Source organism: Mus caroli, unplaced genomic scaffold (genome assembly GCF_978045245.1).
Source record: "Mus caroli unplaced genomic scaffold, Mus_caroli_1 scaffold_12, whole genome shotgun sequence".
NCBI classification, from domain to species: Eukaryota; Metazoa; Chordata; class Mammalia; order Rodentia; family Muridae; genus Mus; species Mus caroli.
The window spans coordinates 874732-982000 of record NW_028227267.1 but is presented as its reverse complement, the minus strand read 5'-3'; the positions used below and the strand labels follow the sequence as shown (position 1 = coordinate 982000).

Here is a 107269-nt window from a genome sequence, read left to right as displayed (position 1 = left end):
TCTGTAGACCAGGTTGGCCATAAACTCATAGAGATCTGCCTGACTCTGCCTCCCAAATGCTGGGACTAAAGTGCACCACTACATCCAGCTAAACTCTTTATTTTAAGCCGGGCGTGGTGGCACATGCCTTTAATCCCAGCACTCGGGAGGCAGAGGCAGGCGGATTTCTTTTTTTTTTTTTTAAAGATTTATTTATTTTTTACATGTAATATACTGTAGCTGTCTTCAGACGCACCAAAAGAGGGCATCAGATCTCATTACGGGTGGTTGTGAACCACCATGTGGTTGCTGGGATTTGAACTTCGGACCTTCAGAAGAGCAGTCGGGTGCTCTTACCCACTGAGCCATCTCACCAGCCCGCAGGTGGATTTCTGAGTTCGAGGCCAGCCTGGTCTACAGAGTGAGTTCCAGGACAGCCAAGGCTACACAGAGAAACCGTGTCTCGAAAAACCAAAAAAAAAAAAAAAAAAGAATGCATTCTTTTTCCACTCCAGACGCTGACCCCATTTCAGTGGTTGTTCTTTCTCATTCGGTTCTTCTTGAGGCAGCTTACGAGGAAGGGCTCCTGCAGGGTAAGACTTAGTCTTATGAGATATTTAAGGTTGCTGTATAATATTAAAACATTTTGCTCTTGTAAGTCACTTTGCTTCAGTAACTGACCTGCCTGTCAGAGTTCCTCTGAGGCCAGAAACTGTTTCTTTATCCCCTGCTCATCATAAAACAGCAGGTGATAAGTGAAAAGGCTTACTGCTGATGCTCCTTTCTCTGGTGAAGCCTCTCTGGCTAAGCTGGTTAACTCTTTGTGAACAGAAAGAAAGGAAAGGAAAAGAATTAAGATGCTATATACAAGCAAATATGCACAGACACATATACATTCAAACATTCATACACCCACACTCTGGCCAGGCCTGACTGTCACAATCAACTCCATAAGAAGTCATGCATGCTTGCATACATCCACGTATACCTGCACACAAACATATAGACAGACGTAAACATTTGGATAGATGAATGGATGGATGGATGGGGCAAAGCTCCCCAAGCCAAACCATTCAACCAGCAACTTTATTTCTCTTCTCTGCTCTTTTTATACCTTCTTAGACAAAAAGTTCTTTAGAAAATTACCTCCGAGATAAAATGTTACATAAAATGAGAGTTACAGAAGGATATTGATATTAAATTTAAAGCAGGGTTTCATTATAATATACGCATTAAAAGTCCAAAGCAACAGTTTTTACATGGCCTTGCTTTATCATAGTGCACACCTGTGACTTTATCCTTGGACCTAAATGTTTTTTCTTGAACACAAAATTGTCCCATGTCTATTTCTCTTTTTAGTGTGATTATGAAAGCTCATTGAAATTTCTTATTATGCAGCCTTTACTTGCTACTCTGAGGAGTGGGCACATTCTATTCTTTTTGTTGTTTGTTGTTTTTTTTTTGTTGTTGTTCGTTTGTTTGTTTTCCGAGACAGGGTTTCTCTGTATAGCCCTGGCTGTCCTGGAACTCACTTTGTAGATCAAGCTGGCCTCGAACTCAGAAATCCGCCTGCCTCTGCCTTCCAAGTGCTGGGGTTAAAGGCGTGCGCCACCACTGCTGGGCCATTCTATTCTTAATTATAACTTTATTACATCTTTCTAGTAACTAACACAATCAGTAAAAATTTTCTTCCTAAAATTATTTGAATCAGATTAGGAATTCTATAGAAGTTTTATCTATTTGTATATATAGCATCACTATAGGTCTGCAGAGATCTGCTCAAAGGGTTACTACCTAGTGATTGTTTATATATATATATATATATATATATATATATATATATATGACAAGAAAAGCATATTAATAGCAAGAATCTTTCCTAAAATGAATTTCTCCTGGTCCTGGCCTTCCAAGGCAGACTATCTCAGGACGATCACCTGCTGGTTTTTAGCCTCTACTATGATGGTTCCTAACAAAACAGAGATTAGTCTTTTCTGTATTTTAATCAAAACCATGTTTGTATTTGTACCATGTGTGTACAGTGCCTGTGGAGGCCAGAAAAGGACACTGGACTCTCTGGAGTTATAGATTATTGTGAGCTGCCACTTAGGAAACAATATATACTGAAAGATTAAAACTTTTGGCTTCTTGTAAAGAAGCAGAAACAATAAACATTTTTTTTTACATAATGTAAAGCTATATTAGCCATACGTAGAGGCAAAATTTTCTAGTGATTACCAGTTTACTAGAAGCAAAAATCTTTGAATTTAAGCATTATTTTAAACATCTGAATAGATCTGCAACACTGTTAAAAAGAAATTTTCTTGAACACAGCGAAAAACTTTTTTAGGCATTGTTTGCAAAACAAAAGGCCACAAGCTGCTCTGGGGCTGCCCAGAGCCCTGTATTGACTCAAAGGTAAAATACTTTTTAATCTGAGCATCAATCTTAAATTTGCAATCAAACTGCAAGCTGCAGTCAATGGAACAATGGCAGTTTTAACCATAATTTTTAAATTTTTTGTGCAAGGTTAGGATAATACCTATAACTTTGGGAAAGCAAAACCTACGTTTAAAACAATTTATCACCTTTAAAATCAATATTAGAAGCATTACTATCATATTACGAAGTTTAGATGTCAATTAATACCTATGAATACCTATTAAAGCAAGCTTTAACACTTTAATAAAGAGGCATTGCTTTAAATCTTATCTTAAATTTTACTATTTAGGATAGGAACCACATTAATCATTATCTAAACTAGAAATATCTTAGAGACCCAGCCTCTAGGGCTGCCTTAGGCCACGTGTCGGAAGGACTCTAAACTTGAGTTATCAAATTTAACATTAACCATCTATAGCAATGTAACAAATATTAATCTTAACCAACAACTTATGAGCTGAATATGAAAACATGTAGAGCACATTTTTAATAAAAAAAGAACCAAATGAAGCAGTTAATTTTAGACCAATCAGAGAATATTAATTTTTTGTAGCTACAATCATAGAATAAAAAAGCACTTTACCATTGTCAAACACATTAATCATGAACCATTTATCAGATTTTTTACTCCGAAATTAAGAGGCTGTGCACTCGCTGCTTTTTCTTAAAACGAATAGTTTTTCCATCAGGGTCCCTCCTGCCACGTGTTTGGTTCTTGGCTGAAACACGTGGCAGCTCTAGGCTTTGCAGATAAAGTTTTTTTATACCATCTTTATTATCCAACATAAAACATAGAACATTCATTCATACAGACTGGACACAAACATACATGAATTGAACACGAGAACAGATTGGTGCACCAGACATTAAACAAGACACAAAATGGGGCAGAGTACTCCTGCTATTTGGGACAATTTCCTCCCTCATGATGCAGTTTTTATAACTGCGGCAATCCGCCTGATTATTAATTTCCTTTTAATAAACCCTTTCCTTTCTCACACCTAACAATGTAGCTTTTTCGAGCCACGGCCTACCGCCTGTGCCTAGCTCCTCTTAAGCTTCACTGCTGAACCTAAGTGAACCAGCGCTCGGGCTTAACGCTGTCTCAGCTTAGCCCATACCTTCTCCGGTATGAATTTCCTTTATCCTTTAATTATTCCATGGAGCTCCAAACCAGCAGTGTCTCTTCCAAAAATCCTTTGCCGTTTCTCAGTCCCGCGTTGGTTCGCCAAATGTTGTGTCCGGCCAGCAGATCACAGCCTGGGTTCTAGCCTGGAAAGGCATTTTGAAAACCTGGAAGAGAAGAGGGGCTAGGCAGCGAGAGAAGGGAATGAAGCTAAGACAACATTCTGATCAAAGCTCAATTTTACTATTTCCAGACACTCAGTTATAAAGGAAGGGGGAGGGAACCCGATTTCCCGCCAAACAATCTCGGGTCCAGTAGCAGGACGAACACGTGTGTGCCTCCAAGCAACAAAGCGGCAGGGTCCAGCAGTAGGCGTGGCAGGACGAATGAGCAGGAAGCTCCACCCTTGAGCAAGCAGGTTCAAGCAGGTGGGGGAAGGGAGACCACACACAACCATATATGCAGAGGACCTAGCTCAGACCTATACAGGCTCTGTGGTTGTTGCTTCTATCTCTCTGAGCCCCTATGAGCCCTGCTTAGTTAATTCAGTGGGCCATGTTCTTCTGGTGTCCTTGGCCCCTCCAGCTCCTACCATACTTCCTCTTCCTCTTCTGTGTGGTTCTCCCTAGTGTTTGGCTGTGGATCTCTGCATCTGCTCCCATCAGTTGCACGATGTCACCTCTCTAATGACAATTATTCTATGCACCGATCTATGAGTACAGAGGAATATTACTAGGAATCCTTTTTTTTTTTAATCTTCTAGTCATTTTTGGTTCAATCATGGGTCTCTGAACTGTCCCACCTCTAGTTCCTGGTCACCCAGGAAGTGTCAGTTGTGTGTTCCCTCTTGTGGTGTTGGCCTCGAGTTGGAAAAGCCATTGGTTGGATACTCCAACAGGTTTTGTGCCACCTTTACCCCAGTACATCTTGCATGCAAGACAAATTGTAGGTTGAAAAGTTTTTTTGGCTGTGTTAGTATCCCCATCACTCCACCGAAAGTCTTGCCTGATTAGAGAAAATGGCAGCTTAGGCTCCATGTCCCCCATTACTAAGAGTTTTTTCTGGTGAAAACCCCATAGATTGCTGGGAGTTTCCATTGCACTAGGTTTCTTCCTCGCCCCTGAAATATCCACAAATTCCAGTCATCTTTTACAGTACTCTCTCCCTCCATCACCTTCCCCACTTCCCTCCCACTTCTATGCCACCTGCCCCCAGTCAACCCACAGAATCTGATTTCTTTTCCCTTTCCAGGGAGATCTATGCATCCTTCCCTGAGCCCTTCTTAGTAAAAGTCTGAGGATTTTAATAAGATTACTCTTTACTTAATAGCTAATGCCCACTCGCAAATGAGTATATACCATGTCTGTCTTTCTGGATCTGAGTTACCTCACTCAGAATGATCTATTTTTTAGTTCCATCCATTAGCCTTCAAATTTCATGATATCAGTGTTTTTAACAGCTGAGTAATACTCAGATTGGGTAAATGTACCAATTTTGTTTATTCATTGTTGAGTTGAGGGACATCCAGGTTGTCTCCTGTTTCTAGCTATTATGAATAAAGCAATATAGCTAATATTTGCTATATTGTGGAGCAAATGTCCTTGTGGTAGGGCAGAGCATTCTTTGGGTATATACTTAGGAGTGGTATAGCTGGGTCTTAAGGTAGATTGATTCTCAATTTTCTGAGGAACTACAGTATTGATTTCCACAGTGGTTTTACAAGTTTGCACTCCCAACTCCAGTGGAGGAGTGTTCCCCTTGCTCCACAGCCTTGCCAGCATAAGTTCTCACTTGTGTTTTTTATCTTAGCTACTCTGACAGCTATAAGATGGAATTTCAAAGTAGTTCTGATTTGCATTTCCCTGCATGGGAGATCTTGCCATCTTCTGATATCTTCTTCAAATTCTTTCTTCAAAGGCTTACAGTTTTTTGTCATACAGTATACTGGTCTTTCACTATATTGGTTAGAGTTACCCCAAGATGTTTTATATTATTTGTGGCTATTGTGAAAGGTATTATTTCTCTGATTTCTTTCTCAGCTTGTTTGTCATTTTTGTATAGGAGGGGTACTGATTTTTTTTTAAAGTTAATCTTGTATCCAGCCACTTGACTAAAGGTGTTTATCAGATGTAGACGTTCCCTGGTAGAGTTCTGAGGTCACTTAGGTATATCATCTGCAAATAAAGACAGGCTGACTTCTTCCTTTCCAATTTGTATCCTGTTCATCTTCTTCAGTTCTTATTGTTCCAGCTAGAACTTCAAGTACTATATTGAATAGATAGGGAGAGTGGGCAGCCTTATTTTGTTCCTGAGTTTACTGGAATTGCTTTGAGTTTCTCTCTTTAATTTGATGTTGGCTATTAGCTTGCTATAAATTGCTTTTATTATGTTTAAGCATGTTCCTTTTATTCCTAATCTCTCCAAAACTTTTATCATGAAAGGATGTCGGATTTTGTCAAAGGTATTTGTTTGTTTGGTTGGTTTTTGGTTTTTTATTTATTTGTTTGTTTCTTACACCTAATTAGATGATCGTTTTTTTTTTCCTTCTTCTTCTTTCAGCTTGTTTATACTGTGAATTACATTTACTGATTTTCATATGTTGAGCCATCCCTGCATCCCTGGAATGAAGCCTACTTGACCATGGTAGATGATCTTGATGTATTCTTGGATTCGGTTTGTGACAGTTTTATTGAGTATTCTCTTTCTTTGTTGAATCTTTGTGTGGTTTTGTTATCTGGGTGACTAAGGATTCATAAAATGAATTTAGTAATGTTATTTCTGTTTCTACTTTGTGAAATAATTTCAGGAGTATTGGCATTAGTTCTTTCAGTCTGATAGAATTCTGTGCTGTTCCTTGCCTCTTTTCTTTTCTTTTCTTTTTTTCTTTTCTTTTCTTTTCTTTTCTTTTCTTTTCTTTTCTTTTCTTTTCTTTTCTTTGGGGTTGGGAAACTTTTAATGACTACAGCTCTATTTCAATTGTTTATCTGATCTTGATTTAACATTAGATAAGTGTTATCTATCAAGAAAATTAACCTTTTTTTTTTTTTTTTTTTTTTTTTTTAGATTTTCCAATTTTGTGGACTACAAGATTTTGAAGTATGCCCTTACAATTCTCTAGTTTTCTTCAGTACCTGTTATTATGTCCCCCTTTTTGTTTCTGATCTTGTTGATTTGGATTCTCTCTCTCTCTCTCTCTCTCTCTCTCTCTCTCTCTCTCTCTCTCTTAATTAGTTTGAATAAAGGTTTGTTTATCTTGTTGATTTTCTAAGTGAACCAACTCTTTGTTTCATTGATTCTTAGCATTGGTCTCTTTGTTTCTATTTCATTGATTTCAGCCCTCAGTTTGATTATTTCCTACTGTCTACTCCTCTTGGGCTTTCTTACTTTTTTTTTTGGTCTTAGTGCTAGTATGAAATCTCTCTAATTTATTTTCCTTTCTTCTCTTCTTCCTCTAACCCTCCTCCTCCCTCTCCTCTTCCTCCTCCCCCTCCTCCTCTTCCCCTACCCGTCTGTGTAGCTCTGGCTGTCCTGGAACTTTCTTTGTAGAGCAGGCAAGGACTCAAGCTCACAGAAATCTACCAGCCTCTGCCTCTGGAGTATTGAGATTAAAGGTGTGCACCACCACTGCCCAGCTTCCAAATTCCAGTTATGTGAACACTTAGTGCTATGCACTACTTCCATTGTGTCCCATAAGTTTGGGTATGTTGTTCATTCATTTTCATTGAATTCTAGGAAGTCTTTAATTTCTTTTCTTATTTCTGCCTTAGCTTAACAGTCATTCAGTAGAGAGTTGTTCAGTTTCCATGAGTTTGTAGGCTCTAAATTGTCTCTGCTGTTGAAATCCAATTTTAATGTGTGGTGGTCTGACAAGATGCAAGGGGTTATTTCAACTTTATTGTGTATTTTGAAGACTTGCTTTGTGACTGAGTGTGTGATCAGTTTGGAGAATGTTCTGTGAGGTGCTGAGAAGATGTATTCTTTGTGTTTGGGTGAAATGTCCTGTAAATGTCTGTTAAGACAACTTGGTTCATAATGCCTCTTACCTCCAGTATTTCTCTGTTTAGTTTTTGTTTGGATGATCTGTCCACTACTGAGAGTCGGGTATTGAAGTCTCCCACTATCAATGTGTGAGGATAAATGTGTGACTTGAGCTTTGGTAATGTATCCTTTATAAACGTGGGTGCCCTTGTATTTGTGGCATAGATGTTAGGAATGGAAAGAGCATCTTGGTGGATCTATCCTTTGATGATATGAAGTGTCCCTTCTTGTTTCTTTCGATTAATTTTAGTTTGAAGTTTTAGATATTATAATGACTACACCAGCTTGTTTCTTAGGTCTATTTGCTTGGAAAATCTTTTTCTAACCTTTTACTCTGAGTGATGTGAGGTGTGTTTCTTGTTTCCATCAGAAGGATGGATCCTGTTTTTACATCCATTCTGTAAGTCTATGTCTTTTTTACTGAGGAATTGAGTCCATTGTTACTGATTCCTATTATGTTGTTGTTGTTAGTGGTGGTGGTGGTGTGTGCACCCACTTTGTTTCCTTTCTTTTGGTTTTGCTGGTGTGAGATTATTTATCTATTGCCTGTGTTTTCATGGGTATAATTAACCTCCTTTGGCTAGAGTTTTTCTTCTAACACCTTTTGTAGGGCTGGATTTGTGGGTAGACATTGTTTAAATTTGACTATATCATGGAATATCTTATTTCTTCCATCTATGGTGATTGAAAATTTTGCTGTGTACAGTAGTCTAGCCTGGCATCTGTGGTCTCTTACACTCTGCAACACATCTTCCCAGCCCTTCTGGCCTAGTCTCTGTTGAGAAGTCAAGTGTGATTCATAGGTCTTCCTTTATATGTTACTTGGCCTTTTTCCCTTTCAGCTTTTAATATTCTTTCTTTGCTCTGTATGTTTAGCGTTTTGATTTATTTATTTATTTATTTATTTATTTATTTATTATGTATACAGTGTTCTGCCTGCATGTATCAGATTTCATTATAGATGGTTGTGAGCCACCATGTGGTTTCTGGGAATTTAACTCAGGACCTCTGAAAGAGCACACAGTGCTCTTAACCTCTGAGCCATCTCTCCAGCCCTAGTGTTCTATTATATAGCAAGGGAACTTTCTTTTTTGGGTCAGTCTATTCGGTGCTGTGTAAGCTTCTTGTACATTTATAGGCATTTCCTTCTTTTGGTTAGAAAAGTTTTCTTCTATGACATTGTTAAAAGTATTTTCTGGACCTTTGAGCTGGTAATCTTCTTCTAGTTCTATTAATCTTAGGTTTGGTCTTTTCATAGTGTTCCAGGTTTCCTGGACGTTTTATGTCAGGAAGATCTTAGAGTTAACATTTTTTGACCTATGTATCAATTATCTTCAATGCCTGAGGTTCTCTGTTCCATCTTTTGTATTCTGTGGTGGTGTTTGCATCTGCATCTGTAGTTCCTGTTCACTTATCTAGATTTTCTCCTTCCAGAATTCCATCAGTTTGTGGGATCTTTTTTTTCCTTTTATTTCCAATTAGAGGTCTTGAAGAGCTTTATTTATCTCCTTCAACTGTTTGTTTTTTCTTGGCTTTCTCTAAGGTTCTGAGTTCATACTGTGTGGAGTTGAGAGTCAGTGAATATTTCAGATAAAACTCCAATTCTTTATATTCTGAGACATTCTCTTCTAGACACCTCAGGCACCTATATTCATGTGCACATACAGCCTCCCTTCCCCTCCCCTGCTCCCACGCACACACATAGTTAAAAGTGAAATCTGGAGAGATAGTTTAGAGCTTAAGAGCACTGGCTACTTTTCCAGAAGACCTGAGTTCAATTCCCAGTACCAGATAGTGCTTAATAACCATCTGTAACTCCAGCTCTTGAATATCAGACACCATTTTCTGATTTTCTCTGGTACTGCAGGCCTGTAGTGCACAGACCTACATGTAGGCAAAAAATCCATCCATATACATAAAACTAAGTAATGCATCTTTAAAATTTTAAAAGTAAAATATTTAAAGAATATTGTATAAAACTATAGGACAATTCCTAATAAAAAATCACCTGGCTAAGACACTTCATGGGGTGGGGATATTCATTGTCCAATCCAAAATGCATTTCTATCTATGAGGTTAGGACACACTTTCCTTTCTGTTTTGTTGTGAAATAGGCTCTTGCTACATAACTGTGGCTGACCTGTAGCTCACTATGTAGACCAGGCTGGCCTCAACCTTATGGCTATTCCATTGGCTCTGCCTCCTCAGTACTCAGATTACAGGTATTATAGATTTGTGTTGTCGGGCCACTAGATTTTTGGTAGTGAGCTAAAGCAGCAATAGCAAACAAGTAGAGACACCACAAAGTCCTGGAGGTCAAACAAGGAAAAGAGAAGCCAGGTTCATTGCTGGCTTATGGACTGGCGTGTGAGGAAAGCCTCTGGGCTCTTGGAAAGCTATCATCACCCAGACCATTACTCTGTGTGTGCAAACTACATTTTAGAACTGGAGAATCCTTAAGATTGCTTTAAAGGTACAAAGAGAAGATAGGTGAATTGGGTTGGAGGGTCCTACTGAATAACCTCATTTACTATCCCTTAAGCTATTGTCTATAGATAAAAAAATTTCTGTTAGTTCAGTGCAGGTGCATCTCTGGGACAAGCTGGAAACCTGGGCTGGGGGAGGCTTCTGGAAGGATATGGGGGTGATCCTAGCTGAGAATCCTAGCAGTGGGAGATATAGAGGATGAAGTGGGTACTTCCTGTAGCCAGGCAGAACTTCCAGTGGAGGGAGGGGGACACAAATCTACCCACAAAACCTTTGACCCAAAATGTGTTCTGCCTATAAGATGTGCAGGGATCAAGATGGAGCAAGGATTGAGGGAATGGCCAACCAATGTTTGGCCCACCTTGAGGCCTACCTTATGAGCGACTACCTCATAACCCCTGACACTATTGATGATAGTCTTCTATGTTTGGAGACAGGAACATACCATAACTGTCATCTGAGAGGCTTCATCCAGCAGCTGATGGAAATAGATGCAGAATTAGGCAGAATTCAGGGAGTCTGGTGGAAGAGTGAGGGGAAGGACTGAGGGAGCTTGAGGGGTCAAGGGCAACACAAGAAGGCCTACAGAGTTAACCTGGGTCCATGGGGTTCATGGAGACTGAACCACCAAGCAAAGAGCAAGTTTGGGCTGGACCTAGGTTCCTTACACATATGTAGTAGATGTTCATCTTGGTTTTCATATGGCTCTCCTAACAATTTGAGCAGGGCTGTCTCTGACTCTGTTGCCTGCCTTTGGATCCCTTTCCCATAGCTGGGCTGCTTTGTCTAGCCTCAGTGGGAGAGGATTCCTTAGTTCTGATGCGACTTGATGTGCCAGGAAGGTTTGGTACCTGTGCCAGGGAGGGTTGGTACCTGTGTGTTTGGAGGGGGTGGGGCCTCCTCTATAGAGAAGGGGAGGGGGAGGGGGGAAGGAGAGTGAGCGAGTGGGACTGAGAGGAGGGAGGGGGGCTTCAATGAGTATATAAAGTAAATAAATAAATTAATGAAAAAAACCTGTTAGCAAGTCTTCTAATATAATATGAAAGAATTTTATTTTTACAAGAGAGCAAGAATGGAAGTATTGGGCCAACAAGGTGGTTCAATGGGTAAAGGATTCAGCTTGCCACCAAGGCTGACCACTTGATTTTGGTCCCCAGGACCCATATGGGGGAAGAAGAGAACAGACTTCTGCAAGTTTTCTTCTGAGCTTCTTGCAACCCATGGCACACCCTTCCCTCAGTAAACATTATTTTTAAAACATTAAAAGGATAAGAGAGTGGATGCTTTCACTGAAGGAGGAAAACCACTCTGAAGGTTTTATTTTTCTCAGGAAGATAGGCAAATTATGAATAATGACCACTGTGATTAACACTAATTCTTTCAATATTGTTCCTTGTAGGTCAACCAGATCCCTTTCTTTTGCTTTATAAATTGAGCTGAAACTCTTCCTGCTGACCTAGGACTGCTGGATGCCTGCCCAGAAGTGCCAGCCCTGTAAATGCTCAGTGTATAATGAGCCCATGTAAAGGGCTGAACTCAGCACAAATAAAAGTTCAAGCTAGAACTTAAATTGTTAAGACATTTGCAGTAAAAACAAAACCGCCAAAGGGAGCTGCAATATGCTGACATCACTCAAGTAACCAGGCAATTCTTTTTTTTTTTTTTTTTTTTTAAAGATTTATTTATTATATGTAAGTACACTGTAGCTGTCTTCAGACATTCCAGAAGAGGGCGCCAGATCTCGTTGCGGATGGTTGTGAGCCACCATGTGGTTGCTGGGATTTGAACTCTGGACCTTCGGAAGAGCAGTCGGGTGCTCTTACCCACTGAGCCATCTCACCAGCCCCAGGCAATTCTTTTAATTGGCCAATATTAGAGGAGACAACTGCCATTGCTCCTCACTACAGAATATCAGAATGCTATCTGCTTCACGTTTGGCTTCAGCTAATTGGAGGGGTGTGTTGAGGGTGAGGAAAATGAGATATTCTAGTTTTCTGTGTGAGAAAATAAAGTGTTTCTACATACAGATGACGAAAGGGTTCCTCAAACAATATTATTGGCTTTGGGTTACACAGTTATTCATTCGGGGTAGCTACTGTGTATGTATTAAGATGTTTGCAAATTTTTCTTGTTCTTATTAAACAGAATCTCATTATGTAGCCCAGACTGGCCTGGAACTTGGGGTCCTCCTGCCTCAACCTCCTGAGTTGCTAGGATTACAGGGCTGTACTACTAAGTTAGAAGCATTTCAGGGTGTTTAGTAGTATCCACCAGCTTCTACTCACTGGACTTTAGAAGCTAAACTTCCATCCAGTGTGATAGACAAAAATCTGTAAATATTGTCAAATCAAATGTCCCTGACTGGCAATCCCTTTATCACAGTGGGGATCACTGTGGCTTACAGTTGGGACAGTTTGTTGCAGTGTGTGGAAAGAAATGAAATGATAGATGTAGAAGTCAGCAGAGCAATATAGAACTCTATTTCCATTTTTTTTTTTCCATAAATCACCAGAAACTGTGGTTTAACAAAATACAGATTTAGGAAATCACAGTACTTGTAGGCTGGGGGTCCAAGGCACATCTTTTTTTTTTTTTTTTTTTTTTTTTTTTCTTTTTGGTTTTTTGAGACAGGGTTTCTCTGTATAGCCCTGGCTGTCCTGGAACTCACTTTGTAGACCAGGCTGGTCTCAAACTCAGAAATCCGCCTGCCTCTGCCTCTGGGATTAAAGGCATGTGTCACTACGCCCGGCCCGAGGCACATCTTATTGAACTGGAATCCAGATGTAGGCAGGACATCCTGTGGGCACCTGGGGAAAGCCTCCGTATGTGATTCTGTGGTCTCTGGCTGTCTGCAAAACTGGTGCTGCTGGACTGAAACGTCACGACGCCATCGCTCAGGCTTTCTGCCTGTTCTCCACTTACAAGACCCTTAGGTCACATTAGGCCATGGAATTTCCCCATGTCAAATTCAAGTGAAACTTTTATCCTGTTTGTTCTGTAAACCAACATATTCACAGGTTTCAGGTTCTTGACTGTGGACAAAAGTTAAGGGGACCATTATTGCCTTAGTAACTGGCCTACTGCTGTGAAGAGACACCATGACCAGACAACTTATAAAAGAAGTCATTTGAGGAGCTTGATTAGTTTCAGAGGGTGAGTACATGGCCATCAGAATGGGTAGCATGGTGACAGGTCGACAGGAGGGCATAGTTCTGGAGCAATAGCAAAACTCTGCATGAGCTAAAAAAAAAAAAAAAAAAAAAAAAAATACAGACAACTAAGCATTAACAAGTTAGAGAACGGATTATGTTCAAAAATGGGAAGAAAGCTGGGCGCGGTGGCGCACGCCTTTAATCCCAGCACTCGGGAGGCAGAGGCAGGAGGATTTCTGAGTTCAAGGCGAGCCTGGTCTACAAAGTGAGTTCCAGGACAGCCAGGGCTACACAGAGAAACCCTGTCTTGAAAAACCAAAAAAACAAAACAAAAAAATGGGAAGAATATTGAAATTTGCTTTGTGATATTAATGATGGGTGTGTTACCCGTGATGAGTTAATTTGCAACAGATTTGAACTAGGGATCAAGAATACAGATGATGGTCTTTTCTAAATGTTTTAGTTATTCTCTGTGTAGTTCTGGCTATCTTGGAACTCACTCTGTAGACCATGCAGGTTGACTTCAAACTCAGAATTCCACCTGCTTCTACCTTCTGAGTGCTGAGATTAAGGACATGCACGACCACACCCAGCAGCAGCAGCAGCAGTAGCAGCAGCAGCAGCAGCAGCAGCAGCATGCATTGAGGGATTTGTGAAGCCTAAAGCATAGACCAACTATATATCTTGGGAGTAGATTTGTTGCTGTGGGTTTTTCTGGGGCGTGTAAGACTATTGAGCTAGGGTATTGCTACATAGTCCAGGCTGGGCTGGAATCCATAGCATTCTTATTTCAGCCTCCCAAATGCTGGCATTATAGACGCACACTAGGGCCAGTGTGAGATATTTTTAAAGGAAGCAGTGTTTCCTACTAACCCTCTATTTGTAGCATACTTCTATGTAGACATTGCACACTTGTCAGAGCTCACTGAAGGCCAATAATTAAAATCTTCTAACTGGCCAGCCTTCCTAACACTGGACTAATAAACTTCTAAAAATAAGCAAAGGACTTAATATGTATAATATCCTACCATTTCAGAAAGAATAAACAATAAGTAATACATTTTACTGTCTCCTGAACCAGGTGTGATGTATGTAATCCCAACAATACTGAACTGCTGCTAATTTGAGGCCAGTTTGGGACCCATAGGAAGGCAGTCTTAACAGCAAAGTATTTCTTGTAGGGTAGTGTTTGTCCAGTACACGCAAGGTACTAAATTCCATCCCTAGGATCATGTAAACTTACGTTAGCAGATGTGGTGACAAACACTGAGTTTCTATACTCAGAAGGTGGAACATCAGTTTAAGGTCTGTTGCTATGTCAAAATCTAAATAAAATTGATTATACCAATTGCCTCCAGGGCAATAACCTGGGAGGCATATTCCTGAGAATAAAAGATTTGTACCCAGTGAAGGTACATCTCTTTCTCTGAGACAGGCTGTCTGTGAAGCCCTGGAACTCATTCTATAGATCAGACTGGCCTTGAGCTCAAGAGATCAATTGGCCTCTGCTGGTATTAAAATTGTATGCCGCCACCACCTGAAGGCAGACTTAATGCAATGCCGACTACCTACAGCCTTTTCTAAGACACTGTACTACTGATCCTCCTGCCAAGTGTGAGGGTAAAAGGTGTATACTATCCTGAGCTATAATTTGTCATTTTGAGTACACCACTTATATTCTTTATTGTAAAACAGGAACAGCATACATACCTATTGAGTTGAGATCAAGTACTATGCAAGCTGGGCATGCTTGTAATATCAGTACTGAGGGCCAACCTGAGTTATACTGTCTTGGGCTAGAGATGTCTCAATGGTTGAACATAAAGAACTGCATTTCTATACTGGAGAGATGGCTCAACAGTTAAGAACACCAACTGCTCTTCCAGAGGTCCTGAGTTCAATTCCCAGTAACCATATGGTGGCTCAAAACCAGCTGTAATGGGATCAGATGACCTCTTCTGGTGTGTCTCAAAGAAACCAAGAGTGTAGAGGCAGAGGTTGGTAGATCCAAGTTCCAGGATGGTTTGATCGATACAGCAAATTCTTTTCCAACCAGGAAATCCTTTTTCCTGACAATGTTGATGGATACCTGTTATGATCCCTAAACCTATACAAGGGAAGGCAGGAGTTAAAATGACCAGCTCAGCTTCATGAAAATGCTAATTTGCTATAAGCTTTTATCTTTCAGCAAAAAAAGGCCAGGATCAATTTAACAGGACTGCCATGTAGACAGATAAAGGCAAGTTTCTGTGACCAGGAAAGCAGGAAATCTTATCAGTGCTAAGGACTGAACTGAGCCACAGTATCAGGCCCAAGCAGTTTCCTAATTCTTAGGATACTATTACATGTTCTGTCAAATATGCTTGTCATTTCTACAATTAGTTATCCTTTCCAAGTTCATTTGCTTTAACATAAAAGATAACATAGGTCCACTTGTTTAACAGACATTTATTACTTTAGTTGACTTGAACAACCTCTATACAGTGACTTGTTTTGCTGAATAGAAAAGATAGGTCTCAAGATTTTGAGTCTAGTATTTTCTGGAAATCAAATCATCTGTTTAAAATCTCCAAAGGAAAATCAATTTAATAAAAGCATCAATTAGATTTTGATACCAAGCCAGCTGTTCAGGGACAATACTATTTCTTCCACATTCAAAATCACTTTGGGAAACTACTCCAAGGCATAGCACAAATAGAAATAAAAATGGTTATGTATGGCCTTTGTGAAATGTTAACATCCAGGCAGTTACCAGCTAAACTACCCATGGGTAGATTGTAAACAATGAAATAACACTACCAAAATGGACTATTCTTACCCATGATGAATTGACTGGAATAGAGAAAATTTCTCTATATTGTAGGCAGTCCTGGAACCGGAGAGCCGTCTGCCTCTGCACACACCAGCTGCTAGAAAAGCTTCATGTTTGCAAGCTTGATCAAACTTACTATATTTGCTTAGTTGCAACCACAACCAAGCTTACAAATCTAATGGAAATGATCTGCCCTAAATAAGCCCTACTACATCCAATGCTCAACCTTCACCATCTCCAAATCCACACTCTAGATCCAACAGAAAGTGAAACCTCTTCCAACAAATGTACCTGGTCTGCTGAAAATAACACTGGATTCAATTCTCAAAATGTGGGTTATAGTTGATCTCACTTTTCTATGCACAAAACAGGTTTTGAAACCCTTTCTTCCTACACGTTTCTAAGCAAAATCCAACTCTAAAGTTTGTACTCATCAAATTCGCAAGCAGCCACTTCAGTGAACCAGAAGATGCCATCATAAAGCTGTCAATTCTATCTCATGCACCAACACATCCAGAGTCAGTTTCAGGACTTTTTACCTTTTACAGGGTCTTACACACAGGACACCACTTGGCACAAACACTATATACACTTAATCTCATAAGCAGATAATGCAAAGTACATTAGAAACAAGATATGCCATCACCTGCAGTTTCAATTATTACACTTTGACTTCTACATTTTCACAAAACACTCATGACAATCTGTAGACTAGTTTTAACAAATAACACCTTTAAGCAGAAATGACTGTCCTAAATCGTTTATTGGATATGAATTTTACAAATATCACGTGTATTAGCGGTAACGGTGAAGCTGGAGAGTATTGCGCCTTCTCCAGGCTGCACGGCGGGAACCACCAATAGTGTGGTGGAACTTGTGGCCCTTTCCAAGGCCACGGCTCTTTCGGCCAGCAGATGTCAGCCCACGCATCTCTCTGTGTTTGTGGACTGGTTTGGTGATCCACTGGGTGTCAGGATTTCTTCTGATAGCTTTATGGAACGGATCAATGAGGATAACCTCAAAAAATTTATATGTGGAATCTTCACCAACCCAGTAGGAATTCAGGACTCTCAAAGCCCCACAATGGCGCCCAGCTCTCTCCTAAAATATGGAGAGAAAGACCAGTCAGTTTCCTGTTAACTAAAATCCTTCTAACTCTAGGTCATAATACAGTTAAGACTGAAGCGGGCCAGTTCCCCACACACCTTAAGAAGTAGACTAGCTTACATGACAGACATGTAGACAAAAGCACATAACTTTTCTCCCTAAAATCAGACATGAAATTGAGTGCTGTCCTAGTCCCCTCAGTAATAGGCATCAAGCCCACAACCCTGTACACTAATTCAACAAATGAAAAAAAACAAAAAACAAAAAAACACAAGTTCTAGCTTATGGAAAGAGGCCTCCTACAACCATTTATCAACCTAAGAGTAACTGATCACAGAATATTAGCAATGTAAGTAAATAAAACAGAATGGCTCAAAATTTAAGTCTTCCAAAAGCATAGGTTCTGTAGAAACTAGTTCAGAAACCCAAATCCCTTTCAGCACACTCAAGCAGCACAACAGTAACAAATGAGTACTGGTAGTGATTAAGTACAAAACAACTCCATCTCCACCTTCTACCGAGGGAAACTCCACTGGCTTCCCCCGTTTCTTCCTAGCCTACCATTCCTAATGGGTTGTCAAGACAATCGATACTCCCCAACAACTCACCTCAGCAACAGACTGAAGGCTTCGGGCAAATTTCAGCTGGTTAACACCATGGTGGACAGGCTTGCCGTAAGTTGCACCCTTAGGAACTGGGCGTTTACGACCACCACGGCGGACACGAATCCTGTAAATGACATAGCCTACACAAACAAAACAACCCAGCCACCAATACGTTAGACTATGTTAAGACTTTCCAATGCTTCCTCTTAATTACAAAGATAGACTATGTAGACTAAAGTATATGTGTAACCTATATCACATTTAGCATAGCTAAATTAGGCAGGGTTTTTTTTGGGGGGAGGGGGCACTTCCAAACTGAGGCCCGCCTTCTGGGAGTGTTATAGACCACCCACACCGTGACCTCACGCACCTTGCTTAGCCTTGTACCCCAGTCTTCGAGCTTTATCAGGCCGGGTGGGGCGGGGAGCCCTGTGCAGCGCAGAGAGCTGGCGGTATTGCCAGCAGCGGACCCTCAGAAGAAAGCGCATCACGTCGGACTGCTTCTTCCTCCATAGCTCCTGGATGTATTTGTATGCACCCATCTTGGCTCACCTTTGAGAGGAAGAAGCAAATCGAAAGAGCGATCGCTGTCAAGGACATTGACTACGGCCGCTCCATCCGTCCTGGAGCCCCACCGTTCACGGGGAATGAGAAGGGCTCTACAGAGGCAGCAAGGCGCAGGACCGGCTGGACGGGACTGACTATCCCATACTCCGGGAGGCCGCCAGAACTGGCATCAGGGTTATAACCGCCACCGCGAGTAAGACCAGGAGAGCTTCGTCCCACCCGGGCGGCCTGATGAGAGGCAAGCCGAGGCCAGGCTTCCATCCCACGCCTCCTTCAGTCCCCGGCCCAGCTCGGATCCTGCCGCCATTGCGTCTCTCAAGCCTCCCGGACGGCGGCGTATTCGTACCCTCTCCACCCCGTATCCTCACTAGGCGCTCGTGCGAGGCAGAAGCTCCGAGGCCGTAGGGTCGCCGGGGTCGGATGGCTGAAGACTAGCGCGATTCGCGACGGATAGACACACAAACACCGCACAGCTGCCCTACCTGATGGCCGCCGCCAGAGGAAAGGAAGAAGCCTTTCTCCCACAATCCCTTTTGTGGCTCCTCCTCCCACCTCGGCAACCCTCCTTCCGGTGGGGCAGGGTAGCCGCACCGTGCTTCTTGGGGCTTGTAGTCCGGACATCCAACCTGGTGGGCGGAGTCAGGCTGGGACAGCCCGCCGCTTCCGGATGCTCTCCCAAGCTCTCAGCAGTGCTCCTGAGCAGCCAAGGCTGCGGAAAGTGAGAGGCGGTGAGTTCGCTTACGTCACTTCAAGGGCCGGGAGGAAGCAGGTCAGGGACCAGCTCCAGAGGGACGCCTTCGGACTGCGGTGACCGGCCTGCTGCTGTCTCACTGCCCTGCAGTGTCAGGTTGGTGTCTCCACCGGCGCTTCGCTCCGTGATCTCGGAGCACAGTGACCGCAGGACGGCCGTGACTTGGTGGTAGGCGAAGTGGCTGCACGCGTGGACCTTGCGTGTCCTTAAGGCCGGCCAGGGACTTTGGACTTGCGCGAACCAGGCTAGTGGGTGGACTGTGGTGCCCGTCCCCCTCCGACTTTTCCTGTGGTGGATGGGAGCCCCGAGGTGCCCGGAGACTTTATTTTATAGGCGTTTTTAGGATAGCAAATTGTTCATTTGCCAGGACCCGTTCCAGGAAGAAATGCCCAGATTGCTGGCATTCTGCACTGCGTTCTTTATTGAGACGTAATGGTGTATTGGAGTTTTTGTAGTTCCAGAATTTTCTGTTTTCATACAGTCGTGCGGTTTTAATAAACTACGCTTGTTTGTGGCTAAGGTTTGGGAATCATGTTTACCTTTTACATCAATCTGTGGTTCTGCTTATCTTTTAGAATAAATGGCAGCTTTAGCATTTTAAGAGTCCTCACCTGCCCTATTTAAAAATTCAACAGATATATCGCTTAATATGCGCGGAGCTTAGTCTCAGCTGCTGGTGATGCAGCTCAAACAACACACAAGTTCTAGCCTTGGGAGCAAGCGTTAACACTATGCTATGTATTGCTTTTGATGCCAAGTGTAAAGGATGCACATTGAAGGAGTGGAGGGGTATTGAGCGGTACAGTGATAATTGTCTCAGCGTCCTGGCAAGTGGAGCCTGGAGGAGGTGGGGGTGGGGTGGGGGTGGGGTGCGCGGGGGTGGGGGAGGGCAGTAACTGACTTTTTTCTCTTTTAAGCACATCTGGTGGAGCTTGCAAGTTACCATGGAGTGAAGGCTATGACTTCTCTTTTAGGACAGTCTTCAAAAAAATTTTAACGTTTATTTTTAGGCGATGTGTGTTTATTTATGTGTGTTTACTTGAATGTATGTTTGTGCACCACCACCTTTGTACCTGGGGCCCACTGAGGTAGGTGGAAGTGGTTGAAAACTTCCATGTAGGTGCTAGGAACTGAACCCTGGGGGCTCTGCAAGAGCCCCCAGTGTTCTAATTGCTGAGCCTCCTGGATATATATATATATATATATATATATATATGTTTTTTTTTTTTTTTAAATAATGCTGAAGAATAAATTACAAGTCTGTGAGTGTAGTTCAGTAGTAATGTGTTTCATTGATGTGAAGAGACACCATGACTTGGGCAACTTTTATAAAGGAAAACATTTACTTTGGGGCTGGCTTACAGTTTCAGAGGTTTAGTCCATTATTATAGCAGGAAACATGGCAGCATGCAGGCAAACATGGTGCTGGAGAAGGAGCTGAGAGCTCTACATCTTGATCTACAAGCAGCAAAGAGAGGTGTGCCTCACTGGGCATAGTTTGAGCATGGTAGATCTCAAAGCCCACCCCCATCCCCACCCCACAGTGACACTCTTCCTCTAACAAGGCCTTACCTTCTAATAGTACCTTTACTCTTTGGGTAAAAGATTGAAACACATGAGTTAGTGGGGCCATACTCTATTCAAACCTCCACAATGTGCTTAGTAGTTAGGAATCAGAAACCAAACCTCAAGGTTTTAAGTTGGGGTACGGATCGCTGAGAGGAAGGGTTAAAAGACAATGCAGACGAATACCAGGACTGAAGGGACTCTGGCCAGCTTGAGTGTATTGAGCGTGGCAATGGAAAAAGGCCTTGCCTTTCTCTCCCATTCCCTCTGCCTTTCTAAAAACCATTAGATTACATTTCTTTTTTTGGTTTTTCGAGACAGGGTTTCTCTGTGTAGCCCTGGCTGTCCTGGCACTCACTTTGTAGACCAGGCTGGCCTCGAACTCAGAAATCCGCCTGCCTCTGCCTCCCGAGTGCTGGGATTAAAGGCGTGCGCCACCACGCCCAGCTTAGATTACATTTCTAAAGCTAGCCACCAAGATCTAGTACCTTATTTGGCCACTTCCTTCTTCTGAGGCTATCAAGACTATCAAGGTCCGGGTATCAAAGTATTGAAGTCAAAAGGCCACTTTGGCTCACCTCATTAACATGCCCAATTAAAATTAAACACCTCATCCTAATACCAGATTATCCCTTATACCTTTATAAACCACCATTTACCTATGATGTCCAATTCCTTTCTATCCAGAGGCAGTCCTTTGCCCCTTCAGGACAAAGACCCATCCTTCCTCTCCCTTGTTCCTTTCCCCCTCCCACATCCTTTATCTCCTGACGTTGTCTCTATTCCCTGCTCTCTGTCCCTCTGGGTTAAATAAATCTCCTTTGTGTTAGAACTAGGTCTTGGGGGTCCAAACAGACAAAATCAGCAAGCAGTATTCTGGAATCACAGCCAAGAGGCTAGGAAACTACTGAATGATTCTGAGAATGAAAGTTAGATTTTGATTCTTTGAATAGTTTTTCTTGTTTCCACTTGGTTGATTTCACCCCTGAGTTTGATTATTTCCTGCCGTCTACTCCTCTTGGGTGAATTTGCTTCCTTTTGTTCTAGTGCTTTTAGGTGTGTTGTCAAGCTGCTAATGTGTGCTCTCTCTAGTTTCCTTTTGGAGGCACTCAGAGGTATGAGTTTTCCTCTTAGAAATGCTTTCCTTGCGTCCCATAAGTTTGGGTATGTTGTGGCTTCATTTTCATTGAACTCTAAAAAGTCCTTAATTTCTTTCTTTATTCCTTCCTTGACCAAGGTATCATTGAGAAGAGTGTTGTTCAGTTTCCGCGTGAAGGTTGGCTTTCTATTATTTATTTTGTTATTGAAGATCAGCCTTAGTCCATGGTGATCTGATAGGATGCATGGGACAATTTCAATATTTTTGTATCTGTTGAGGCCTGCTTTGTGACCAATTATGTGGTCAATTTTGGAGAAGGTACCATGAGGTGCTGAGAAGAAGGTATATCCTTTTGTTTTAGGATAGAATGTTCTGTAGATATCTGCCAGATCCATTTGATTCATAATTTCTCTTAGTTTCACTGTGTCCCTGTTTAGTTTCTGTTTCCATGATCTGTCCATTGGTGAAAGTGGTGTGTTGAAGTCTCCCACTATTATTGTATGAGGTGCAATGTGTGCTTTGAGATTTACTAAAGTTTCTTTAATGAATGTGGCTGCCTTTGTATTTGGAGCATAGATATCCAGAAGATGTCCCAACCGGTAAAAAGGACACATGTTCCACTATGTTCATAGCAGCCCTATTTATAATAGCCAGAAGCTGGAAAGAACCCAGATGTCCCTCAACAGAGGAATGGATACAGAAATTATGGTACATTTACACAATGGAGTACTACTCAGCTATTAAAAAGAATGAATTTATGAAATTCCTAGCCAAATGGATGGACCTGGAGGGCATCATCTTGAGTGAAGTAACACAATCACAAAAGAACTCACACAATATGTATTCACTGATAAGTGGATATTAGCCCAAAACTTAGGATACCCAAGATTTAAGATACAATTTGCTAAACGCATGAAACTCAAGAAGAATGAAGACCAAAGTGTGGACACTGTGCACCTTCTTAGAATTGGGAACAAAACACCCAGGGAAGGAGTTACAGAGACAAAGTTCGTAGCGGTGATGAAAGGATGGACCATTTAGAGACTGCCGTATCCAGGGATCCATCCCATAATCAACTTCTAAACGCTGACACCATTGCATACACTAGCAAGATTTTGCTGAAAGGACCCAAATATAGCTGTCTCTTGTGAGACGATGCTGGGGCCTAGCAAACACAGGAGTGGATGTTCACAGTCAGCTATTGGATGTATCACAGGGCTCCCAATGGAGAAGCTAGAGAAAGTACCCAAGGAGCTAAAGGGATCTGCAACCCTATTGTTGGAACAACATGATGTACTAACCAGAACCCCGGAGCTCTTGTCTCTAGCTGCATATGTATCGAAAGATGGCCTAGTCAGCCATCAATGGAAAGAGAGGCCCATTGGACTTGCAAACTTTATATGCCCCAATATAGGGGAATGCCAGGGCCAAAAGAATGGGAATGGGTGGGTAGGGAAGTGGGGGGCGCTATGGGGGACTTTTGGGATAGCATTGGAAACGTAATTGAGGAAAATATGTAATAAAAATATTAAAAAAATAAATAAATAAAAAAAAGTTAAAAAAAAAAAGAAAATATCTAATAAAAATACGGAGAAATTAAAAAAAAAAAAAAAAAAAGAAAGTTAGATTTTGCTGGGCGTGGTGGTGCAAGCCTTTGATCCCAGCACTTGGGAGGCAGAGGCAGGTGGATTTCTGAGTTCGAGGCCAGCCTTGTCTACAGAGTGAGTTCCAGGACAGCCAGGGCTACACAGAGAAACCCTGTCTTGAAAAACCCAAGAAAGAAAGTTAGATTTTAAAATTCTAACTTAAATGGTTTGAGGCTAAAAGAAAAGAGAAAAATGGAATAGAGAGACTAGTGAGGTTATGTTAGTTTCCCTAACAGCAATTACATATTTTTAATTTATGTTTATTTGTGCATTGATGTTTTTTCCTGCATGTATGTCTGACTGAGGGTGCCAGATCCTCTGGAACAGAAGTTACAGACATTGCGGGTCCTCTGGAAAAGTAGCTAGTACTCTAACTGCTGAGCCATCTTTCCAGCCCTAGCAATTACATTTTAAAATTTATTTTTCAGAGATAAAATTTTCTTTCTCTATTTTTGCTATGTAGTTTTAACTGTCCTGGAAACTTTATGTGTAGACTAGGCTAGCCTCATACCTTCAGAGACCCTCCAAGTTAACTCAGGTGAGGATGTTAATGGCTCAAATAAAACACTTATAATTTTACAGTTTGTAGATCAGAAGCATCACTAGGTTAAAAATCATGGTGTCAGGGAGAAGAAAATCAGCTCAAGGTCCCCCTGCATCCCTTGGCTCCTGGATTCGTGTTTTAGTCAGTCAGTCCCTCTCCTCTAAAACTTGTCTCATAAAGACACTTGTGCCCAGATCACAACCCTAGCCTTCAGCTCCTTGTCTCAAGGTTAATCCAGCCACACATGCTGTGATGGCTATTCCCAGTTATCAGCTTGATTATATCTGGAATGAACTTCAATCCAGAAATGGAGGACATAGCTGTGATCCAGATCTTGAGGCTGGAAGACACAGGCTTTTGATCCAAATTTTGACATGGAATGACATAGGCTTTTGATCTGAATCTTGAGGCCTAGTGGCTATGAAAAGCTTAAGCCCAGGAAGGTGGTAGACACCTTTAATCCCAGGAGACTGAGGCAAGCAGATCTCTGAGTTCAAGTCCAGCCTGGGACAGAGCAAGTTCCAAATAAAGAACAGTTTAGGTCCAGGTGTGGTGGTACACACCTTTCTTTAATCTGGGCCGTGCTTTCTGCTGGAGGCCTGCCTACACAAGGACATTGGAAGAAGGAAGACTCACTCTTTTCCACCTGCTTGCACTTACCTGCCAGCACATCTGTTGGAGTCTACTTCATGATTCCAGCTTATACAGAAGACCAGCTGAAATACCCACCCTCGTGAGGCTGAGCAACTACTAGATTCTTGAACTTCTCATTCACAACTTCTCATTGTTGGCTTAGTTGGGCTGCAGATTGTAAGTCATTCCTGTAATTTCCCTTAATACATAGAGACATTCTAGATTCTAGAGAACATTGACAGGCAAAATTTCTCTTAAAGTAAATTCTCAAAAAAGTTTCCAGGGTTAATTTGGGAGCATCTTTGGAAGGCCATTTCTATGGGGAACTGGAGAGATGGCTTACTGTTTTAAAGCACTGGCTGTTCTTTCAGAGGACCCTAGTTCCAGTACCCACATGGCAGTTCACAACTCTTTAACTCCAGTCCCAGGGGGTACTGGGAATTAAACTTAGGACCTCTGTAAGAGCAGCTAGTGCTCTTAACCAAGGAGCTCTTTCTATGTTTTTGCCTCCGAAGTGCTGGAATTAAAGGCTGTGCTACCATGCCTGTTTCCATTTGACTATGCACATGCATGGCTGTGTGAGCAAGCCCATGCGCAAGCATTAGTGCTTTGCCTGTATGTCTGCATAAGGGTGTTGGAAACTCTGGAACAGACCGTTGTGACCTACCATGTGGGTGCTGGGAATTGAAGCTGGGTCCTCTGAAAGAGCAGCTGGTGTTCTTAACCCCTGAGCCATCTCTCCAGCTCCCCATTTGACACTCTCCCCCACACAGGGTTTCTCTGTGTATCAGCCCTAGCTGTCCTTTGTAGACCAGGCTGGCCTCAAATTTACAGAGATCTTGCCCTTTGAGTGCTAGGATTAAAGACATTTTAACATTTTTGTTGCCTTTAATGAATCATTTTTCTTTTTACCTTCACTGTTGATAACTTGTCTTCTAGAAAAACAAAAGCCTTGAGGAAAATGTTACCTTACTAATGGTAATCCTCCTGCCTCAGCACCTTTCTATTCTAGAATGCTGTATTATAGGAAGGAGCAAGCCATGCCTAGAGATGAACATCCAACCTAGTTTTTTATCTACCGTGCATGGAACTGAGACAGATCATCCTCTACCTCCTGAGTACTGGGGTTACACACACCTCCATTTGGGTGATGTTATAGTCTATCCAGATGATCTCTGTGGCAATATATAAAATACCTCTTAACAGTGATCTCTCTAAGGGAGCAAATAGCTTGGGGACCAAAGTGTGGTAAGATGACCATATTCTGTATCTCGAGTTCTCCCTGTATTACTGGTTCAACGTAAACTTTAAGAGAAAGGACTTATTTCAAAGTCTCCTCATTCTCTCCACAGTGCTGCCCTAGGAGAAGATGGGAAAGGGTTGCAAGGTTGTCATTTGTGGGTTGCTGTCTGTTGGGAAAACTGCAATTTTGGAGCAACTCCTTTATGGGAATCACACTATTGGTAAGATTATCTTTCTTAGTTCCTTTCTAGATTCTGAAGCTGGTGGAAGGAGCTTGTTGCTCATACTAACTGGTGTAAAAGAGTAAGTAAGGACAAGTAAATTGGGTTCTGTTGACATTCAGCAGTGCTTGCTAAATGTTCTGTACATGTTAGAAACAAATGGTAAGTAGAAATGAGTCATATGAAAATGGGGTCCTGTGTACTTGCCTCAGGCGTGGGTCTAGGAATCATAGGGTCTCTGAGGTGGCAACATCAAGTGACAATGTTCTTCAGACATAGCATGCTGATGCTGCTAGTTAGGCTTAAAAATGAAGAAATGGAGCCAGACAGTGGTGGCGCACACCTTTAATCCCAGCACTTGGGAGGCAGGGCAGGCAGAATTCTGAGTTCAAGGCCAGCCTGGTCTACAGAGTGAGTTCCAGGACAGCCAGGGCTACGCAGAGAAACCCTGTCTCGAAAAACAAAAACCAGAAAACCAAAAAAGACAAAAAAAGAAAGAAAGAAAGAAAGAAGGAAAGAAAGAGAGAAATGGCTGTTTGCTTGCTACAGTATGACCTAATTTGTAAGTGGGAATTATCTCATTCATTTATTCCTTTAATGAATAAGCTATTTCATCATCTCTGTATCACACTTCATGTTATGGTGCTTTGTCGAGTTCAGAGGTGAAGAAGATGGCATTTTTGCCTTTACTGAGGTCATGGTTTTGGCAAAGAAGATAACCTGTGGGTTAAAATGAAATGATGTTTATGTAAATACAGATCTGAGCATTTCTTTCTGGCAGGTACACATTTTATCTTTTATTAACCATTTTGGTGACCCACCTTTCTGTAGACCAGGCTGATCTGGAGCTCAGAGACTGCCTGCCTCTGGCTCCTGCGTGCTGGAAAGGAAGGCGTGTGATATCTCCACCACTGACACCACCTGGCTAAGAAATAATTTTTTTTAAATTAAAGAAAATTATTGTATGTTTGGGTGAGGAGGGGGCATGCATAAAGATTAAGGGTCTGGAGAGATGGCTCAGTAATTAAGAGCACTGACTATACTCTTCCAAAGGTCCTGAGTTCAATTCCCAGCAACCACTTGGTAGCTCACAACCATCTGTAATGTGATCTGATGATCTCTTCTGGTGTGTCTGAAGACAACGACAGTGAGTTCAGACTTAAAAAAAAAAAAAAAATTAAAGGGTGACCATTTGGAGCTAGTTCTCACCGACCTTTCAATGGGCCCCAGGAATTGAACTCAAAATACCAGCAAGCTTGAGAGCCACGTTGATGGTCCAAAACATATATTTAGAAAAACAAGACACATTTGGATGAATAACTACCTTTCATTTTGAAGAAATTAGTAGACATATGGTCATTACATGGGGTGCAGGGAAAACCTAGAAAACCAGCCTCAGAAAGCGTGTGAGCTGGGAATAACTCACTCTGTAGCCTTAGCTGGCCTAGAGTTTATAGAACTCTGCTTGTCTCTGCCAGTGAGTGTTGCCCGACTGACCCTGGCTCCTTAACGCAGGGATGGAAGACTGTGAAACGCTGGAAGACGTGTACATGGCATCTGTAGAGACAGACCGTGGGGTGAAGGAGCAGCTGCACTTGTATGACACCCGAGGCCTGCAGAAAGGTGTGGAGCTGCCAAAGCATTACTTCTCATTTGCTGATGGCTTTGTTCTTGTGTATAGTGTGAATAACCTCGAGTCCTTCCAAAGAGTGGAGCTTCTGAAGAAAGAGATTGATAAGTTCAAAGACAAAAAGGAGGTAAGTGGCTGTTTAGTTACCGGGTGTGAAGTCTGATGCTGTTAGAGTGGTAATGTGCATTCAGTGTAGTTTACACGTTTAAAGCTGTTCAGTTATACTGACTGTCTTAGTCAGGGTTTTACTGCTGTGAACAGACACCATGACCAAGGCAAGTCTTATAAAAACAACATTTAATTGGGGCTGGCTTATAGGTTCAGAGGTTGAGTCCATTATCATCAAGGTGGGAGCATGGCAGTATTCAGGCAGGCATGCGCAGGCAGAGCTGAGAGTTCTATGTTTTCATCCAAAGGCTGCTGCTAGTGGAAGACTGACTTCCAGGTAACTAGGGTGAGGGTCTTAAGCACACACCCACAGTGACACTCCTATTCCAACAAGGCCACACCTCCAAATGGTGCCACTCCATGGCCCAAGAATATACAAACCATCACATTCCACTTCCTGGCCCCTATGGGCCCCTTGACTTGTTCAAACACACCAGTCTATGGGGGCCATACTTAACATAATGCAAAATGCATTTAGTCCAACTTTCAAATTCCTCATAGTCTATAGCAGCCTCAGCAATGAAGTCTAAAGTTCAAGGTCTCTTCTGAGATTCATCCAATCACTTAACTGTAATCCCCAAAGAAAGACAAGAAACCAGTTGGGCAAATGCCAAACTCTGCATCTCCATGGCTGATGTCAAAGCGGGTCTTCAGATCTCCACTCCTTTTTCATCTTTGTTGACTGCAACAAACTGCTTTCTCCTGGGCTAGTTCCACTCCCTGTTAGAAGCTTTCCTCAGCATGTATCCCATGGCTCTGGCATCTTTAACATCTTTGAGTCTCCAAGGCAATTTCAATGTTAAAGCTTCTTGTTTCAGTATCTGGGATTCCACTTGATCTTTTGGACTCCTCCTAAGGGCTAGCATCACTTCTCCAGCTCTGCCCTCTGTAGCACTCTAAGCTTATGTTGATCCATTCCACTACGGCTGCTGTTCTTGGTGATCTCCAAGTGTATTGACATCTCCAATACACTGGGGTGTTCTACTCCAACTAGGCTTCACCAATAGCCTCTCATAGGCTTTCTTCATGGTGTCAAGCCTCAAATTCTTTGCATGATCCCTTCAGTACTCGGCCATCAACTATAGCTGAGGTTACATCTTCTCCAATGGCCTTCCATGTCCTCTCACAGTACCAAGCCTCAGCTGTTCTTCATGACACTTTCATGCCTTCAAAACTAGTACCACCTGGGTAACTCTTACGCATTACCAAGTCCAGCTGCAGCACGAGGTACAATCTTGGCTATATCTGGAACACAGCTTCTTTGTGCTTCCAGAAAACAATTCCCAGAAGATTTTACCTCAGTGATAATGGTCTCTTCTTAATCGTTGCTAATTTCTTAGCTCCAGCTAACCAGCATCAATTGTCCCAGTAGTTCCTTCCATTCTTAACTCTAGAACCAGAGCCACATGGCTGAAGCTGCCAAGTTCCTCTGCTTGCAGGAACTAGAACATGACTATTACATTGTCACTGGCTTTCTGTTTTCCAAATCCTTCACTGCCTAAGCTTGGCTGTCCTGGATCTTGCTCTGTAGATTGACCTTGAACGCAGAGATCTGCATGCCTGTCTCCTGGGATTAAAGGTGTGTACCACCATGCCTGGTTCTAAATTTAGCTGGGTAGGATCTTGCTCCAAGATCCCACACCCTTAATCTGTTATCTCCTAGAACACAGGATTTTGCTCCATTTCACTTAATGATACCCCTTTAAATACTTGAACCATATATTTTATATTTTTTCTTTCTAAGCTTGCTATGCTTGTTCGAACTTCTTCATAAGACTTAACCAGAGAACAAAGTCTTTGCTGGACTTTTTTGACACTTCCTTTGTCAGTGCACTTAATCTGAGTCTCTTCACCTTAGTCTCAGGCAGACTTTTCAGACAAGGGCAAAAAGTAGCCACATTCTTCACCAAAATACCACAAAAACAGTCTTTATGCCACATTCTGAAATTCTTCTCCTTTGAAATCTCTTGGGCCAGGTCAACACAGTTCAAATCACTCCCAGCAACAAAGTCTTCCATATTCCTACCAAGATGACCCATTAAGCCCCATTTAAAGCATTCCACTGCTTTCCAAATCCACATTCTTTCAAATAAAACATGGTCAGGCCTATCACAGCAATACCCCACTCCTGGTACCAAGTTCTGTCTTAGTTAGGGTTTTACTGCTGTGAACAGATACCATGGCCAAGGCAAGTCTTATAAAAACAACATTTAATTGGGGCTGGCTTACAGACTCAGAGGTTAAGTCCATTATCATCAAGGTGAGAGCATGGCAGTATCCAGGCAGGCATGGTGCAGGCAGAGCTGAGAGTTCTAAGTCTTCATCCAAAGGCTGCTAGTGGAAGACTGACTTCCAGGCAACTAGGGTGAGGGTCTTAAACCCACATCCACAGTGACACTCCTATTCCAACAAGGTGGCACCTCCAAATGGTGCCACTCCACGGCCCAAGAATATACAAACCGTCACACTGGCAGTATCTGCAAACACAGTGTGCATGACTGGCCAAGCCCATGAAGCACAGTGCTCGCCCTGCGTCTCTTGCTGTCCCTCTGTGTTACTCTGTTCAGGGTATGTTTCCTAGCTCCCTAGCTCAGGTACTGTATAACTCAGTCATGTGGGGGTCATTTGTCTCATCTTCAACCTCGACACATACACACAGAAGCTTAGTGAGTCAGCACCAGCTCCTCCCTGTTTGCCACTTTCTTGTTACTTGGAATTCACTAATCTCAGATCTTCTTTACATGTCACCTCAGCTCAGTCAGCAACCTCGGAGCCATACAGCACCCACATTAATTAATAGTCAGCTCTATGGCTTAGCCCAGATTCTTACATTTTATGTATTTGCTTGTTTGCTTTGTTTTTGTTTTTTTTTCGAGACAGGGTTTCCCTATATAGCCTTGGCTGTCCTGGAACTCTGTAGACCAGGCTGGCCTAGAACTCACAGATATCCTCCTGCCTCTGCCTCCCAAGTACTAGGATTAAAGGTGTACACCACCATGCCTGGCTGATTGGCTATCTTTTTTTTTTTTTTAGACAGAGTTTCACTTTGTAGTCCTGGCTGTCCTGGAACTCACTTTGCAGACCAGGCTTGCCTCGAACTCAGAAATTCACCTGCCTCTGCCTCCCAAGTGCTGGGATTAAAGGCATGTGCCACCACGCCCAGCTGATTGGCCATCTTTTAAAAAATGTTAAAAACTTATTTTTAATTATGTATGTGTGGGGAGGTGGGAGGAATTATATGCATGAATGCAGGTGCCTGTGGAGGCCAGAAGAGAGCCCTGTTGTCATATTTGTCACATCTGAGGGTTCCCCCTGACAGCTGAGGATTAGGGCTTCATACTTGGTAGGTAAGTTCTGTACTTCCCCAACTTGTTTTTAGACAAGGTTTAACTAAATTGCCCAGACTGGCCTTGAACTTGCAATCTTCCTAGTTCAGCTCCAGAGCAGCTGAGTTTACTGCTTTCTTTTCCTCAGTATCATCTACGTAAAGCAGTTTGCTAATTGGAAGAGAAGTAATTACTTACACAGTTTTCCTGTAAACTGCTATGGATGGTTACTATTGTGGTCTTTGGTCATTTTTTGTCCAGGTGGCAATCGTTGTGTTAGGAAACAAACTGGACCTTTCTGAGCAGAGACAGGTGGATGCTGACGTGGCACAACAGTGGGCAAGAAGTGAGAAAGTCAAGCTGTGGGAGGTGACAGTGACAGACCGGAGGACACTGATTGAGCCCTTCACTTTACTGGCCAGCAAGCTTTCTCAGCCCCAGAGCAAATCCAGCTTCCCTTTGCCTGGGAGGAAAAACAAAGGGAACTCCAATCCCGAAAACTGAGTCAAGCCTTGAAATGTCTATAGCCTGGCACAAGGTTACGATTTAACATGGCCCTTCACAGATCACCTCTGGGCCTAATGGAACCCCTAAGTGGTAATTTAATGCACTTTATAATTAAGTTAATTACTTTATAATTAACCTAGTTTATTGCTGTTGGACATTATTTTGTCTTTATTTGAAACCTGTTCTTATTTTGTTATTTATTCTGCACTTGTCAATAATAGCAAAATAAAATTTAGAGTATGCAGTATACCATGGGAACTCTTCCAGCTTGTCAGACTCTCATACTCGTTGTAATTTTATGCAAATGCATTATCTTTCCATAAACGCATGAATAACAGAGGTGGCTGGGCTCGCTTGGCAAAGGACCTTCCCCACTGAGTCATCTTAACAGGCCCAGAACTCTTGTTTTACACAGGGCTAGAGAGACTGCTCAGCAGGTAAGGCTGATGCCTTGCAGAAGAGCCGGGTCCAACTTCTAGCACCTATAACAGATTCCAAGGGATTCAGTGTCTTCTCTTGGTTTCTTCAGACATTTCATACACTTAGTGCTCATATATACATGCAGGGAAAATCACTCATACACATAGAATAATATCTAAACTTTTTTAAAGGTTAATTATCTTAAGATTATAAAGCTTGGCAATTGCTTTATGTACCTAATTTGTCCCAATAACAATTTGGATCTCTGTGAGTTAAATTCTCAGTTTACAGAGGCTTTGCTGAACAGAACAAAAGTGGTGGTTTTGTTTTGCTCTATTAAGTATTAAGATCTTAGGGTTAGGATGAGGTGCTTTTGTATTCAGTGCCCTGATTTTATTCTATAAGCTAGGCCTGTGCTGGTGATAAAATTAAATACTAGAGGGTCTTTTGAAAATGGCTAGAGTGAAGAACGGGGAAACATCTCTTTTCTTCTAATAACCTTACCATATACAATAAAAAACCAGAAATAGACTTACCATTAGTTTTCCATATAAATCTGAGTTTACAATTTAATTTATGGAAAATCTTACCAAGATCTGGGCATTGTATTAAAAAAGATTGCCAACCCTATACGAAGAACTAGGAAATAAGTTGTTTAGTGTTTTCAACTGTAAATAATTTTTAACCATTTAACTGAAAAGCAAAATATGAAACAAGGTATAGTAAAGAATTCATTAAGTATGGAACCTTCAACCATCAGCATTGCTGCTGCTTGCTTTGCTGTTGGTGGTACTGTAGACTGAACTCAAGGCTTCACACCGTATCATTAGCCTTTTTGAGGAAGGGTTTGTTTGTTTGTTGGTTTTTCGAGACAGGGTTTTTCCCTGTAGCTCTGGCTGTCCTGGAACTCATTCTGGAGACCAGGCTGGCCTTGAACTCAGGAATCAGTCGGCCTCTGCCTCCCAGGTACTGGGATTAAAGGTGTGTGCCACCACTGCCTGGCGAGAAAGGGTCTTAATAAATTACCCAGGCTTTGAACTTGGAATCTTTGTGCCCAGACACCCTGAATACTGGGATTACAGCCACCCGGTTTGCCCTTCATCCCACTAAACACTGGCTGGTTGGAACTATGTAGACCAGGCTAGCCTTGATCTCAAGTCCTCCTCAGCTGGGATTAAAGTTCTGTACCATTATACAGTCTTGGCCAAGTCTTTTTTTTAAAAAAACATACTTTTTTGGTTATCCCTCAGGTTAAGTCAGCCTGCCCTTCCAGGTATTTATCTTTCGGTTTTTTCTTCTGATATATTTTATATAGATTCTGCCTGGAGTTTCTGTTTTTTCTTTTGGCTGCATTTAGATCTTGTGCTTTAAAATACATGGAATTGTTTATGTAATTAAACTGCCTTTTGAGACAGGGTGTCATGTAGCCTAGGCTAGTCTCACACCCAGTGTGTAGCTGAGGATGACTTTGCACTTTAATCCTCTGGCATCCACTCACCCTGGGATGAAGGTGTGAATGCTGTTATGCTCAGCTTTCACTTGAATGAGTCTGGAGCAATAGCCAGCAGCAGTACTACTGAGTCATGGAGCCTGCTCTGCAAGATGAGCACCAGCTCACCAGAGTGGCTCATTTCTCCTGTGTCTGCTGCCACTTCATCTGCAGATCAGAAAATGCTTTGAGCAACAGGCATTGAGTATATCTTTGAAGCTTAGCTGGCTTACACTGTTTATTGGGTTTTTATTAATTTTGTTTTGTTTTTTGAGACAGGGTTTCTCTGTGTAGCCCTGGCTGTCCTGGAACTCACTCTGTAGACCAGGCTGGCCTCAAACTCAGAATTCTGCCTGCCCTGCCTCCCGAGTGCTGGGATTAAAGGCGTGCGCCACCACTGCCTGGCTGTTTATTGTTTTTAAGATATCTCCAGGGGGCTAAAGAGATGGCTCAGGGGTTAAGAGCGCTGACTATCCAGAGGTCCTGAGTTCAATGCCCAGCAACCACTTGGTGGCTCACAACCATATGTAACAGGATCTGATGCCCTCTTCTGGTGTGTCTGAGGACAGCTACAGTGTCTTTATTTATACACATAAATAAAGTCGTAAAAAGACATCTCCAAAATGTGCTGTGTAAGTATCAGTTCTGGCATATATTAAGTGATAAGTATTCCTTAACCTGCTTTCAGAAGCAAAGACTGCAGAGAGGAAATGAACACAGCAGGGTCAGTAGTTGTTCTTAATATTGTTTATTAGCACAAATGCAGACATAAGAAGTCTAAACCAATTGACTGAACAATTCCTATTCCACACTTACAGTTAACAGCTTAAGGTATTTCACTACAGGTTTCCACAAATCGTGATTCAACCCTTGAAGTAATTTGCATATAAGATAAAATACATTAACTACATGGTGTCTTGTAGCCAGGTGTCCATTTTACATATACGAGGTAACAAACTCATCTTTGCAAACTTGTTAAATACCATTGTTTCCTTTTAAGAAGGAAAAACAAATTCCATTTTTTTTTTAACAAGAAAATAGGACTTTACATAAATGACATGTACCTATACAAATTTAAGCTGATCAATGGAACACAAGTATCTACACATGCTTTCTTTTGTACTAAAAGTCAGCTAATCTTGCAAAGTTTCAGCTCTAAAAGTCGCTATTACCAGTTTGTCTACTGTAGCAAGATACCTTAAGTTACAACAAAATCCTGGGAAGTAAGACTGAATAATATCTGATATAGAAATAGCCTACTCTTTACCAACTCCCACCCCCACCCTTTCAAAATCATAAGCAGCTCTCTTCTGTGACAGACTGAAAACCCAGTTTATGTAGCGTATCTCTTGGTCCACTGTCTGGCCATTCTGTCGTGCTCTGCTCTGTTGGTCATGTACTGAGTGGCAATACTTCCCACCAAAGGGTCGGCTGGAAGAAAAATATGTTTGTTACTTTGGAGAAAGAAAATCAGACACTTTGCCCATGTCTGAAACACTTGTTGTCAGAAGGTGTTTTCTTCTAATCTTTAAAAACAGTTTTTAAAAAGGTTTATTTTATGTTTTTGGGTACTCTGCAGGTTATGAATGTGGGCCCCTAGTGGGTGCTGGGAGCTGAACCCCTCTGCAGGAACACTTGCTCTTCAGCTGGGCCTCTGTTTTAGCCCTTCTAATCTTATCTAGAAGGGTGGGAGGAGTGGCCTTGGCTTTATTTTCTTATTCTTCTTTAGTTCTCTCCCAACAAGTGACACTCTTTGTTCTCCTTGTGTATGACCAAGGCTCCAAGACCAAATTTGTTCAACCAATTAGAGCTGTAGATATTGGGAAGTCTCTCTGGCTGGTGCAATTGGCAGTATCTATTGTATAATGTATGCTTGGAAAAGGCTAAAACCCAGACTTACAAATAAATGTGTTTCTCTGAAAATGGAATGCCTAGTTATATTTGTATATTTAAGCAGAAAAATAATCTTTCTTTTTAAAAACAATTAGTCACAATAAGATTACAATTCTGAAATCACCAAGTATTTGGCAGAAAAATACCTCTTTCTAAAGTGAGCACTGGCTGTGGGCAAGTGCTCAGTGAATCCTCATCAAAACTGGCAGCAGAGCTGCACCCAGCCTCAGTGAGCTCAGAGTAGCTGCCTTTTCCAACGAGTACACTAAACAATTGATTAAAATGTCCTTTAATGGTCTTAACTTATTTGGAAAACAAGAAACATTTAGTAAGAAATACAGTGCAGGTGACTGTTAGTCTTACCAGGGTTGCAGTCTGTAAGGAGTGAGCAGATAGAAAGGAGGACTTTCGAGATGGTTAGTGCTGGGCTCCAGTTGTCTTTCAATATGTCCAAGCAAATAACTCCTTGGCTATTAATATTACAGTGATAAATTCTTGTACGAAATGTAACCTAAAAATAAGGCAGTTGTCAAGAAGCATTCATGTAGGAGGCAGTATGACATTTCAGGTAGATGCTGTTGAAGTGAGGCCACACTCAGTTCTCCATCTCATTTTACAGCAGTACCCACTGCCACAGTCCAGTACTTCCTCTTTACATTTTTTTCTTTTCTTCATCAGGCTAGTCTGGTACCATATATCCCAAACTAGCTGCAAATTTTTGATCCCTCTGCCTGCTTCTGTTTCCAGATATGTGCTACTAGTAACATCTGGCTTAACTTGAAGGTTCTCAATATGACTGTGTCTTCAGTTTGGATTGTTAGTTGTTTGCTGACCTCTTGTGTCAGCTGGAAGTAATACACTGCTGCGGAGTGTGCATAAAATCTAACAAGCTAGACAATAAATAGCAGTTTTAAGCATTTACACCTAGAAATGCCTATTGCCAACTGAGGAGCCACCCAACCAACAGCCATCACATTCACTTACAACTGGCAAACAATACACAGCAAGCAGCTGAGCTCTTCTGACACACAGCAGATCTAGACTGTAGCGCAGTACACACAGCTCTTACTAACATGGAGTAACAGGATAGCAGCACACAAATGGAAGACTCTAGCTTTTGTGATTACAATGAAAACTTGATCTCTCTCAAGGAACAGTTAATGTCAGAAGACATAAGGGATGCCTTACCTTTGGAGGCTTGAAAGGATACTCTGGGGTAAAAGTAATGTCAAGGAAGAATACTCCACCTTCATACACAGACCCTGGAGGACCCAGAATGGTTGATCTCCACTCATAGATGTTGTCACCCTTGGGACCAGCACTGTGAAATAATACAGGAGCAGATAAAGACATGGTGACCTTGCATCAGAAAAGGGGAAAAAAAAAAAAAAAAAAAAAAAAACCCTTCCCCTTATCCTTTTGGTTTAATGTCTGGGTTCTCTTCATAAAGAGTATGGTAGTGAGCCATGACAGAAGAACACCAGATCCATTCTAAACACACTAGCTACAGCTAGACATGAAACTTTCTTCAACTCTCAAATGTAAGGTAAACATCAATTAAAGATTCGTTTCTTAGAATATAAGCCGCTGACTATTATGATTCAAAGAAACTCAGAGCAAATCTCAGTACCTGTGGCTTCTCCAAACACTTCTCACCCAGGCTAGGGTGAGACCTATCCTGGGGACAGGGCTTCTGCTTCCCTTCCCCCATCTTCTCTTCATTGTACTGCTCAGCTATTTTGACTATGGCTCTCTTGGTCCACACCGCAATCTTTTTTTTTTTTTTTTTTATTACATGTAAGTACACTGTAGCTGTCTTCAGACACACCAGAAGAGGGAGTCAGATCTTGTTACGGATGGTTGTGAGCCACCATGTGGTTGCTGGGATTTGAACTAAGGACCTTTGGAAGAGCAGTCGGGTGCTCTTACCTGCTGAGCCATCTCACCAGCTCCCACACCGCAATCTTGACCTCTTGTTTCACTCTTGGTCAGCTTGCCCCACCCCCCCTTTTCTTGTCCTCCCCATCCCCATCCCCAATAGCTCCATTCAGTCTGTTGGCTCAGTCTGGACTCTCCCAGATGTCTCTGCCTGTTTTTCCCTTTATCTACAATAAAATCTAACCATACCTAGGAGTGATCATGTCCTCATTTTTCATTCAGTGACAAGTTTTCTCATAGCTGCATCATTTCTGGTAAATAAGAAGAATCTTTGCCCTAACTAATGTACTTGGCAGAGTTTTAAACTCCACACTGACATAAAGACATACAACATTTGACTTCCAGCCAGCCAGCCTACATACACACACACAATTGCTAGAAGATCTTCTGGTCCTCTGAGACAGAGTAGCTCAAACTGTCTTCAAAGTCACTCAGCCCTCACAAATGCTGGGTCATGGTAATTCCAAGTTGGTGACTATGCTTCCTAGCTTATAAAAATTAGTGAGTGAGAGAGGCGAATGTCAATGATGTAATCAGTTTTCACTTCAGTGCTAAACTAAATACTAACTTTCATTAGCCAGTAACCAAACCCCATTCTTGTTAAATACAATACAATATACTTGGTTGTGCCCTCACTCGGCTATACCATCCTTTGCATTGGCTTCCAGAGTGCTCTGTATTCAAGAACCTTAGCAACAGCAGTAAAACTTACCCTCCAATTCTAAGACCTATAGAGTAGTAATACTCTTTCTCTTTATAGTAGTAATTTCTTACTGCTAAGGTAGGGTACAGGGGAAAGACTAAAAAATGATTTATTTCTATTTGTGTATCCCCCGTCCCCCACACACACTGCCTGCTCTTACAAGCCAGAGGGCACGAGATCCCTGGAGCTGGAGTGACATGTGGTTGTGTGCTGCTTGACACAGATGCAGGAAACTGGCTGGATCCTCTGGAAGAGAATCAGGGGCTCTTAACTGCTGAGTGATCTCTCCAGCCTCCAGAAAGATCTAACCAGCTCTCTCCTAGGAATATACTATGACCCCTAGTACAAAGTTACCTCTGCTTCTTCATTTACTGAGAACAGAATGGGTTCTCAATTATCAAAAGTTAGCCTGTTTGTGCCCCTTGCTTAACTTCCAGTGGGATGGTCACTAGGAGGTTGGGCCCTTGGGGATGGTCAGGTCAAGAAAGTAGAGGTCATTATGTATGAGCTTAGTGTCCTAAATAAGACCTCACCACCAGAACATTTGCTTCTTACCTGCCACCGAGGATTAGTGCAACAAGACAGCTGTCTGGAAACTAAGAAATGGTTCCTCACTACACTAAAACTGCTAGCACTTAAGTCTTGCATATCTCATCCCAAAGTGACAGAGGCCTTTAAAGTTCAATCAACACTATTCCACCAAACTGCCACCGAAAACTATTCATTGTCAGGCTGGCAAGATGGTTTAGCAGGTAAAGGCGTTTGCTGCCAAGCCTGATGATCTGAGTTCAATCCACAGAACCCTCACAGTGGACAGAACCAACTGTCCATACACATGTGGACCAGGCTGTCCTTGAATTGGAGATCCATTTACCTCTACCTCCAGAGTGCTGGGGTTGGAAAAAAAAAAAGGACCGTGAAAGCTGAGCTAGAAGCAGACAAGTAGACATCAGCAGGAAGTGAGAGTAGAGAAAAGGGTTCTGATGTCCATGTGAGCTAACAATGTTTTAAAACAGAGCCCAAGATTTTCTGGCACTCATGATCTGACTGCTACTCCATAAAAGGCACCCCTTGGGAGCAAGAGGGTTCGAAGACTGCCAAGTGGCCATAGAGGCTAACTTGTGACCTTCACCAGCGTTGAAGTCACTTCTGGATTGTTACACATGGGAAGGCGGGTACTGCTAGTACCTGGTAGGTAGAGGTCAGCACTAAGCACCCTGAAGTACACTCTACAAAGCACAACACAATTACTTCAGCTGCAGATTCCAGCAGTGCTGAGGCCAGGAAGCCCTGCCTTGGAGAGCATGGCTCAAGGTCAAGCTTAGAAAGGAAAGAGTTGTAGCTGGTTACAATAATAGCTATCATTGTTTTACTGCTCTGTGCCTGCTTTAGAAAAAGAAATACATATGGCTATTATTACTGTTAGATTTGTGCTATTAGTGTGGTCCCTAAGTAAGCAACATCACCACCCCTTGGGATTTTGTTAGAAATGCACACATTTTCTAACTAGATCCCTAAATGATTCCTAAATACACTCAAGTTTAAAGGTCAGTAACTGGCAATACAAATGATCTTTTCCTAGTGTTTGGCTTTTAATTATCATTTTACTATAGCTCTCCCCACTCTTACCTATTAACTCTGCAGTGAGATCAATCCTGGCAGTACTTAGTTAGTTCTGTTAGATTCAAAATCCAGTCCACAACTGTCTATATTCCCTGACAACATTATTCAAAAATCCCTTTCTTTTACTTTCCCCACCCACCTTGAGACAGTTCCCTGGCTGTCTTGGAACTTGCTAGACCAGATCACTCCAAACTCACATAGCTCTACCTGGCTCTGCATGCTGGGACTAAATGCCTGAACCACTACAGCAGGCCCCACGATTCATTTCTTATCTTGTCTTCTTTTGCTATAGGGTAGATCCTTTCTTCCAACACTGCGCTCTCCACAAGAGCTACCCACTCAGCATACCTAGGACTTTTATGATGTGCTGGACTAAGGGGAGAGACATGTTTTAGTGAGTATCAGTGTAAAAGTCTGTACAGGAAGAGGAGAAGAAAATGCTGGGGTACACTGAGGCCACCGACCCTTGGAAAGAACGTGTGGACCAAAGACAAACCTAAGCAGGTTGTACAAGACCTGGCTCCCACACCACACGTCACTGGAGTCCAGGAAATCTAGTCATCTTTACTGGAACAAAGTGGGCCCAAGGAGTTGTAACTTCCTCACTAAAGGGAAGGAGACTGGCTTAAGTACCAGGTCAAGAATGGCATCCCTACAAATTCCTAATTCTTATTACACCAACACTCCACTCTCCAATAGGGAGTGTCTAACAAGAAGTAAGAAAATTTCAAATGGGTCCAAATTCTGGGGATCTCACATTTTCTTCATGGTAGCTAAGCAAAAACTCTACATCAGAGTCCCATCTCAGCCTTCTCTAGGGAATTCAAACAAACTTTATTATTATTTTAATGTGTATAGGTGTTGTCTCTGCATATATGTCTGTGCACCATATACATTCAGTGCCTGCAGAGATCAGAAGGGGCATCAGGTCCCTGAACACTGTGTTAAAGACACTGGTGAGTGGTCATGCGGGTGCTGGGAACTGAACCTAAGTTCTCTGGAAGAGCAGCCCTGGCCCAGCTCTCCGGCTCATCCAAGAAATTAAAAACATGTTTTATGTTTAACAGGCTGACCTTGGACTCCTTCCTGCCTCCACCTTCTAAGTTCACAAGGAATTTTTAATGTAACTTTTTATAAAGCAGAAGGCTGACTGGTCACCTAGAGACACTGTAGAATCTTGAGATTTTGCAATCTATTGCAAGGTAGGAAGAAAACAAATCTATCTGGGCAGTTACACAGGTATCATGCCAGGTATCTGGCTACAGATCTGTCTTATGTTGTCTCTGGAGAGTGATAATTTCCTCCACACATACTACAGGCTACCATACTAGTGTTTAACAATACTTTATCTAAAGGTCAAAATATGCACCACTGTTGAGGATTATATGGCAGTGTTCATATCTGGTGAAACAATGACATCGCTTTTTCTATTCTTATCTGACTAGTTCTTCAACTGCATATACTCTAGTAATGCATAGTAATGACAATCTAACGAACCTGGAAATTTACATTCAATACTTTAATAAAGACATGATTTAATCATATTGTGTGTGTGTGTGTGTGTGTGTGTGTGTGTGTGTGTGTGTGTGGTGGTCAGAAGACAACCTTCAGTTCTTTCTCTCCTTCCAACAAGTGGATTTCAGGAATAGAGATCAGGTTGTGAGGCTTGGAAACAAGAACCATTACCAGGTAAGTCATCTCACTGGTCTCATCAGATTTTAAAAAGAAAACTGAAATAAGCTATATGCTTTTATTTCTGGTCTGGCAGTGCAGTGGTGTTCTGTATAATTAGAACTGTAAGACCATCTCCTTAGAAAACTAACAGAACTACTTAGGACAGAAGTTCATCTACAGTATTGTGGATTAAGTAGGAGGCAGCTGGGGGAGTGCAGGTCTTACGTTTCCTGTTTTGAGAGGGAATTGATGTAGTGCAATAGTCTGGACCCGTGGGTCCTCCTGCGTCAGCCCCCCAGTGTTAGGGTTGCAGGTGTGTGGCACCACATCCAGTTTTATTCAGACATGTTCAGTGTACATATATAGATGCTGGGTGTCCTTTATGGTGTCCACCGTTAGTGACAGGCTGGCTACCCAGCAAGGTCTGGGATCACTCTGTCTCTGATTCCTAAAACAGGGGTTGAAGGAATACATAGGAGTGTGGGGATTTGAAGTTAGGACCCTCTGCTTTCATAGCAAGAGCTCTTACTAAGCCCTAAGTCTCCCTAACTCATTCAAACTTTCTGACCACAAAACCAAACGAATCTTTTGGCAGTGCTGGGCCCTAAAGGGGCCACATGGAAAGCTTTGAAAGAATACTAATATTCTCACAAAGGAATTTACCAATTTACAAAGTTCTGTGGGCTGATTCACAAACACTTTATTCTTTCCCACTGCCTGTGCAGCTTCATGCTGCAACTGCTGCCAATCTCAGAATGCAAGTAGGGGCTGATCCAGGGGCTGGGAACTTTGGGACCTTGTTACAATAATGTTTTGGTCACTTACTGTTGACATGAAACTGGTTTTTATTGTGGTTTTTTTTTGTAGTCCCCTGTTGCTCTAAAAAAAAAATGTCATTTAATAAAGGTCCTGCTTATGGGATTTCAGAATTCTTGCATACTTTCCAGTTGAGCCTGGAACTTCCTTGCCTTCCCCACCAACCTGCACAGCATCCTCCTTAGAGGACATGAAGATCCAGTGCATGGAATACCCTCAACCCAGGACTCATGAGGATTTCTTCAGAGAACAGACATTCTTTCAGAGAAAGCTGGCTTTTATGGACAGGGAGAGAAAGGCCAAGTGGAGCTCCTACCAGCCCCTTCAAGTAACCCATAAGCTCAAGGTTTCTCAGGGATGCAAAGTGCCATTTGCTGTTCTCGCTGGTACTTCCAGGGCTTTTCCAGCGGCTGCAGCTGTGCTGGGGAGGGCTGAACAGATGAGACCCCAGCTGTGCTTTATTATGCTAGACATTAAACAGCTTGCAGATATGGAAAATAGTGCTGTTCCTCTAAGGTTTTTAATTTTGGAAAATTCATTTAGAATGCTGTTTATATTGCTAGTTTAAAATTATATTTTTAATGTTTGTTTTAATTTAGAGTAGACCAAAACTCCATAAATATTAGCCATACAATCACACTACTGGGTCTAATGGAATGGTCTAAAAGTAGAATGGAAAAAAATAAATAAATAAAAGAATGGGATTTTTGTTTTGGTGGTTCTAGCTACTGAACCCTAGGACTTGGTCATTCTACCATGATGCCACCACACAGCCTCAGCTTCTAAGAATGGTTTCTTTGGCTTGAGACATGATATTGCTGTACAGCTCAGGCTGGCCTGGGACTCCAGTATAGTTACGTGCCATCAAGTCTAGCTCTTGTCAGCCTATAACCAAAACATTAGAGAACTCATTCAGTAAATAATTTTAAACATTAGTGAAATTAACTAAAATAAGTGGGTATCAAATATACTGGTTACAATGGTAATTCCAGCACTCAAAATATAGGCAGGTATGATGGTCTATTTCAAATTTAGGTCAGTCTGATCTTAAAAACGAAAGATCCAGGATAAAGCTCAGAGGTAGAGCATTCTACCAAGCATTTCCAAGTTTCTGTGTTCAGACCCCAGCATGGTGGCACACAGGTTTAATGTCAGCACTTAGGAGGCAGAGGCAATCAGATCTCCATGAGTCTGAGCCCAAACTATTCTACATAGCAAGTTCCAAGTCAGCTAGGAATACACAGTGAGACTTAAAAAAAAAAAGAAAAAAAGAGGCAACAACAGATACTAGAACCTAGAAAAAATGTAACTGGGCAGTTTCACAGTTTCACCCATGGCAGAGACTGTACTCCGCCTAGGCAACAGGTATCACTGTCCTAGAGCTGTGGTGCCCAAATCAAATTGGTCGTTCAAAGGAGCCCTCTTAACAACTCATTCTTTAAAAATGCTCCAACTGCTTTTTAATACAGCTGGTGAAATTTATATCTAAGTCTATGAAGTATGACTTCCCAACCAAATTGAGTCCTTTTGTTTCTTTCTCTAAAAAGAAAAATATAGGCTGGAGAGATGGCTCAGTGCCTAATAGCACTTGCTGCTTGTGCAAAGGACCCAGGCTCCATTCCCTTCATCTACACAGAGTCCAGCATCAGGGGATTCCATGCACAAATACCCATACATAAATACAAATAATGAATATGCTAAAGGGGATATTATGTCCTCTGCTAAATGGGCAATGCCTTTTTTATGTGCCTTGTACATTCAACACCTCCTACAGAAGGCTGACTCATTGGAGAAATCACCCAGACAATGGGAACCACATAGATAGCATACATGTGCCAGCTGTAGCTATCTTCTTCCTATCCCAGAAATAGGAGTAGAAAAGTGCACAAAGAATTTAGCCGGCCCCTAACTGTTACCAGAGCCCAAGTGAACCCTGTACTAGCCAGACCCTGAGTCTAAGGAAAGTTACAATAATCAGTGGGTGTTCAGGTGTTTTGTTATTTAACAATAAATAGCTGGTAGCTCCTTTGACCAAAATGGATTTGCCACTGATGTTAAACCTACACAGAATGACAATAAACACAAAGTATAGGGGAAAGTGGTGGAGGGAAAGCGTCATAGTAAACAGTTGTCAGCTAACACCCTAGGAACTGTAAACTCAGTTGAGGAATTACCTCAACTGCAGCCAAGTCTGTGTGACATTTTATTGATTGCTATTAGATGCAGAAGGGCCCAGCCACTGTGAGTGGTACACTCCTGGGCTGGTTGGCCTGATCTGTATGAAAGGGGGAACTGAAAAAGCCAGTAGACAGTGTTCCTCCATGATTTCTGCTTCAAGCTCTTGCCTTGGCTTTCCTCAAGGATGGACTGTAACTTATAAACTGAAATAAAACTCCCCAACCCCAAGTTGCTATTGGCCAGGGGTCTTATCATGGCAACAGAAACCAAACTAAGAAGGATAAAAAAAATTGCAGTAAACAACATTAACAACTTAAGTATTAAAACTTAGTAACAGTAGAAACCATGCATAGGCACTGCTCAAGACTAGCTAATCCTCAATCTTAACTAGTCATATAGAAATGTAAGTTAAGCCGGGCGAGGTGGCACACGCCTTTGATCCCAGCACTCAGGAGGCAGAGACAGGCGGATTTCTGAGTTCCGAGCCAGCCTGTTCTACAAAGTGAGTTCTAGGACAGCCAGGGCTATACAGAAAAACCTTGTCTCGAAAAAAAACAAAACAAAAAGAACTGTAAATTAACAACATAGTAACCTTTTCTGTATTTGAAAGGCATTTTTAAAAAATACACTAGTAAAGACAAGAACTTTACTGACCATCTCCCTAAACTAAATTATGGCTAGGAGACAACCACATAGTAGTGAAAAAATGTGGCTTGTAAATGAGATGAGATAAGCACTGTAAACAGGAAGAGTACACATAACAATGTATTAATTTAAGAAAACAAAACCAAACAAGTTCCATAGCAGTACACAAACAACCTCATCTTTAGGAGCAACACAATGCAGCCAAACTTTCAATAATGGCTATCCTTGGGGGACAAGAGGGTGTTTGCCCAGGAATGCATTATTAACTTAGAACAGTGGCCATGCACTCCTTCTAGAACATAGTTTTACACTGAAAATTAAACAAGAGGTGAAGAGATAGGATCCAATCATCTACTAATAAAGTGGTGGAAAAAAAGCAAACATTCTGAGTTCCTCTAGGTAAGTGAGCTCTGGCTGAAGAGCAGTGTTAAGGCTCCTCATGTCAGAGGGCTACTCACACCACTTAAACTGTTCCATCTTGTTCCACAGAGTAGACAGTGTGGATCTGAGGTAAGACACACTCACTCCGGTTTCTTAGACCCAAATAAGTTTTCAGTGGTGACTCACTGACTTATCCCAGACAGATTTCAGACTTGGGGGGATTTACAAATCAATCAGGGTGTGTGTGTGTGTGTTTCATTCAGGAACCTAGAACATTGGGGCAGGTAGCAAGAAGTGCCACTGACACAACCAAGGTAGATTTGAGTAAGACTGACTAGGTTCTTCTCCAGTATGACATCATGGGTAAGACTCTAAAGTAATCCACAGGATGTAAAGGGTATGTAGGACCATGTCACCAGTCAGTCCTAAGAACTGTAAGGCTGAATGAGCTCACACCCCGGGACTCTCAGAACTGAGAAGGGCAGGTGCGGAGCTATTCCCTACCTGTCTCTGTGCCTGCTCTGGAACATGTAAGCTGCTCTGGACATTCCACTGAGAGGACCATGGGCAATCAGGCACATAAAGTAACACCTGCAGTTATTTTCCATGCTAATGAGGTATCTAGATAGTCTTAAGCCTGCAGCCAATGAGTTTCCTTTTGGGTATTCCTTCTCCCAAGAGACATTTAATCCCTGGTTCACCCTGAATAAAGCATATGCATTCACATCCACCATCAAATAAATCAGCATGAACAAGCAAGGTTCATCTCAGCTGTTTCATTAAGGATCCCCTTGGGGAAGGTCTTCAACTAAAGAGCAGCATCTAAGCTTCCTGAGAAACGCTTTCTCCTCTCCAGTCTCCCCAACACTCCCCATCCCCCAGTATTCTTGGGCCCTCGTTCCTCTCTCTGCCTGGCACACTGATGCCCCCAGGAGAAAGGTCGACCTCAAACCTCCATCCCCACCCCAGTTCCTGACTTCCGTAGTATACCACAACACCTGGGTACCCAAGGAGGAGACCAGGAATGCACTGGCTAGTTTTGTGTCAACTTGACACAGGCTGGAGTTATCACAGAGAAAGCAGCTTCAGTTGAGGAAATGCCTCCATGAGATCCAACTGTAAGGCATTTTCTCAATTAGTGATCAAGGGGGAAAGGCCCCTTGTGGGTGGGACCATCTCTGGGTTGGTAGTCTTGGTTCTATAAGAGAGCAGTCTGAGCAAGCCAGGGGAAGCAAGCCAGTAAAGAACATCCCTCCATGGCCTCTGCATCAGCTCCTGTTTCCTGACCTGCTTGAGTCCAGTCCTGACTTCCTTGGTGATAAACAGTAGTATGGAATTGTAAGCTGAATAAACCCTTTCCTCCCCAACTTGCTTCTTGGTCATGATGTTTGTGCAGGAGTAGAAACCCTGACTAAGACAAGGAACTATTATGGACTCCGTTTCTGATTTTTCCCAAGCAAAGACGAAGTAAGACAAGCATGTTTATAACTGCTCTCATTTTCATTTTAAATGCTTTTAAATAGAATATTTACTTTCCTCTGTCTATGTGGAAATCAAAGAATAACTTGTAGATGTTGGCTCTCTCCTGCCACTATGTGGGTCCTAGGAATTGAGCTCCAGTCACTAAGAATGGCTGCAAGCACCTCTGCCCAGTGGTCCCTAAAACCTGACTATGGTTAAAATGGTTCCAAAGTCTCTTGTGGCTCAGTAGTCACATTAAACAGAAGACAAAAACAGCCATTTTAAAAACAAGGAAAAGTAAAAATCCCTCCCTACATTTACATCAAGAATTCTACCTCTCAGTTCACATGCTATTTCTTTGTTTCTTCCTATTCTGCTGTTAGGGAACTCATGTCCAACTCAAATGCTACAAAAAGGGAAATCAAAGGCAAGCTTACTCCAAATCAGCTTAAAACAACAGCAGCAGCAACAAGAAGAACCAACTCTTAACAACAGCAATAGCAGGGATCTAAAAGCCAGAGAGGAGACCATCTACCAAAAGAGGGTGCGGTGCCTCTTCTTTGTTCAGATGCCCAAACACCAAATGAGCCAAATTGTTAATTGATGCTCAATTAATTATTAATTTAAAACAAAGGCAAAATAGTATCCTAATATTTTTAGACAAATAGACAATTTTCACGAATGTATTTTCTTAACTTTGAATTCTTTTGACCTTTACACACTCTACACATCAAGAAATGTAACATTACAGTTATATCAAAAACAAGGACATCAACCTATGGATGTTTCTGGACCACAGGAAGGCCCCCTGCTCACCCAAAGGCCATGCCTGCTGCCAGAACTCCAGAAAAGTGACTAGCCCAATTGTCATCAGCAAAGCTTCATCCAGCAACTGATGGGAGCAGATGCAGAGATCCACAGCCAAACACTAGGAAGAACCACAAAGAAGAGGAAGAGGAAGTACAATAGGAGCTGGAGGGGCCAAGGACACCAAAAGAACATGGCCCACTGAATCAACTAGGGCTCATAGCGGCTCAGAGATAGAAGCAACAACCACGGAGCCAGGTCCTCTGCATATTATGTTCTTGTGGGATTCCCAACAGTGGGAGTGGGGGTGTCTCAGACTCTTTTGCCTGATTTTGAAACCCCTTTTCTCCTATTGGCTTGCCTCCTTCAGTCCAAATATGAGGATTTGTGTCTAGTCTTATTGTAACTTGCTATGCCAAACTTGGTTTAGATCCCTGGGATTCCCATTCTTTTCTGAAGAGAGTGGTGGATCTGAAGGAGATGGGAAATGGAGGGGAGACTGGAAGGAGTGGAGGTAGGGAGGCTGGAGTCAAGGTGTAATGTATTTAGAAGTGCATGAATACACGGTGTATATGCAACCCCCCTCACACACACACACATACACAAAGCTGGGGTATATACAGCACAGCAGTGAATGGCCAGCGTGAGTGAGGAACTGGTTTCCACCTCTAGTACCACCCATGTATGTGTTAAGGGTGGTTGAATTATGACTCTCAAAAAATTTGTGAGTTGAAGTCCTAAATCTCAGTAACTTGTCTTGTAACTTTATTTGCAAACAGCATCACTGCAGATGTAATTGATTAGAATGAAATTCTTCTAGACAAGGTAGGCCCTCAATTCATAAAGTAATATTCTCATAAAAGGTAAAAGGGAACTTAAGATTATAGGAACACATAGGCATACACACACACACACACACACACACACAGAGAGAGAGAGAGAGAGAGAGAGAGAGAGAGAGAGAGAGAGAGAGAGAGAGGGAGAGGGAGAGGGAGAGGCACAGAAAGGCAGAGCTCTAGTTGATAGTACTAGAAGCCAGGCTGAGATGAGTAAGGAGACTCTAACAATCCTCAGAAGGAGCTATCCCTGCAGGTTGGGGCAGAGCACAGGATGTGAAGGCCACAATGTCTCTAAAGGTTAGCTACAACTCATGTGGGATGAAGTCAGAAGGACACAAGTGTTGGGTATACAGGATGTGTGAGTCCTGGTCCAAGTCTGGAGTTTGAGAATATATTCCGGCATTGGTGAGGGTACTGGGGATGAAAAGTCAAACTTCTGGGTGAGATCCTGGCCCAAGATATGCAGGACCTTGCTAAGTAGAAAAGATCTATGCTGTGCACAAAGGGCCTTCTTACCTTCTTATTGAATTTGGCTTTCAAATCCTGGATTGTCTCAATCATTTCTTTTCTAGCCTTGTTTTTGTTTTCCTGGCCATTGCTCAGGCATTTATTCTAAATTCATTATTTGTATTTATAGTGAAACTTGGGCATGTGTACTCCTTTTGTTAGTTCCTTGTCAGAAATGGCCTGCTGTCAAAGGACACAAGACATAGAAGACAAGTTGGGTCTGAAGACTAGATAGGGTATGGGTGGCATGAAATTAGGTGGACACAGCAGGCTTGGCTGCTGCACAGGATGTTCATCCTGCTTCAAGCCTAGAGAGAGGTTAGTGGTAGCGTAGGCTGACGAACGATCTGGGATATACCTAGGGACTGATGAGGGTGTGTGGAGGGGAGGCTGCATACTGCTGGAAGATGTATGAGTTGGGACTGTGACTGATGGAGCTGGTTGGAACAGGCGTGAGGAGTCAAGGTTCCCTTGCTAGGGATGAGAGCAAGCAAGGACGCTCAGAAGAGATGACTAGTGCTAGCGATACAGGAAGTAGGACTTATGTTACTAGGGCAGGAAGCTAAGGGTGAAAGGAGCTGCTGGTATGGGTTAGAGATCCTCCCTGCAGAAAGATGTCCTATGGAAAAGGAGAAGGTACAGATGGTAGTATATATCACTGGTGCTATTTAAGTATAGAACCAAAACATATTTAAAAACTAAGAACCTGTAGAATTATACAGAGTAAAATCTATGGTGTGTGTATAAGAAACATGAAGGTAGAAGCATCTTCCTGGCCCCTGAAAACTACTACTGGTTCTGTTACGCAGTTGTTGTTGTTGTTTTAAAGTTATGTTTCTAGACAGTCAGGTGGTCATTTGGGCTCAGCAGTCCTCGCTTTCTGCCTACAGTGATAGTCTCTCCCACACCCAGCAAGAGCCCAACGGTTACCTACCTGATTTTGGGGCTTACCCCTAATATTGCTCATCACGTGTGCTTTTCCCACTCTGCTTAAGCAATTTCATACTAGGATTAACCATAGGATATTTTGTGATCTACTAAATGGTGTTACAAAAATTTCTTAAATACAAATGAATCGAGGGCTGGAGAGATGACTCAGTTAGTAAAGCACTTGTCATGCAAGCATGAGAACTGGAGTTCAGATCCCTAGTTCCCATGCAAGGCTAGGCCCTGTAAGCCCAACAGAAGAGGCAGAGACAGGAATCCTAATAAGCTACACTAGCTCAATCGAAGAGCTCTGGGCTCAAGAGAAAGAGAGTCTGTCTTGATATACAAAACAGATACTGACCTGGGAAGAGAGATAGACACACATACATGCACCTGCATACACACACATAGACAGATAGACAGACAAGACAGACACAGACACAGCAATTACATTTATTTTATTTGTAGAAATGCAGGAGTTGAAAATAAACTTGTTGCACAGAGAACTTTGTGGAGGAGAGGAACTTCTACAATAAAGTGACTGTCTGAAAGTGAAGAACCCCCTTCATAAACAATCAGAAGCACTTGACAATTTAACTAACGGTTCAGATATTATGGGTGCATTGCAAAGAAAACAAGAAATAAACACAATTCCAAAAGCCCCATCTCAAAGCTCAAAGAAGGATACAATGGTCTCAGGTGCAACCTAAGAGTAAGGCCACTCCCCTCTGTTCCATTCCAAACTGTAGCTGGGTACTGAGAAGTCTGGCAGCCATTGGGATGACCTAGACTGAACTATGAGGTGGTCCTTGCCTGAGGATACAACATGACCCACTGCTGTAGCAGCACCTGGGGAGATAATGCCAGCACTTTTTTGTTCTCTCCTACTCCATGCAAGCTGAATCCACAAACAAAGAACTATTTACTGCAAAGAAATGTCATCTTGCATCTGTCTTGGCTCCAATGGCCTGCAGAGATAGATAGAGGATGAGAGACTGATGAGTGTGGAAATGCCCTGTAAAAGTCAGGGTTGGGCTTGCATCTCCCTGCTTCTTACCAACAACTCTCAGGCTTCCGTGACCCTATCCTGCTGTCTATTACACAGCTATCTATTAAGCTGAGCATTAACACAAAGCTAGGTACTACAGCACCTCCTGGAGGCCCTAATGTGAAACACAGGTGTGGAACATTTTACAGGTGCCCAGGTTGACATTTACTTCCATAAATGACAGCCATTTAATATCCAATACTAAAAGATTACAAAGCAAGATCCTGACTAATAAAAATGTCTTATTCTATGACTTTCCCATTTTATTTTGAGATAAGGTCTTACTATGTATACATGGCTGGCCTAGAACTTGCTACTTATATTTAGACTAGGTTAAACTTGGATTAGAGATCCACTGGTCTGTCTCCTGAGTGCTGAGAGCAAAGGCATATGTCACCAAGCTTAACTCTGAATGTTCAATTTTACATGAAGCAGATTTTCAGAGAACTAATGGCTTAGGTAGCTAAGTATTCCATCTAAGTTCATATAAAAGGCCTAAAAGTAAAGAAAAATAATAATAAAAGTTTGATAGAAAGAAGACAGTTACTCACAGCTCAAGGTGAACCCAAATGCATGTCTGAACAAACCAAAATTAAAGAGTAAAGGGATATAAAAATGAAGCATGTGAGGAATTTTTTTTCTTCCTTAAAGGGAACAGATGGTATAGTGAATATTCCTCTGATCTCCACCAGCATTGCAGTAAGGGCTTTTAAAAAGACACGTGTGCTGGGCAGGAAGAGAAGAGCTAGGAAGGCTAGGAAGTTAGAAAGCAGATAATGGCAGAGGGTTGACAAGAAACAAGCTAGGGAGAAAAGCACCGGGGTAGCTAGGGCGCAGGGTCGGCTGACACTCGCCAGCTACCCACAACACCCGCCACAGGATCTTAAGACTTCTGGTGAGTGGAACACAGCTTCTGCTCCAATCCAATTGTGCGAGGGACCTGAGACTGCATTAGTTAGGGAAGCAGAAACCGGCCTGAGTAGGGCCACAGGCCTCATCCGGCTGGAACAGCACCGGTGTAGCTAGAGCGCAGGGTCGGCTGACACCCGCCAGCTACCCACGACCCCCGCCACAGGATTTTGAGACTGCTGGTGAGTGGAACACAGCTTCTGCTCCAGTCCAATCACGCGGGACCTGAGACTGCTCTGGTTGGGGAGGCAGAAATCCGGCCTACGTAGGGCCACAAGCCTCTTCCGGTCAGAACAGCACCAGGGTAGCTAGGGCGCAGGGTCGGCTGACACTCGCCAGCTACCCACAACACCTGCCACAGGATCTTAAGACTTCTGGTGAATGGAACACAGCTTCTGCTCCAATCCAATTGCACGCGGGACCTGAGACTGCATTAGTTAGGGAAGCAGAAACCGGCCTGAGTAGGGCCAAAGGCCTCATCTGGCCGGACCAGCACCGGTGTAGCTAGAGCGCAGGGTCGGCTGACACCTGCCAGCTACCCACGACCCCCGCCACAGGATTTTGATACTGCTGGTGAGTGGAACACAGCTTCTGCTCCAATCTTTAAACAGTGACAACGACAACAACTAACCCCAGAGATTACCAGATGGCGAAAGGTAAACGTAATAATCTTACTAACAGAAACCAAGACCACTCACCATCATCAGAACCCAGCACTCCCACTTCGCCCAGTCCAGGGCACCCCAACACACCGGAAAAGCTAGACACGGATCTAAAAGCATATCTCATGATGATGGTAGAGGACTTCAAGAAGGACTTTAATAACACACTTAAAGAAATACAGGAGAACACTGCTAAACAGGTAGAAGACATTAAAGAGGAAGCACAAAAATCCCTTAAAGAATTGCAGGAGAACACTGCTAAAGAGTTACAAATCCTTAAAGAAAAACAGGATAACCTAATCAAACATGTAGAAGTCCTTAATGAAAAACAGGAAAACACATCCAAACAGATGAGGGAAATGAACAAAACCATACTAGACCTAAAAAGGGAAGTAGACACAATAAAGAAAACCCAAAATGAGGCAACACTGGAGATAGAAACCCTAGGAAAGAAATCTGGAACCATAGATACGAGCATCAGCAACAGAATACAAGAGATGGAAGAGAGAATCTCAGGTGCAGAAGATTCCATAGAGAACATCGGCACAACAATCAAGGAAAATGTAAAATGCAAAAAGATCCTAACTCAAAACATCCAAGACATACAGGACACAATGAGAAGACCAAACCTACGGATAATAGGAGTGGATGAGAATGAAGATTTTCAACTCAAAGGACCAGCAAACATCTTCAACAAAATTATAGAAGAAAACTTCCCAAATCTAAAGAAAGAGATGCCCATGAACATACAAGAAGCCTACAGAACTCCAAATAGACTGGACCAGAAAAGAAATACCTCCCGACACATAATAATCAGAACAACAAATGCTCTAAATAAAGATAGAATACTAAAAGCAGTAAGAGAAAAAGGCCAAGTAACATATAAAGGCAAGCCTATCAGAATTACACCAGATTTTTCACCAGAGACTATGAAGGCTAGAAGATCCTGGACGGATGTTATACAGACACTAAAAGAACACAAATTCCAGCCCAGGCTACTATACCCAGCCAAACTCTCAATTAACATAGATGGAGAAACCAAAGTATTCCACGACAAAACCAAATTCACACATTATCTCTCCACGAATCCAGCCCTTCAAAGGATAATAACAGAAAAAAACCAATACAAGGACAGGAACCACGCCCTAGAAACTACAAGAAGGTAATCCCTCAACAAACCTAAAAGAAGACAGCCACAAGAACAGAATGCCAACTTTAACAACAAAAATAACAGGAAACAACAATTACTTTTCCTTAATATCTCTTAATATCAATGGACTCAACTCCCCGATAAAAAGACATAGACTAACAAACTGGCTACACAAACAAGACCCAACATTTTGCTGCTTACAGGAAACTCATCTCAGAGAAAAAGATAGACACTACCTCAGAATGAAAGGCTGGAAAACAATTTTCCAAGCAAATGGTATGAAGAAACAAGCTGGAGTAGCCATTCTAATATCTGATAAGATTGACTTCCAACCCAAAGTCATTAAAAAAGACAGAGAGGGACACTTCATACTCATCAAAGGTAAAATCCTTCAAGAGGAACTATCAATCCTGAATATCTATGCTCCAAATACAAAGGCAGCCACATTCATTAAAGAAACTTTAGTAAATCTCAAAGCACACATTGCACCTCATACAATAATAGTGGGAGACTTCAACACACCACTTTCACCAATGGACAGATCATGGAAACAGAAACTAAACAGGGACACAGTGAAACTAACAGAAGTTATGAATCAAATGGATCTGGCAGATATCTACAGAACATTCTATCCTAAAACAAAAGGATATACCTTCTTCTCAGCACCTCATGGTACTTTCTCCAAAATTGACCACATAATTGGTCACAAAACAGGCCTCAACAGATACAAAAATATTGAAATTGTCCCATGCATCCTATCAGATCACCATGGACTAAGGCTGATCTTCAATAACAAAATAAATAATAGAAAGCCAACCTTAACGTGGAAACTGAACAACACTCTTCTCAATGATACCTTGGTCAAGGAAGGAATAAAGAAAGAAATTAAGGACTTTTTAGAGTTCAATGAAAATGAAGCCACAACATACCCAAACTTATGGGACGCAAGGAAAGCATTTCTAAGAGGAAAACTCATAGCTCTGAGTGCCTCCAAAAGGAAACTAGAGAGAGCACACATTAGCAGCTTGACAACATACCTAAAAGCACTAGAACAAAAGGAAGCAAATTCACCCAAGAGGAGTAGACGGCAGGAAATAATCAAACTCAGGGGCGAAATCAACCAAGTGGAAACAAGAAGAACTATTCAAAGAATCAACCAATCAAGGAGCTGGTTCTTTGAGAAAATCAACAAGATAGATAAACCCTTAGCCAGACTCACTAGAGGGCACAGGGAAAGCATCCTAATTAACAAAATCAGAAATGAAAAAGGAGACATAACAACAGATCCTGAAGACATCCAAAACACCATCAGATCCTTCTACCAAAGGCTATACTCAACAAAACTGGAGAACCTGGATGAAATGGAGAAGTTCCTAGACAGATACCAGGTACCAAAGTTGAATCAAGATCAGGTTAATGATCTAAACAGCCCTATATCCCCCAAAGAAATAGAAGCAGTCATTAATAGTCTCCCAACTAAAAAAAGCCCAGGACCAGATGGGTTTAGTGCAGAGTTCTATCAGACCTTCAAAGAAGATCTAATCCCAGTTCTTCACAAACTATTCCACAAAATAGAAACAGAAGGTACTCTACCCAACTCATTCTATGAAGCCACAATTACTCTGATACCTAAACCACAAAAAGACCCAACAAAGATAGAAAACTTCAGACCAATATCCCTTATGAATATTGATGCAAAAGTCCTCAATAAAGTTCTTGCTAACCGAATCCAAGAACACATCAAAACAATCATCCATCCTGACCAAGTAGGTTTCATCCCAGGAATGCAGGGATGGTTCAATATACGGAAATCCATCAACGTAATCCAGTATATAAACAAACTCAAAGACAAAAACCACATGGTCATCTCGTTAGATGCGGAAAAAGCATTTGACAAGATCCAACACCCATTCATGATAAAAGTCTTGGAAAGATCAGGAATTCAAGGCCCATACCTAAACATGATAAAAGCAATCTACAGCAAACCAGTAGCCAACATCAAAGTAAATGGTGAGAAGCTTGAAGCAATCCCTCTAAAATCAGGGACTAGACAAGGCTGTCCACTTTCTCCATACCTATTCAACATAGTACTTGAAGTCCTAGCCAGAGCAATTCGACAACAAAAGGAGATCAAAGGGATACAAATTGGAAAAGATGAAGTGAAAATATCACTTTTTGCAGATGATATGATAGTATATATAAGTGACCCTAAAAATTCCACCAGAGAACTCCTAAGCCTGATAAACAGCTTCGGTGAAGTAGCTGGATATAAAATTAACTCAAACAAATCAATGGCCTTTCTCTACACAAAGAATAAACAGGCTGAGAAAGAAATTAGGGAAACAACACCCTTCTCAATAGTCACAAATAATATAAAATATCTTGGCGTGACTCTAACTAAGGAAGTGAAAGATCTGTATAATAAAAACTTCAAGTCTCTGAAGAAAGAAATTATAGAAGATCTCAGAAGATGGAAAGATCTCCCATGCTCATGGATTGGCAGGATCAACATGGTAAAAATGGCTATCTTGCCAAAAGCAATCTACAGATTCAATGCAATCCCCATCAAAATTCCAACTCAATTCTTCAACGAATTAGAAAGTGCAATCTGCAAATTCATCTGGAATAACAAAAAACCTAGGATAGCAAAAACTCTTATCAAGGATAAAAGAACCTCTGGTGGAATCACCATGCCGGACCTAAAGCTACAGAGCAATTGTGATAAAAACTGCATGGTACTGGTATAGTGACAGACAAATAGACCAATGGAATAGAATTGAAGACCCAGAAATGAACCCACACACCTACGGTCACTTGATCTTCGACAAGGGAGCTAAAAACATCCAGTGGAAGAAAGACAGCATTTTCAACAAATGGTGCTGGCACAACTGGTTGTTAGCATGTAGAAGAATGCGAATCGATCCATTCCTATCTCCTTGTACTAAGGTCAAGTCTAAGTGGATCAAGGAACTACACATAAAACCAGAGACACTGAAACTTATAGAGGAGAAAGTGGGGAAAAGCCTTGAAGATATGGGCACAGGGGAAAAATTCCTGAATAGAACAGTAATGGCTTGTGCTGTAAGATCGAGAATTGACAAGTGGGACCTCATGAAACTGCAAAGCTTCTGCAAGGCTAAAGACACCATCAATAAGACAAAAAAACCACCAACAGATTGGGAAAGGATCTTCACCTATCCTAAATCAGATAAGGGACTAATATCCAATATATATAAAGAACTCAAGAAGGTGGACTCCAGAAAGTCAAATAACCCCATTAAAAAATGGGGCTCAGAACTGAACAAAGAATTCTCACCTGAGGAATACCGAATGGCAGAGAAGCACCTGAAAAAAATGTTCAACATCCTTAATCATCAGGGAAATGCAAATCAAAACAACCCTGAGATTCCACCTCACACCAGTCAGAATGGCTAAGATCAAAAATTCAGGTGACAGCAGATGCTGGCGAGGATGTGGAGAAAGAGGAACACTCCTCCATTGTTGGTGGGATTGCAAGCTTGTACAACCACTCTGGAAATCAGTCTGGCGGTTCCTCAGAAAATTGGACATAGTACTACCGGAGGATCCAGCAATACCTCTCCTGGGCATATATCCAGAAGATGTCCCAACCGGTAAAAAGGACACATGCTCCACTATGTTCATAGCAGCCCTATTTATAATAGCCAGAAGCTGGAAAGAACCCAGATGTCCCTCAACAGAGGAATGGATACAGAAATTATGGTACATTTACACAATGGAGTACTACTCAGCTATTAAAAAGAATGAATTTATGAAATTCCTAGCCAAATGGATGGACCTGGAGGGCATCATCTTGAGTGAAGTAACACAATCACAAAAGAACTCACACAATATGTATTCACTGATAAGTGGATATTAGCCCAAAACTTAGGATACCCAAGATATGAGATACAATTTGCTAAACGCATGAAACTCAAGAAGAATGAAGACCAAAGTGTGGACACTGTGCCCCTTCTTAGAATTGGGAACAAAACACCCAGGGAAGGAGTTACAGAGACAAAGTTCGTAGCTGTGATGAAAGGATGGACCATTTAGAGACTACCGTATCCAGGGATCCATCCTATAATCAGCTTCTAAACGCTGACACCATTGCATACACTAGCAAGATTTTGCTGAAAGGACCCAAATATAGCTGTCTCTTGTGAGATGATGCCGGGGCCTAGCAAACACAGGAGTGGATGTTCACAGTCAGCTATTGGATGTATCACAGGGCTCCCAATGGAGAAGCTAGAGAAAGTACCCAAGGAGCTAAAGGGATCTGCAACCCTATTGTTGGAACAACATGATGTACTAACCAGAACCCCGGAGCTCTTGTCTCTAGCTGCATATGTATTGAAAGATGGTCTAGTCGGCCATCAATGGAAAGAGAGGCCCATTGTACTTGCAAACTTTATATGCCCCAATATAGGGGAATGCCAGGGCCAAAAGAATGGGAATGGGTGGGTAGGGAAGTGGGGGGCGCTATGGGGGACATTTGGGATAACATTGGAAATGTAAATGATGAAAATATGTAATAAAAATATTAAAAATTTAAAAAAAAAAAAAAAAAAGAAACAAGCTAGGCTCAAGTGCATCAGTCAACACAGACTCCTAGGAAGTGTGGCGCCTCTGGAGGCTGAGTGCTACAGGAGAATGTTTGGTTCAAGGGAGAACTGGCTTCAAGTGCTAAGGGGAAGTCACGAGAACCTCTGTGACAGGTAGAGTTCTATGAAGGGCTGTTTCAACTTCCTATATCCGAAACCACACCACAGAGACCAGGTTGTGCTTAACTTACACAAGGCTCTGTCTTTACTGTCAGACAGCAGTCATCTGCTAACCTTGCTGTGATACAAACTCCCCACAGAGACCAGAGAATTATAAGTGGCTACTATAAGCACGGAGCCTCAGTGTTAGAGTTGCAAGGAACCAGATTGGGCCAGAGACTGTTTAAGCCTGGAAGGGATTTTAAAGAGGACACATGAAAGCCAGCTTTGGATTGCAGGCTTAAGAGACCCTGAGCAGGAGACTGAGCCAAACCGCCCCAAGTTACTAAATGTGCACATTGTTGTGAATTGCTACATTTGCAGTAAGCTGTTAAGTAGCAACAGAAATTTCACTTAACTGGCTGTATCTTCTAGAGATGGGGGAAAAACAATAGGAAAGACTCAATACCAAGGTCATTAATATGGATGAGGACAGAGGTGCTGTGCTGGACAATAAGACTCTCAGTTTTCTTCCTCTACTCAGCTCCCAGATGGATGCCTAGCTCTCAATACAGGTATTACACTTGCATTAAACAACCAAGGAGTACAGTGCTTCTATAAAATATAATTCAATGACCAAAACTAGAGGGCAGCCAGCAACAGGAAACCAAAATTGTAGAGAAAAGGAAATTTCAAGACAAAAATATTTTTTTCCTTCTGGAAATTAAAAGTAAAAGCACAGATTTCAAGACCTCCAGGGAAAGTCAGCTGAGATCTAAAACATTAAAATACAAAAAGAAGGTTCAAGAAACAAACAAACGAACAACAGGAAAAATGTTCCATAAAGGATAAACAGAGGGAGGCGTGGAGATCAGAGACTGATAAGAAAATCCCTTAAACTGGATGTGGTCCTGCATTCCTGCAATAGCAGGCAAAGTTCTGCAAGTTGAAAGACAGCCTGAGTTATAAACTGAGAGACAGAGTAGCCGGTCTCAAACAAAACAAAACACTTCTCACAGATAACAAGCAACATGCCAGGGAGACAGCTCAGAAAATGTGCTTCCCGTGTGTGCAGCCTGGGGTTCAGATGGCCAGCATTCATGACGCCAGATTGACAGTGTACACAAGTAGTCCCAGCATGGTGGGCTGAGACAGGCAACTTTCCAGGGCATGTTGGCCTATTAACCAACATCACATTTGGGCTCAGCCCATCTCAGTCAGTAAGGGTGGAGAGTGACTGCAGGAGCCACCTGACATGGACACCAGGCCCTTACACACACCCTACAGCTTCATGCAGATCAGCTTGTGGCATATAAAGAGAAAATTAATTTTAAGGTACAGAATTACTTCAAAAGAGTTTATTTGGCCCCTTGGTTGGGCTGTTCTTTAAAGAGTCAGGGCTCACAAGTCTAAGAGTTACACAGACATGGTGAGGTAAGACATACGTGTTGGATGGCCACTAAACTGCAGTTTCTCTCCTACATACCTCTCCTAGTACAGTTAACTAAATGCACCATCCATAGTTGCCACTTTGAAATTCTGTTAGTGGGTGTTCATGCTGACAATGACCACTGGAGTGAGGACTACCAGGCAAGACACTGCTAAAGTGATAAAATTAGAGCACTCAGACTCTCTTGGCAAGACATCTGTCAGGAGGGGTGGCTGCCAGCCCTGGAGCAGCAGCAGCTGCAGCACTAGTCCCCAGTCCCCAGAAACCTGAACAGGGGACAGAATGTTCATCTCCAGCCAGCCAGATCTTCCAGTCTGAGCACAAGCTGTTTCTGTCTCTGGGCTCCCTCACAGTGACACCAGCTAAACCCAGCCTTCACTCTACGGCATCCACAGACATGGTTCTGCAGGTGAGTTCAGTGGCCTTTCCACACAAGGCTGCAAGGCCTGGAGCAGCAAGTATAAAGTACATTCTGCAAGGCCTGGAGCAGCAAGTATAAAGTACATTCTCATGTGTCTACTGTAGTACAACAAGCTTGCGGTTTACAAATTACCCACTTAGACTTTAGGATCTGGTGAGTTCTGTGCTAGACAAAAAAGAAGTCTGACTGCTGGGTAGACAAATTAGGCTAAATCATGCAAGGCCTTTAAAGAGCCAGGAAGGTTTTAGATAAAGCAAAGCCACAGCAGGTTCTTTAAAATACCACTCTGGAAAGAATTTTACCCCATTTTGCATCCAAGAATCAGAGGGAGCCTTAAGGTAAGTAACCTTAACCTACCCACAGCCACTTAGCTATTATTAACTGGTAAAGGCCAAACCCAGCTCTCTATATCCCAAACCTTCTCTATAAACGACCTCCTATTGCTATAGGTAAAAGCTTCACCTAGGCTAGTGTTTGGAGTGAGGAACCTGGAAATCATTTAACACCTATGGTATAATTCAAACACTCAAAAAAGTGGTGAGACACCGGTGCCTGCTCATGGACAAACAGTAAGAGGCTCTAGTAACCAGAAATGCACATGCAAGGTTATGCTTCATGATGCGTAACTGAACGTGAGGTTATAGTAAACACACAATGACTGGGACCTAACTAAAATTCAAACATATAATGTATCCAAGGTATTTCAGGCATAGCCAGCCTGCACTGAAGCCTTTGCCTGGAGCAGAGCACATGATGTGTGCGCTTTGCACTGTGCATGCAGACAGGCACACAATGCCAAGTAAAGCTGTCTCACACACCTTAGCTGGAACTGAGACTACTGCAGGGTATGAGGTAGTTTTGTTTCTTTTCTTTTCTTTTCTTTTTTTGATTTATTTATTTATTTATTTTATGTAAGTACACTGTAGCTGCCTTCAGACACTCCAGAAGAGGGCGCCAGATCTCGTTACAGATGGTTGTGAGCCACCATGTGGTTGCTGTGTACCACTTACATGCCTAGTTCCTGTATATACAAGGTGAATTTATTCATCCATCTATCTGTCTACCCATCTGCTCATCCATCCATCCATCGTCTGCTGGTGTTCTGTCTGCATGCAACCTTCATGCCCAGTGCCTGTGGAGGTCAGAGGAAGGCATTGGATCCTCTATGGATTACAAAGAGATTTAAGTGAAATCCAGTATTTATGAAAGATCATTTCTGACAAGATTTTCAAGGGTAACTTCTGTTATTTCAGAGATTGTTTTCTGAGATAAAAATGAGAACTGTTTTTCAACTTAAGCTTCACAGACCAGTTATTTCAAGTCTACACTGAGATCTGTGTGGACGCCGGAGGTTGCTGAGCTTCCTGAGATGGGTGCTGGGAACGGAACTCAGGGCCTCTACAAGAACACAAGCATCATCTCTCCTGAAGGAACTCGTCATCTTAATCAAGATGCTAAATGAGTGACTGAAAGGTCTTTTATACTGGATGGAAATACTTAATAACCTATCATTTAACAGATAAAAAGGGAAAGCAGACCAGTGAAAAAACTTGGCAGAAACAGCTTATGGCATGCTCCTGTCACCTGTCCCTAGGGCCAGTAGAGAACCGTGTCCTACTCCAATCACACTATCTGCTGCGTGCCAATAGAAGAAGCCCTCACAATTCTGTAGATTCAAGTGTTCTCATTTGTAAGATGAGCAATAAAACTAGATCTAGGCCCCCTTTCATTTTTAGAACTTCCAAGAAAATCTGGCATCTTTTGTAAAAAGAATTAGTTTTTCATCAAAACATTATGTAAGTCTATACAGAACAGCTAGGGGTGTTTTATTTTTGTTTTTGTTTTTGTTTTTCCACGTAATCTCCATTCCTTCACTAGACTGAGGTTCCAACATGGCCAGGCCCTAATCTTTCCTGCTCTGATTTCTAACACAGAAGTCTATGTGTGGATGTATCTTAGTGAAAGCTTGTGAACAGTAAGGGAAATGAGAACAAGTCTATATAGCACTGACTGCTTAATTGACCAAAATCCTAGGTACACAGGCAATTTATTTACTGATTATTAATTGTAGATATTAATTGTAGATATCCCCACATGGTGGCTCACAACCATCCGTAATGAGATCTGACACCCTCTTCTGGTGACAGCTGAAGACAGCTACAGTGTACTTATATATAATAATAAATAAAATCTAAAAAAAAAAAAAAAAAAAACCCAGCCACTTGTGTAGGAAGAAGGGGAAGAGAAGGAAGATTTCACAGGAGGAAGGAGGAAGAAAAAAAGAACAGGAAAGGAGAGAGGATCTGCAAGGAAAAGAGAAGATGACCATCCTTCTTAAAAGCTATCTCCTCCTAAACCTTATCTTACTGCTTTACAACTAGACCGCAGAATCAGCAGCTCAAGGGTTAATAGAAACAGCTAAAACCTTGAAATAGGTGTTAGCTCTCTCCAGTTCTCCTAATGCCTTTACATACTGGGCTACTGTTTTGAAATAATGTTTTGTTGTTGGTGTTTGTTTGTTTGTTTGTTTGTTTGAGACAGGGTTTCTCTGTGTAGGCCTGGCTGTCACTCTGTAGACCAGGCTGGCCTCGGACTCAGAAATCTGCCTGCTTTTGCCTCCCAAGTGCTGGGATTAAAGGCGTGCGCCACCACCACCCGGCGAAAATTATGTTTTATTTCAATGCTTATTCATATAGATTAACTAGAAAAACATGCCAAAATTTAATGTCAGCAATTCACAAAAGTTCTCCAAACAATAACCTACAGATTGGTGCAGCGACATCTTGTGGCTTGAGGCTTTCCTTTGTCTTTTGTCTGAGGCAAGGTCTTTACTTAGTCAGGCTGGACTAAACCTTCCCTGTCTTCCAGCCTCTGCCTCCTGAGAGGCCATCACACGTGCCCTGGGGTGTAACTCAGAGGTACAAGCACATGCTCAGCTTGTATAAGATCCTAGGCTCCATATTACACTTTGAAAGAAAAATCCAGTATACTACTGATAGCAGCCCAGGCTGAGGCACTGACATGAGGCACTGACATGAACTGGGGAGGGCCAGACCTACTTCAAGTAGGGGAGCAACTTTGCTCATTGTGTAAAACCAAAAATAAGGTGTCAACTCATTATCTTATTCTCTATATTCTTCTCCTCAGTTATAAAGGAACTGAAACTATAATTTTTTAATTAACTTAATTTATTTTTCTATTTTGGGGAATATCACCAAGCCCTAAAACAAATGCAGTGTTAAACTCACTTTAATTTTAAAAATAAACCTTGTAGCTTTGAGGTGTTCTCAGAACTCTCAGGAGATGAAGTCACACCTGTTTACTCCAGCATGGCTGCATCCTAAGCTGCCTTCCCTGGCCCAGTGGCCCTCACCTTCCCAGTGCTGCAGTCCTTTAGTACAGTTCCACATGTCATGGTGATCCCCAACCAGAACATTATTTTGTTGTTACCTCATAACTGAAATTTTGCTACTGTAATTAATCATAATGTAAATATCTGATATGCATGATATGCAACCCCCAACCTGTCATGACCCACAGGTTGAGAACTGCTGAACTAGATCCTGGCTGGGTTTCATGTATTTGCAAAGACACACTGGCTAGCACCTAGACAGCTAGGACATTATACCTGATAGAGTTAAAGAAAAACTTCCCAAGTTACTATTTCTTTTCTAAAAATACAATTGTAATAATAAAAAAAAACCACCAAAATTTTAAGAAAATATTATCCTTTTTTTGTTTTTTTGTTTCTTTGTTTTTTAAAGATTTCTTTATTATTTATTATATGTAAGTACACTGTAGCTGTCTTCAGACACTCCGGAAGAGGGAGTCAGATCTCGTTATGGATGGTTGTGAGCCACCATGTGGTAGCTGGGATTTGAACTGTGGACCTTCAGAAGAGCAGTCGGGTGCTCTTACCTGCTGAGCCATCTCACCAGCTCTTTTTTTTTTTTTTTTTTTTTTTTTGGTTTTTTGAGACAGGGTTTCTCTGTATAGCCCTGGCTGTCCTGGAACTCACTTTGTAGACCAGGCAGTCCTTGAACTCAGAAATCTGCCTGCCTCTGCCTCCCGACCGCTGGGATCAAAGGCATGTGCCACCATGCCCGGCAAGTTCTTTCCATTCTTAATGGAAAGAGCCAGAGCCACATGGCTGACTAGAACATGACCCCTTGTACTATAACATTATCATTAGCTTTCTGTTTTCCAAATCCTTCACTGCCTAAGCTTGGCTATCCTGGATCTTGCTCTGTAGATTGACCTTGAACGCAGAGATCAGCATGCCTGTCTCCTGTAATTAAAGGTGTGTACCACCAAGCCTTTGATCTAAATTTATCTGGATAGGATCTTGCCCCAAGGTCCCACTCCCTTAATCTGTTATCTCCTAGAACACAGGATTTTGCTCCAATTCACTTCCTGGTACTCCTTTAATACTCAAACCATGTATTTTATAATTTTCCTTTCTAAGCTTGCTATGCTTGTTCAAACTTTTCTTCATAAGACTTAACCAGAAAACAAAGTCTCTGCTGGGCCTTTTGAAACTTCCTTTGTCAATGTAATTAATCTGAGTCTCTTCACCTTAGTCTCAGGCAGACTTTTCAGACAAGGGCAAAAAGTAGCCACATTCTTCACCAAAATACCACAAAAACAGTCTTTATGCCCTATATTGAACTACTTCTCCTTTGAAATCTCTTGGGCCAGGTCAACACAGTTCAAATTTCTCCCAGCAACAAAGTCTTCCATATTCCTACCAAGATGACCCATTAAGCCCCATTTAAAGCATTCCACTGCTTTCCAAATCCAAAGTCCCCAAATCCACATTCTTTTCAAATAAAAGCATGGTCAGGCCTATCACAGCAATACCCCACTCTGATGAAAACCCTTGAGTGGCTCTTAAACTTTACATACATGCATGAGTTCTATGCATGAGTAAAACAGAACACAGCAACTCCAAGTGAGGTTTACAACTGAGAACCACAAACAGACAGCACAATGCACAGTACATGGTAAGGCATGAATTTCTGAAGGGCAGAGACCAAATTTGTAAGCATCTCCACATAGGAGGCCAGGGACTTGAGTTAGCCACTTAACCGTTGAAAGCATCCCTTCTTCTATCAAATGACAACCACACTGATGTAGTTCTTAAGGTTCAATGTTATCATCAGCTAAGTTCTATTCTATTTTTTTGTTTCTACACAGCCCTGCACACCAGAAGAGGGCACCAGATCTCATTATAGATGGTTATGAGCCATCATGTGGTTGCTGGGAATTGAACTCAGGACCTCTGGAAGAGCAGTCAATGCTCTTAACCTCTGAACTATCTCTCCAGACTGACAAACCTTTGTATAAAGGTAAATGAAAAAAAATTTCACCATGGTCTTTTCCTTACTTGTTTAATAGCAGAGAGAGAGAGAGAGAGAGAGAGAGAGAGAGAGAGAGAGAGAGAGGAGTGAGAAGAGAGAGAGGAGAGAGAGGAGAGAGAGAGGAGAGAAAGAGAGAGAGAGGAGAGAGAGGAGAGAGAGAGGGGAGAGAGAGGAGAGAAAGAGAGAGAGAGGAGAGAGAGGAGAGAGAGAGGAGAGAGAGGAGAGAGAGGAGAGAGAGAGAGGAGAGAGAGGAGAGAGAGAGAGGAGAGAGAGAGGAGAGAGAGGAGAGAGAGAGAGGAGAGAGAGGAGAGAGAGGAGAGAGAGAGAGGAGAGAGAGGAGAGAGAGGAGAGAGAGAGAGAGGAGAGAGAGGAGAGAGAGAGAGAGGAGAGAGAGAGAGAGAGAGGAGAGAGGAAAGAGAGGAAGGAGAGAGAGGAGAGAGAGAGAGACACACAGAGAGAGACAGAGACAGAGAGAGAGAGAGAGAGAGAGGAGCAAATAATGAGAAACTGACCTGGCAAAGAGCGACACATCTGTAATCCCAACATTTGGGAGGTAGAGGCAGGAGGATCACTTAAAGGCTGTTCTTGTACCCAGCAATTCAAGGCTAGCTGGGCAACATGAGACCCTGTTCCAAAACAAAGCACCATCAACAACAACAACAAAAGGATGTAATTTTTTAAAATCTGTGTGTGTGTATGTGGTGGCATCAGGCTAAAAGCTAGTTACTGAGAGTTGTGAGCTGCCAATGTGTGTGGTGGGATTAAACTCAGGTCCTCTGGAAGAACATCAAGTATGTCATTTCTTACCAACACAACACCAGTAAGAAGCATTTCACGCTGTCACTTTCTATAGCTCATAACTGAACAGTTCCTGAAATCTCAAGTACACATATAAGAATGACTGTATTACTACTCCACCACCATCTCTTCTCACAGGAGGTCTGAGGCTAGGGACCGGTTTTGTGAGTGTATACCAGTGTATAAATGAGGCTGAGCTTGATCCCCAGCGCTACACAAACCAGGCTGTCCTACTGCAATCCCAGAGTGCTGTTCATGATGCATACACACACACACACACTCTCTCTCTCTCTCTCTCTCTCTCTCTCATTCTAGAACTGAGGATTCCCACTGTACAGCTAAATCCTTTCTTGTCACAAGTAACCATGTTAAGATTAGTGGGCATTCTGGCAAGCTGTCTCCTGGTTTCCAAGGTCTCCTGGTCCCTAGAGTCCCTGGTGCAGATTGGTCATGCCCATTCTGCCAGTCTCAGCTGCACCTACTTTGAAGAGGTAGAAGGCCAACTATGAGATTTTTGTTTTGTTTTGTTTGTTTTTTGGTTTTTTTTGTTGTTGTTGTTTTGTTTTTTTGAGGCAGGGTTTCTATGTGTAGCTGTGGCTGTCCTGGAACTCACTCTGTAGACCAGGCTGGCCTCGAACTCAGAAATCCGCCTGCCTCTGCCTCCCAAGTGCTGGGATTAAAGGTGTGCGCCACCACGCCCAGCAACTGTGGGATTTTTTCCCCCCACTGCTGGACTCCAGCTGCCTTTAGGGATAGGGACAACCAAGACCTCAGGCAAGCAGGACCCAAGCACTGGCTCTGTTGACGCAGTGCTTCACATGCCTTAAAGGTGTTTGCTCCCATCCAGTCCTTATGCTAAGGACACTAAGCAATACTGTATTTCTTGTCGCAGGTAAGGACACAAAGTTTTGGTAGAATGTATTCAATTATTGTTAAAGCTTCTAGATACTACAAAACCAAATCTGTCACATGAAAAAACATCAGTAAAACTATAAATAAATATATTTACGCGTGGTGGTACATGCCTTTAATCCTAGCTCTTTAGAAGCAAAGCTCTCTGAGTTTGGAGCCAGCCTGGTCTATGTAGTGAATTTCAGGACAGCCAGAACTACAAGTAAAAGCCTGCCTCAAAAAATCAAAGAGGTGGGGGAAGGGCTAGAGAGATGGCTCCAAAGGTAAGATCATTGCTGCTCTTCACAGGATCTAAGTTCAAATCCTGGCACCCACATGGCAGCTCACACCATCTATTACTACAGCCCCACAGGATGCCTTTTTCTGATATGCAGACAAAACATACATATACATAAAATAAATTAATGAATAGATACTAAAAAAATTTTACAGACTATCTCACAATCTGTATCTGAGGGACTGGTTTTGCTTTAAAATGTTTTTTTTTTTTTTTTTTACTCCCGCCCCCCCCCCCCCTTCCTCTTGTTCCAGCCCTGCTTGCTCTTCTGGCCCACAGTTTTTTTTTTTTTTGTTTTGTTTTGTTTTGTTTTTGTTTTTTGTTTTCTCATTACAGATGGTTGTGGGCCACTATGTGGTTGCTGGGATTTAAACTCATGACCTCCGGAAGAGCAGTCAGTGCTCTTAACTGCTAAGCCCCTTTTTTACTTTTTCTGTATATATGGTATGTACATGTTTGTGGGCACACGGAGACACTGGAGTTACAGGTAGTGTGAGCCATCCAACATGGTAACCACACTCCCTTCAACCACCCTTCCTTTCTTCTGCTTTGTTTTGCTTCATGACAGGTCTAATGATATAGCTATGCCAGGCCTGGAAGATGGTCCTTCTGCCTCCACCCCGTGCCTGAGTGGACCATGCCTAACTTATAACCTGCTCGTATAAATTAGGGTTTGGAGCTCAACCTGAGTTCAAGAACAAACATGGTAGAGATGAAAAACCAACTTCTACAATTTCTCCCTCTTTTTCTCTACCTCTTCTCTTCTCCTTCCTCTCCTCTCCCTCTTAATAAAAGCCAGACATGGTGACACATACCTTTATTATCAACACTGAGGAGACAGAGGCAAACAGACCTCTGTGAGTTCGAGGCCAACATGGTCTACATAGCAAGTAGAGTGTGTTGATTTGAATAGGTATGGCCCCCATAGACTCATGTGTCTGAATGCTTGACTCACAGGGGGTGGCACTGTTAGGAGGTGTGGCCTGTTGAAAGACATGTAGTTGTGTTGGAGTGTGTCACTGTGGGGATGGGCTTTGATATCTCCTATGCTCAAGCTAGGCCCAATGTGGCACATCTCTCTTTGCTATCTTCAGATCAAGATGTAGAACTCAGGTTCATCTCCAGCACTATATCTGCCTGCATGTTGCCATGTTCCTGCTGGGACAATAATGGACTACACCTCTGAAACTGTAAGCCAGCCTAAACAAAATGTTTTCCTTTATAAGAGTTGCTATGGTCATGGTGTCTCTTCACAGCAATAAAACCCTGATATATGGCTACCCTGGTTCTTTGAAACTATGTAAAAACACAGAAAACAAAACCCAAATGTAATAAATAATAAAGAGAAGTCAAAATCTCAAATAAATAAGCAAATATTTAAGTATGTGTCTTTCATCAGATTTGGGACAATGGTACTGAGGCCTCTGTGCAGGGCTTCCTAATGACACTAAGAGAATTACATGCCTCTGCCCACCATTCTCCACCATGCTAGCCACCCTGGCCTCACACTTACCACTTTTCTACTTGTTGCCATTTGGCCTAAAATGCCTTCCTCTTGGTTGGGTTTTTATCATTCAATGTCATCTCCCTCACAGTGGCACTAGCCACTGCCATAACTGGCCAGCTCCTAGTGCAATAAACCTGAAGTTACTTTGTACAATACAGAATGTGGTTCTACATATAAACAGGCAACAGTAAAATAAGGAGAAACTGTTTTATTGGAGACATGGGTCTCTCTTACTGCCCTTTCTCTAGATGAATGAATGCTCCCAACCACTGGAACACCATCTTTTCCAGGGTTATCTTAAGAATATGTGGCATAACAGTAATCCCTCAGTAAATATTAGAGTGGAAATATACTTCAAGAAGTCATTGTCCTCAGCTGGGCCATGGGAGGAAGAGACCCTGGGTAGCCTGTACCGAAGCAGTAACAGGACTGCAACAATTTATACTGCTCACACTGGGTCAAGGAGAAACAGACAAATTACAGGTGAGACAGCAGGAAGGAGACTGCTGCCTACTCCAGTTGAGTCACTGACAATCATGTGAGGCCTCAAAACAATTTCAAAAGCAGTAACAACTTAACTGGAATGACCAGCAAGCTGCTGTTTAACAGACAACTCTCACAATGTAATGGCAAGTATTTGGTACATTAATGTATTTCAAAAAACTGAGAACCCTGCTTAATGTGGCACATTCTTATTGAGGTCTGAACAATGCTATCAGTGGTTAGGTTCCTGAGGATTAACATGTATGGTCTGGTACATAGAAGTTTTTGTTATGATGGTGCTTCAAATCCAAGGCTGGCTTGAATTTTCTATGTAGCCAAGGATGACCTTGATTCAGATTCTCCTGTCTCCACCTCTGAGATGTAGGGATTACAGGGCATGTACCACTTTTCAGCTTTATTTGGTGTTGAGGATCAAACCTAGGGCATTATGCACGCTAGACAAGCACTCTAGCCACTGAACTATTACCTGGCTTCTGCATTTTGTCTGTCTGTCTGTTTGTGGTGGTGGTGGTGGTGGTGGTGGTGGCTGTGGTGGTAAGCATTGAACTTAGGACCTCTCACATGCTAGACAAGTACTCGAATACAGAACTATAATCATAGGAAGATACATTCAGTTTTATCTGCATGAAAATTCAAATGTAACAATTTTCTGGCTAAGTGAACATGTTCATAAGAAATTTCTGAGAAAATCCAACTGGCTAGCCACAGTTTTCTTAAAGGAATAGAAAGGAAGGGAGCAGATTAGAGAAAAACATAGAAATTAAGCATGGTTGACAAAGATTCCAAGCACAAAGGAAAATGCTACTAGATATATGGAGAGTAGGGTCAGCTCACTGTGTAACAGGATTCTATTTTTTAATGTTCTTTAGGTAAAATGGCAGTAAACAAATGTACCATGCTCAGACTTAGGGTCCCTTCAGAGGGCTGAAGAGCACTGCAAGATTCAGAACTGGAAGAGGGGCTCCAGAGGGTCTATCAGGATGGACTCACATACCTTTGGAAAGCAATGACAGTTGGACCCCAATAAGCCACTAAGTGTAGAAAGGTTTTAATAGTGGCTCTGAGAAATAAAAACAAGACATCTCCATAACTCCTTGCACAGCTCATAGGGAAAGTGAGAGACAACAAAGAGCAGGAGAGCCGCCATTCCCACTTGAAAACTCTGGGCTGAAGGTCAGAACACCTTTACTCTTCACCCACAGACATGTTTTAACTTGCAGATGCCACAGTAGAGAGTATGCTTCCCCATCTATAAACTGGAAAGACTAAAATAAAGCAGAATCTGTTTTACTGGGGACACAGAATCCAGAGAAGATGGACACCAATCCCAGGTTCCAGTTGTAACAAGAACTGTATCCTCGCTGACATTTAGGGGGTCCTCATCATTCTGTGGCACCTACCCTGCATGAGAGAACACCTCAAGGTACCATACCAGTCCCTTGAGGAATGAAGTGATATGACCAAGGATATTCTCCACTGAGCTATGCAGTCAGGACAAAGGAAGATGCAGCAGAAGCAAAGCTAGGCCGCTACCAGGTACTGTGCAGACATTACTACAAGCAGGAAGCTACATTCATTTTGAGATATTTACTTAGGTTAGAGGAATATTATCACTCCTGTTTTAGAAAGCCTCTCGGGTGCTTGTAATAAAACAAATGTTTTCTTTGAAGGTCTTTTATGTAAACCAATTGAATGATCTTCTATGAGGATAAATGTGCTCTAGTAAACTGTGCCAAGAAATAAATTTTTATAACACCAATTCCAGTAAATTATGTTTTAAAAGTGAAGTGTATTCCCATAGAGAAGGCAAGGTTGTGGTAATGGGAGAGATTTAAATGAGACTGTAGTGAAATCCCTCTGCAGACAAGATACCTGTGGTCCACCTTTTCCATCTGCTTGCCTCGGGCAGCAGCTAAGGCTTCCATGACCCCAACTCCTGTTTCCAAACATTTCCCCAAATTAATGAAAGTAAGCAAGACCAAGAGAACATGCATAATCTAAATGGTTGGCTCAAGAGAAAGAGGATGCTTACCAGGTGTGTTTAAGATCCTGGGAGCCGGGCACGGTGGTACACACCTTTAATCCTACTGCTCTGGAGGCAGAAACAGGTTCCAGGCTAACTTGGACCAAATTGCAAGCTCCAGACCAGACAGAAGACCCTCTTTCAAGAATAAAATAAAGTAGATCCCAGGGCTGGAAGGACATTCCAGTGGTTAAGAGCATGTACTTGAGTTTTGGTGGGTTCAATACTCCCTTCTGATCATTCTGGGTGAGTACTGCATGCATGTGGCAAACAAACCATTCATTCTTATTCTCTCTCACCCATACATAAATAAAATGAATCTTAAAAAAAAAAGAGAATTCTAGGAATTAAGTAATTTTGCCTAAAGAGGGCAAATGAAATAAGTAATTACTTTTCTGGATAAATACAACAAAATCTTTTAACTGAGAGTAACAGAAACATCTTTTTTAAAACTGAAAATCACCCCCTTTTACTGTGTTATGTAAAGTTGTGGTCTGCACCACGCCCAGGGTTGTGCTATGCAGTGAGTAGTTGGTGGCCGACTCCCTGTGCCCACCAGGCATCATGCTAGGTGTAATGGCCACTCGGAGAAGGTGCAGGTCACCACCTTCTGATGTTCCCTTTCCTCTTCATTACACTAAGACAGCATGAACATCTGTGAGCTAGATGCTCAAGCTCCACAGAGACCTCTTCATCCCCTTCTCCTTAAGTGAGTCACAGGCTTTCCCTAGTCACAGGACTCAATTCAGTGAGGTCTTCCAAATATCTTCAAAATATTCCTGCGCTCCAACCCCTCTATCTAGGCACCTTAGTCTGGATGCCTGGTAGGAAACAGCTCACATCAACTTTGCCTGAACAGTCATTTCCAGCCTGACCTCCCAGCACACACGGCCTGGCTCTGAGCCAGGTTTTATCACCCTTTAGCCCACTGCTGAGGTAAGTGTCACTTGTAGCTTCCACACCTAGAAGTGCTCCCCGAACTCTTTATTGGACCTGCGTCTCCCACCTCCTCACTGGACCTCTTCTCCTAGCTTCTTCCTTTCTTTTCATCAGAGTATGTTGCTTAAGTGTATTTAGAACACACACCCCACTACACACGCCCAGAGATCCTTTATCACTGTACTCCATGTCTTTCTTTCCTGCCAGCAGCACATCACAAAGTGTACAAATCCCTTTACTTGCCTGTCTGTACTGCCCACTGTGCTGGCTAGATTTATGTCAACCTGATACAAGAGTCATCTGGGAAGTGGGAACCTAATTAAGAAACTGCTCCTGGTAGACTCGCCTGTGGACAAGCCTGTGGAGCATTTTCTGGATTAATGATTGATGTGTGAAAATTCAGCTCACCATGGATGGTGCATCCCTGAGTAGGGGTTCTAAGCTGTGCAAGGAAGCAGTCTGAGCAAACCATGAGAACCAAGCCAGATAAACAGCAGCAGCTTCCATGGTCTGTTTCAGTTCTTGACCTGACTTTTCTCAATAATGGAGTATGATCCCAAGTTGCAGCAATAAACACCTTAACAAAAGACACCTACTAAAGTCCAAGTTCCACAACAGACGAAAGCTTGGCTTAGCCCTGCAGAGCAATGGCAGTCCTCAACACAGTTTACTGCTGCCACTCTGTACAAATTTTTCTTCTCCTAATAAGATTATCCCAAACTATTTTTTTTTATTGTTTTGAGATAGAGTGAAACTCTGTAGCACAGGTTATGTCCAAACTCAAGGCAATCCTCCTGCCCCAGACTCCAAGTGCTTAGAGGTATGATATATCCTATCAAGTTCAAATCTTTTTCGGTAAGATTTACCCCACATAAACTTTCCATCTATCATTTAAACAGACACAAACTCTTAAAGTCCTGACTATATTAGTGATCATCATATCAATGCTAAGAGCCCTACTGAGACTACAACATTATTACATGAAGCAGCACTGGCATAGGCCTGGCTGGAGGAGTCTGATGTGATACTTGTGGTCAAGCTGCTTCTGAACACTATGCATGAGCTAGATGACATCAGCCCCGTTCTTCTCATCTGTCATGTTACCAACTTGTTACATTCAAGTTCACACATACTCTCTGAAGGAAGCAGTTTCTACAACTCTGAGCAGGACACTGCCCCAGGCTTCCCCCATATGATATGGATTCTGGAAAGCTATTCACAGTCATATGAATATGTTAAAGGGAAAAATGGTTTGAATATAGCAGCTCCTGCATAATTAGCCTCTCAAGCAGAGGTTTGAAGAGCTTCTAGCCTCCAAGAGGAGGAGGTGCCCAGGGGTGAGAAGGACAAGCTACACCAAGTACCAGGCCCTCCATTTGTGTCACTCAAGGCATGGCTGAGTACAAGGATGAGTTAAGAATAGTTTCCTATGTAAGCCCTATTTCACTTTCCTGGTGACAAGAGTGCATGAGATGTCTCAGGAGGGTTGGTTCCAGCACCTCTAACACCAACTGTTTGGAACAGCTTTAGGAAACTGGAAGCCCAGTTTATTCTTCTTCTCACTGTTTCCTAAAGAATGTAATAAGACGTTCTGGTAACCATCAGGTCTACACTTGTCTTTCTGTGTTTATGAGTTGAATTCTCAGTGATGATCAACCATTTCTCAGGCACTATAGGGATGCTGAGACAGAACAGCCCCTGTTTCTCAAGGAGCTTAAAGTCTCATGGGAAAGAGCAGGCAGGAGGTAGATGCTACTGTTCTTAGTGCTGGAGTGCTCCTCATACACTGAGAGCTGTCCCACCACCAAAACTTCAAGTGGTCAGCTTTTCAAAACACCTGCTCTCTACCAATAGCCCCAACTCCACATTCTACCACCCTCTTTTTTCTATTTAAAAAAATGTTTCATCTTCTCATCTCTCCATCCTTCTGTTTGCTTTCCCCTCTTGGTCTATTAAAACAAAACAAAACAAAACAAAACAAAACAAAACAAAAAACAAAAACCACACTCAAAAATCGTTAAGTTTCTTTCTGCCTCCCAGAGCCATGGCAGCCCTTCCTGCTTCTTGGCTTCCTCTTTTTCCAGATACTCTTTCTCTACCTGTCCTTCATTGCATATATTCCTCAGAGACACCAAGCTCTATTTGGAACTTGCTATGTAGCCCAGAATTGCCTCAAATGCATGATCCTCCTGCCTCAGTCTTCCCTGTGCTGTTGTTACTATGGTATGTGACCAGCTTTTAGAACATAATTGCTAATCCCAGAAAATCTTAAAGACTTCACTATCAAAAGCTTTCTAAACTCATGTGGAAAGTCACCATCAGTCTTGGCACCTTTGACTCGAGCATACTTAGCCACTTAATGCAAACAGCTTTCATTCACATTCTATGATACGTAAACAAAGAAACATGTGTCCTGGTTAGCTTTGACTGTGGGGCTGACAACCTAGAATCATCTGGGAATCTCCAGTGAGAAACTAGCTAGGTCAGAATGATAGGTCTGTGGGGAATTATCTTGTTGATTGTTACAAGGAGGGCCTAGCCCATTGCAGGTGGCAGCATTCCCTAGCCAGGCAGTCCTGGGCTGTCTAAGGAAGCTAACTAAACATCAGCCTGCATAAGCTATCAAGCAAAACTCCTCTATGGCTTCTTCTGTTGTATTTCCTTGGTTAGAAGTAATACAGGTAGACTGGCCTTAGAGTCTCTACTTGAGTTCCTGCTCTGATGTGTCTTAGTAATAGACTATAATAAAAGACTTTCTACCCTATGTTGGTGTTGGGTCATGGTATTCATTACATCATCAATGAAACTAAGAACGATACAAATGTAAAGTTTCCATAAACAGTTGAAGTTTATTACACTAGTCTCCCAGTGTCTTCTGTAGATTTGAATTCTTTCAAACTGAAAAGCTGGGGGGAACATGCAGGATCAGAATCAAAGACATAAGTCATTGCCTTTGCCTCTTGGAGAACATCTAATCTACTTAATTTGCCTAATCTTACCTAAAAGCAGGCAGAGCTGAGAGTTCAATAAGTGATTAAAAATAAACTCAAGTATACAATCAAACTACAGCCATGGTCTATTTTGTGGCGGCGGCGGCATGCAGCACTGTGCATGATCCACAGACCAACTTTAGAGAGAGAACTTGCCTCTCTAAGCCATTTTTCCTGTCCTAGCTTCTGTGCTACTCACTCAAATCCAGAGCCTGTTCCCTTCAATAGGCAAGCTTCCTGGTTCTTCCGGTTCAAGACTGTTGATGTCTGTTTCCTAAGACCTCTGGCCTCTACCTGAACAACTGCACCAACTCAAAGCTCACTGCTTCTTACTCAGCCTCTGTTCTTGTCTCTGTCAAAATGTTTCATAAACATTTCATTTCCCACTCAAAAGTTTCCAAGATTCTCTAACATCTATAAAATGAAATTCAAAGCCCTTGGCTTGATAGAGCTCAAATTTTACTCCTGTTACACCCTCCCCCTTGTTTTGTATTCTGCAGCCAAAGGCTCACCCACCATGTGATAGCTCTCTCTACCTGCCCTCTACCATGTTTACTAGCAGATTCCTCCAGTGAGTCTACACCTCCTTACTCTTCAACCCGATTCCATCTCTTGAAATCGTCCCAGATGACTAAGTGGTCCAGCACAGCAAGCTATCTCTCATTCTTCTGCCCCCACACCAAGGCACTGACAGTGACTACTTCAATACTTTCTAAGCACCTTTAATAGATTATGAACCACTTGAAAGTAGTTCCTTTTCAAATACAACAAGCACATAAGGTTTTGACAGAGAATATAGGCACCTTTACCTAAAACTAGTATCACCTTTTGAGCTGTAAGAATTTTTATTTTATTCGTGTGTATGTTTCTATGTAATTGAGTGTGGGTACCCGTGAGGGCCACAAGAAAGCATTAGATCACTTTGAGCTGGAATCATCGGTGGTTTTGAATCCTCTCACATAGGTGCTGGGAACACATACACACCCGAGTCCTCTAAGGAGCAGCAAGCCCTCTCAAACTGAATCATCTCTTCAATCCTACTGTGGTTTTTATATACACAAGCCTACTACATATAATTTAGCATTTTAACATTCTAAGTGTACAATTCAGTGACATTATTACATTTACAATATTGTACAACTACTGACATTATCCAGCTCCAATATGTTCACCATTCAATATAGAAACTTCAGTGATAATTAACTTCTTACCATGAGGCAAGAACCTGTATCAAAAAAAGGGTGTACTAGCATGAAGCAGTAATCTCAGCATTTGAAGGTGGAAGCAGGAAGACTAGGCCTTCAAAGTCATCCTCCACTAAATAGCATGTTCAATGTCAGCCTGAGCTATATGAGGCTATCTCAGAACCCAGTTGGACATCCCCACACTGAAGGGTAGGCAAGTTAAGCAGTGGGCCCTTTTAGCAGAGAAGATAATAAGGCTGAGAATTATGAGACAGATGTACTGCTGTTGTTTGGTTGCTTTTTGGGTTTTCCAGACAAGGTCTCTCTGTGCATCCCTTGCTGTCCTCCAACTCTGTTTTGTTTTGTTAATGATATTGTTTCACCTCAAAGAATCTTTAAAAGAAAAAAAACTTTATCTGATTATGCAATACAACTCTTGGTGGGGAAGTACTGACTCAATTTTACATATTCAAATAAACAAAACAAAACAAAAAAACACTTGTCAAATATAATAACATTATATAAAGAAAAGAATTTATTTTTACTCCCCTGCTTAAAAGGCTTAGTGACTTCTCAAAAACACTTTATCTGAAATAACACCAATCAAAATTTTGAATTTTAGGTTTCCATTTGTACGATAGGCTTACTTATAATACAGACATTCCTATCAAAACTAAAGTAGAAAAGACTTGGGCAAAATACGTCCCTTATGATGAGTAAATTCACTGTCCAAACCCTCAAGTTTAGTTATCCAACTACAGCAAAATGTGAGCAGATGACAGCTACACAGTGGTCCTAGTGGCTCAGAGCCCATGAGCTTCTAGACGGCATGCAAGCTTTTTATGGAATTGTTACAGGAATCAAAACAATATTTTCCTCCTAAAAGAAGAGCCAATGATAGATAAAAAGCATAACCAAATGCATGATAAACTCCAGAAATAGTTAATTCACTATGTACACATACACACACACACAGACACACACAGACACACAATGAGTGAGTGAGAGGGAGAGAGAGAGAGATTCACACACACTACTAAACACCTTGATGTTTGAAAGTAAGGATTTAATTTACATGGCGATATAAATCAATTTATATTTTTAAAAGTCTCCAGGGGCCAGTGATGGCTCAGTGGTTAAGAGTCTTGCTGATATGTTAGGGGACCCAAATTCCATTTCCAGAATCTATGATGGGCAGCTCAGAACCAATCAATGCTTTTGACTTCCATGGGCACTGACACAAACCCATATGAGAAACACATGTGTATACATAATTTATATTAAAAAAATCTAAATACAATGCAACATATTTAGCAACTGCAACTCACACGAGGTTTGAAGATCGGTAACTTGGAATGCAAACTGTTTTGTCAAGTGCAGACAGTACAGCAGCATGCCTCCCCTGCACAGGAGCTTTCTTGTATACTAAGCAGCTGACCACTGGGAGGATACTGTGTGCCACTGCTGTGTTTTAACAAAGTAATGTGTCTAATTTAAATCTACACATTGATACTGACAGAAAGAAGTCCAAGAAAGGGTGAAAACCTTTCATTAAGTGAAAACTAATTATTCAGCTTATTCAATAAAATTTATAATTGATGAAACTACAATCTCACTATTAAGGACTGTACTTATGCTGAGGGTAACACCAGAAAAAAAAATGTAATGTATCAATTTATATATATCATTTAATTCACACATCTTAATTAGAAGCTGACTTCAAAAAGCATCCAAGCTACATTATCTGTTTTGTCTCCAACATTTAAGGCCATCAAAATATTAAATAGTTAAGTCCTATAGAGGGTCAGGTAGGATGGCTCAACAGGTAGGCACTTGATCCCCAAGCCTGGTAGTCTGGGTCACTAAGACCCACTTTCTGCAAGTTGTCCTCTGACATCCTTATACACACTGTGGCACATGTACATCCCCACACATATACAACGTGAATTAATTTTTTTGTTTTTGTTTTTTCGAGACAGGGTTTCTCTGTGTAGCCCTGGCTGTCCTAGAACTCACTTTGTAGACCAGGCTGGCCTCGAACTCAGAAATCCACCTGCCTCTGCCTCCCAAGTGCTGTGATTAAAGGTGTGCGCCACCACCACCCGGCGAATAAATGTTATTTTAAAGACTGGTTTTAACTTCTATACAGGTAGCAGCACAAAATATAAAGCCAAACTCAGACAAGAGCCAAAGACAGAAATCACAGCATGACACAGGGTGGTGACACTAGGAAGGCAGTCAGAAGCAGAAGCTCAAAATTCATTACCACTTAAAACAGTGGTTCTCAACTTGTGGGTCATAATCTCCTGTCACAGGGGTCTGTCTCATAGCAAATATCCTGCATAGCAGACATTCATATTAAGATTCATAACAGTAGCAAAATTACAGTTACGAAGTAGCAACAGAAATAATTTTATGGTGGGGGCTGCCATAATATGAGGAGCTGTATTAAAGTGTCACAGCATCAGGAAAGTTGAGAACTACTGACTTAAAAGAACCAGTGAAGAATATCTCCAAAAATTAAAGCAGTTGCTATGTATAAAGTGCAGCTTAATATATACACTTGAAAAATAAAGATACCTAGTATGTTCTTGGAAATCACACTCTTCCCAAAACATTTTAGAATAGTATGGTTTACCTTCCCACCATGCAGTGGAATGGCAAATCCCCAGTGATTGGTAATGGTCAAAGATTTCAGCTTGAAGCCATGATTATGAGAATTTACAAAGATAAAAAGTCCTTCGTGCTTCAGAAACACAAACTGCTCACAGACAAACCCTGCTACAACATGGACTCAAGCGTACTTTTCCTTCTTCTAAAAAAATGATTATCTCATGAAAATCTTCAAATTGTTTACAGTTTTAAATCTGATAGCACTTACCCACAAGAAAGCCACTGTATGTTTGAATAACTGATACTTGTTTGAAGCTACTATTTATAATTTGATCAGCTAGAGCTGTTTGAACTCACAAGAGATGCACACAAGGGAGCCGACACCAATTGCAGTGGCAGCTACAGCACAGACCTACCGTAGGGAATGTCTGTGATTCTACACAAACAACCAAGGGAAGTGTTGGGCTTTCATCTCTTAATATTTCTCTACTTCTCAAACACTGAAAAATGATCAGCCACACAAGAAATTCTGAGAATAATTAGTGGCTCAGTTAAAGAATCTAGTTTAAAGTATCTTTCTGGGGATGTAGCTCAGTTGGTAGCATGCATGCATGCATGAGGCCCTGAGTTTAGCCTGGCATAAAGCCAGCATGGCACCCCACACCTGTAATGCCAGCACTAGGGGCAAGGTAAAGACAGGAGAATGAAAAACTCAAGGTTACCCTCAGCTAGACATTGTTTGAGGCCAGCCTGAAACACTGTCTCGAAAGAAATAAAGAAAGAAAGAAAGAAAGAAAGAAAGAAAGAAAGAAAGAAAGAAAGAGAAAAAGAAAGAGAAAAAGAAAGAGAAAGAGAAAAAGAAAGAGAAAAAGAAAAAGAAGAGGTATCTAATCCTCAAAATAACTTTCTTACAAATCAGGACAAAATTTCAAAAAGTACCACAAATCTGATCAACACTATGAACAAATCCATACAAAAATGGACCAGATGGCTGTGAGGAAGATGCTTATAGCTCAAGCCTGGCAGCCTGAGTTTATCCTGAGAACCCACATAAAGGTAGGAGAGATCAACCAACTCCACGAAGTTGTCCCTTAGCCCCTACAGGCACACATCATATAGTCACACACAGACTACAACATGAGTGTTAAAAGCCAAATACTTCAGTTAGCTTCCACCCTGAATGTCTGCACATACTTGCTTTGGATATCCATCCACTAATATTTGCCAGTAACTCCTACCTATAAACTGAAAGTACCAATGAAACATCACCTTCCATTCAAGGCTGATCCTGGTTCTAAGATTTTTTTAGACCTCCATGATTCAAATATCAGTTTAGACAAATCATCATGACTTCTTGCCATCTTGACTCAGAAATGTAAAACTGGTGATTTTAAATAAAGCCGAGTGGCAAAGACATCCTTTGAAAGCTGGCTTCAAACTATCTTCACACTGGATTAAGCAATATCAACAAAGAACACCACCTTTTGAGAGTTTAAATTTATAATTTAAAGCAAAATTATTCTACTAAAGCCACAGGTTACTTCCAGAATTGCTTTGTAAAGTCAATACAATAATCTGACGGTGTTGGTCTAGGACCAGCTTGTTCTCACTGTACACTCCAGCATCTAAGGTAGTACTAACACAACATGCCCCAAACTGCATGTGTAAAGGCTGACATCACCTATAGCTACAATAATAAAAGGCAAGCTCCTTTACCTAACTTCAATTTTGTTTATATACACAAGTGCCCACTCCATGAAAATCCATCACTTCTCAACATACCTTAGCCTGTTACATGCCACACCCATAGATACATTTACATTTCATTTGATGTCAGCACTAAACCATGCACAGACCATAGAAGAAAAGCAAAATTCTATAATAGAAAACACAAGACAGAAGTTAGGAGAATTTACTAACGATCCATAGGCAGCTTACCTGCAGTTTGGTGGAGGGTCTAAAGTGATGTCTGCCAGCTCCTTCTGGATCCTGGGAGATCAGGAAACAAAGTTAGTTGGAGGCCCTTCCAGAATCAGGTCAGTAGCCCACCTTACTCCACTGAGGAAGCAGAGGATACTTAGAGGGCCCAGGCTGGGGAGACTTCCCAGTGCAGGGGAGCAGCTTGAGGTAGGTCTCTCCCACCAATACTGCCAAGCACACAAGGGCAGTTGGCCTCGGTGTTTTCCATTTAAACAGTTTAAAATTTTCTCAATTGCTGCTTCCCCAGCTTTCCCAGTATCTCACCCGTGAATGAATATTAAAGTCATTATCCTGAAGTGAGTCTCCCCTGGGATTCCCTCAGGTCTGGTCCCCCTGTCCCGGAACCCCAGGACCAGAACTCTGAAGTACTGGGCCTTTTGGCGCGCTAAAACAGTGACTCCACACACCAGCTCCACCCCCAGGTCAGGCCCATAGTTCTGATTCTCCCAGCAGACCACAGAACCCCTGTCAGGTACCCCCCCCCACACACACACACCCGCGTCTGACCAGGGACCCCCCCACACACACCAGCGCCCCCCGCAGGCCGGGACATCAGCGCCCTCAGCAGGTCATTGCCGCTCAGACCCGGGCACTGTCCGCACCCTGGAGCAGTGGCCTGCCGGCAAAGCCAATATGGCCGCTCGGGCCCCAGTGACCGCCACCGTCAAGGGTCGAGCAGCCCTGGAAGTGTTGGGTGGAGCTGAGGGCAGCAGGACCCCCGGGCGCCCCGCACAAGTGCACAGCCACCTGCACCCGCCGCAAGCACCGGCCCGTTCCCAGCCCGACTTCCCGGGCGAGGACGAGCTTTCTCGGGCAGCCCCAGGCCCGCAACCCGCACCCGCATCTCCGCACCTCACAAAGAGCCCATCCCCCATGCTCAGGCCGAAGCCACTGACAGTTCACACCCGCCTCTGGCCTTTGTCTTCGCTTCGGTTAACCCAGACGCTGAAGGCACCAGTTAAAAGGACAAACTTTGCAGCCTTAAGCTGCCTCTTCTAGGGAAGGCTATTTGTATAACTTCTCATCCTAACCAGCTGTTGTTACAACTTAAAAATTCATCAAGGCAGCTCACTAATCAACACTCAAACTCCGCAATCTGAATGACAATGGATGTTTTCCCTTTCCAAAGGTTTTTGGAGGGTAAGAAGAAGCCCGCTATTATGCATTGACATTTTTAGCTGGTACTTCTTTCACATTAAAAGGAAAACAAATTGAGTGATGCCTGGGGAAGTTCTTCAAACTTTCCTATTGAAGAGCACTTCCTGTCCCTACAAATGTGGTCCAGTTTAGAACATCCAGTCTCTACTGACATTATTACTGTCCTGCTAAATTCCACCACTTCCAGAAAGCACTTCAGTTTGCATCTGGTGTTTCATTCCCAACTGGATGTTAGTTTGGAGGACTAGTTTCCGGATTCTTGTATGTGTTGAAACTGATAATTTTCAGATCTGTCAGAGAGCAAACTGTCCCCATGAGCTGTAAAAAGGACAAATTGTTGCTTTAATGCTTAGAAAGTGCCGCTTCTAAGAAGGCTGGTGATAGCTCACATCTAAAGATGCTTGATGACCTCAGTTCAATCCCTCAAAGCTAGATGCAGAGAGAGAGAGAACTGTCTCCAAGACTTTGGCCTCTGACCTCCACACATGTACCCTGACACGCCTGCATCCACACATACCACACGAATACACACAAAATAAAATTATAAGCTTTTAAAGTCCAATACCAGGCAGTTTTACTCACTGAATCTCAAACACCACCATTTGCAGCAATTCCAGACTACTGATGCAAGGTCTGAAAGTGATTCAAAGGCCTGTTCAAAAAGTGGGTCTAGCTCAGCAGTTCCCACCAGAGCTCTCCTCTACCAGAGACAACACTCCACAGTGAACGAATCCCCTTAGCCTGCCCATGGAGATTTCATTTTCACATCATCTTCTGGCACACATGCCCTTCCCAACAAATTCCAACCCCCATCCTAATTTCCCTTTCATTCTTTCTTAGATACCATTTTCACTTTGTGCCTTTTGATGTTTTTGTTTTGTTTTGTTTTTTGAGACAGGGTTTCTCTGTATAGCCATGGCTGTCCTGGAACTCACTTTGTAGACCAGGCTGGCCTCGAACTCAGAAATCCACCTGCCTCTGCCTCCCAAGTGCTTTTTGATGTTAACCTTAGCTTTCCTTTAACACAAATAGCCACTCTTTCAACAAGGAATCTACAAGTCTAAATCTGTTGCACTAAAAGGCACATACTGCATGTTGGCTTGCAGGTAAAAACCATCCCTTACCGTTTCCCACCTGCCATTTCTACTTGTAATGTTTCTTTACCAGCTGTTTCTGAGTAGTCTCTCATAGGCCAGGCTGACAAGGAATGACATGATTGTTCTTCACTCCCAAAGGTTTTCTGAGGGTAGGAACTTCTCCAGTCAACACTCAGTTTGTTTTTCTTTTTACTGGAGAAAAAGGTCCAGCTAAAAATCAGCAGGGCTCAGTGCATTATAGTTGGCTTCTTCTGAACCCTGCAAATACTCTTAGAAAGGAAAACTCTGAATTGATCCTACCTGGCACACTCCTGGGCTTACCATTCTTGATGATGCTTCATGCCTGCTAGGCCCGTACACTACCATCTAAGCTATCAAATAGTTTTACATTTTTTTGTTTGGCATTTTGTTCATGAGACAGACTTTCATGGAACTCAGTTTGAACTCACAGGACATCTATCTGTCTGTTTCTGTTTCCAAAGGCTGAGCTGACAAAAGGCCTGTACCACTATGCCCAGAACTAAGTTTCTAACTTCCTTAAGCATACACAAGCTGTGTCTATGGGAAAATCTATTAATTTGTACTATACTGGCAAAAAGAAATCTACTTTCTATACCTGTCCATTTTCTCCTTATGTCTAGCACAATGTAAAAGCCCCACTGACATCACAGCTAATGTTCTGCACTGGGGCAGGACAGGTCAAAAGTAGAACAGAGAGCTTAAGGCCGGGATTGATCAAGAAAGGCCATCCTGAGCAAGAAGGATAGAATCTAGGTTCAGGGAGATTCACAGGGGTTCATCAAAGACCCTGAAGAGGCTGAGATATAATCAGACCACTGAAACTGAAAACAGTTTTACCAAAGCATCAACACCTTTCTCCAGACCTGAACAGTAACCATTTAAAATGAGCTGAAGTTACTCTATCAGTCCACTTAGGTCACTAAGACAGCATACCAAGTTTCTGAATTTCAGGTCAAGGAAAACAACAGAACAAACTGACAATCTGTGAGTTCCAGGCTCACTACTCAGCAGAGAGATCCGAAGCCATTTAGACCTTCCATTTCATTTAAAATTCTTTTAAAGAATGCCCTTCCCCACCAGCCCACAGTTTCTGTTCCTTACTATGGCCAACTATCTCAACAAAAAAAGGAGGTATGAAAGGAGAGGAGAGGCAGGCTCCCAGGTATCTACTAGAGATTATTTTAAGGAACACAGGATCAGAGAACGTGACTTAAGGTTGCCCTAACCCTAACCCTAACCCTTGACAGAGGTAAATTATCCACCTGTTTTTTTACACAAGAGAGAGATTATCGCTGGGTGTACTAAGTGGCTCACCTCTGTAACAATCAAGAGGCTGAGACAGAAGTGCTGAGTTCAAGGCCAGCTTGGGCCAAAAGAGACCTTGTCTAGTAAAACAAGTCTTTCTGAAAAGTGTCAAGCTGAAGTTTTTAAACAGAAAAGACCAAAAAAAAAAAAAAGTCCAAAAATAACTGAAATAATTTTACAGTTATTCACTGATTCTTTCATCTCCCTTAACTCTCCAAACAGGCAAAGGTTCTTCAAATTCTGCCAGAAAACATGACATTGTTTTAACCGCTAAGGAGAGTTAGTTATTCCTTAAGCGATGTATGGAGAAAACTCTATTCAGAAAACACCACCCCTGCAACAGGTGAAGAGGAAGAAAGATGGTCAGAACTCGTTTTGACAGAGTTGCCCAGGAAGGTACTCTTAATAATGAAGTATGATGACAGCCTCCGGGAAGTCAGAGATTCGTGATTACTAGGATGAAGACTCTGAAATCACATTGAGAGTCACTCATAAAAGTAATGAGGATTCTTGAAACTTCAACAAGAAACGGACTAGGCCAACCACAACTCCTGCATATGGACAAGGGCACTAACAAAACCAGAGGCAGCGTGCAGTAGAGAAAACAGGTGGGACTCCCATGCCCCATTTTCCTGCCTGAGAACTCACGAGAACGTCGTTGAAGCCTCCCTCCCTGACATGCAGCACGAGGCCACGGGGAAGCTCGGATGCCTGTGGAGAAAGGAGTGGGATACCTCTTAGCGCTGGTGGAGAGGAGCTTCGAATTTTTGCTCATGCTGACTTTACTCTCCTTCTTCTTGGGGGTGCTGCCTTCTTTCTCGGTTTGCTGGTTGGAGGACGAAGATGACGAGGAGCTGGTGCTGGCCCTCGAATCGTCATCCGACATAGCGAACCCCCCACCCCACCCCGCGAACGGCCCCTGCAGGGGGAGGAAACAAAACAGAAACACAGACCATGCAGGCGCTGCAAAGAGGGAAGGAACTCCGCTGTCAGGAGGGCGCGGGCCGGGCCGCCCCCGCTGCCTGCAGAGGCTCGGGGCCCACCGCCGCACCGGCCGAAGAGACACGGGGGCCACGATCGCGCGGGGGGCGGCCCGGGGAGGGCCGGGAGCCGCCGCCGCGGTCCCCCAGGCCTCCCGGCGTCTGCTCGAGTTTGGCGAGGTCGGGACGAGCCGAGCAGCGAGAGTCGGTGAGCAAGCCGAGCGTGGGCCGCGTGGGCCGCGGGGACACGGCTCCTGGCCAGGCCCGGCCACGCGGGGCTGCGCTCGCAGGCCGGCGCGCACAATGCGCCCCGGGCGGGCGGGTCCCCGCGGGGACCGGGCCGCTCTGACAGTTCGCGCGGCCCCCGCCGCCCGGGCCCGCCGCGCCATCCCGGTCGCCCGGCCCTGCTGCCCGCGGCCCGGCGGTGCCGCCCGTCCCCCGTCCCCGCGGCCCCAGGCCCCGCGGCCCGCCCGCCCTGAGAGGCCCCCGCACCTCTCTTTGTGTCTGGCTGCTCCGTGCCGCCGCCGCGGCTGCTGCTGCGGCTGCGACTGGGCCTGGCCACTCGTGTCTCGCTCTCACTGGGAGAGAAGCGGAAGTGCAGCAACAGCAACTATTAACCAGGCAATGGCTTCCCCGGCCGCACACGCTCCGCGCCACTCCTCCTCTCCGCCCCGCCCCGCGCCCCTCCCCCGCCGCACCTGGGGGCCGCGGCCCCGGAGCCCCGAGCGACCCCGGCTTGGCCTGGGGACCCCGCGCCGGGCGGAGCCGAGGCAACCGGGCGGGATTGGGGGGCCACTGGGGCAGGTGGAGCCCGGGGTGACCAGGGGAAGTTCTTCCCAGGAGGGCTTTGGGAAAAGGCTGGGGAGTGAGGTGGCCGGTGTGGGGAAAAGATGGTACTCTCCTGGCGAGGACTTTGACTCCTCCCCAAAAGTGATCCGTTTGAAAAGAAAGAAAAGAAAAGAAAAGAAAAGAAAAGAAAAGAAAAAGGAAAGGAGAAAGGAAAGGGAAAAGGAAAAAGGAAAGGAAAGGAAAGGAAAAAGGAAAGGAAAGGAAAGGAAAAAGGAAAGGAAAGGAAAAAGGAAAGGAAAGGAAAAAGGAAAGGAAAGGAAAAAGGAAAGGAAAGGAAAAAGGAAAGGAAAGGAAAAGATCCCCTAACAGGTTTTTCCTTTGAGCTGATGACACTTGTTCCTCCCTCTGGCAATTACGTGCTTGGAGCAGAGGTCACGCCTGTGAGAAAAAACCCAGACTGGGATTCTGTTCAGGACACCAGGCATGTGCAATTTTATACTAGATACCACCCTCCTCCCCCTTTCACTTGTTATTGAAAAGGATGTGGACTTTTTTTCTTTAATGTATGCGATTGGGGCTCGGGACAGGTAACTACAACCGGGCTTGGGATTGTAAGATCACTGAAAATAAACCTTGAACCAATGATTTCGACAGGATTTGGATTTTTTTTTTTTTTTTTTTTTTTTTTTTCCGAGACAGCGTTTCTCTGTATAGCCCTGGCTGTCCTGGAACTCACTTTGTAGACCAGGCTCACCTCGAACTCAGAAATCCGCCTGCCTCAGGATTTGGAATTCTTAAATTTGATATGTCTGAGTCTTAGAAATGGGGGAAAAGGTTCTAGAAAGCACCCTACTTTCTTTTTACTCCAATATGATGCTATTCAAATAATATTTTTAGGATAATCACACAACAATGCCACTAAATTGTTCCTTGTGTGGCACTGTACCGAAATTTATTTTTTAAAAAATTCCACCATTAAATTAGGACTTAGTTTCTTACCAGTTTGCCGTTTACCCTGAAGGGAACAGACCCCTGCCATCCAAGTTCACACACAAGATCTTGTGTACTGAGCAGACAACTGCACTCGAATTTCCATGGTCCACTTTAAATTACCTCATTCAAATTGTCTTTGCTTCCCATGGCAACAGTGGCTTCAGTTACCACACACACATGATATAAAGAAAGCTCACAGCATATCCAGTAGCCAGAAGAGCCAACATTCTCACTATCAAGCTAAGCCTAGCTGTCCATCTGAAACTACAGCTGTGTAAATATTCATAAAGTAATTGCACACTTTATTCCACTCAGTCTTTGAGGAAAACTGCATCTAGTAAAAGTTGTCTTCAAATTGTGTATAGAATCAGTGATAAGACTTCTTATAAGATATCATTTGAGCCTCCTGTCAGTAGAAAGAGCTATTTCTCTACTACCCAAAGCAAATGATTCCCCCCTCAACCCCACTTTGGGACAGAGTTTCTCAGTGTAGCTCTAGCTGTCCTGGAATTCTAGACCAGGCTGGCCTGGAACTTATAGAGATCCACCTGCCTCTGCCTCTCAAGTGCTGGGACTAAAGGTGTTCACCACCACCACCAGGCAAACATAAATTTTGAAGAAATCTCCACAATTGTTTGGTTTTGTATGTGCTGGTAGAGCTTATAAATGATGATAATACCAGCAGGTCATGGTGGCTCTGTCCCAGCATTTGGGAAGCAGAGGCATCAGACCTCTATGAGCTTGAGACCAGCCTAATCTATATAGAGTTCCAGGCCATCCAGGGATACATACTGAGACCCTGTCTCCCAAAAAAAATAGTAAAAAAAAAAAAAAAAAAAAATTAGTAATGAGTAAATAAAGATAGCTATATATTCAAAAAATAGTCTGATATAAAGATTACAATTTTAAAATTTCTTATTTAAGATTTTATGTGTATGTAGACCAGGCTAGCCTTGAGCTCACAGAGATTGTCCCTCCTCTTCCCCCTGAGCACTGAGATTAAAGATGTGTGACACACCTCCAAGCTTCTATCTTTCTACTTTTTTCTTTTGGTGATTTTGGGAATTGAACCCAGGGCCTTAACCCAGGTCAGGTAAGTTCCCTACACTCCTACCCAGACTGACTGCGCTCCTAGTTACAAGACTAAAGAGTCTGAGCTGGCTCCCTAGCATCAGTTTCCTCATGCATAAAGGGCAAGAATATCCACATTGTCAGATGCCTATCTATAACATACTCAGTTAGCCATCCCACAAAATAAAGGAATAATTCAAACCCTGGGGTCCTAGGATGAATTTTCTAGGGCATTCTTTTAGGATGTGGGATCTTTAAGACTTGAAATTGATGACGAATACTTTATTAGAAAAATCATTGTCAGGAGTTCAAAGCCTTCCTCAGCTATGTGGTAAGTTTGAGGCTATGTCACATGAGTCCAGGCCTGTTGCAAAATAAATAGACAAATTTAAAAGAAATAAAGAAACTTTTCAGAAGGAAGACAGACTTAAGAAATGAGGATTTTCATGTCTGGAAGGGCATAGACTACTTTCTGGCTTACATTCAAGTTCCCGTTGAAGAAATGAAGGTGGAGAAAGCCCAAGGATCTTATTCAAAGTTGGCAGTACAACCTCTTGACACCTAACCATCCACACACAATGTTAGTTCAGGCAGTGCTGATATGGAAGAAGGCCTGCAGTTATGCTAAAGAAAAATAAATTGAATATGAAAAGCAAGCTCAGATAATATTTTTTAAATGCACTAGCTGTGGGTGTGATAGAATGCTCCTGTAATCCCAGCATCTGGAAGGGGAAGCAGGAAGATGAAGGAAGAGTCCAAGAGTGGGAGGGGCAGGAGGAGCTCTAAACCAGGCTCTGAAACAAAGCAAGGTCAAGGCCAACCTGGGCTACTTGAGACTGTTTCAAAAAAAGAAAGAAACACAGATTATTAACAATACCAACCAAGTGAGCTGAGAAAGCCACATAATCTGTAACATTTACTTATTATTAGAGCACACTAATGTCCTCTATTCAAGTTCTCCATCCCAAGGACAGCCATCACTACTCATTCTGTATTTATGGATGTATTTCCATATCTTTTTTTTTTCCTAAAAGAAAAACCAATAACTACCTATTTCCTCATTCCCAATTTCCCCAGAGGAAGCTGTTTCCTGTTGTGGACTCTGGGAGTGCAGGCAAATGCCTCAAACCCATTAAGTGCTATGATTGGACTGCTCAATTTACAGTTAAAAAAAAAAACAAAAACAAACAAAGAAACAAACAAAAAAAGGAAATTAAGGAATAGTTAAGGAATTGGGAGCTGATATCCCAAAGGCAGAGGCCCCACATTTTACCGAGTTCAGGTTCAAAGCCAGGCTGAGACAAATAGGAAACACACACACACACACACACACACACACACACACACACACACACACACGAGAGAGAGAGAGAGAGAGAGAGAGAGAGAGAGAGAGAGAGAGAGAGAGACAGAAAGAGAGACAGAGAGACAGAGAGAGACAGAGAGAGACAGAGACAGAGAGACAGAGAGAGACAGAAAAACATTCAAGTTCAAATAACAAACATGGAAACTGACATTTGTTAATATAGCTGGGAATGGTATTTGAAGTCTGTAAGCCAGCACTCACAAGGCTGAGACAAGAAGATCACTATAAATTCAAAGCTATTCTGTGCTATATAATGAGTTCCAGCTCAATATGGGCTATAGCATGAAACCTTGTCTTAAAACCAAAAATAAAAATAGCAAGAAATTGGATAGACAGACAGACAGGCAGGCAGGCAGACAGATAGATGGTGAGTGGATGAATGATATGTAGATAATTCATGTTTTCCCTTTCCTTTACACTGCTTGTGGTTTAGGTTTGTTTTCATTCTTTGCTTTCTATTTGAGACTAGGTCACTCTGTGGAACCCAGGCTGCCCTGTACCTTGTGGTCCTCTTGCCTCACCCTCTCAGGGCCTGGGATTAGAAGAGTTTATCACCACATCAGTCTCTCTTAACATAGTTTTTAAAACTTTCTTAAAGCCAAATAAAAAAAGATTTCCTTTTTCTGTCAAACAAACAAAACCATCCTGTGTTTGAAATATTACAGGGGTTTCTTCAAAAAGAAGAAACTGTGGGTTTCTGCCCACCAGCTTCACTGCATAATCTCCAATGGATAAACAGTATGAGGGACTTTTTGTCTGGTTTCATATTTTTGTTTTTTAAAAACTATTTGTATAGGTCTATTTTGAGAGTTCATGTGTGTATGGCCTCTTTTCCTACCTTGTAGCTCTCTGGGACTGAACTCCAGTCATCTGGCTTGCTGGGCAAGAGCCTTTACCTGCTGAGCTGTCACTGGCACTGAAGAAGACAAGGAATGGGCACAAACTAAAGCCTGGTTTCAATTTGGGTGGTTTTCTCTTAGAGAGGGGAACAGTTGGCGGTCTGAGAGAGACTGACACTTTCAAGCCCCTGCACCCACTCCTCTGATGCCACCACAAGAAGCTAGGAGATGTTGTTTTTTTCTACCATATGGAGACATTGGACAGCCAAGAAAATCTTAGAACTCAGTAAGGTCTGATAAGAGTTGTAATCTCTCAGGCAGGGGCAAAAGGCATATTTACTGTCTGAAGGTGAGCAGGACCTATCTTCTCAACATAAAATTCAGCACTTTTCCTTTTGAGGACCTTTTTAAAGTAACTAGGCTTCATTCATTTGTGTGAATGTATTATGTGTGTACTCGTGTGTACTCGTGTGTACTCGAGTCTCTCTCTCTCTCTCTCTCTCTCTCTCTCTCTCTCTGTGTGTGTGTGTGTGAGAGAGAGAGAGAGAGAGAGAGAGAGAGAGAGAGAGAGAGAGAGAGAGAGAGAGAGAGAGACTGGACCTTGTTATGTATCCCAGGTTGACCTTAAATTCACAGAGATCTACCTGCCTCTGCCTCCTAAGAGCTTGCTAAAAAGGAACACTTGGTTAAATTAGGCTTCTTCATCAAGATAGATTATATTAGAATATAATTGGTTAGAACAGTTCAGCTTGTGATTCTTCGATATCTCTAATTTTCACCCTGAATTTAGCACTTTTTCAGTTTACTGAAAATTGGGAAAATGAAATAGTGTAAGAGAACACGAATGCCGTTCAGAAGGCTCAGACAGGTTTATGTAAAATTTCAGGGCAGCTTAGCTGCAGAGTGAGTCTCTGTTCCCCCTCTCACAGAGTTTTATGATGTTTCTTAAAGTCATTTCCATCTCTTTATTTATTGTCTATGTGTGTGGTGGAGGGCATCTGTGCCACAGGATGCACAGAAAGGTCAGAAGACAACTTTGAAGAGCTGGATCTCTCCTTTCACTATGTAAGTCGTGGGAATCTCAAACCATCATGGTGGCAGGCACTTGACCCTCAGAGCCCTCTGTGCTGTTTCTATGGTGTGGCAAATTTGTCAGCAGATTTTTGGATCCAATTTTGAATCCAACATTTTTTTTTAAGATTGACATTTTTTTATTTTTACTTATGTGTATGTTTATGTGTAGTTATGTGTACTTAAAGGCAGGTGCCCACAGAGGCCAGAAAAAACCAGCAAAGTTGCTGGAGTTAGAGATATGGACTGTTGTGATGCACCCCAAAGGGGTTCTTCGAACTCCTCTGTAAAAATGGCAAGTGTTCCTAACTACTCAGCCCCTGAATCCATTTTTGCTGTTGTTGCAATAACTATAAGTGTCAGAAGCAGTTAACAGCAGAGATACCAGTATTTTGTCCTTGCTATTTGGAGACAGAGCTTCATGTATCCCAGGCTAGCCTTCAACTCTCAGTGCAACTGAAAGTGACCTTAAAGTTCTGATCCTTTTGCCTTTAGCACTTCAGGGTGCTAGGACTGCAGGCATGAGCTATTATACCTGACTGAAACATTCTCTCTTAAAAAACAAAAAAGCCAATGGCGTATGCCTATAATTACATGGGAGATGAGGCAGGAGGCTCATAGGTTCAATATTGGCTACAAAGTAAATTCAAGGACAGTTTGGGCTAAAAAGCCAGCCCTTATTTGTGAATAAGTAAACATTTTGAATTATATATACATTTACATTGTAAAATTATTGTAAAAGAGTTTTTAAAATAAACAAACAAACAAACAAACAAACAAACAGAGGGCCTGGTAGAGATGGCTCAGAGGGCAAAGGTACCTGCTGCCAAACCTGGTGACCTGAGTTCAATCCTTAGGGCCCAAATCATGAGAGAGCCCATTTCTTCAAATTGTTCTCTGATAATTAAGTAACATACAGAGCCAACTATGATACTGTATGCCTGTAATCCTAGCACTTAGGAGGCTGTCTCAGTTGGACCGGGAGTTCAGATTTTCCTTTGCTCCACAGGCAGCTTGAGGCCAGTCTGGGTGCACTACAGGAGACTTTGTCTCAACAACAGAGAAACAGGGACAGAAAGGAGCGTTTACCTGTCAAAAATTGTCACTGGTATGAAAGACAATGAAAAATTAAGACTCGAGAGTCTAGACAGACAAGGGCACTAACTGTGACTGACATGTGACCCAGAACCAGAGCCCGTGCTGGATGGGAAACATAGACAGAATTAGGCCAATTAGAAACATTAGAGTATGAAGTTAGATTAGATAAAAGTGCTGTATCAGTATTTAATTTCCTGAAGTAGAAAATTTACTGAGGATTTTTCTTTTGTATTTAGAAAACGCACACTAAAATCTTACAGGGGAAGGAAGCATGATGTTATTGATCTTCCCAAAAGTTTAAGAGCAATTGTGTGTGTGTGTGTGTGTGTGTGTGTGTGTGTATGTGTGTGTACACGCACGTGTGTGGGCACATGCACTCACACAGGTGCAGAGGTGTGTGATTAAATATTGTAAATTGGTAAATATAGGTATAGGGTATATGAATCTTTGTAAAATCATTTGATGTTCTCCCCCTTTTCCTTATTTGGTCCTCTGAACTGCATAAAACAAGGCATGGCAGGTAGCATCTCCCTGTAATCCAGCATGCAGGAGACAGAGAAGAATCAGGACTTTAAGGTCATCCGAAGTTTGAGGCCACACTAACATACACAAGATCTTGCCTATAAATAAATAAATAAATAAATAAATAAATAAATAAATAAATAAATAAATAAGAAAGAAAGAAAGAAAAATTTAAAGTCGTGAAGGAAGAAGTCAAGGAAGACACCAGAAGATGGAGAGACCTCCTGTGCACATGCATTGGTAGTATTAATGTTGTGAAAATAGTTATATCAAAAATAATCTATAGGTTCAGTGGGATTTTCCCACCAAATTCTGAAGCAATTCTTCCTAGAAATTGAAAAGAAAAACCTTAAAATTCATATGGAGGCATGAAAGACTCTAGATCTCAAAAACAACCCTGGATAATAAAACCCTTGCTGGAGGGTATCAACAAACCGGCTTTCAAGTTATCCTGCTGAGTCATCGCAGGAAGAGCAGCATGGTATTGGCACAAAGGCTGAAACACTGAATAAGACTGGGGACCCAGATATAAGCCATACAACCCAAAGATGCCAAAAATACCCACTGAGGAAAAACAAAACAAAACAGCATTGTCAACAAAAAGTGCTGAGGAAACTGACATCTAGAGGTGGAAAAATGAAAATGAATCCTTTTCTCTGTCAGAATTAAAATGAATTCCAAGTGGGTCAAAAGCCTCACTAGTAGACCAGAACCATACAGACGGAGGCGTGGGGATCTCACTCCAGCATACAGGCACAGAATAAGATACTCAGAATAGGAGCTTGGTCGTGCGGAAAAAAGATTCAAATCAAAAAGTACAACCTATGAAATTAAAAGGCTTTTGCACTGAAAAGAAAACTTTAGAAAAATTAGAAACATTTAACTATTATTTTATTGTAGGATATTTTAAAACATAGGAATACAGGAATTAGGGCATATGAAATCTTTGGATTACTGTGGTTTCGCATTTCTCATTTCCAACACCTGAATTCTCTGAGACCATTTTAATTTCAACCACTAAATCAGTGGTATAGTGGTATCATGTAGATTCCCAAAGAAACCTTGAGTGAGCCGGGCGTGGTGGTGCACGCCTTTAATTCCAGCACTCGGGAGGCAGAGGCAGGCGGATTTCTGAGTTCGAGGCCAGCCTGGTCTACAAAGTGAGTTCAAGGACAGCCAGAGCTATACAGAGAAACCCTGTCTCGAAAAACCAAAAAAAAAAAAAAAAAAAAAAAAGAAACCTTGAGTGAAGAGAGAGCCTAGACGATGGAAACAAGTCGTTGTCAGTTACATATTTGACAGACGATTCGTGTCTAGAATATATAAAGAACTTTTAAAAAAATAAAGAAAACAAACAGCCCAGCTTGGGAAAACAACAACAACAAAAATGAACTATGAAATTAAACAAAGTGTTCTTGAAGAAATGTGAAACACTGAGAAATATTTTAAAGAGTATTCTAAATCCTTAGCCACCAGAGCAATGCAAATTAAAACTACACAGAACTCTCACCTTACCCCACAAAATCACCAATGGTTAAGGCAAGAAAGGAGATCACATGATGCTGAGGGCGGAGGGACCTTATTCTGTGGTAGTGAAAGCTTGTGCGGCCACTACAGAAAGCAGTGTGTTATGACTCAGCCTATGTCTCCTGGGTATCTATGGAAAGGCATGCATCCTACTGTACGGTACTCTCATCAATTCTCATCACTGCTGAATTCACAATAGCTAGGAAACAGAATCAGCCTAGATGTCCATCAGCTGATGACTGGTTATTCATCTGTAAAAACGTAAGTCATAAAGTTTGTAGATAACATTTATGGAGCTGTGAGGAGTTACACTGAGTGAGGTACCACAGACCTAAAAGACAAATGTTCCATGTTCTCGCTCATATGTACATGCTAGTTTTGAATCTTCAGATTTATGTGTTAGATTTGGAGTACTCATGGAGGACAAGATGCTACGAAGGGACATTGGGCTGGGGAATAAAGCTCTTAGGGAAGGGAGGACAGAGGTGCATAAACGATATGAAAGGGGAGCTGGGCTGGTGAGATGGTTCAGTGGGTAAGAGCACCCGACTGCTCTTCCGAAGGTCCGGAGTTCAAATCCCAGCAACCACATGGTGGCTCACAACCATCTGTAATAAGATCTGACTCCCTCTTCTGGTGTGTCTGAAGACAGCTACAGTGAACTTACATATAATCAATAAATAAATCTTTAAAAAAAAAAAAAAAAGAAAGGGGAGCTGTGCAGAGGAGGAAGGGAGGACAGAGGTGCATAAACGATATGAAAGAGCTCGTGCAGAGGAGGCTTTAAGTGGAAGGGGATAGGAGTGGGATTGGAGGAAAGAGTCACTAAGGCCTTGTGAAAACCCCCTCTATTATAAGCTTACTAAAAAATATAATTTAAAATATGTTTGAAAGGTAATACCCTACAGAGGGGATACACTTCCTTCAGAAGCCATAGTTGTGTGAACAAAATCCCAACGGCAGGTAATTTGGAGTTATTAGGGGAGTTTCCAGAGTACTCCCATAAATAAATTATTTTTATTGCTGTTGGTTGCCCACCAGAACTTGATGGTAAGACCTTCTTGATGAACACACCATTTATTTCGGTCACAGGAAATAGGTAAGTCAAGCTGGTGCTGACTGGAAGCCTTCCTGATGGCCAGTTTTCACAGTGCCAGAGGGTGTGCGGTAGGTTGCTGGCAAGGGGACAGGCATGAGCGGTACCCAGCTAGGTACCCTGTGAGATACAATAACCACCAGCCTGGAAAGATGAGCTTAATGTGTAATGGTGGGTAAGCAACCGCATTCTCATTAGATTGGAGGCCTGCTCCACAGGAAGAAACTCCTGCCAGGTACTGTGAACCTTGCCAAGTGTTCAAGGTTGGGAAGATCATAGGCCTTAAGAGAATCTACTACTATTATTTTGCTAAATGGACATAGTACCATTTCTTTTCTATGTGTACATTTGTCTCGTATCCATAGACAGTGTATTTAAGACTTAATTGGAGATGCTTCTGTTTTGCAGAGATAGTGATTAATTCAAGGACTTACATGGTTAAAGTCAGAAAACAAAAAACTGTGGAGGGCCAGGATGTAAGTGGCATTTCTACATCACCCTCTACCCAAAACGCTCAGGGAGCATCATGGAAGAAAAAGCAGAGTGAGAGTCAGAGAGGTTGGAATGGATCACTGTGAAGCAGTATCTTCCGGGCGTGGCAGGGCCAGAGTGCCCACGAACCCCTGAACCTGCACAAGGCCTCACCAGAGTGCCTTCAACGCTTCAGCATGGAAGCGCGTGAGCCCACATGCATCCTGACAGAGCTTTGATAGTTTCTGGTGGCTGAGGGAAAGGGTATCACTTTGTTCACTGGCATGGCCATGGCTAAGTGTCTGTGCTCCAGTAAGTGAACTCTCACTCACAATTTAAACAGCAAGCCTATAAAACTCAGTGGGCATCTACACACCAAACATGAGAGTAGGAGGGGGAACTGTTAGAAAAAAAGAGGGTCCAGTGGGAAGAGGAGTGGATATTAGAAAGGGTCACAGGGAAACTCATTGTGTACATGTATAAATCTGTCAATAAAATAATTTTAACTTAAAAAGGAAAGAAAGAAAACAATTGATAGAAAAATTTAGAAAGGAAGTATCAGGAGGAAGCCATTGAGGAACTTTGGCTCCGAGGAGCAGCTCGGGATTCCAAAAGCTCTGTATTATTTTGATTGATCACTATTTGACTCAGAAGTTCTGGAAATCAGGTTTCGAGATGGCAGAGAACTTACCTGCTTAGGGACTGGTTTGGAACCCAATAGGTATGTATTAAAATAGAATGAGGGCCACACATGATGATGGGAACCTATGATCTTAGCTGTAGGAAAGCTAAAGCAGGAGGATCATCATGAGTTCAAGACCAGCCTGGACTACATTGTAGTCTTAAGCCTGGTCTAGCCTATAGAGTGACCCTTTCTAAAAAATTAACTGATCCATCAACAAATGAAGACAGAGAATGAAAGCTTTGTCTCAGTAGCACTGTGTCCCCATTTCCCCATCTCTGATTCACACAGAAATGACTTCACTGTCAGACAGTTGACAAGGAGTTCATGCTATTGTTCCCTGGGGGAAGAGGGCAGGCAGAGGAGACTCCAGGGATTCCCCAGCATAAAAAGAAGTTCCAGCCTTGATGTCAGAATTGTTGAGTTCTGAACTGGAAGCATCTAGACATCACTGATACACCACATTCTGCAGACAGACCAGAGACTGCAGTGCAGAAACAAGACAGGTCTTCTCCTAGGGAAAGCAAAAGGGACTACAGGGACTTGGGGACTCTAGACCTCTATGTGTTGAATGTGAAGCATTGGTCAGAGATTGCATAAGCAGCAGGTGATCTCTATGCTGCAAGGAAGTTGAGCTGTTCCAGGTGGACTGTCTCCCACAGCTGACATCCCCTAGCCTGGGCACTAGGCTGGACATAGGGTCATCACACAATGTGTGTGCACACAAATGCTTATGCACTTAGTCATACCATGTACAAGTCTATACACATATGTACAAACACACCCTTGTTCACACACATGTAAATGTACACATACATACATACACAAACTTCAGTGACTAGACACAAACACAATTAGAAACCATCCTACTTACATCTCACAAAAGGACAGCTATTGCCTGACCTGGCTGAGTGGACAGATTCAGTGTAGGTCTTCCTGCTTCAAATAATCTCAGAAAATCCCACACAGAAATGCCTATCAGCTTGGACGGTAGGTGATTCCTCATGGAGTCAAGCTGATAACCAAAAGTAGCCACCATAGATGTGGGTGGGTGGGGAGCCCTTCTGTCACACACGTCACACATGTGGCAGTTAGAATGGAACTGGCATCTCTGTATACCTTTAATCGGGATCCAGGACTTGAACCCAGGCTGCCAGGTTTGGGTGGCAAGTGCCTTTACCCACTGAGCCATTTCACGGGCACCCCATCTCTTATTTTAATCTAGAAAAGAGATCTAGAACTGAGATTTAGATCTGTTGGCATTGTCTTCTTTAGATTCTACATTTTTACTGGTTTGAAGAGCTTAAAGCCACTGCTTTGCTTTGAAAACAGATTTTCCCCTGTGTGAAGGAAAGATTTCTATTCACCAACCAACCCTCCAGTCCCTCAGCTCTGATTTGTGCCTTGGCACCACGTGGCACCGTGGCATCCAATCAGAGTGATCCTTTCTACACTGAGATTTATGTTACAACACCAAGAGCTTACTTAGCTCTAGTCATGGCCAAGCTTAAAATAAACCCTTACACTGGTGGGTTGGCCGATAGGGGCGTATATTCGAGATGTTATTTTTGGAAACTGCTAGAGAATGAAATGAAAACTTGTGATTTCCTGTGAACTTGGCCTGGAAGTAAAATAAAGATTTTTATGAAGTTGGAGGTGAATGCATTTACTCTCCTCAACTATCCTTGTTTGTAGGTTACTGTAGGCCTTGGTGTTAGGACCTCCGACTTCCACCCCCAGCTGTATTCCTGTGTGTGGATCAGTCTTAACCAAACAGTAAACCGACCTTTAAATAAACAGGTGGCTCCAAGGATTTGAGGATGAACAAATATCCAAAGGACCTGAGTTTGGTTTGCAGCACTGACATTTCATAGTTTATGACTGTCTATAACTCCAGGACATCTGACATCCTCTTCTGACCTCAAATGATATGTACTAATGAGCACATACACAAACATACACATAATTTAAAAATTTAAAAATCTCTTTAAAAATTAAATTACAGACACCAAGACAACTTGTCATTAAATTTCTCAATGTGATTCTTCAAAACAAAACAAAACAAAACAAAACCCATACACTAACCTCATATTTGATAAAATTACCAATATTTCTTTCATCTTTCTTAATATTCTGCTCCTATTTAATTGCATAATGTTGTTGGAAATTTTTGGACCAGCAGGCCAGGCACTGGCTTTTGTCTGCTCTCTCTCATTCACATCATGCCTCACCTGAAACAGTTTCAATCTGTTCTACCTCTGCTGGCCTCCTCCCATCTCTCTTTGGATTGCAACATTGACCTATTGAAAAGATGTGAGCCATTCACGTTGCACTTCTGCAAGCTCTGGGTCTGCTGGACTGCTCTGCTTAAAGTAAGCCCCTTGTCCCTTCTAAGCCCTATAAATTTAAGGTTTTATAGAAAAATCATGATTCAATTGCAGTTATGTTTTGTGGCAAGATGATCAAGCCAAGGGTGACAGGATGCACCTCCATTTGCATCACATCAAGGAATAATGACTCCTTGTCCTTTTAAAGGCATGAGAAACAGAAAGAGCTACCAGCTAGCTACCTCTTCACACCCATTGAGAGAGAGAGAGAGAGAGAGAGAGAGAGAGAGAGAGAGAGAGAGAGAGAGAGAGAGAGAGAGAGAATGGAAGGCAGGCAGGCAGGCAGGCAGGCAGGCAGGCAGGCAGGAAGGAAGGAAGGAAGGAACCTCTGTGGTCAGGGATTAGTTTGATTGTAGAACACTCTCCTAGCATAGGCAAATGGGGTCTGATCCCCTATACTGTGAAGCAAACAGACCTTGGGACCTAAAGCTAGAACTATGAGCTACAGAATCTCCCTTAGCCTCTGTTTTCTTGTTAGAGAAAAAAGCAATGCCAACCCTAGGACAGGTTGAAGTCCTAAGGACTACACACACACAAAATAATAACAGTACCAATAGCTGCCATTTACTAAACAAGTCACTCTGCCAAGCCCTACACAAGAGTTTCCCATTCACCATCCAGCTAATACTTACAAAACCCACTACTATATGATGCTATTATACCATATAGATAGGGGAGACTGGAACAGAGGGCCAAAGTGAAAGATCTTGTAAGGAGTGCAGGGAGTGTGAACAGCTGACCAGCCAGACTGTAGAGCCCAAGTAGGAAGTCATTATAAGTGACAGAGAAACGAGAAGCACTGGGTAGGAGACAGCTCAGTTGGGAGAAGCCTCCTAACCTGAGCTCCATCCCTGGAATCCATAGCAGGATTGGATTCCAACTGACTCTCAAAAGTTGTCTTCTGACTTCCAAACATGGCAGATTTTCAAAAGTGACCACTGACAATATGGTGGTCTAAATAAAAAGGCTCTCAGGCTCATCTATTTGCATGCTGAGCCATCAGGCATGATGCTACCTGAGAAGGATTAGAAATGTGGTCTGGCTGGAGGAGGTGTGGCCTTGTTGGAAGAAATGTATTACTGAAGGTGGGCTTTGAGGCTTCAAAAGCCCAGGCTAGACCCAGCATGTCTCTCTCCCAGCTGCTTGTGGTTCCAGATGTAGAACTCTTCAATTACGCCTCTAACACCATGCCTGTTTGCATCCTTTCATGCTCCCTGCCATGAATGCTGCGAACCTGTGAAACTGTAAAGAAGCCCCATAAATTCCTCCTTTTCTAAGAGTTGCTGTGTCAAGGGGTCTCTTCACAGTGATAGAACAGGGACTAAGACAGACACCAAATGCAGCTGTTCTGCTGTGTTTTGTGTTTCTCTGTTTTTTACACTCTCACTGGTGTCATTCCCTTGCCAATTTAAGGACTGTAAAATGAATAGGTATTTCCACAGTGTGGTGTAGAATGAACACATGAAATAACAATTAGATAAGTCCTTACCTTGCCTGTAGATAAAAGGAAACCCATCAGTGAGAGGAAAGAACTTTATCCAGGGTGAGGTAGAAGTGCATCTGGCACATAAGAGAATGTTCATGTTCTTCATAGTTCCTCTACCTTTGTCCTGCTTTATTTGGCATGTGGTTCACTTCATAAGCAATTTTACATATTAGTTTCTACATAGCTTCACTTAGTCCTAAAACAACAGTGACAAGCTGGCGGTTCCTGGATGCACCTGTTCTGAAACAAAAACCAAACCAAACCAAACCAAACCAAACCAAACCAAACCAAACCAAAATAAATGACCCATTAAAAAAACAAAAAATAAAAAACAACAACATCTAAGAGACAGTGAGGATAATAGTAATCAGAATGTGCTATGTGTTGTGATCGTTGCTCAGCTCCAGAAAGACCACAGCAGGCCAAACAGTTCCATGTGAGGTTTATTGAGGGAGAGAAGGACAAAGGTGGTGGTGAAAGAGCAAGGGGGAAGAGAGAGAGAGATCAGAGTGATCTTCCGTTGATCGCTATATGGATCCTTTGGTCACTATATGGATAGTGACGTGGCCAAATGGATTCTGGGAATATGGTGACTGTTTCCTTGGCAACAGGTGCACAAGTCACGCTGTCACCTAGGTGTGATGTCACTGGGTTCAGAGATCCTGATACCAACATACCGCCCTTTTTGTTTGTTTGTTTGTTTGTTTGTTTATTTGAGACAGAGTTTCTCTGTATAGCCCTGGCTGTCCTGGAACTCACTTTGTAGACCAGGCTGGCCTTGAACTCAGATATCCGCCTGCCTCTGCCTCCCGAGTGCTGGGATTAAAGGCGTGTGCCATCACCGCCCGGCTTCCCTTTTTCTTATTATAAAGAGAAGGGAAAAAAAGGGAAGGGGTAAGCTGATGGTGAGAAGAGAATGAGGGTTTTGTGTCTCTTAAGCTGCTTCCTACTGTCTAGGGGTGTCATCAACTCTGGGGTGTAACTGACTTTCACCATTGGGGTCCACTTGGTAAACATTCACATCAGGTTTCTCTGTGGACAGCAGCCGGTAATCCTGTGCAAGAACTGATTAGTAGTTTGGTTAGAAATTTTTCATATTTGTTGTTGAAGGAATGCAGAAAGAAGATGAGGCAGGGAGAGAATAATAACACCAGGGGGATAACTAGAAAAGGCTTTACAAAAGGAAGTATCCATATCCATATAAGGTTTTCAAAAATCCCAGAACTGGAGGTCTCATGGTCTCTGAAGTTCTTGATGTGACTGTAGCGCCTGGATTTTATTTCTCACTATCCCAGATTTGGTTGATGTAGAAACAGCATTTATCTTGAAGGAACAGGCAAAAACCATCTTCTTTAGCTGTTAGGACATCTAGCCCCCATTGGTTCTGAAGCACCACAGCTACCAAAGAATTTATCTATTTCTGGATAGTAAGCATAGTTTCAGACATTTCATGAAGATTGCTTTTCAACTGGGAAGTGAATATATTATATTTGGTCGTGGAAGTCATTATTCCTGCAATTCCAGTACCAACAGGTATGGCTGTTCCCATAGTGACCAAGAGTGGCACAACCTGAACTACCTTCTTATGCTGGGCAGATATCATATCTACAACTGGGATTGGCAGGGGCTCATTTCCCTGGATTGCTCCCAGTTCAGGGAAAAGGAGTACCAACGTGCAACTCCTGACCAGCTGGTAGGTAGGGGATGATATGCCTGAGTGCCACAGAGAATTGACATATTCTGGACTTCAGGGCATTGTGGCAGAGCTGTGGTTCTATTGCAGTCTAGGGAGCTTAGCGTTCCTGCAGAACGTGTCCTGGATGTCTTAAAACAGTTTGCCATGCCAAAGAGAGGGATAGAGTAAGGTATGGAGTCATGGAAACATACGAGTCACAGAACCAAATGATGTGTATATAAAACAATAAAGAGGTATAAGAATATGTTCAATGGGGGTATGGTGAGTTGTGGGGGAAGGGGATGGGGATGTTTCAGAGGGCCCAGCCATATAACAGTATAGTATAGAATAAGTTTATTCAGGGCATGGGAGGGGAGTTAAGAGGGCAATAGAGGCAGAGAAAGGCAGAGGGAGAGAGAGAGAGAGAGAGAGAGAGAGAGAGAGAGAGAGAGAGAGAGAGAGAGAGAAGAGAAGAGAAGAGAAGAGAAGAGAAGAGAAGAGAAGAGAAGAGAAGAGAAGAGAAGAGAAGAGAAGAGAAGAGAAGAGAAGAAGAGAAGTAGAGGCCAGCCATGACCACGTAGAGAGAGGGAGGAAAGGAATGGGGAGAGAGAGGGAGCAAGAGGGCAAGAAGCAAGAGAGGGAGGCAAGAGAGGGAGGAGGGGGCAAGCAGCCCCTTTTATAGTGGGTCAGGCCTACCTGGCTATTGCCAGGTAACTCTGGGGTGGAGTATAGACAGAATGCTAACACTATGTGTAATTAGAGATGTGTTGTCTTCCTTTTTAGGTTTTAAGTTAGGAAGGAAGTTGGCTAATCACAGCTAAGTGGCTCATCATGCAGTGCTCCTTCAAAGGCTGTGGTTGAGGCACCAAAAACACCAGGATCATCACTGGTACCCAATGTCCAAGCTTTGAGAAGAGCATCTGCCCACACCAGTGTCAAAACACACTTGGCAAACAGCATCTGAACCCTTGAAACCTTCATACTAAACACACAGGTGGCTTCCTTAAAAGACCTTTGTTAGATGGGGATGTTGGTAGACTACTTGCTTAGAGCCCTGGTTACATCCTCAAGATTCCATAAAACCTGGGTATGGTGGCCTTCACTGGAATGCCAGCACTTAGAAGGTAGAAAGAGGAGGCAGGAAGATAAGCAGTTAGAGGTTATCCTCAGGGTACATAGTAAGTTTGTGGCTAGCCTGGGCTATCTTGTCTCAACAAACAGATGTTTCCCAGCCACCTGAGCATGAGGTGGAACATACTTGTAGTTCCAACACTCAGGAGGTGGAAGAGATCTGCTCATGAGTTCAAGGCCAGGCTGAGATACATAAAGGCAGCTTCTTTTTGCCTTTCCACTGTTGCTTCAAATCAGAAATTCACAATCATTTGCTGAGTTTTAACCCTATAAATCACACACACAAACACACACTCATTTTTTAAAAGATTATTTTTATGTGTATGGCTGTGTGACTTGCATGCCTGGGAACCATGTGTATGCCTGATGCCCTTGGAGGTGAGAAGTTAGCACATCTCCTGAAAGTGGAGTTAAAGATCATTGAGGTTGGTATTCTGTCTAAACTCCACTCCTACAGTTCCTGGCAGCAGCCAGGTATGCTCCTCCCCACAGTTACCTGGCAACAGCCAGGTAGTCTTGACCAACTATAAAAGGGGCTGCTTGGCCCCTTCTCTCCCTCTTAGGCTCTTGCCTCTCTCTTGCCTCTTACCCCCTTGCTCCCCTCTCTCTCCATTCCCTTCTCCCCTCTCTCCACATGGTCAGGACTGGCCTCTACATCTCTCTCCTTCTCTCTGTCTTTCTCTGCCTCTACTACTCTCATAACCCCCCTCTCCATGCCCTAAATAAACTCTATACTATACCAGTGTGTGTCTGGTCCCTCAGGGGGATGGGATGCCTCTGCATGGGCCTCTGCATGGCATCCCCTTCCCCGACACCCCACCAGAACATATTCTTATAGATCTTGCTCTTTTTTATGATCACAACAATTGTGAGCTGCCACATGGGTGCTTGGAACTGAATGTGGGTACTCTGCAAAACTATTCTGTGCTTTTAGCCTTTGAGCCATTTCTCCAGTCCTCATTTATATGGTTTTGTTGTTGTTGTTGTTGTTGTTTTGTTTTGTTTTGCTTTTTTCAGACAGAGCATGTATCCCAGGATGGTCTTGAACCCACTGTGTGGTTTAGGATGATTTTAAACTCTGGCTCCTCCCTCTTCCATCTTCCTAAAGCTGGTTGTGCCTAGATGAAGGGGCTTAGGATCTTTATCAAGAAGGGTAGCAGTGGAAGAAGATTCAGAAATCTCTACTGCTCTCACAGGAACAAAACAAAGTCCAGTCAGAGAAGGGCTTCCGAGAATCTAGGCTGCTCCAGCAGCCAAGGGAGCAAGGCCTGAAGCCCAGGGAGAAAGGCCAGCAGCCCAGTCTCAACTTCTGAGAAGACCACATGTCTGAGAAATCACTTTGTTCTTTTTGTATTTTTCTCTCCTTCCCCCACTCTCTCTCTCTCTCTCTCTCTCCTCCCTCTTTCTCCTCCCCCCACAATCCCTGTGTGTGTGTGTGTGTGTGTGTGTGTGTGTGTGTGTGTGTGTGTGTAGGCTAGAGGACAACTTCAGGTGCTGTTCGCTTTTTTTAAAGACAGGGTTTCATTGCATATCTCTGGCTGGCCTGAAAGGAAGAAGAAGATCCGTTGGTTGAGGATGGAGTCAGAGAGGAAAAAAAAAAAAGGAGAACACAGCAGGTGTTCTGTTACAGGGTTGGGGGATGGGACTAGGGGATCTGAAGGAACAGAAGAAGAGGTGAAGATCTGCAGTTAGCCTACTTTCTTCCCTGTCAAGAGTGGCCTGTGGGTTTGCAGGGAAATGCTTGCTGCAGTTGGGGGCTGGATAAAGTTCTGAGTGTATGTGTGTGGACATGTTAGGAGGGAAATATCTATGGGATCCACAGGAGATGGGAGAAGGGCAAGGGCAGTGGGGAGGGAGAAGGCTGCTGCAGGCAGATCTGTTGCAAAGCTGGGGATGGAACTGGGGGATTGAGTCTGGAGGAACAGAGGAGAGGTGAAAATCAGAGTGGCTCTTGAGCAGGTGGTCTCAGCAGTACCATTTGGAAGGTCCCGCCTTCTTTCTACACACACACAAACACACACACCCACACCCACACCCCCCCACACACACATACACACACACACACACACACACACAGACACGGCAGCAGACAGGAGCACAAAATGCTTATGATTCTTTTCAGAGGATTTCTGGCCCATGTACTTCCTCCATGTTGAGTGCAGGTTAGTTCATTAGTATTTTTGTAGGAGCTCAAGTCCCTCCAACAGACTAACTCAGAGAAATGACACAACCTTCACTTTAGTTGGCCCTCCTTTGTCCCCATTACTCTCTGCATCTGAGAAATTAATGAAACTGCCTTGCTTTATCCCTCCTATTTTCTTTGCATTAATGTGTATGTGTGTGTGTGTGTGTGTGTGTGTGTGTGCATTTGTGTATGTGCACACACACATGCACACTTGTGCTTGCCCGTCTATGTACTAATTTTCAAAACATAAGTTTGTCCAGAAAATTCTCCTTGTCGCTTAAGAATATAATTTTAAAAAAAGATTTATTTATTTTATGTATGTGAGTACACTGTGGCTGTACAGATGGTTGGTTGTGATCCTTCATGTGGTGGCTGGGAACTGAGTTTTTAGGACCTTTGCTTGCTCTGGTCAATCCTGCTCGCTTGGTCAACTCTGCTCACTCAGTCCCTACTTGCTTTAGCCCAAAGATTTATTTATTATACATAAGTACACTGTAGCTGACTTCAGACACATCAGAAGAGGGCGTCAGATCTCATTACAGGTGGTTGTGAGCCACTCTTACCTGAGCCATTTCACAAGCCCCCAAAATATTAATTTTATTATCAGTCCTTTTAACCAAGTCTTAAGAAAAAAAGAAAGAAAGAAAAGAAAAAGGAAAAGAAAGAGAAAGAGAAAGAGAAAAGAAAAAGCAAAAGAAAAAGTAAACAATCTCTCCAGCAAAGAAAGATCCAGTATTTTCCTAGGCCTCCTAGCAAACAGAGGCCTCTAGGGCAATATTTACATCTCCATGTGGTTAAGTCAAGGCTGTTCTTGGGGAAGCCGTAATAAGAGGGGCATTGATGGCTTCCAGTAAGGCTGGGGGGAGTGGAGAATGAAGATGGGGTAGCTTGGGTTTGTGCAAAGGGTCATCGCTTGCTCTTA

General features: G+C 42.6%; 3 protein-coding genes across 7 annotated transcripts; 1 reads left to right on the top strand and 2 right to left on the bottom strand.

Annotated features, from left to right (window-relative positions):
- Positions 1-15652: 15652 nt before the first annotated feature.
- Rpl15 (ribosomal protein L15) lies at positions 15653-18889 on the bottom strand. 3 transcript variants are annotated; one of them, XM_021181198.3, is made up of 4 exons: positions 18798-18889; positions 18119-18300; positions 17752-17888; positions 15653-17137 (listed from the first exon to the last, which is right to left on the bottom strand). In XM_021181198.3, the coding sequence occupies exons 2-4, from the start codon at positions 18288-18290 to the stop codon at positions 16832-16834; spliced, it is 615 nt and encodes a 204-aa protein (XP_021036857.1). In that variant the 5' UTR covers positions 18291-18300; positions 18798-18889; the 3' UTR covers positions 15653-16831. The 3 variants fall into 3 exon arrangements, with proteins under 3 accessions (XP_021036857.1, XP_085684458.1, XP_085684460.1); XM_085828332.1 differs by having other exon boundaries at positions 18662-18811; XM_085828334.1 differs by lacking the exon at positions 18798-18889 and adding an exon at positions 18684-18797.
- Positions 18890-18980: 91 nt separating this feature from the next.
- On the top strand, positions 18981-34842 carry Nkiras1 (NFKB inhibitor interacting Ras like 1). Of its 3 annotated transcripts, none has more exons than XM_021181201.3 (4): positions 18981-19043; positions 25907-26017; positions 27533-27774; positions 31403-34842. In XM_021181201.3, the coding sequence occupies exons 2-4, from the start codon at positions 25924-25926 to the stop codon at positions 31643-31645; spliced, it is 579 nt and encodes a 192-aa protein (XP_021036860.1). In that variant the 5' UTR covers positions 18981-19043; positions 25907-25923; the 3' UTR covers positions 31646-34842. The 3 variants fall into 3 exon arrangements, with proteins under 3 accessions (XP_021036860.1, XP_021036859.1, XP_021036861.1); XM_021181200.3 differs by having other exon boundaries at positions 19015-19162; XM_021181202.3 differs by lacking the exon at positions 18981-19043 and adding an exon at positions 19051-19234.
- LOC110308876 (ubiquitin-conjugating enzyme E2 E1) lies at positions 34466-86560 on the bottom strand. Its single transcript, XM_021181199.2, has 6 exons — positions 86451-86560; positions 85713-85897; positions 81356-81406; positions 36639-36771; positions 35814-35961; positions 34466-34988 (listed from the first exon to the last, which is right to left on the bottom strand). The coding sequence occupies exons 2-6, from the start codon at positions 85862-85864 to the stop codon at positions 34891-34893; spliced, it is 582 nt and encodes a 193-aa protein (XP_021036858.1). The 5' UTR covers positions 85865-85897; positions 86451-86560; the 3' UTR covers positions 34466-34890.
- Positions 86561-107269: the final 20709 nt, after the last annotated feature.

What these genes read in the sequence shown, in the direction of transcription:
- Nkiras1 (XM_021181201.3), top strand. Translation starts at nt 25,924, where the DNA reads ATGGGAAAGGGTTGCAAGGTTGTCATTTGTGGGTTGCTGTCTGTTGGG. An exon ending in TTATGGGAATCACACTATTG is followed by an intron (nt 26,018 to 27,532) that starts GTAAGATTATCT and finishes TCCTTAACGCAG; the next exon opens with GGATGGAAGACTGTGAAACG. An exon ending in AGTTCAAAGACAAAAAGGAG is followed by an intron (nt 27,775 to 31,402) that starts GTAAGTGGCTGT and finishes TTTTTTGTCCAG; the next exon opens with GTGGCAATCGTTGTGTTAGG.
- LOC110308876 (XM_021181199.2), bottom strand. Translation starts at nt 85,864, where the DNA reads ATGTCGGATGACGATTCGAGGGCCAGCACCAGCTCCTCGTCATCTTCG. An exon ending in GACCCTCCACCAAACTGCAG is followed by an intron (nt 36,772 to 81,355) that starts GTAAGCTGCCTA and finishes ATTATTTCACAG; the next exon opens with TGCTGGTCCCAAGGGTGACA. An exon ending in CCTTACAGACTGCAACCCTG is followed by an intron (nt 34,989 to 35,813) that starts GTAAGACTAACA and finishes TTTTTCTTCCAG; the next exon opens with CCGACCCTTTGGTGGGAAGT.
- Rpl15 (XM_021181198.3), bottom strand. Translation starts at nt 18,290, where the DNA reads ATGGGTGCATACAAATACATCCAGGAGCTATGGAGGAAGAAGCAGTCC. An exon ending in GGGGTACAAGGCTAAGCAAG is followed by an intron (nt 17,889 to 18,118) that starts GTGCGTGAGGTC and finishes TTGTTTGTGTAG; the next exon opens with GCTATGTCATTTACAGGATT. An exon ending in GCCTTCAGTCTGTTGCTGAG is followed by an intron (nt 17,138 to 17,751) that starts GTGAGTTGTTGG and finishes TCCATATTTTAG; the next exon opens with GAGAGAGCTGGGCGCCATTG.